The 144,179-nt window shown below is 42.4% G+C and overlaps 1 long non-coding RNA gene across 1 annotated transcript; it reads right to left on the reverse strand.

The window, feature by feature from the left end:
- Positions 1-12,539: 12,539 nt before the first annotated feature.
- Positions 12,540-98,264, reverse strand: LOC137300155 (uncharacterized). The gene is made up of 3 exons (XR_010958035.1): positions 98,213-98,264; positions 86,117-86,177; positions 12,540-13,166 (listed from the first exon to the last, which is right to left on the reverse strand). It is a non-coding gene; the product is annotated as an uncharacterized lncRNA (long non-coding RNA).
- Positions 98,265-144,179: the final 45,915 nt, after the last annotated feature.

Raw genomic sequence — 144,179 nt, forward strand, 5'->3', positions numbered from 1 at the left:
GTGGCCTGCCTCTGCCACCAAGAAGGCCTAGCTCGAGGTGGCAGAGGAGGTCAGCAGCACCAGCAACATATTCTGCACCTGGATACAATGCAGGAAGCACTTCAATGACCTAACTAAGTCAGCCAAAGTGAGCACACATACTCATTCTCCTACACTCCATCTTCCACATCGCCGCCCCCACCCCACAACTCCTTCTACACTGCCAACACTACTCTATCGCATCACTCCTCACACCCACTCAAACCTCATCCTCAACTTACCTGCACTTACTCACCTCCCCAGTACTCATCCCACCACTACCACTTAACCCAATCCTCATACAATCTCATGGATCTGTCTCATACTCACCCTCTGATGCATCTCTTTCACAGTCACCCTCACTTAACCTGCCACTACCTCTGCTGCAGCCACAGGGGATGCATCATGTATGAGTAGTAGGAAGCGTAAGGCAAAGGTTTTGTGAGCACAAAGGGGATGCACAAGGGTGTTTGACGGTTTGTCATGTTTTTTATTTATATTTGATTTTGGTTCAACTCACATTAAATATTATATTGTCACCACTACTGCTACATCTTGGCTATTCTTGACTGGCTTGTGCAATAAGTCCCTTTCATGAGGTTCACCATGAACACCCACAATTGATGCCACCCATTGGGTCACCCTACAGTGGGTGTATGTGTAGTTGCACGACTATTTTGTGCAGGTGCCTGTGGCGCAGCACTGTGTTGTGGAGCTCCACGTGGCAGAGGTGGACGGCGTGCCTGGCGAGGCTGGTGATGTTGCTCGTCTTCGGATGAAGTGATGAATGCAGCCATGGCGCCCCCCCATCCTGACGGTGTGAGTTTGAGGGGGTCTGCAAAGTAGGTAAATGTGTTTGCACAGCAGAGTTTAGGGTATAAATTAATAATTTTGAGTGGAAAGACAAAGGTGTTGCAGCCAAAACTTTGTCTGAAGTGACAGAGTGCCCTGCTGCAATAAATGAGATATTCCCCCCAACTGTCAAAAAATCCTTTGCATCTCCCACTGGCTGCTGACTGAAACACGTCTGCTCCAACAGGGAGTGTTTCCCACAGCACGGGAAACACGCTGAGGATCCATGAAAATTGCACCCCTGCCAAAATCTCCTGTCAATGTGGTCTGTCAAGTACCTCAACTAGGTAAGTAAGTATTTAAATTGTCATCCCGCTGGCTTTAATTGCCGGTGGGAGTTCTGCATGCGGGAGCTGCGTGCACACCCGAATGCGTCACTGGGGAACCTGGAAGTGGGCGGTTTGGAGCCGGGCTCTGGACCTGCTCCGGGATTCCCCGATTTTACGAGCCCCCCCGCCCCCAAAGCAGCCACTCAGCCATACTAAAATCGATCCCATAAAATCTGAGCAGTGTCTGGCAGTTGCCCTGGAAAGGAGGAGGAGGAGGAGCAGGAGGAAGAGGAGGAGGAGGAGCAGGAGGAAGAGGAGGAGGAGGAACAGGAGGAAGAGGAGGAGGAGGAAGAGGAGGAGGAGGAGGAGGAGGAGGAGGAACAGGAGGACTTTGATTTCATTTTCTAATGTATTTATGGAGGGGGGGAACCAAAGAGAAATGCTTTGGTATGAAGCCTGTCTACAAATAAAAATGAACTGAGCTGACTAAACTTGATTTTCCGTTCTAGTAAAATATCTGCAATCTGAAAAACATCATACACATAACATACATGCTATAAAATTACTTGTGTGATAACTTTATCTCAATTTCCATTGATAACAATTGGCACCAAAAGAGAGATACATTTACAGCTCATGCACATACAATGTTGGGAAGGTTTGTTCCATACCTCATTAAACACAAGTAACAAAGCAACTAAAGGGGTGCTTATAATTTTTTTTATAAATATATTCTAATTGAAAGTTATATTTTTTGTAGTAGGGTCCTGTACATAATTAATGGTTTCCAGATGACAACTTTCATATAACAACATACACCTGAAGATCAGTGGAATCCTGGGAGAAACCACATGAATAACCAAAAATGACCTGTTTAAGCCATTTTTGCAGGGTTTCCATTGAAGTTACAGTAGGAAATCGGGAGAACCCTGTGGGAGAACCTATAAAATCCAGAGTGAGAAAAGACCTTTTGCCCTGTCATGTCCACTCCATCCAGTGTGCATAAATGATTATGGACTTCCCCTCTCCCTCCCACCATTCCCTTGAATTCATATTATAAGGCAGCTAAGGTCACTCCCATGCCACCTCTGAAAGAAGATCAAGCAGTGCTATTACTATCTCTATAACCCTTAATCTCCTTTCATATTATCTTGACTTCGGTTGCTGGAAGGGATCTGATACAATGTATGACCACTTTGACAGAGAAAGAGTTATTAGAGAATTTCAACATGACTTCTGGAAAAAAAGGTCACCAATCTGGTTGACTTGCTTGAGAAACTTACTAAGTTGGTTGATGTGGGTAGCCCAGAAAACTTTTCACAAAGTGCTGCGCAATAGGCTACTTAATAAGATGAAGTCCTATGGGATTAGTGGGCAGATTTGGGGTTGGATAAGAAATTGGTTGCATTCTTATACTAGGGGACATGAGTATAAGTTATGTAAGCATAGAACAAGGTTAGATATCAAGAGGTATTTCTTTTCACAGAGAGTTGTTGACCTATGGAATAAGTTGCTGGCTCATGTTGTGAGTGTGTATTTGCTGCTAATGTTCAAAAGGTAGCTGGACAAATTCCTAACAGTGACCGACATCGCTACGTTTACAAGGTAGGCGGCGTATTGGGGGATGTGTCGCCCAGTCACTGGTCTCCTGGAGCATGTTTGATTGCCTTTGGGGGGGTCAGAGAGGAACTTTCCAGAAGTTTTTGACTCTCCTAATTTGGCCTAGGTTTTTTGTTTCTGTTTTCCCCCCTCGCCCCCTCTCCCAGGAGATTGTGTGGATGGCTGGTAGGGGATTGGGGGGGGGTGCAGATGGGGGTCATGGTGTGCATAAGTTATACCATGACAGTACGTGACAGGCTTGATGGACCAGCTGGTCTTTTCCTGCCCTTTGTTTTCGTATGTTCATAAAAGCTATCAGTCCAGCTCTCTTCAGAAGGTGACAAATTGTTCCAATTAATTACCTTTTCTGTGACTATGAGCAGAATCTTTCAGCTCATGGCAGTAAAACCATTCTTCATTTCAGAAGTATTGTATTGAAACTGCATTTGGTAACAGGAAATCCTGCCACCTTGGTGGACTCCAACAATCTTAGTTTTTCAATTAATAAACAATACAAAATAATGCCAAGGCAGAAGTAATCCTTTGCTGAGCCATGATAGGAAAATATGTTGTTAAGCAAACACAAGAGTGCAGACGCCCTTTTTTTGTAACAAAATGAAAACCAAAGAAGCTTTACATGCACTCATAATTACTATGGAAAAATCTTTTAAGATTGCAAGAAAGAGCTTTTCAATATGGCAGAGGAATGTTCAAACTACTCTCCAGGAGAATGTGATGTATAGCTTTCTCAAGGGGACTATAAACTTCCAACCAATGAAAACAATAGCAGAAAATAAGTTGTTAAATAGCCCATCACACAAAAGCCAATTAGAATACACTGTTACACTGGTGACAATACAATGATCCTTGACAATTGAAGACTGACTGCTCTTGGTCCCTTCATTGCAAGCTGTGCGTTATATGAAAACCACTTATGTGCTGGCATTTGTGCAACTGGCCTTTTAGGTCTTTGCATTAGGATAAAATTGTAGCGCCCAAGGGCACTATCTCACCTCCCGGATATCTCACCTCCCGGATGGGTCAAATGCTGGGACCTCAGCATTGTCGCAGATTGGAGAGGAAAAAATGCTATCTCAATTGTAGTGGAAGAAAATCATCACTTGCTCAGCTGTCAGACCTGAAGACAAACTGAGAAACAGAAAATGCTAGAAATACATAGTAGATCAGTCAGCATCATCTGTATTGAGAAAAGACAAGTTAATGTTTTGGATTTAACAATCTGTTAGAACTTTTTACAGATGCTGACCTGATCCACTGTGTATTTCCAGCATTTTCTATGTTTCTGATCTCCAGAAGGCTATTTTCCTCTGTATTTGCACTGAAAGTTTATTGCCATAGGAGAAGACAATGAGCTAATGTTTTGGATGGCAGAATTACATTAGTTTTTAAGAACTTACTACAGGGCACTTTAGTATATTGTTATATATTTGACTACAGTGTCACCAAGCTCCATGGGATTGATGTCATATTTATGCAGCAGCAGTTTAGATAAATACATGGCTGCTGAATCCCTGTTGTGCAGTTCAAAACTCTGCTGCACTAATGAATTCTGTCAGTAAAATTTCCAAATCTTGGCCTTCCTTCCATTGACTAACGTCAGGTCTGAGTGGGAGTTCTGGACTCACTTTACTTTTATATTCTGCCTGTGCAATTCTGCTCTCCACTGGCTTTTAACAAGCTATTACCAGACCTTAACAAGAGACCTTTTCCCTTTTTTTTGTAATTACCTTTCATAAGAACATAAGAACATAAGAAATAGGAGCTGGAGTAGGCCATTCGAACCATTCAATAAAATCATAGCTGATATTCGACCTCAACTCCACTTTCCTGCCCGATTCCCATATCCCTTGATTCCCTTAGTGTCCAAAAATCTATCGGTCTCAGTCTTGAATATACTCAATGACTGAGCATCCACAGCCGTCTGGGGTAGAGAATTCCAAAGCTTTACAACCCTCTGAGTGAAGAAATTTTTCCTCATCTCAGTCCTAAATGGCTGACCCCTTTCTTTGAGACTATGACCTCTTGTTCTAGACTCTCTAGCCAGGGAAAACAGCCTCTCTGCATCTATCCTGTCAAGCCCTCTAAGAATTTTATACGTTTCAACGAGATCACCTCTCATTCTTCCAAATTCCAGAAAGTATAGGCCCATTTTACTCAATCTCTCCTCATAGGACAACCTTCTCATCCCAGGAATCAATCTAGTGAACCTTCATTGCACCCCTATAAGGCAAGTGTATCCTTCCTTAGGAAAGGAGACCAAACCGTATACAGTACTCCAGGTGTGGTCTCACCAGAGCCCTATATAATTGCAGCAAGACCTCCTCACTCTTATACTCCAACCCCTTTGCAATAAAGGCCAACATACCATTTGACTTCCTAATTGCTTGCTGTACCTGCATGTTAACATTCTGTGATTCGTGTACAAGGACACCCAAATCCCTCTGAATACCAACATTTCTTAGTCTCTCACCTTTTAAAAAATATTCTGCTTTTCTATTCTTCTTACCAAAGTGGATAATTTCATATTTCCCCACGTTATACTCCATCTGCCACCTTCTCGCCCACTCACTTAACCTGTCTATGTCGCTTTGCAGCCTCTTTGCATCCTCCTCACAGCTTACTTTCCCAACTAGCTTTGTATCGTCAGCAAACTTGGATACATTACGCTGGGTCCCCTCATCTAAGTCATTGATATACATTGTAAACACCTGAGGCTCAAGCACTGCACTAGCTACAACCTGCTAACCCGAAAATGACCTTTTTATTCCTACACTCTGTTTCCTGTCCTTTAGCCAATCCTCAATCCATGCTAATATATTACCCTTAATCCCATGAGCCCTAATCTTGTGTAATAACCTCTTGTGTGGCACCTTATTGAATGCTTTTTGAAAATCCAAATATATTACATCCACTGGTTCCCTCTTATCTACCTTCCTAGTTACACCCTCAAAAAACTCTAACAGATTTGCCAAATATGATTTCCCTTTCATATAGCCGTGTTGACTCTGCCTAATCATATTATCATTTTCTAAGTGCCCTGTTACTCCGTCCTTAATAATAGATTCTAGCATTTTCCATACTACTGATATCAGGCTAACTGGCCTATAGTTCCCTGTGTTCTCTCTCCTTCCTTTCTTGAATAATGGGGTTACATTTACTACCTTCCAATCCACGGGGACCATTCTAGAATCTAGGGAATTCTGGAAGATCAAAACCAATGCATCCACTATCTCTGCAGCCACCTCTTTTAAAACCCTAGGATGTAGGCCATCAAGTCCAGGGGATTTGTCGGCTTTTAGGTCCATTAATTTCTCCAGTACTTTTTCTTTACAATTCTTAATTGCTTTAAACTCCTCCCTCTCATTAGACCCTTGGTTCCCCACTATTTCCGATATGTTTTTTGTGTCTTCTACTGTGAAGACAGGTACAAAATATTTTGTTTAACTTCTCTGCCATTTCCTTATTCCCCATTATAATTTCTCCTGTCTCTGACTCTAAGGGACCCACGTTTACTTTCGCTACTCTTTTCCTTTTTACATGCTTGTAGAAGCTCTTGTAACCTATTTTTATATTTCTTGCTCAACCCTTCCATGATTGTAGCAGGACAGAGTCATGGTAGAAATGGACTTTTTAGTCTGTTTTTGTTTACACAGCCATTTACTCACATCTACTTTTTTGCTCCACTTTATACCCTGAAGAAATATACATTAGTTACATTGACTAGAGTAAGAAATATATATTTTGTCTTAAATCTGTTTGTGGTCGTTGATATTTGGTGTAACTGTTAGTAGTAGCACTGGTAGTTTGAAAGTTTTGAACTAATGAAATATGCAATGACTTAGTTAATTAGATCCATCTCAGTAGAATCATAGAATCATAGAAGTTACAACATGGAAACAGGCCCTTTGGCCCAATATGTCCATGTCGCCCAGTTTATACCACTAAGCTAGTCCCAATTTCCTGCACTTGGCCCATATCCCTCTATACCCATCTTACCCATGTAACTGTCCAAATGCTTTTTAAAAGACAAAATTGTACCCGCCTCTACTACTGCCTCTGGCAGCTCGTTCCAGACACTCACCACCCTTTGAGTGAAAAAATTGCCCCTCTGGACCCTTTTGTATCTCTCCCCTCTCACCTTAAATCTATGCCCCCTCGTTATAGACTCCCCTACCTTTGGGAAAAGATTTTGACTATCTACCTTATCTATGCCCCTCATTATTTTATAGACTTCTATAAGATCACCCCTTAACCTCCTACTCTCCAGGGAAAAAAGTCCCAGTCTGTCTAACCTCTCCCTATAAGTCAAACCATCAAGTCCCGGTAGCATCCTAGTAAATCTTTTCTGCACTCTTTCTAGTTTAATAACATCCTTTCTATAATAGGGTGACCAGAACTGTACACAGTACTCCAAGTGTGGCCTCACCAATGCCCTGTACAACTTCAACAAGACATCCCAACTCCTGCATTCAATGTTCTGACCAATGAAACCAAGCATGCCGAATGCCTTCTTCACCACCCTATCCACCTGTGACTCCACTTTCAAGGAGCTATGAACCTGTACTCCTAGATCTCTTTGTTCTATAACTCTCCCCAACGCCCTACCATTAACGGAGTAGGTCCTGGCCTGATTCGATCTACCAAAATGCATCACCTCACATTTATCTAAATTAAACTCCATCTGCCATTCATCGGCCCACTGGCCCAATTTATCAAGATCCCGTTGCAATCCTAAATAACCTTCTTCACTGTCCACAATGCCACCAATCTTGGTGTCATCTGCAAACTTGCTAACCATGCCTCCTAAATTCTCATCCAAATCATTAATATAAATAACAAATAACAGCGGACCCAGCACCGATCCCTGAGGCACACCGCTGGACACAGGCATCCAGTTTGAAAAACAACCCTCTACAACCACCCTCTGTCTTCTGTCGTCAAACCAATTTTGTATCCAATTGGCTACCTCACCTTGGATCCCATGAGATTTAACCTTATGTAACAACCTACCATGCGGTACCTTGTCAAAGGCTTTGCTGAAGTCCATGTAGACCACGTCCACTGCACACCCCATGGTTAATGTTTTAGTTCACTAGCCATCATCATTTATTGCTGTGTTAAATCGGTCTGTGTATGCAGAGTGGCATTAACACAGCTGAAAGGCCTTTAACACCTCACCTGAAATATTCCACTTGGCAGTAATTGGATGGTAAAATTATTAACAGTCAAAATATCCACCTCATAATCTACAGTCAGTCCAAAAACACTGTTGCACTTTTAAAAGGTTCATTTAATAACTTTAATGGCAGTTGTAATACAGTAATCTGGGTTATCAGTCAACTGAAAGACTGTGCGTGTGTCTGAATGGATTGGTGGGGGTTTGCTGTTAACATTCCAACCCACCTTCTGTATCTGTTACCTAACAGTGCTCATTGTAACCCTGCCCCAGGTACCACAGTCCTCCTCCCTGCACACAGTAAAACACATGCACAACAGATTACAAGACGGCATCCTGCAATCTCCCACAAGAATTCATCCATGACTTTTATCCACATCCTGTTGCTGCTGCTTTCTACTTTAATTCAGATTGAATTAGTTTGTAACTAAAATACCCTTTTGTCTCAAAGAAGGCACTTGATGAGGTTATGGACCTCCCATTTTCCAAAGAGATTATTAGTGAGGAATTAGCCTGAGATGGATGCATCATTTCCTTTCTGTCAGTGTTCAGTTTCTGACCATTTCACCTGAACTATCTTCCAGTCATGCACCACATTACATCACACCTTATGGTGTTGAGATGTTTGTGTTAAACAGGGATTACCATAAATCACTTAACCTCTGACAGGAAGTGCTGTACTAATTATACACAGATCAATCAAACATTCACCACCAGTTGCAAAGACATTAAAGGTAGTGGCAACTCTGTAATAAGTAGTGTCACCAATACATATTTATTCATTCAGCTTCTCTATGGTATTAAATATTTTTTTGGGAAGGGAAGGTTGGTGATCTTCATTTACAGGGCTCTGCAGGGAGGTGTGGTTTAAAAAAAAAAAAACTTGGCAGAGTGCAGTAGAGTTGAATGCAACCTCCAGTCGGGCCTCTTCTGTACTAACTGTAAAAAAAATGCAAAACCACGAATGGGTCAGTATTCTACTGCCATGCCTCAAAGTACACCATTCTACCCCTGCCAGCAATGATGATTGCCAAAACTCATGCCAACAGACAAGTGATAAAACCTGCCAGTAGCTTTTACTGATAGTTAACACACATTGAAAGATTAGGCAATACACTTATTGTATGGAAGCAAACTTACCTGGACGAGTGCAGCTCCAACAACACTCAAGAAGCTCGACACCATCCAGGGCAAAGCAGCCCACTCGATTGGCAGCCCTTAAACATTCACTTCCTCCACTACTGGGTCACCGTGGCTGCAGTGTGTACCATCCACAGGATGCACTGCAGCAACTCGCCAAGGCTTCTTCGACAGCACCTCCCAAACCCACGACCTCTACCACCTAGAAGGACAAGGGCAGCAAGCACATGGGAACAACACCACCTGCACGTTCCCGTCCAAGTCACACATCATCCTGACTTGTAAATATATTGCCGTTCTTTCATTGTCGCTTGGTCAAAATCCTGGAACTCCCTACCTTACAGTACTGTGGGGGAACCTTCACCACACGGACTGCAGCGGTTCAAGAAGGCGGCTCACCACCACCTTCTCAAGGGCAATTAGTGATGGGCAATAAATGCCGGCCCCGCCAGCGACGCCCACATCCCATGAATGAATTTAAAAAAAAATCCAGGGCAACCCTAAAGTTCGGTTCATTAAACTTTTGAATGTGCATTTAGTTGCTGCAGTAGAGGAACAACCCATTTCTACATTTTACTGATTAGGCCTATGACAAGTTTACAGTTCCATTTATCTACTTCCCTGAGTAGTCATTAATTCAACAAAGTTGAAGGACAGGAGGAAGAAGAATTCTGACCCAGTGAGGGGTTGTACATGGGAAAACGATTTAAACTGCACAATACAGCCAGAGTACTCAGTTAGCCAAAGTAGGGGGCCTTTATGGGGAAATAAATGAATGCTTTAGGCTCTTGTCTCACTTTATTTTGACTGAACAGAATGCTGTTTGTTTTGGTTGTCAGGGTGGAGTTTGTAAACCATCCATCCTGAAGATGGGTGTATGCAGCTAGGTAGCTACTATTGAGGGGATGAACAAATGGAAGAAATCAGATTATATAATTGCAGTAAAAACAGAAACAACATAAAAGTAAACACAAAGTTTATTACACTGACTTAAAGCAGAGTTGGAGACCATTCACCTATCTTGAAACTGTCCTTGGAGCTTAAATCTTAAATCTTTGTTATTGATTTCAATTTTACCTGAACATTTCCAAATGTGCAAAATGCTTTATCAAAGAAAATTTTCAATGGATAATAGCATCACCTCAAATAATATCTGAAGTGACCTCACTAACCAATCATAGTGTGGCATTTCCCACAGTTATAAGCAAATGACAAATTCATAAAACTGAAATAAATACATTATTTGGAAATTATAAACTATTCCTCATAAGAAAGTGATTTTCTTATCTGTAGCAGCCAGTGAAGTGGAACTAGGCACCACACCAAGGGAAGTGAGAGAGAGAGAGAACATCTGGATTTTATTTCCCAGTATCTGGATTTCCTTCTTTCTTGTAAGAAGCTCCCAAGAGCCACTCAGCAGGTCCTGCTCCAAATTTGAAACTCACATCTGTGCTGCAGCCAAAACCTACATCTGGTTTCAATTCCAAGTTTGGCTTGGGCACAGAAGGAGGATCAAGGAACTTAAAGCTTAGGCTGCTCTGCCGTCTTAAAGTAATTGTAAACAATTTTACAACACCAAGTTATAGTCCAGCAATTTTATTTTAAATTCACAAGCTTTCGGAGACTTCCTCCTTCCTCAGGTAAATGTTCAGGAGCTCCTTGAAGCCTACGCATTTATACATATAGAACAATACATGTGTTTACAGACTGCCCCTGCAACTGCCCGTTGCCAAGGCAATCACCGTGTTCAGACAGAGAGGTGTCACCTGCAGAACCCCCGGATACACATTCAACAAAAAAACAAACAGGGAAAAAAAACAGAGAAAAAAAACAGAGAGAGGCAGAAACATCCGGAAGGCAGAGAAAGCCAGCAAATGACCCATTATATTAAAAACAGATAACATTTGTTCGCTGGTGGGGTAACGTGTAGCGTGACATGAACCCAAGATCCCGGTTGAGGCCGTCCTCATGGGTGCGGAACTTGGCTATCAATTTCTGCTCGACGATTTTGCGTTGTCGTGTGTCTCGAAGGCCGCCTTGGAGTACGCTTACCCGAAGGTCAGTGGATGAATGTCCATGACTGCTGAAGTGTTCCCCGACTGGGAGGGAACCCTCCTGTTTGGCGATTGTTGCGCGGTGTCCGTTCATCCGTTGTCGCAGCGTCTGCATGGTCTCGCCAATGTACCATGCTCTGGGGCATCCTTTCCTGCAACGTATGAGGTAGACAACGTTGGCCGAGTCACAGGAGTATGAACCATGCACCTGGTGGGTGGTGTCCTCTCGTGTGATGGTGGTATCTGTGTCGATGATCTGGCATGTCTTGCAGAGGTTACCGTGGCAGGGTTGTGTGGCGTCGTGGACGCTGTTCTCTTGAAAGCTAGGTAATTTGCTGCGAACGATGGTCTGTTTGAGGTTGGGTGGCTGTTTAAAGGCGAGTAGTGGAGGTGTGGGGATGGCCATAGCGAGGTGTTTGTCCTCATTGATGACATGTTGAAGGCTGCGGAGAACATGGCGTAGTTTCTCCGCTCCGGGGAAGTACTGGACGACAAAGGGTACTCTGTTGGTTGCGTCCCGTGTTAGTCTCCTGAGGAGGTCTATGCGATTTTTTGCTGTGGCCCGTCGGAACTGTCGATCGATGAGTCGAGCGTCATATCCCGTTCTTACTAGGGCGTCTTTCAGCGTCTGTAGGTGTCCATCGCGTTCCTCCTCGTCTGAGCAGACCCTGTGTATTCGCAGGGCCTGTCCATAGGGGATGGCCTCTTTGACGTGGTTAGGGTGGAAGCTGGAAAAGTGGAGCATCGTGAGGTTGTCCGTGGGCTTGCGGTAGAGTGAGGTGCTGAGGTGCCCGTCTTTGATGGAGATTCGTGTGTCCAAGAAAGAAACTGATTCTGAGGAGTAGTCCATGGTAAGCTTGATGGTGGGATGGAACTTGTTGATGTTATTGTGTAGTCTCTTTAGTGATTCCTTGCCGTGGGTCCATAGAAAGAAAATGTCGTCGATGTATCTGGTGTATAGTGTTGGTTGGAGGTCTTGTGCAGTGAAGAAGTCCTGCTCGAACTTGTGCATGAAAATGTTGGCGTATTGGGGTGCGAATTTGGTCCCCATGGCTGTTCCGTGTGTTTGGGTAAAGAACTGGTTATCGAAGGTGAAGACATTGTGATCCAGGATGAAGCGGATGAGTTGTAGGATGGCTTCCGGAGATTGGCTGTTGTTGGTGTTGAGTATTGATGCTGTCGCAGCGATGCCGTCATCGTGGGGGATACTGGTGTATAGTGCCGAGACGTCCATCGTGGTGAGAAGTGTTCCTGGTTCAACTGGTCCGTGGGTACTGAGTTTTTGTAGGAAGTCTGTAGTGTCGCGACAGAAGCTGGGGGTTCCCTGTACGATGGGTTTCAGGATGCCCTCGATGTATCCAGAGAGGTTCTCACACAGGGTTCCGTTGCCTGATACGATGGGACGTCCGGGTGTGTTGGCTTTGTGTATCTTTGGGAGGCAGTAGAAGTCTCCCACGCGGGGATTACGTGGGATGAGAGTGCGTAGGATGCTTTGAAGGTCTGGATCGAAGGTCTTGATCAGTTTGTTGAGCTGGTGGGTGTGTTCTTTGGTCGGATCTGCGGGTAACCGTCTGTAGTGTTCCTGGTTGTCCAGTTGTCGGTATGCTTCTTTGCAATAGTCTGTTCTGTTCTGTATGACTATGGCTCCTCCTTTGTCCGCTGGTTTGATGACGATGTTGCGGTTGGTCTTGAGAGCGTTGATGGCATTGCGTTGTGCTCGGGTGACATTCTGGACTGTCTTCTGAGTGCGGCTGATGAATCTGGCATTGACGCATTTCCTGACAGCTTGAGCATACATGTCCAGCTGAGGGCAGCGACCCTCCGGAGGAGTCCCGTTTGACTCTTTCCTCTTCGGTTGCTGTACCGCGGATCCCTCTGTCTGCTGTTCCGGATCGTCGATTGTCTCATTGGGTTCGCTGCTGAAATCTTGGGGTTTGTGGTAGAATTCCCGGAGCCTCATTCTCCTGATGAATTCCTCTGTGTCCGCCGCGAGACTAGTCTTAAAGTAAGGCAGTAAAACCTCCTTGCTTCGCACAGCTTACAAAAATAAAAGGACGAATGAGCAAAAAAACAATAGCTACATGTGTACAAGGGCAGGGGGAAATATATTTGAAATAAAGGATTGCCCTTTATTCATGGAATTGTTCATAAACCAATTTGTTTTCTACTTTTTAAATTGTAACCTAATTATAACATTACTGGCAATCATATGAAAATCTCAACATATAGTCAAGCACTTAAAACTATTTTATACAGTAAAGAAACAATCTTTTCACTCCCATTGAATTCTATGGTTCACACATCAATGACTGTGGTTACTATTTCCTGCTGAGCAGGGGCAAACTCCAACTGCACTGAAAAATACCTCTTTTTATCTGTCCGGCTATTTTCTTGTTGGTCAGTCTATCCCCTTCATTTAAATTCATCGCCAATAGAAATCAGGCATTTTGTGCCTAAAATCAAGCTTCCCACCAGTTGCGAGTGTAAGTGGAAACATCAGACCCTGGCTAGCAAATTTGGGCTGGATTTTTTAAAAAAGCAATAAACCGAATACAATCTCATTTCCGATGCAGGAAAAGTGAGTTTTACCTGGCTCAAGACAAAACGAGTCAAGAAAAGGCTCCAGCCAGTTCTGAATTCCCCCACCCCAAAGTAATTTAATTACTCAATGGGAATGGTGTTGAAACCACCTTCAGCTTAACCTTAACAGAATCAGTGAGCTGCCTCCAATTTACCTAAAAAATCCATAGAAGTGATAAGCACTGTTATCACAAAATTAGGGTAATTTTGACTTTGTGCGATGCTGTAAAACAGACGATATTGAATTGGCCACTCGTTAGAGTCAATGGAAGGGATAATTGGGCGTGGTGTATAATGGATGGTTAATTCGACATTGCCTGTTTTACACCATTGCTGAAAGTTAAAATTACCCCCAATTGTAACTGTACTGCTATCACCTGGACTAATGGGGCCTTAAGTTTGCCACGATTTCCAAGATAGACCTCTGATTTCTCTTTTTGAAAAATGCCCATTATGGTTTTGTAAAATAAGGATAATTATTATCTTGCAGAGCCTTTGATTAATGTCGCAGATGGGAATTTAAAAAGAAGTTCAGACATGTTTACACAATGTATGTTCTAATCTAGATTGCACTTGCCAACTTTTCCCTGCTGGCCTTGGGAAAGATCACGAAGACCAGCCATTGAGTCATCAGCAGTGAGTCGAATAAATCTGCTGAAATGAAACATTCAAACTTACACTGAGGTCATTTATTTGTTATTGAATATGACATACAACAATGTTAAGAAGGAAAGAATTTGGATGTGTCACATAGCAATTTATGCCCTCACAATGCCTCAAAGTTCTTCAGATCCAATTAATTATTTACTGAAGTGCGCTCACTGTTGTTATGTGGGCAAAGGGGCCAGCCAATTTGCATAGAGCAAGATACACAAACAAGAAATGAGATGAATGTCCAATGTATTTGTTTTGGTGGTGTTGACTGAGGAACGACTGTTGGCATAACACAGGGAGAACTCCCTGATCTCCAAAAAGTGCATGGAATCTGGCATCTGCCGGTTGGGTAAGGTTAAAATCAACCACATTATTCCTTTGCAAATATGTTTAAATTCCAAAGCAAGTAGAAATCAAGTACCACAGACTGCAGCCTTTATTCTAAAATCTTTTCCCACCATTGGCAACGTATTGAAAAGTTCGGTGGAGCTTGCTATATCAGTAAACATGTTGGTCCCTCACCCCTGGAAAAAAAGCTACATTTGCTCCCCATGGCTCCCTTTGTAAAATGAATCTAAAACTACAGATGTTTTTTCTTTTTTATGGGCTTCACCTCCACCAGTTGGTCAGCTAGTCCGCTAGTCTCATCAGGCGTATCTCTGCCAACCCTACGCTGGGTCCCTATGAAGGCCAAGAAATCAGGAGCTAATGATGTGGAGAGAGCCTGTCCTTGGCCCCACCCCTTCCTGCTTTGATGGCCACCTTTGGGACGGGCAGAGGCTCCGTTCCCAATAGGCCATAGAGGAAACTCCCACATTAAGCTGGGGCCCAGCATAATCGCACCTCGGCCTAATTTGCAACCCTTCTGCGGACTTCTTCTGCGCAGTTACAGCAGGAATATACTGGAAGGGCCACAGATTTTCAGGACCTATCAAATTAAAGTAATGAATGTAAATGGTTGATTGTCTCACATTTGAAGGAAGTTAAGGAATCCCTTGTATTAAGTTGATAAAATTGTTTCCACTTTGGAAGACTCCTACTGTTTTCCCTTATCTGAGTTTTAACTTCAAAAGGGACAAGAGCTATAACCCTGGCCAGCAAACCAACTTTGTGTTTTAAATCCCATGGACATTGTTCAGCCATTTGTAATTGTAAAAGACACTTACTTCTTTTGTTCTTGGTCAAAGTTCATGGGTAGCAGTGGTATATCTCAGAGAGTATTATTAGTAAACCTGTTCTGTAGATTACAGCTTAAGCCACAGTCTGAAAGAATGCTTATTCTATCGCTTTCCGAAGTCTATGAGATCACTACTGGGAGTGTGTCATATCCTGTAAATATAGTAGCCATGATGTGGAGATGCCGGTGATGGACTGGGGTTGACAAATGTAAAGAATCTTACAACACCAGGTTATAGTCCAACAATTTGTTGGACTATAACCTGGTGTGGTAAGATTCTTTACATCTGTAAATATAATGATAGGACTGTAAGATTCTCAAAATTCACAGATCCCCCAAAACTCGCAGAAAAACCCTAAAGAAATTCACCTTTTCCCTGAGTATGGAAAAACTTTGGCCATTGACTGAAATCCTAAGATGGAAGGATAGGTGAGAGGTCACCAGACGAATCCACAACACACACATGGAAGGTGGGAGAATGACTGCTTCAGACATGTCTCTGTTTTAATGCAAAACCAATAGCAGGGGGTTGACATTCAAGGCCATTGAAAGAGGTAACTGATCCAGACATGGTGGGGCCATGTCTTTGTTTCAAGAGCTTTCAAGAGAACAGCGTCCACGACACCACACAACCCTGCCACGGTAACCTCTGCAAGACATGCCAGATCATCGACACAGATACCACCATCACACGAGAGGACACCACCCACCAGGTACATGGTTCATACTCCTGTGACTCGGCCAACGTTGTCTACCTCATACGTTGCAGGAAAGGATGCCCCAGAGCATGGTACATTGGCGAGACCATGCAGACGCTGCGACAACGGATGAACGGACACCGCGCAACAATCGCCAAACAGGAGGGTTCCCTCCCAGTCGGGGAACACTTCAGCAGTCATGGACAGTCATCCACCGACCTTCGGGTAAGCGTACTCCAAGGCGGCCTTCGAGACACACGACAACGCAAAATCGTCGAGCAGAAATTGATAGCCAAGTTCCGCACCCATGAGGACGGCCTCAACCGGGATCTTGGGTTCATGTCACGCTACACGTTACCCCACCAGCGAACAAATGTTATCTGTTTTTAATATAACGGGTCAGTTGCTGTCTTTTCTATGTTTCTACCTCTCTATCTCTGTTTTTTTTGTTTGTTGTTGTTTTTTTTTGGTGATTTGTATATTCTGTGAGACCTGGCAGGTAACACCTGTCTGTCTGCACACTGATTGCCTTGGCAACGGGCAGTTGAAAAAACTGTCTGTACTCACCAAGCATTGTTCTGTGAATTATAAATGCGATTTCATTTCGAGGATTTCATTTTCACATCGTTCACCTGACGAAGGAGGAAGCCTCCGAAAGCTTGTGAATTTAAAATAAAATTGCTGGACTATAACTTGGTGTTGTAAAATTGTTTACAATTTGTTTTAAAGCAACACCTAGGACGTTGGATACAAAAGGAAGCCTTGTGTGACAAGCTCTAAAAAATCGGAATTAACAATGACCCATCGGGAGAAGCAATTGCAACATGATGAGGGACCATCAAAAAGCCATCAAAGATTCTTAAGGACTTTGTAAGAACTGTTTAAACAGACATGATGTGGAGATGCCGGTGATGGACTAGGGTGGACAAATGTAAGGAATCTTACAACACCAGGTTATAGTCCAACAGTTTTATTTGAAAATCGATTTTCAAATAAAACTGTTGGACTATAACCTGGTGTTGTAAGATTCCTTACATTTAAACAGACATGAAGTGCCTTTTTTTTAAAAAGGTGACGAAGACCATTGTAAGAGAGGGATACACAAGTGGAAACTCGAAACCTCTCTCTCTCTCTCTCTCTCTCTCTGGCTTGCTGGCTCTGGTGGGCTGCTTGTCTTGGTTCTGCCTGTGTCTGGGAGGAAGAGCAGCTTCCAGCGAACAACAAGGAAAGCAGTTCGACAGGGAAGGTCAGCAGCTCTAGAAGCACGCCGACACACAAGAAGAAACCAAAGCAACAGCCCCAGTGACCATCAGAGACCTTGCTGCAACAAGGGCCTTACGAAACAACCAACCGAATATTACCACCAACCAACCGGGTAATATTGGGCCACCGCGACCAAAGAAAACCAACTCGGGAGAAAACCGAAGATTCCGCAAAGTTTCCACTCTACAATCTATTTCTGACTTACCTCTGGGTGAAATATTGTCAAGGATTCGTTTGGTGAGCATTATCTCTGGCCCTTTAGAGTCTAACCTAGCTAGTACAGTGGGATTGGGAGGGGTGAGGTATCCTTCTACTGTAATTTCCCTTACGTGTACTGAAGTGTTCCCCCTTTTATTAGAGTGTTAAGATTGTTGTGTTGTATTTCCTCTCTTGAATAAAGGTCAAAGTTTCTTGCACCAAAACCAGTTGTCTGCTGCACTTTGTCACAACCCCCAAATAAGTCCAAGGTCTAGAACCCAGGGAGTGGGAGCGATTCGGACCGCTCAGAAGTCAGAGGTGAAGCTGACACACACCACCACCCCCTACAGGACCTCTGAGATAACTATATTATCAGATATTGAGCGTGTAAAGGCATATTGCGCCTCATAGAAAGTAAGGGTTCACTTATAGGAGTGATCTTTGGCACTGAACATGAAAGAAATATCAGTGTAAAAAACCAAAAATGTGACATGTTATTAACCGACAGTAAAGCATTATGCCTAATCACTATTATGCTAACATTGCTGAAATGTGCCATCATGAAGGAGCCAATTCTGTAGTGCATTAGACACATTAGGGCAGATAATTACTTTTGGCAGCGGCAGAAAAAAGGCGGTAGCGGACCAGCAGTGTGTACCATCTACAAGATGCACTGCAGCAACTCGCCATGGCTTCTTCGACAACACCTCCCAAACCCGTGACCTCTACCACCTAGAAGGACAAGGACAACAGACGCGTGGGAACACCACCGCCTGCACATTCCCCGTCACGTCACACACCATCCTGACTTGGAAATACATCGCCATTCTTTCATCATCACCGGGTCAAAATCCTGGAACTCCCTACCCAACAGCACTGTGGGAGAACCTTCACTTCACGGACTGGAGCGGTTCAAGAAGGCGGCTCACCAACACCTTCTCAAGGGCAACTGAGGATGGGCAATAAATGCTGGCCTTGCCAGCGAAACCAACATCCCATAAATGAATTTTAAAAAAGCCACCTCACTATCTCTGTAATCCTCCAGCCCTACAATCCTCCAGCCCTACAATCCTCCGCGATCTCTGTGCTCCTTCAATTTTGGCCTCTTGCGCATCCCTGATTTTAATTGCTGCACCATTGGTGGCCTAGGCCCTAAGCTCTAGAATTCCCTCTCATAACCTCTTTGCCTCTCTACCTCTCTCTCCTCCTTTAAGATGCTCCTTAAAACTTACCTCTTTGACCAAGCCTGTCTTAATATCTCCTTACGTGGCTCAATGTCAGATTTTGTTTGATAAAACTCCTGTGAAGCACCTTTGGACTTTTTACTATGTTAAAGGCGCTATATAAATGCATGTTGTTGTTGTTGTTGTTGTTGTTCTTCTTCTTCTTCTTCTTCTTCTTCTTCTTCTTCTTCTTCTTCTTCTTCTATGCCCTACTCATTGACTTCAATAGAAAGGAAATCAGGCAGAGTGTATTATGGGTGGCTGATCCACTACCGCCATTTTCTGCCACCACCAAATGTTAACATCAGCCCTATGGAACCAGCACCAGTCTCTTCTGCTCCATCCTGTTTTTGGTTACGTGCTGTGCCTCTTCTTAGGTGATTTTAGCTTCTAGGAGGTCCTTCTCTTCAGTAATTTGCCAGCTTATTCTTGGCCTTCCATGCTTCCTTTTTCCATTCTGCTGCTGTTGCAATGCTTGGCATGGTTATTCAATGCTTAGCATGATTATTCTGGAGTCTTGCATCCTAAACTCGTGACCTAGTCAACTGAGGCACTTTTGCTTAGTAAGGTGGCTTATTGGTAACTGCATTCTTGTTTTTCTATCTTGTTCATCACTTTACCTGTCCAATTGATCCTGAGTACACTGAAGCCCACTTAAATAGCTGAAATCTCACTGCACAAGTCCTTTCCCTATGACTCCCAATGTTTTCCAGTTCATTTAAATGAATTGAACAGTCTGCTTAATGAATCATAAAATGTTACCATCAACAGCCCATTGTGATTGAGTAACTGTAGCAGGATCATTTTCATTGACTAGTTCTGATTTTTATGCAAATGAAACTAAATTACTAGATATTGGTTGGATGTGAGACCCTTTTGCTGTCTTGGTAACATTTGTCGTAAGATATTTTTACATTTCCTAGCTAGTTTCTGCTTGTCTTGAGAGAGCAGCCTCCATGCATTGCCCTCTTCCTTTTACTTTTAAAGTTGGGTCCTGGTAATGCTGGGCTCCAATCTGGAAAATGACAACCCAGGCCCTGTATCAATAGAAATACAGGGGGTTGGCTCCTTATGTATAGGTCACTGAAACCCCTCCTTTAATCCAACAACAAATTCATAGAGTCATATTTTTATGGAGTTACAATGACATTGGGTCCTTAAGCAAGGTGAAGCTTAGCCAACAGACCAAGACCTACTTGTCTGCTGTTGGCACTCCATTGGAGCATCCTCTATCTGAAAGCATGGGGATAAAAGAAGCAGCAGATCGTCACTGAGAAAGAGAAGGCTTTGGAGATACTTATTGCCCTAAGTAAAGTGGCATAATAGTTTCACAGCCACAAGCCTGCCATGTCATGAAAAATAAAAAGCAAATTCTGGTTGACGTCCCCAACACTCAAATTCAAAACAGAAGCAAAAAGAGAGGCCAATTTGTGGCACCCCAACTGCTGCCCTAGCTGAAATTGGCTAACTCGGTACAGACTGGGGATCGAACTTGGGACCTTCTTGGTCTGTGTGACTCAACTACTCACTGGATACACTTGCTCAGTTATCAGGGGAATATGATTGAGTAGCAGTCACTCCAGCTGTCTTAGGCCTCCAGTAGAAGAAGTTCCTTTAATAGTGATGGGTTGGAAGTTTGTATTGGGCATTTTGATTTGAGCCACAATGAGTATAGGCATTAACGGTTATAAGCACTCTATCATTCATACATTCCTCTCTAGCAGTAGAAGGAAATGATTCAAAGATGAAGTTGTGGCTTTTTCTCTTTGGTTATTTCTCTGAGGGGTCTTGGATTTCTGAACTTTGACAAAAGCCACTTTGAAAAATGATAAAGCCTCAGAATGGAGATGTTAAAGTAGGAAGTAGCAGTGAAATAGCAGTACAAGAAAAAAAAATCCTTCAAAAATAAACCATTTTTGGGTAGTGTGTCAATTAAAGTTAGGTTATTTTTTGGATTACATTTTAATCAGGATGACACTGCTGGTATCATAAATACTATGTTTATTCCTCTTTACACTATTAACACTAACAGAAGCAAACACCCTAAAGTGCAATGCTGCATGTGACTGATCTTGCTTTGAATATTTACTCAGAATATATCCCAGTTCATCTTGAAAGTTTATTTGGAATGGATTTCTGCCCAAAGCCAGCTAACAAATGGGACACAATGCAGGAGGGAAGCAAAATAGAGACCTACAACTCAGGTCAATGTGGCAAAATCATTTCTAGCTCATTAATTTTGTATTACTGTCATTTTATTAAAATGTCTAATCTTTTAATCAAAACTCACGTGGCCAGGTAATAATTACACATCAACAAAACATTACATAACATTTCAAAGATAGATTATTATAGTTTGCTTGAGTAAAATAAATAGTTTAGTGACAGACATAAAAGGATAGGACATAAATGTAAAGCACTCTGGGAATGAATGTAGTAACCTTTGTGTGAATGTGAGCTGTAGAATGCACTTTTTGCTTTGCTTTAAGAAGTGCCTATTTCACTGAAATTAATTTTCATTTGCAAATGAAAACTCATTTGCAAATGAAGAAGCCTCCTCTTTCAATCTACGTGTATTGCACAATTCGAGTCAATTTTAATTCTGGGTTTGAAATGAAATGCCTGTAAATTTGATGTAGATTGGATCGCTCATTTATATCTCTGGGGGAAGATTTCCTCTGTGTGCTATGTGCACAAAATCATAAACCCTTACTTTCCAAAAAGCCATATGACTTTGTTGCACAAAGCACACAGAGTCATTGGGCTCGATTTTCAAATGGAAGTACGGGTGTGTTGGGGGCAGGGGGACAGTGAAAATCAGGATTTTCTGGAGTGGGCAGGATTCCCGGCTCCAACTCGTTGAGGAACGCGCACGACCCAGAGTTGTCTGGGTGCATGCGGCGTTCCCGAACCTGGAAGTCCCGCCGGCAATTAAAGATATTTAAAGAAGCAAATGAGCTACTTAAGGTACTTTATTTCTGACATATTAGGTAGTTAAAACGATTTTAAACTTACCTAGGCAGCTTTCCCATGGCTTCTGATTCATGCCTGGTGAAGCCGGGTGTGAAGGGCCAGATCAGTAAAAAATGAACAAAATAAATTAAATAAAATTACATTTCAGAACGTCAAAAATTAAATACACCTACCTTTCCAACTATGTCACCTGCATCCCCCTGCTCCGATGTCTCTTCTCCAATCTCTTACCCCCCCACACGATGTCCGATGTCCCCCCCCCATCTTTGTTCCCCCCCCCCACTCTCTGTTTCAGCGTCGGATGGCGTCTCTCTCTCTCGCTCTCTTTCTCCGCCCCCCCCCCCACCCCACCGCCTTGGTGTTGTTTAAATTCAAAGTCACTGCTGATTATGCAAAGCTAATGGTGACTGCCCAGCACTAAAGTCAAGACAAGCACAATTGGGTGAATTGGAATCTAATTCTGGATTCAGACCGAAGCTGTATCTCAGCTTCATTTTTTTTGAAACCATCTTTCCATAAACATCTTTAGACCATTTTTTCCAGTTGCTATAACGGTGATGAAAAAAAATCTAAAGCTGCACTTGCTTGAACCAACCAGTGTGTGGTATGCAAAGCCTGAATTGTTTAACCTGGAGAAATTCCAGTAATTCTAAAAGATTTGGACTTTGAACCAACTTCAGACCTCACACATGTACCTCAGATCTCACTTTAGTCCACTAATAGTCAACCAATCACAAACTTTAAAGTCAATGACATGCACGCACTTGAGATGATGCCCAAAATGGATTCAACGAATCATAGTTGACTTTGTTATCTAGTATTATCTATACCTGTCATCCCTTTAACATTTTACGTATTAAATGTGCATGTTTCACATTGCACAGATGAGCATTTACTGATCTTGACTGTGTTTGAAAACTAACTGTCTGCATCAATGTCTTTGTAATTTACAAGCATATTTTTTGCTAGTTGTAGTGACTTGCCTGCCCTCAGGGATACACTATACATGTGGCATCCCAGCTAAGTATTTTCATATAACATTATCAATAGATAAACATATTTTTTCTCACTTTTTGGATGACTGTCATTAAAAATAACTAGATCCAACTTTTAGAGTTGAAATTTGATATAATGCTGTTAACTGGTTTATATCTGCAATAGATTCTGCAAATGACTGTGCCTCAATTATAACACAATGTTTGATCAATACAGCATAATGTGATTAAATCATTCACAGTACACTTTAAACCACACAGTAAAACTTTATATCTGTTCTTGAGTACGGATGCAGATAGGAGATAATGACCTAAATTCAAATTTTCCATTGTCTCCAGAGTATATCTTCAACAGAAACACATTCCAACAGTTATTATGTTTTTAATGTTTCTGTAATGTTTGGTAGAGAATCCTTGCAAAAATAATGAAATCAACATTTTGTCTGAGAAATGAAACATCTGTACTTTTTACATTTAACTTTTATGGGAACAATTACAGCTTTTCACTTTAACTGTTTTTTTGCGCTTCAGGACGTCCTGTGATTGTGAAAGGCAGTATATGAATGTCTGTTATTTCTTTTCCTGCACTCTCATTAAATAAAAAGCATTTTGTATGAATCACCTTAATTTTGAACCAGCCATGACAATTTAAGGTCACGTGTGAGTCATGCACAATGCCAGACATGTTAGACATCCTTTTATTTATAACTTAGTTTATACACTGTCGGAGTTCTCCTTGGAACAGAGACGGTTGCACCCAGCAACTATAGGCCGGTCAGTTTAACCTCAGTGGTGGGGAAACTTTTAGAAATGATCATTCGGGACAGAATTAACAGTCACTTGGACGAGGATGGATTAATTAGGGAAAGCCAGCATGGATTTGTTAAAGGCAAATCATGTTGAACTAACCTGATAGAGTTTTTTGATGAGGTAACAGAGAGGGTAGATGAGGGCAATGCAGTTGATGTGGTGTATATGGACTTTCAAAAGACGTTTGATAAAGTGCCGCACGGTAGGCTTTTCATCAAGATTGCAGCCCATGGAATAAAGGGGCCAGTAGCAATATGGATACAGAGTGGCTAAGGGACAGGAAACAGAGAGTAGTGGTGAACGGTTGTTTTTTGGACTGGAGGGATAATATACCGTGGTGTTCCCCAGGGGTCGGTGCTGGGACCACTACTTTTCTTGATATATACTAATGACTTGGACTTTGGGGTACAGGAACAGAGAGATCTGGGGGTATATGTGCACAGATTGTTGAAGGTGGCAAGGCAGTTATTATGTTTTTAATGTTTCTGTAATGTTTGGTAGAGAATCCTTGCAAAAATAATGAAATCAACATTTTGTCTGAGAAATGAAACATCTGTACTTTTTACATTTAACTTTTATGGGAACAATTACAGCTTTTCACTTTAACTGTTTTTTTGAGAATGCGGTTAAAAAAGCATATGTGATCCTGGGCTTTATAAATAGAGGCATAGAGTACAAAAGCATGGAAGTCATGATGAACCTTTATAAAACACTGGTTCAGCCACAACTAGAGTATTGTGTCCAGTTCTGGGCACCGCACTTCAGGAAAGATGTGAAGGCCTTAGAGAGGGTGCAGAAGAGATTTACTAGAATGATTCCAGGGATGAGGGACTTTAGTTACGTGGATAGACTGGAGAAGCTGGGGTTGTTCTCCTTGGAACAGAGACGGTTGCGAGGAGATTTGATAGAGGTGTTCAAAATGATGAAGGGTTCTAGACAGAGTAGATAGAGAGAAACTGTTCCCATTGGCGGAAGGGTCAGGACCAGAGGTGATTGGCAAAAGAACCAAAGGTGACAAGAGGAAAAACCTTTTTACACAGCGCGTGGTTAGGATCTGGAATGCACTGCCCGAGGGGGTGGTGGAGGCAGATTCAATCATGGCTTTCAAAAGGGAACAGGATAAGTACTTGAAAGGAAAAAAATTGCAGGGCTATGGGGAAAGGGCAGGGGTGTGGGACTGGCTGGATTCTTCTTGCACAGAGCCGGCGTGGACTCGATGGGCCGAATGGCCTCCTTCCGTGCTGTAACCTTTCTATGATTCTATGGTTCAAGGTAAGTAAAATAAGGCTGCAAAAAAAAGAGGAAATCCCACGGTACAGTTCCAAATGGTGAGCCTGGTTCATAATCTTTTGCGGGAAAATATATTAAGGAAATAAAGGGTTAATTTAACAAAATTACGCTCCTAACATGAAGCCTCGCTGGCTGTACAAATTGGGAATTTGTGTATGTGCTCCAAACGTTCTTTTCCTCCACGTGTTTCCCAAAGTGGTTACATATTGAGAGTTTAAGCCGTACATTAAAATCTCATATAAGGGTAATGGAATGGTAAATAGGCACTGAGAGGTCCTTGAGAGGCAGCATAATCAGTCCAAATAAATAGTGGGTAAAATCATGGGGAAAGTGCCCCTGAATTCTGTGAGAAAATATGTAGCGGAAAAACCTGAACGTTTTCACGAGCACATTCAAGTGACCATGCTGCAGCCCATTGTGTGCATGTGTACGTGAACATGCACGATACAGTTAAGTTTTGTCAGAACAATTTTTTTGTTGTGAAGCCCCTTTAAGGTGCCAGTTTCCAACAGTTTCATTGAAAAGTTGCAGATGTAATTGGTACCCTGTTGCAGTAAAGATGTGCAAGGCAAGTAGTCAAAAGGCTATCAGGCACTTTGCATAGGCAGCAGTCAATGTGTTACAGGTTGGGAGGAAACATTTGTGACCTGCATACTTTGCTCATCTATCTGATATAAGAAACTGGTGGGTTAGCGTGACTATTTCCTTTAAGTCTGAAAACTTTTTGTGTATTTGCTACCAGAGTTTCTGAATGGCAGAGACTGAATTGATGGATTGCATCACCTCCTGCTGGACACTGAGGATCACTTTTCTGTTGAGACAATGCCCTAGAGCTATAAACAGGGCTACTCTCCTCTTCCCCCATATGTTCCACCAGTTAATGTTTACGTATTGTTCTGCTTAGCAACAACCAATTTTACAGAAGATGAGATGGAATCTGAAAATAGAAATTGCTGTTTAAAATACATGTAATGACATACAAAAATGTTCAACTCTTCATTTTAAACAGGAAGAATATGATTTGCTGTTCTGAATGGCAGAAAATAGTTCTGGACAGTCAAAAAAATGCCAAATAATAGTCTTTATGAAATATATATATATACACACACATACTATTACATATATATCCATTACAGTTCATTACAAATATTAGGGATATTCAATGATACCTGAGGTTACTTACTCTGTGCTCTATATCTCAGCTTACATTTCTCCCATTTTCCCAACATGGGCTCTAGAACTGCTTGTGTTACCCTCTATAGTCATTATGCTGCTGCCACACCTCATGTTGTAAACAATTTTACAACACCAAGTTATAGTCCAACAATTTTATTCGAAATCTACAAGCTTTCGGAGGCTTCCTCCTTCCTCAGGTAAATGTCAGGAATTCCTCGAAGCCTACGCATTTATAAATCAGAGAACAATACATGGTGTTTACAGACTGCCCCTGCAACTGCCCGTTGCCAAGGCAATCACCGTGTTCAGACAGAGAGGTGTCATGAACACGGTGATTGCCTTGGCAACGGGCAGTTGCAGGGGAAGTCTGTAAACACCATGTATTGTTCTCTGATTTATAAATGCGTAGGCTTCGAGGAATTCCTGACATTTAACTGAGGAAGGAGGAAGCCTCCGAAAGCTTGTAGATTTCAAATAAAATCGTTGGACTATAACTTGGTGTTGTAAAATTGTTTACAATTGTCAGCCCCAGTCCATCACCGGCAACTCCACATCACACTTCATGTTGTACATGAGAGAGACATCACTTTGGCCTAAACAAGACCACAAAAATATTGTTATGGTAGTTAAGAAAAAACTCATGTGACACACTGTCAATAATGCAATGGTCTGCTTACTTTTTTTTAAAGTTTTAAGTTTAGCTATTTTCTTATTTTCTCTTCCTTTCCTCCAAATATCTCTTCACCTTAGACACCTTTTTTTAGGACTGGCCAGGCAGCTACAGATTTCCTCCCAGGATTCCACCAATGCCATGTAACTAATTGATTGGAGGTGACCCCTGAGAGTGACCACTGGTGAAGGAACCACTAGTTTTCCATTCCTTCCCATGGGAAAGTGCCTAACTGTAGCTGATAGAATGGTTGAGATTGGAAACTCATTTTGTCAGGATTCACACAACCTGAATTCTACAACTCCATCCTGCAGAGTGGTGAACCTTCAATGCTGTGCATTGTGCTATCATGGAGTAGATTATTATGTGGATGTCTTCCTGAATATATGCTGAAACAATGTCATGTATGCCATTAAGTGATAACCACTGGTTAGCTTTAGATTTTATTATCATATGGTTAGATATCATTTGTGCATATTTCTCTGTGGGCCACAAACTGCTTTTTTTTACTTTCTAAGCAGACATATCTTTAATAAATATAGTAACATAGGAACAGGAGTATGACATTCAGCCTCACGAGTCTGTTCCACCATTCAATTAGATCATTGATGATCTGTTTCTTAACTCCATCTACCCACCTCAGTTCTGTAACCCTTAATACCCTTGCCTAACAAAAATCTATCAATCTCAGTTTTGAAATTTTCAATTGACCTATCAATCTGTCTTTTTTCTGGTGCTTTATGTCATAAACATATTGAACAGTATTGTTGCAAATTTGTTTCTTAGCTGAAATATGATAAGCAGATATATCTTGACTTAATGGATTGACAACGTTGAGGTGGTAGATCTTTCAGAGTTCTGAAAAGGGACTGCATAAAAATTCTTGAAGGGAAACAATGGAGTAGGTATGGAGAAATTTAGTGTGGAACCAGAGAATATGAGGGCTCAAGGTGCTCTCCCACACTCCTAAAGGGGAAGCTGTGCTCGAAGGCAGTATGGGACAGAGATTGGGCTACAACATTATAGCTCCAATTCTTGGACCTGTTCTCCCTGCAAGTACAGCTCCCTGCAGAATTAGCCCTATGATTATAAACTAAAGAAACTAAGTTAAATGTAATTAATGGAATTACTCCATCGTACTGACAGTGATTCTTGATTACTATCCAGATTAACTGATCATTCATCTCACTATTGTTTGTGTGATCTTGCTGTGCACAAAGTGGCTTCCATGTTTGCCTACACAACACTGCACTTCAAAGTGTGTCTGATGTGCATTGTGATGTTTCTGAGAGACACGGTAAGATACTGTATTAATGCAAGCTGTTCTTTTTTTCCTGCTTATAAGTGCACATGTTTGGACAAGATCACTCCTGCTCTCCATGATTAAATTGCTTGCCTCAAACGTGAGAAATGACCAGTCGGGTAAGGAATTGGAGGGGTGCCAGTGCCTGCGGAACTACATGCCATATGGCTACAAAAATAGAGATTGTTTTTGAAAGTTGTTACAGTTTTTACTCTATGACTATTAGATGTATATTTTTTGGTCTCCTACTTTGGTTAGCTGGCTAAGATGAACATCAGATTAAATATAATGCATACTTGCACTCCTTCTGTGATTTTTACATAGGTATTAAGTTATATACGCATTTAAGATTTAAATTGGGAACTAGATATTCCCTGCTTAACAGAATTATGTTTTACAATGTGCAATAGCAATGTAGCATTGAAGTGGAGATAGGAGACAGAAACTATAGATAAAAGGAATGTATTCTGATTGGCAGGATGTGACAAGTGGAGTTCCTCAGGGATCTGTACTGGGGCCTCAGCTTTTCACCATATGTATGAATGACTTGGATGAAGGAGTAGAGAGTTGGATATCGAAGTTTGCAGATGACACTAAGTTAGGAGATTGCGTTGATGGGAATAGAAAGTTACAAAGGAACATAGGCAGAGTAAGTGAGTGGGCAAATCTATGGCAGATGGAGTTCAATGTGGGGAAATGTGAAGCAATCCACTTTGGATCTGAAAAAGACCAATTGGAATATTTTCTTAATGGTGAGAGACTAGAAGCTGTAAAGGAGCAAAGAGATTTGGGTGTCCATCGCACAAATCACTAAAAGCTAGTGCACAGGTACGAAAAGTAATCAAAAAGGAAAAATGGAATGTTTACCTCAAGAGGACTGGAACACAAAAATGAGGCAGTGATACTTCAGTTAAAATGAGCCTTAGTCAAACACCATCTGCAGTACTGTGTTCAGTTTTGGGCACCAAACCTCAGGAAAGATACAGCTCAAACTTACCAGAGTGATATGAGGGTTTAAAGAGTTAAATTATAAGGGCAGGTTGCATAAACTGAGTTTGTATTCCTTTGAAATTAGAAGATTTGAAGGGTGGGGGGGGGCGATCTAATTGAGGTGTTTAAAATAATTAAGCAATTCGATAGGGTAGATACAGAGAAACTCTTTTTGGTGGGGCTGCTTCCAGAACAAGGGGGCATAATCTTATAATTAGAACTAGGCCATTTACGAGTTAAATCAGGGAGCACTTTTTCACAGTGTTCCTTTGAGCTTGCATGGGCAGCTGTGGGCCGGAGTATTTTCAAAGGTTAATGAGGAGAATTCCTGTTTCTCTTGGCCCCACCAAAACAAAACTAAACATTTCCTGAACCATTTTCTGAGTGGCCTTGATACAAATGGATGGAACGTATGCAACAGATACTTTGCACATTTGTACCTCAAAATTGTAATCAGGTCCCTATGTATGTGATATGTGTTACCACGTAGAACACAATAACCTGTATTTAGAAATTCTGGCGAGCCTTACAGCTGCTATGGTACATGGGTAAGATGGGTATAGAGGGATATGGGCCAAGTGCAGGCAATTGGGACTAGCTTAGTGGTATAAACTGGGCGACATGGACATGTTGGGCCGAAGGGCCTGTTTCCATGTTGTAAACTTCTATGATTCTATGATTCTATATCTGCTGTCCTATGTTGCTACAAGAGACAGAGGACAGAGTGGCTTCATGGAAGTCTATAACTATCTATATCAATTACTCAGAGGCCAGCTACAAAGCAGGTTCCTATCTCTCACGGAGCAGTGCTCTGCATTGGCTTTCTCTGGATCCTGCCCCACATGGCTGCAATTTTCTGAGGCTGTCCATACATTGGAGCCTTATTGCTTCAAAAGGAAGACTGTCCTTTTTAAATCCTTTAGATGGTCTTGTGCTATTTCAGCAGCAGAAGGAAGGAGAGGTGTACTGTTAGGGATTCTAATATGTGTGGTGTTCAGACGATTGTGCAGGTACCCTCCCAAACCCCTATATATCTTTTTTTAGCTTCAGATGGATGGGCATTGAGGTGCCAGACCCCTTGTTCTGGGTAGCTCTTCACTTTATTTTGGGTTAGGGCTTGGGAGATCTCCAGAGTTCCCAGACCTCCTGAACCCAGTCCCAGTTTTATTTTTTTATATGATTGCACATGCGAAGCTAGCAAGCTGTGGACGGCTGCCTGTGGGAAGGACTTGTGAGTCAGTGCCTGCCCAGCCTGGAGCTTTTGCAGTGGTGGCCACCTTACGAAAGGCTTCTTCCATCCCCATGGAGATGATCCAATGGTTAGTAGCCAGGAATGGCACTGGTGCTAGATCTGAAGATGTAGCTTGGCATCAGGACATTCCATTTTGCCCTGGAAATGGCAGATTCAGACAGTAACTGGGAATATCAGTCTCTGTTTTGCTAGGGTGGTGGTGATGGGGGTACTGGCATTCGAAGGTCTGTGTAAGAGGTCCAGTGGGTTCTTTATGAGAACAAGGAAAACATTTCATAAGCATGTAAAGTGCTCAGACTATCTGTGCTTTCACTAGTCTCTAGTTAGGTTAGTCATCATTGATGAACACTAATTTGAACTCCTCCCCCGCAAAAATTATAAAAATTAATTTGAAAATCATAAATTCAATCTTTACAGACCATGGGGAATAGGATATAGATAAGGCCAGTTGTGATTAACTTTCACAGAACAGTTTCTTACTGTAAGGCATCAGTCCAGAATAAACTATGATTTATTAAATCTGAATTGTCTTTGTCGCTGCATAGGGAGAACTGCCTGAGGTTATTTCATGTTTGGCAAAAAATCAAAGCAAATTTGAAGATTTTTTCATGAAGACTGTACTTCTTTAAATTAAAAATGCCTTTTACACGCTGCTGTCTCACACAGGATAAATCACAGTTAATGTTATTGTGATAATGTAATGTTTAATTAGCAGACATTGTATACCCTGATTGATAAGTAATGATCCTTGGCAAACCAGTTAGACATTAATCGAGATTTAACCGTATAAGGTGCATCAATTCTTATCTTGACTGGCCATCAGTGGAAAGGGAAAATTATCACTCATTCTGTTCCATCCCTCCTGCCTCTGACTCCATGAAATAAGGTATATACTGAAAGCTGTGACGAGCTTTGCAGCTTGCTTATGTTGTCTGGCTCTCCCATCTGGAGCAGTTAGTACAGAACTTTGCAGTTATCAAAGGATCAGGAAACAGAGCGGTTTGAGAATGGAGAAAATAACAAAGCTAAAAAAGAAAATCCTGTCTGCTACATTGAAGAGAAAAGTTGTTCAGTGTCTAATATGTTAAGTAGCATTGCTATTCCTTAAAAAGATTGATTTTTTTTTGCATTATCTTGAGGAGTTTTACAAGAGCTCTGTGCATGCAATGAGTCAGAACTCAGGAATGTTCCTGGCTGAGTGTCTGTTCCATTTTAAATTTAATAGCAGTGCATAGATTCTTTAAGTTTGTGTAGCTAGGGTTATAAATTACATTAAGCACTGTATGGAAACAGAAGTGGGCCTCAATTTGTCTAGGGGGGAATTATTTTTGTTAACTACATTTTAAAATGAGGCATTTTCGCCGACTCATTTACCAAGTTGTACCAGATGCAACTTTTTCTTTTTTAGGGGATAACTATTCCTTGTAATACTTGTGCTTTTGAACCCCAACCAGCACCCTATTTTCGCCCCTAGCTGATTCTCCGGAAGTCTGGACTTCACTATTTTATAGCTGTTGCTGCAGTTGTCATTAGACAGTTGATGATGCCTTTTACCTTAATCCTGAGGGGTTAAGCGTAGTCCACATCTGTGAACTGTGACCCAATGGGAGAACTGGTTTTATTTAATGCCAAAATAAGCAAAAATTATGCAGCTAAAGTATTCTTTTGAAAACAGGAAATCTCCATTCTGTAAATAATTGCCCTTTTCATGGTTTGTGATAGGAGCTGGACTTTTTTTTCTGTAAACAGATACTCACACCACCTCAAGAAGCCTGAAAACTACAGGTGAGTGTTAGCACCATAGCCTTGTTTAAAATGTGGCTTCATGAAAGGAAAAGGTGATTATAACATTTTGAAGTTCTTTATGGTTTTACTCAAAAATTCTTTCCTCATTTTGTCCAAATTTCCCTCCCATTTTACAGCCCCCACCCCCCATCTTCCACATCTGCTGTATCCTGGGAGACTTGGTAAATGTGTTGCAGTAGCCTACACTTCTTCCGGTTGTATTCTGTGACTCCGCAGGCTAGTCCTGCTCCATGGGGGTAAGACAGATACAATTGAAACTCTCTTCACTCCCTCCCACTTTGGTGGTTCAGATGACTCAGTCTGTCTGAGAACTCAGAAGAGCCAGCACATACTTGGCTAATTAATTTGGTCTGTGACTGATGAGGACTGCTGGGACTTGAACTTGGCATCAGCATCATGGTTAAAAAAAATATACAGTGTTAATGGAAAAAAAGAGTACTCCCACTTTTAAGTTTAAAAAATAGCTTTAGGTGAAGGATTGTGCCTTGTATGACTGTTTGATATAAACTCTGATAATTCTAAATGCTTTGTATAAAGCAGTTTCAGCTAAAATAAATTGTTTTCCTCTCTGTGAAATGTATATGAAATAAAGTAACATAATCAATAGAGGACTGTGGGCACAGCTGAAGCTCAGTGAAACCCAGTGGGTGAATCCATTCAACTTAATTCTGTCACTAGACTTAAAATCAACAGAAATGTTGCCAGATGTTTGGCTAAGATATATAATACAAGACAGCACCTTTTGCTACTCATCCAATGCTGTGACAGCGTAGCCTTCTACATTTATTGATGGGAACTTGTTGCTGTACTTTCTGTTGTTTACATTGAATTTCAATCAGCACTGGATTCCAGGTTCAAAAGTTATTTCTGATCCTCTTATGCATCATTTAAGATTAAATCCTGTAATTACATATGTATCCAACAGATGGAGCCTGCTCATGGAGGTAAAGCTGTAATTCATTTTGTACGATCCTGGTTTAAATGATCAACAAGTTAGAACTCTTGCCACTGAAAGAGTTGACACAAATATGTGGTAAATTTTTGATGACCAATATGCAACTGCCACAAAAATGCTACTTAGATTCAATGGTGATCAAATGTGTCTCTGTAAGAAGTAAGATTTATAGGCTCCTCATGTGTATGCACTTTAATGTACTGAAACCATGCAACTTACCACCATACAGCACTGGTAAGCTTACTGCTTTGTGTCCAGCTAGGACCAGCCTATCCTGTAGGGCTAAGGCTTGTAGGTGAGTGGCGCTGGTCTCTAGTATAGTAGCATTCTCCACTCCATCTTTGCCTAGAGCAGCTTTTAAAATTTGTTATAAATGCATTGATGCCTGCCAAGCTATCATTACCTAGCTCTGTGAAACAGTGAAGCTTTCACTTCTGCACAGTGAACTGGTTTACTAAGACTATCTACCAATGTAGCACACTCTGCCAGCTTTTCTAACTCCAATACAGATGGGCCTGGGTTAGAATTCCCATGTACAGTCCCAGGGTTAGACTTCCCATGTACAGTCCCATGGTTATAATCCCCATGTACAGATCCAGGGTTAGAATCCCCATGTACAGTCCCATGGTTATAATCCCCATGTACAGTCCCAGGGTTAGAATCCCCATGTACAGTCCCAGGGTTAGAATCCCCATTATAGTCCCAGGGTTAGAATCCCCATGTACAGTTCCATGGTTAGACTCCCCATGTACAGATCCAGGGTTGGAATCCCCATGTACAGTCCCATGGTTAGAATCTCCACGCACAATCCCAGGGTTAGAATCCCCATGTACAGTCCCAGGGTTAGAATCCCCATTATAGTCCCAGGGTTAGAATCTCCACGTACAGTCCCAGGGTTAGAATCCCCATTATAGTCTCAGGGTTAGAATGTCCATGTACAGTCCCATGGTTAGAATCCCCATGTACAGTCCCATGGCTAGAATCTCCACGCACAATCCCAGGGTTAGAATCCCCATGTACAGTCCCATGGTTAGAATCTCCATGCACAGTCCCAGGGTTAGAATCTCAATGTGCAGCCCCAAGCTGGGTCATAAATTTTCAGGTCCTGGTTAAACTTGAAAAACACTGATTTGTACCCTTTTCAAATAAGGGTTTCATTTTGAGTTTAATCTCAGTAAATCCCTGAAAATCAAGCAGTTCAACAAAGTATATATATTACCATACACAATAAACAGTTCTAACATGATAATGGCTTTCAAAGGAATTTGCAAATTATATACAGAATGTGTACACTGAGGAAAGAGAGATAATGGTCTCCTTTGATGTGGTTTTACTTTACACAGATATACTTGTAAAGGAATGCCTGCAAGACAGAAGAATTATTGGAAATAAATTTAAAACCAATAGTAAATGTATGGTTACCTACAGACCCATTCTACAATTAGTCTAGATATATCTCATCACAACCTGCTTTACCTGTGAGAAGTAAAATGTGCAAAGACAATTCTAAGTTATAGTCCAGCAATTTTATTTTAAATTCACAAACGTTCACCTGAGGAAGGAGGAAGCCTCTGAAAGCTTGTGAATTTAAAATAAAATTGCTGGACTATAACTTGGTGTTGTAAAATTGTTTACAATTGTCAACCCCAGTCCATCACCGGCATCTCCACATCAAAGACAAGTCGTACAAGATTCGATATGAAAGATTTTGTCATCAACTGACCAAAGGTACAAGTCTTGGAATCAGTTCTAAGCTGAATGATCTTAGACAAGTTAGAAAGTTGTTGGGAGTAAATCTTTATCTGTTTCTAACATTGGGCCAAACTTCAGTATCCCTCTTGCTAATCTATATATGCATCAACATTTGTTGCCCTGTGTACATGGTGTGTTGGTACTTTCACAGATTTACTTTTAATTCTTTTTTTTTCCCTTTTGTATTTTAAATGGGCCAGAAAAAGGCTGAACTTGGTTAAACCTATCCTTTGGATTTTTTGTTCTTTCCCATCCCTGAAGTAGTTCTGCTTTTTGGCTAACAGTGCAACATAAACTGGGCCGTGAGCCAATGCCAATATTTAGCAGCTTGAACAGGATATGATGCCCTCCAGCACTAATTATGACCTGTTTATTTTGAGCCCAAATTAAACCTGAATGCTTCGACTGGTGGACAGGATGGCAGTCAGAGATAGCAACTTCCTACTCAAGACCCATTTCACTTGAGTTGATTAACTAGCTGGCCCACAGCTGATAGCAGCCAGAGGCAGCGAACAAATGTGTGAAAAGTGATTATTTGTTTAAACATGTGTCTCTAAAGTAGGGAATTAACAGGTGGTGTGGGAGGGAAGAGCTTGATAGAATAATCATACCTGGACTCTGGAAGGTGCAGACTTGATTTGCTGAATGGCCTTTTGTTGCTCTGGTTTTTCAACCTCCCATCTCAACTCCTCATGCTCTCTCTCCTCTGAGTTCACTGCCCTCCTATCCTCCTTTAATCCTCTCCCTCCATATAAACCCCCCTACCCATATTCACAGCCATCCCCTCGACCTTGCCATCTGTACTCCCATCGTGTCAATCATGGATAAGGCCATCTCTGATCACTTCCTTGTATCCCTCTCCACCCACATCCCCCTACCCCCTCCCAACCCCACTTCCTTCTGTGTCCGTCTCTGGAAAAAAATCTCCCCCAGGTGACTTACAAGGGCATTTTCAAATTCCCAACTGTCTAGCCTTTGGTTCTCCATTCACCATGAGATTTCTGCAGCTACCGATCTGCTCAATCACACCCTCACATCCACCTTTGATGCCCTTGTCCCTATTAAAACCAATACTCTCTCTTACCCTGGTCATTTCCCCGATATGGCCCTCATCTCTGCTCCCTTAAGTCCAAGGGACGCAGACTTGAACGTTTATGGTGGACAACTGGTTTAGCCATTCATTGCCCGATCTGGCTGGACCACATAAAGCACTATCGGGTCCTACTCTCCTCTGCCAAAACTGCTTACTATTCCAGGATCATCAGAATGCAAAGATAACCCTGGCTTCTCTTTGCCACTACAAACCGTCTTCTTAAACCCCCCCTCCCCTATCCCCTCCACCCTCACCTCCAATGAAAAATGAGAGGAGCTCATGGACTTCTTTGTCACTAAGATTGAGACCATTCGTTCAGCTGCCTCTGCCGCTTCCCTCTTTTCCTCTAGCCCACCAAGCCAAATTTCCCCCACGGTTCCCCCCTGCCTTAGCCCTGAACTCGCATCTTCCTCTAGTTTCTCTCCTATCTCCCCTCATGCCCTCTCCGAGCTCATCTTGACCATGAAACTCATCTCCTGCTCCCTCAATCCTATTCCCACTAAACTGCTGTCCACCCAACTTCCCTTTCTGGCCCCTATGTTAGCTGATATTGTTAACAGTTCCCACTCCTCAGGTACTGTCCCCCTCCCCTTCAAATCCACCCTCATAAGAACATAAGAAATAGGAGCAGGAGTAGGCCATATGGACCCTCAAACCTGCTCCACCATTCAATAAGATCATGGCTGATCTTCAACCTCAATTCCTCTTTCCCGCCCGATCCCCAAATCCCTTGATTCCCCTAGAATCAAAAAATCTATCTATCTTAGCCTTGAATATACTCAACAGCTCAGTATGAACAGCCCAAAGATTCCAAAGATTCACAACCCTCTAAGTGAAGAAATTCCTCCTCATCTCAATCTTAAATGGCCGACCCCTTATCCTGACACTGTGCCCCCTAGTTCTAGACTCTCCAGCCAGGAGAAACAATCTCTCAGCATCTACCCTGTCAAGCTCTCTAAGAATTTTATACGTTTCAATTAGATCACCTCTCATTCTTCTAAACTCCAGAGAGTATAGGCCCATTCTACTCAGTCTCTCCTCATAGGACAACCCTCTCATCCCAGGAATCAATCTAGTGAACCTTCATTGCAACGCCTCTAAAGCAAGTTTATCCTTCCTTAGATAAGGAGACCAAAATTGTACACAATACTCCAGGTGAGGGCTCACCATAACCCTGTATAATTGTAATAAGACTTCCTTACTCTTGTACTCCAACCCCCTTGCAATAAAGGCCAACATGCCATTTGCCTTCCTAATTGCTGGCTGTACCTGCATGCTAACTTTTTGTGTTTCTTGTTCGTGGACACCCAAATCTCTCTGAACACCAACATTTAATAGTTTCTCACCATTTAAAAAAATTCTGCTTTTCTATTCTTCCTAGCAAAGTGAATAAACTCACATTTCCCCACATTATACTCCATCTATCACCTTCTTGCCCACTCACTTAACCTGTCTATATCCCTTTGCAGACTCTTTGTGTCCTCCTCACAGCTTACTTTCCCACCTAGCTTTGCATTGTCAGCAAACTTGGATACATTACACCCGGTCCCTTCATCTAAATCATTAATATAGATTGTAAATAGCTGAGGCTCAAGCATCGATCCTTACGGCACCTCACTAGTTACAACTTGCCAACCTGAAAATGACCCGTTTGTCACTTCTCTCTGTTTTCTGTCCGTTAACCAACCCTCTATCCATGCTAATATATTACCCCCAACCCCATGAGCCATTATCATGCGTAACAACCTTTTATGTGGCACCTTATCGAACGTCATCACACCCCTCCTCAAAAAACCCACCCTTGACACCTCTGTCCTTGCAAACTACCGCCCCATCTCCAAGCTCCCTTTCCTCTCCAAAGTCTTCGAACATGTTGTCGCTTCCCAAATCTGGGCCCATCTTTCCCGCAACTCCATGTTTGAATCCCTCCAATAGGGTTTCTGCCCCTGCCACAGTACTGAAATGGCCCTTATCATAGTCACAAATGATGTCCTATGTGACTGTAATGATGGTAAACTATCCCTCCTCATCTCGTCTGCCGCCTTTGACATGGTTGACCATACCATCCTCCTCCAACGCCTCTCCTCCGTCGTTCAGCTGGTTGGGACTGTGCTCACCTGGTTCCATTCTTATTCATCCTGTTGTAGCTAGAGAATCACCTGCATTGGCTCCTCTTCCCACTCTTGCACCGTTACCTCTGGAATCCCCCAAAGATTAGTCCTTGGCCCCCTCCTATTTCTCATCTACATGCTGCCCCTCGGCGCCATCATCCGAAAACACAACGTCAGATTCCACATGTATGCTGACCATACACAGCTCTACCTCACAACCACCTCCCTCGACCCCTCTCATTTGTCACATTGCGTGTCTGACATCCAGTACTGGAAGAGCAAAAATTTCCACCAATTAAATATTGGGAAGACTGAAGCCATTGTCTTTGGTCCCTGCCGCAATCTCCATCCCCTAGCCACCGACTCCATCACTCTCCGTGGCCACTGTCTGAAGCTGAATCAGCCCATTTGCAACCTTGGCAACCTATTTGACCATGTGATGAGCTTCCGACCACGTATCCGCTCCATCACCAAGACCGCCTACTTTCACCTCCATAACATTGCCCATCTCTGCCCCTGCCTCAGCTCATCTGCTGCTGAAACCCTTGTCCATGCCTTTGTTACCTCTAGTCTCGACTATTCCAACGCTCTCCTGGCTGGCCTCCCATCTTCCACCCTCCATAAACTTGAGCTAATCCAAAACACTGCTGCCTGTATTCTAACTCGCACCAAGTCCCGTTCTCCCATCATCCATCTGCTCGCTGACCTACATTGGCTCCCAGTGCAGGAACGCCTCGATTTTAAAATTCTCATCCTTGTTTTCAAATCCCTCCATAGCCTTACCCCTCCCTATCTCTGTAACCTCCTCCAGCCCTACACCCCTCTGAGATCTCTCCGCTTCTCCAATTCTTGCCTCTTGCACATCCCTGATTTTAATCACTCCACCATTGGCAGCCATGCCTTCATCTGCCTAGGCCCTAAGCTCTGGAATTCCCTCCCTGAACCTCTCCGCCTCTCTACCTCGCTCTCCTCCTTTAAGATGTTCCTTAAAACCTTCCTCTTTATCTCCTTGTGTGGCTCGGTGTCAAATTTTGTTCGATAATCGCACCTGTGAAGCACCTTGGGATGTTTTACTATGTTAAAGGCGCTATATAAATGCAAGTTGTTGTTTTTGATATGTTCTAATTTAAGGCAATACCACCGAGTGGAAAAGAAAGACCAAAGTAAGATGGTAAGATGTTGGTCATTTACAGCATCCATTATTTTTGTTGCTGCAAATTCAGGATTTAGAAGCCATTAACTGTTGGAAACTCTACATATTGTCCTTACTGAATAGCTGAAACTTGGCACAATATTTAAAGCAATTTACAGGAAAAGAAAAGCAAGAAAAATCATTGCGCTTTACAGGATTTCTGACTATAAGATGGAAGCACTGGCAAAATCAAATGAAACATAACCACTAACAAACTTCATAGATCAATATTTGGAACACTAACAATTTCAACAAAGCTTCACAAGGTGAGCAACAACTGGTGTGCAGAAACAATAACTATCATTTAAACTTCACTGCTTGTAACTGTAGTTACCAATCCCAACAAAATAATGATGACCACCTAACCTCCAGGACCAGTAACTTGGCAAAATTAAAAATGAAATGTCTTGAGTCAGGAATGCTAATATTAAGAGGTATGTCATCAAATAGTGATCTGAACATGATAGCTTTGTTGAACTCCAGTCAAACGTTGAAGAATACATAACGGAGTGAATCAGAATATCCCAGAAGAATTTGCACACAACACTGAAGTCAGAAATTAGGTGAAACCGCAATTCATCATAGGAAACCCAAGAAGAAATTCTTTCAACATATATAATATTTATACAGAAAGGCAAAGAGACGAAGTTGTGCATAAAATAAAGCTGATAAAAATGTCCTGTTATTAATTAAACTGTACAGCTGGAAGTGATAAATTAAATCCAAGTGGTAACACGCTAGAAACTCCATGTCTGCTGTTACATTGTCTGTTTATTATTAACATTCCTCAGCCAAAGCAGACAAGCACTTTAATGATTATGCGCTTGCAGTATGAAGCAGCATGATTCCAGAATTCAGATCTGAAATTTGATGCTAGTACTTTATTTCTTTAATCTTCCAGATACAGCTTTACCATCAACCACTAGTGAGGAGAAGTTCTAGGCCTAGCGCACATCAACTTTTTTCTGACAGGGTGACGATGGCAAAGATCACTTAAGTGTCTAAGATTGTCATGAAACTAACTGGAAGAATTGGAACATAGGAACTGGGCCCAGTTTTAAACAGCTCCACTCCTATCTATCCCAACATAGTCAGCACATCTCCAGCAATGGCTTCTCCTCCTGCATCACCATGGTCACCTTGAAAATGCTCCAAGCTCCATCCTTCCCCTTTCCTGTTTCTCTTCTGCCGAACGGTGATGTCATTCATATGCTGATAAAGCTCGCACTATCTCTCCATCACCACCCTCAACTTCACAATGAACACTGTGCTACCTGACTGCTACTCTGGCATCAAGCTGTGGGTAAGCCTGACCTTTTTTTCCCTCTCCTTCTTTATGACCCTTCGTAGAACTCACCTCCTATTACCAAGCTTTTGGTCACCCCTCCTAATAGCTCCTTCTTTAGCTCATTGTCCATTTTTGTCCGATTACGCCTCTGTGATGCACTTTGGAACCCTTTTTTTATGTTAGAGACGCTATATAAATGTTGTTTGTTGTTTGTTTGTTGTTGTTGTTGTTATACCAGCAAGGCAAAGCTATCCTGTTTGGCTACCACCAAATATCTGGACCGTGCTGCCCAATTCTGTCCCTTTCCTCAGCTGCTTGCCTAGTTTCAACCCTACGGTGTCCATGCTTAGTGTCCTACTCAACCTTGAGCTTCAAGTCCCGTTTCCTATTTATTGTCAAGACCTCCTGCAGCATCACCCACCTCTGACCTTACCTTCCCCAACCACCGCTCTCATCCATGATGTTGCCATCTCCAGCCTCAATTTCTCTCCTCACCTTCAGAAGCCTCCACAAAAACCATTTCTTCAACTTGCCTTTGGTCACCTCTCCTAACTCTTATACGATGGCTGCTCAGCAACCATTTTTGCCTGGGATACTATCTATACTAAAGGTGCTGGGGCTAAAAATCCGTGGCCCTTCCAATGCACTGCCGGTGGAAGGGCTGCAAATTAGACCAGGACTGGATACACTGGGTCCTGGCCTTCCCTGACAGCTTACAGTGGGCCTTGTTGGGGTCAGGAGTTCCCATGTCCTTGTCTTGGTGCAACATTGACAGGCTGATATGCCAGGTGGGAGCAGGTGTACCAACCCATCCAATGGTGCAAGTGGGGCACACTTGGATTCCCTGGTGCCTGAGATGCACCCCCTATGAGGGCAGCTGTCCGTGATGTATAAAAAGGATAACCTTCCCCTCATCCCATGAATTTTGGCAGGGTCAGTGACGTAGAACGTGGGCAGCTGCATCCTGGCATTTACACCATGATACTGGGTTGGCAGATCTTCAGCCCTGCTATGCAAATGTAAGTAATCTTTCTAGATGAATATAGTCAATGGATGAAAATGTCTGGACTACTTGGTTACACTTTTAAAAAATTCATTCATGGGATGTGGGCGTCGCTGGCAAGGCCAGCATTTATTGCCCATCCCTAATTGCCCTTGAGAAGGTGGTGGTGAGCCGCCTTTTTGAACCGCTGCAGTCCGTGTGGTGAAGGTACTCCCACAGTGCTGTTAGGTAGGGAGTTCCAGGATTTTGACCAGCGACAATGAAGGAACGGCGATATATTTCCAAGTCAGGATGGTATGTGACTTGGAGGGGAATGCGCAGTTGGTGTTGATCCCATGCGTCTGTTGCCCTTGTTCTTCTAGGTGATAGAGGTTGCGGGTTTGGGAGGTGCTGTCGAAGAAGTCTTGTAGATGGTACACACTGCAGCCATGATGCGCCGATGGTGGAGGGAATGAATGTTTAAGGTGGTGGATGGGGTGCCAATCAAGCGGGTTGCTTTGTCCTGGATGGTGTCGAGCTTCTTGAGCGTTGTTGGAGCTGCACTCATCCAGGCAAGTGGAGAGTATTCCGTTACACTCCTGACTTGTGCTTTGTAGATGGTGGAAAGGCTTTGGGGAATCAGGAGGTGAGTCACTCGCCGCAGAATACCCAGCCTCTGACCTGCTCTTGTAGCTACAGTATTTATGTGGCTCGTCCAGTTAAGTTTCTGGTCAATGGTGACCCCCAGGATGTTGATGGTGGGGACTCGGCAATGGTAATGCCGTTGAATGTCAAGGGGAGGTGGTTAGACTTTCTCTTGTTGGAAATGGTCATTGCCTAGCACTTGTGTGACATGAATGTTACTTGCCACTTATCAGCCCAAGCCTGGATGTTGTCCAGTTCTTGCTGCATGCGGGCACGGACTGCTTCATTATCTGAGGGATTGCGAATGGAACTGACTACTGTGCAATCATCAGCGAACATCCCCACTTCTGACCTTATGATGGAGGGAAGCTCATTGATGAAGCAGCTGAAGATGGTTGGGCCTAGGACACTGCCCTGAGGAACTCCTGCAGCGATGTCCTGGGGCTGAGATGATTGGCCTCCAACAACCACTACCATCTTTCGTTTTGCTAGGTATGACTCCAGCCATTGGAGAGTTTTCCCCCTGATTCTCATTGACTTCAATTTTACTAGGGTTCTTTAATGCCACACTCGGTCAAATGTTGTTTGATGTTGAGGGCAGTTACTCTCACCTCACCTCTCGAATTCAGCTCTTTTGTCCATGTTTGGACCAAGGCTGTAATGAGGTCTGGAGCCGAGTGGTCCTGGCAGATCCCAAACTGAGCATCGGTGAGCAGGTTATTGGTGAGAAAGTACCACTTGATAGCACTGTCAACAGCACCTTCCATCACTTTGCTGATGATTGAGAGTAGACTGATGGGGCGGTAATTGGCCAGATTGGATTTGTCCTGCTTTTTGTGGACAGGGCATTACTGGGCAATTTTCCACTTTGTCGGGTTGATGCCAGTGTTGTAGCTGCACTGGATCAGCTTGGCTAGAGGCGCAGCTAGTTCTGGAGCATGTCTTCAGCACTATAGCCGGGAAGTTGTCGGGGCCCATAGCCTTTGCTGTACCCAGTGCACTCAGCTGTTTCTTGATATGATGAATCGAGTTGGCTGAAGACTGGCTTCTGTGATGGTGAGGATCTCGGGTGGAGGCCGAGATAGATCATCCACTCGGCACTTCTGGCTGAAGATGGTTGCAAACGCTTCAGCCTTGTTTTTTGCACTCACATGCTGGGCTCTGCCATCAATGAGGATGGGGCTGCTCACGGAGCCTTCTCCTCCTGTTAGCTGTTTAATTGTTCACCACCATTCACGACTGGATGTGGCAGGACTGCAGAGCTTTGTCTGATCAGTTGGTTGTGGGATTGCTTAGTTCTGTCTATAGCATGCTGCTTCCGCTGTTTAGCATGCATTTAGTCCTGTGTTGTAGCTTCACCAGGTTGGCACCTCATTTTTAGTGGTGCTGCTCCTGGCATGCTCTTCTACACTCCTCATTGAACCAGGGTTGATCCCCTGGCTTGATTGTAATGGTAGAGTGGGGGATATGCCGGGCCATGAAGTTACAGATTGTGATGGATACAATTCTGCTGCTGCTGATGGCCCACAGTGCCTCATGGATGCCCAGTTTTGAGCTGCTAGATCTGTTCTGAATCTATCCCAATTAGCATGGTGGTAGTGCCACACAACACAATGGATGGTGTCCTCGGTGTGAAGACGGGACTTCGTCTCCACGGGGATTGTGCGGTGGTCACTCCTACCAATTCTGACATGGACAGATGCACCTGTGACAGGTAGATTGGTGAGGACGAGGTCAAGGAGGTTTTTTCCCTCGTTTTGGTTCTCTCACCACCTGCTGCCCAGTCTGGCAGCTATGTCCTTCAGGACTCGGCCAGCTCGGTCGGTAGTGGTGCTACTGAGCCACTCTTAAAGATGGACATTGAAGTCCCCCACCTAGAGTACATTCTATGCTCTTGCTACCCCCAGTGCTTCCTCCAAGTGGTGCTCAACATGGAGGAGTACTGATTTCTCAGCTGAGGGAGGGTGGTAAGTGGTAATCAGCAGGAGGTCTCCTTGCCCATGTTTGCCATAAGACTTCATGTTGAGGACACCCACTCCCTTCCACCTGACTGTATACCACTGTGCCGCCACCCCTGGTGGGTCTGTCCTGCCGTTGGGACAGGACATACCCAGGGATGGTGATGGAAGAGTCTGGGATGTTGGCTGAAAGGTATGATTTTGTGAGTATAGCTATGTCAGGCTGCTGCTTGACTAATCTGTGGGACAGCTCTCCCAACTTTGGCACAAGTCCCCAGATGTTAGTGAGGAGGACTTTGCAGGGTCGACTATGCTTGGTTTGCCTTTGTCGTGGGTTTTTCTGGTTTTATTCTTATTATGTCTTTTTCTAGCAGGATTGTACAACTGAGTGGCTTGCTAGAACATTGCAGAGGGCAATTAAGAATCAATTATATTGCTGTGGGTCTGGAGTCAAATATCGGCCAGACCAGGTAAGGACAGCAGGTTTCCTTCCGTATAGGACATTAGTCCAGATGCGTTTTTACAACAATCTGGTAGTTCATGGTCACCATTACTGGTACTAGCTTTTTGTTCCAGATTTTATTTTAATTAACTGAATTTAAATTCCCCAGCTGCTGTGGTGGGATTTGAACTCATGTCTCCGGATTATTGGTCCAAGCCTCTGGATTATTAGTCCAGTAATGTAACCACTATGTTACCGTACTCTTGAGACCAGAATGTATAATTCTAAAGTTATGTTTTAAAAAGGGTATTTAGCATGGTGCATGTATTATTTAAGAGGCTATTACACTTTCCAATAAGTGCCTTTATTGTTCGTGTCTCTGCCAGGTGTATGACCATCCAGACTTTAAAGGGTGGCTTCCCTTATTTTCCAATGATTCTTCTGAATTAGTTCAACCACCAGGTGCCATTTGACTTATATGTAGCTTTTAAAGAGTGGCTTCAAATATTAATGATGTGGAGATGCCGGTGATAGACTGGGGTGGACAAATGTAAGGAATCTTACAACACCAGGTTATAGTCCAACAGTTTTATTTGAAAATCACAAGCTTTCGGAGCTTACCTCCTTCGTCACACTCACCTGACAAAGGAGGTAAGCTCCGAAAGCTTGTGATTTTCAAATAAAACTGTTGGACTATGACCTGGTGTTGTAAGATTCCTTACATTCAAATATTAAAATGCAGATATTCAGACAAGAAGCAGATGATGTGATAGTTTATTTGCACAATTGAATTAAATTTCCCACACAGTTAGATTTTTGTTGAACAGCAAGAAAAGGTCAGAGTGAAATGTTGCCTTCTATTTTCCAGCCTGGCACTTTGTAGAGCCACAACTATAGGGGTAGATTTGAACTTTCACCACCGGGCAGTGAACTAACAGTAGCTCATCGGCCCTCCACTTTACACCCTGACAGATTTTCCTTTCCATTGTCGGAGTGTATAAATGTGGCTTATCTGCTACCGCCAGTTTAGCGTCCTTTTTTTTTATTCGTTCACGGGATGTGGGCGTCGCTGGCAAGGCCGGCATTTATTGCCCATCCCTAATTGCCCTCGAGAAGGTGGTGGTGAGCCGCCTTCTTGAACCGCTGCAGTCCGTGTGGTGACGGTTCTCCCACAGTGCTGTTAGGAAGGGAGTTCCAGGATTTTGACCCAGCGACAATGAAGGAACGGCGATATATTTCCAAGTCGGGATGGTGTGTGACTTGGAGGGGAACATGCAGGTGGTGTTGTTCCCATGCGCCTGCTGCTCTTGTCCTTCTAGGTGGTAGAGGTCGCGGGTTTGGGAGGTGCTGTCGAAGAAGCCTTGGCGAGTTGCTGCAGTCCAGCGGTGAAAGTTAAAATCTACCCTATAATGTCTTCAGTTCCTCTACGGTTTGTCTTGTCCCTGAAATTTCAGTATGAAATTACATACAAACTGTTGTTTTTTAAAAATCTGCAGTCTCTTAGATGTAATGGGCCAAATCCTCCTGGAAAAATAACGGCGTTGAATCTCACTGGTTAAGGAGATATACTGTTGGTCCTGCCGGTCACTAAGGTCCCAGATGTCCCATTGCCCATTATCAGCTTGTTCTTCCAGCAAGTTACGATGTAAACAATTTTCGAGCTGAAGGATGCAGGAAAAAGTTTACGACCTCATTTACACATATAAGCCGAGACTCGTGTTTGCATATTGAACTCACAGGCATTTTATATATGATTGAAAGATAAAGGGAGCCTGCTTGGAGCGGGGGGAAGAGAGATCTGTTGTGGGGGAACGACTGTCTCAAGCAAGATTTGGCCCGATGAAGCATTAGCACAACATGGCATGAGGCAAATATAAGTGACTACATTGAATGTATTAAATATCTTACCTTTATGGTTATATTTTCAAATAGTTTACATCTTTGAGGATCAATTATACATTACGGGCCTGATAATGCGCTTGTGCTGAAATGAACTGACCTTGCATGTAAATATTTTATAGCAATACTCCCAGCAGGTAACATATGATATGTTGGGAGTGCCACGTGGGTCTGGACTGGGATATCAGGTGCCAGTACCAGAACGGTGCTACCATTTTGTTACTTTAATGTGTTGAGCACAGTCGCCACTGAAGAATTGGTGCTTGAACAATGGCTGTTGGAGCGCTCCAGCTGCATTGTGGGATGGCTCCTAAATTAAAATATTTCTGGGGTCTTAATGAACCTTTCACACTGTTGGTCTGCCCACATTGGGTGCGCTAAGCCCATCGGGCATGGCCTAGACTTCAGGCTGCTTCTGGCACCTGCCAATTCAATGTGGCTCCTATGCTTCCCTTTCTTCTTCCTTGTCACCCAAATGACTGTGGGGGAGATATCTTAATCCTACAGTCATCATTGTTACAGTAGGGTTCAGATGTTAGAGAGCTTGTCTTCCTTTCCCCATGAAATGCTGTAAGGGTAAACCCGGCAACTACAGGCCAGTCAGTTTTAACCGCGGTGGTGGGGAAGCTTTTAGAAACGATAATCCGGGCAAAATTAAGAGTCACTTGGACAAGTGTGGATTACTAAAGGAAAGCCAGCAAGGATTTGTTAAAGGCAAATCGTGTTTAACTAACTTGATTGAGTTTTTTGATGAAGTAACAGAGACTGTTGACGAGGGCAATCTGGTTAATGTTGTGTATATGGACTTTCAAAAGGCGTTTGATAAAGTGCCACATAATAGGTTTGCCAGCAAAATTGAAGCCCATGGAATAAAAGGGGCAGCGGCAGCGTGGATACAAAATTGGTTAAGTGACAGGAAACAGAGAGAAGTGGTGAACAGTTGTTTTTCGGACTGGAGGAAGGTATACAGTGGTGTTCCCCAGGGGTCGTACTAGGACACTGCTTTTTTTGATCTATATTAATGACTTGGACTTAGGTGTACAGGGCACAATTTCAAAATTTGCAAATGACACAAAATTTGGAAGTGTAGTAAACAGTGAGGTGGATAGTAATAGACTACAAGAGGATATAGACAGGCTGGTGGAATTGGCAGACACATGGCAGATGAAATTTAACGTAGAGAAGTGCAAAGTGATACATTTTAGCAGGAAGAATGAAGAGAGGCAATATAAACTAAATGGTACAATTCTAAAGGGGGTGCAGGAACAGAGAAACCTGGGGGTATATGTGCACAAATCTTTGAAGGTGAAAGGACAAGTTGAGAAAGTAGTTAAAAAAGCATATGGGATCCTGGGTTTTATAAATAGAGGCATAGAGTACAAAACCAAGGAAGTTATGTTGAACCTTTATAAAACACTGGTTCGGCCACAGCTGGAGTATTGTGTCCAATTTTGGGCACCGCACATTAGGAAGGATGTGGAGACCTTAGAGAGGGTGCAGAAAAGATTTACTAGAATAGTTCCATGGATGAGGGACTTCAGTTACGTGGAAAGGCTGGACAAGCTGGGGTTGTTCTCCTTAGAGCATAGAAGGTTAAGAGCAGATTTGATGGAGGTGTTCAAAATCATGAAGGGTTTAGATAAAGAGAAACTGTTCCCATTGGCAGAGGGGCCGAGAACCAGAGGACACAGATTTAAGGTGATTCATAAAAGAACCAAGGGCATCATGAGGTTTTATGCAGCGAGTAGTTATGATCTGGAATGTGCTGCCTGAAAGGGTGGTACAAGCAGATTCAATCGTGGCTTTCATTAAAGAATTGGATAAATACTTGAAGGGAAAAAATTTGCATGGCTACGGGGAAAGAGCAGGGGAATGGATCTAACTGGATTGCTCTTTCAAAGAGTCGGCACGGGCTCGATGGGTCGAATGGCCTCCTTCTGCCTTGTAACCATTCTATGATTTCAAAATGTAAATGACTTTTTCAGGTGTGATGTGAGCAAGGAGATTTTCTCCCCACCAGGGCTGAAATTACAGTAGTGTCATGTCAATTGAGTCCAGTTCCACAGGTGCCAGTAGCTCTCTGGTACCTCATTCATGTTGTCATTATTCATGTGTTAGCATTTTGCTGACAGTCTATTCATACTGTGGAGGATATCACAGACAGGCCCAATTGTATCTTCAGCTGGGGTCCACACACACTTCCTGAAAGGGTTGCAGGATAGTGATTGGAAATCTAACTCACCACAGACTAGAGATTGAATCTGAGAGCTTCTGTATGTAGAGTACAGAGCTGGAGTCTTTACCCAGCTCTGTACTCTACATACAATTGAGCAATTTGGGCAGGAATCAATCCTTGAGATAAAGCTTACTGATCATATATTACCATTTTTATGCTTGTATTTTAACCCATAATATACATATTTTACATTGACTCCTCTGGAGACAGAGAAATACCCAACACAGATCAATAGTGTGGAGAGATGTTTACTGTCACTAAGTTTCAAGTCATGTTATCTGATGTTCTGTCATGATGGAGGTTATCAGAGTGATCTTCAGGCCACTTTCATGGTATGAACTGTGAAAAGTTATTCTTACTCTGCCTTTCTCAAGGGATTTCTGGCAGTTTTCTTGAAACTAGAATTTAAACCCAAGATCTACTCTTAGCATTACTGTCACATGCTCAAGTCCATCATGACAGATTAGTTCAAATACCTAAACAACTGATGTGCTGCCTATAGCTCCCATTCCAGTTCATGATGGAGTAGAAATTTATGATATCCAATGTCGGTGGGGGGAGGGGGCGGAATTTTACATAATGTGGTAAGAATTCCTCTGGTTGTTATGCACTGCGACATCATAAATGAATGTGATAAGATGTCATTAAGTATTTCTAGTGAAATGATAGAAGTATTTTGCAATATGTTTAAAGTTTGCCTAGAAATACTGAACAAAGGAAACCTTCATGAACCGTCAAAGTAAGTAGTGGAATTCTTAACTCAATATTTCTGCAGTCAGGCTACCTTTAGTAGTTTTATAACATAAACCATGCCAAGGAGAGTAGTCCGAGATAAACAAATTTAAAAATGCATAGGTATGTATCTATGTTTTATTACATTGGGGATTATGTAACAATTAAGTAGAAAACACTTTTCTTTTAAATTTCAGATTCATTTCATCAAGAAACTGTTATAACAAGTTATTATTACAGTCATCCCACTGTAGTCGATTATAACAATGATACATAATAGGCATTTGTAATATCTAATGTACAAATTTATGATGAGAATTACACCATAGCCTAAATTATGTAAATCATCCTGATCCACGGAAAGATATTCACAGATTCACATATTCACAGATTCCCAAAAAATTGTGGGCTGGAACTTTATCCAAGGTTTATAGAATTCTCTGAGTTGACAATCACTTATCACTGTATTCAGGTAAAAGTCCTAGTACTGGTACTTAAATCCAATGTTTTTTTTACGTCATACGAACACAGGAAGGTAGAAGTCAGAAAACACCACTGCTTGGGTCCAAATACTGGATTCATTTGGACTTTATTCCTATTTCTCTTCTGTTTTATCAGTCCCCTCATAAACTGTAGCTGAGATGTCTGAAGATCAACAACCATATTAGGAAGAAACTGGCACAATCCATTATTCATATCAGGCACACCCACATGAGCAAGCTGTTTCATGTTGTGAATCTTGGAGAAGGTAGAAGAGGAAAACAGATGCAGTGGACCCTGTTATATGTACTAAGATCAGGATGGATATTATATAAAGTGAACTTGTAAATAAGTACAATGCCAATATTATCAATATGAAGACATCAAGACATGGGGGAAACTCCCATTCTTAAGGGCTTTATATACAAGTAAGTTTAATATGAATACACAAGGGGAAACACAAAGGTGGAAAATGACATGAATCAGAACTAACCATTAACAAAATAACTGTTTAGTAGAGTTAATACCTGGGGTGAATTTTTGAAAAGTTGGAATGTATGGTGGCACTTAATTCAGTGTTTCCAGTTAAATAAATTAAATACATACCGCCCTTGATAGATCCATACTATCAGTAGGCAGCCAAGGAGATTGCTACTTGGCAAAGTGGTTCTCATAAGTGTACCTACTACACAAACGAATAGAGATTCATAAACATACCCTCCACTAAAGAGCCAGAGACTTCGAAGCATACCCACAGCTGGACTACAAGGGAAAATTCATTACAGTATATTGTAACAAACCACCACCTCCTCTTGGAAAATCCAGCAGAGCGTTTAAACTTCACAGGCAGATTGCTAACTGTGCACAGAAGGACATTAACGGTGCCGGAAATTTCTTTCACAGATCTAATGTTGTTTTTCAAATTCAAGAACAATTTAATAAGTTTGTTTAATTAAGGGGTTCAATATCCTAGTGTGCTTGTAAAATGACAAGCACAACTTTCTGGAACTGATTAACTAACTACAACACATAAGTTGTGATTGAATAATTCAAGTTGCCTGCTACATTACTCAAGTGGCAGATTTCTATTTTGTATCAGTGTTGTATTGTGACAGAAATATAATCAGGAGAGTTACTGAAGATGAACTATTTTAGATGTTCAAAATTTGAGATTGCCATAAAATTGTTATAATTGTAATTTTTCTGAATCTAAACATATTTTTATTGCTGTTATATTGAAAATAAATTATCAATACATTAAAGAGTTACAGAAGTGAAATCCAAATCATATCCATAAACCAAGTGATAATAAACAACTTTTATTTATTCACACAAACCCACATTTTGCCTTATTTTGGTCATTTTGTGTTTAGTTTTTTTAATGGAGATGCTTAGGTGAAAGGTCAAGGCCAATAGTATTGAACAGTACCAACATTGAAAAGAATAGGAGGGAAGACAAGAAGTAGTGATTAGGTTATGCCACTCTTGGGTTTTAAAGGCCTTTTTTTTAGGTGTCAACTGTGTCTCTGTATTAGAGGGGTGTGGGTTCAAGCCTCCATGTAATGTTGGCTAACATTCCAATGCAGTACTGAAAGATTTTTGCACTGTCAGAGGTGCTATCTTTCAGATGAGATGTCAAACCAAGATCCCATCTGCCCTCTCAGGTAGATGTAAAAGATTCTACAGCACTAATTGAAGAAAGGCAGGGGAGTCCGGGCCAACATTTACCCCTCAATCATACCACCAAGATCAATTTAACTAGCAATTTCTTTCATTGCTATTTGTGGGACATTGCTTTGCGCAGGTTGGATGCTGCATTTCCCCACATTAAAACAGAGCCTACACTTCAGGAGTCATTCATTGGCTATGAAGTGCTTTGGGACGTTGTGAAAGGCGCTATATAAATGCAAGTTCTTTCTAATTGTAAGAGGAAGAGAAGACTGAGGGATGTATGGAGTTCCACAGTTATGAGGCACTTAAAAGGAGATGAAGCAGCAAGCCTTGATTTCAGCACAGTAAAGGTGCAAAGCGAGGAAGGTTGCCCTGTTTCTTTTTATAAAATGCAGCATCAATAGACAAGATATTCTTTCATGCAGATGCACTGCTCATTCTACTATTTTATTTCTTGGATGGTCTAGTGCAGATGAGGGAGATAGTTCATTTGCTGGTTCTTTCGTAGAGAATCTCCCATCGCTGGTGGGCTGGTGTGTATCTGATTTCACTGGCACTCCAGTGGGGGGAAATTACAGGTAGTGCAATACTTATGGTTTTTGTAATCTTATTTGATTAATCTTATCCAAATGTTTGAATTGAAATTCCCCGTGTTGCTTCTCAACAAAGGGCACTGTATAACATGGAAATAAGCAGAAATGAAAAGCTTACATATATCATAAAGACCTGGAAAGTCTCAGGCTTGGTCTTAAATCTGTGCTGAGTTCACTGATCTCAGTTGGAGCAGCAGGAGGAACAGTGCAATTAGTTTCAGCCCTCCTGATGGCTAGGAAGGAGAAAAGTCAGCCTGGGTTCCTGCTCCTGTTTGCTATCTAATTACCCCTGCTGAAAAATGCACATGTATGTTTTTTGGAGGTAGTCAGGTTTGGACTGTGATCCCTCCCTAACCATATAGTCTCCTGGCACTTGCTGAACTCACGCATGCAGAATGGCCACCTGGGTGAGATACTAGAGAGCGGCAGATGCCTGTGGAACCTTAGCCCAACATGAGTTAGTGTCTTTAGGGTTGGGGAGAAAACTGAAGCGGGACAAGAAAACTGAGGCACTGAAGTATAAATGTTTTCCATCCCTCTTAAAGCTTACATGTCTTTGAATGCAAATTGGAAACTGCTGTCTAAATTAGCTTAATGGTTTTACACAGGAAACACATTTAATATATTTTCAAACCCCACTTTGATGTTCAGATGACAGATAGTGTTAAACTTTAATGTGTATCCTTTAATATCCCCCCTTCCCCATTATGGTTGAAGAATCAGGAAGGCCAATAAGTCTCCAGCTGAGTACTGAGCAATGTGCTGCTGTAATTCTATCATTGATTATTTGGTTTTATCAACAGCCACTCTTATTTCTATGACTCATTTAATTGTAATTGATAAATAGGCTACATCTCTTGCTACAAATAAACCTTTTCAACATGTGGTGACAATACTAATGATGTGATTCAAAAGTTAAAAGAAATTGTTTATATTTTGCTGTGCCTTATGATTTTTTAACAAAACCACTGTTGACCTTTTATCAATTACAATCAAACCAGTTATAGAAATGACAGGGGCTGTTGATAAAACCAAATGGGAGTAACCTATCACAACCAACTAGAAGACTTCCAGTGACATCAAAACTGATCTCACCTCACTATTGGTCTATGTTGTTGGTAAATGATTGGTTTTTCTTTGAATATATAAAAGGAGAGTAATTAATGAGGAAACAGATCATGTCTTCCAGGATTATGAACATTTTGTAAGAAATAATCAAGAAGTCATTTATTGAGTAAAGCTTCAAGATGTCTAGATGTGAAAAGTTCTATATAAAGGTAAGTGTTATTTATAAGGAAGGTGGCATAATATGATAAAAATGATTACAGAATTTACTGACAGTAAGTGAGGGTCAAAGATAACTTTAGAAAAACAGACTGAAGATTATAGTATATCCCAGAGCTAAATGATGCGTTTCATCATTCATCCAAGGCATTGAGTCGATTAGCCATCCATTATTATCGATAGAGTTGGATTTTACAACACTCTTTAGTATGTTGGGTGATCCCAATATGTCGCTGTACTTGTAATATTTCCTTGCGACAAGCTGTCTTTAATTTGTTATTTTCCACATGCTCTAACGGAAAACAGGCTGGCAGAATGTGACCTGTAATTATTTCCTCCTGCCCACAACTCTCCACCATTTCATTGTGAAATGTTATTCATTCTGTGCCATTGTTGCATTTTTTTTAGATATTGTAACATACCCAGTGTGCCTCACTGTGGAGACTGAGAGCAAAGGTCAAGAATACCAAAACACAATTTATCCAAATAATTGACAGGAAAGAAATATATGGAACAGAACTTTGAAGGAATATGTAAATCATGAGTTATTTTCAATAACTGGAGGTAAATAGGGAAAAGAGGGCGCCTTGGGAGAGTATTAATGAATGCAACATACCAGAAATTATTTACTAATTAAAGGTTTAGTTGCAGTTATTAAGTGAATTTAAGCTAAAAGAATATCATCTGAACACTTGCTTTATTTTATCTGTAGGCACTTTGAGTTTTATTTTATATCAGCAGTATTTACAGTGTCCTTTGACCTATCATTTTATAGTAGCTTTTAGTAAATAGCCAGCTAGCGTTTACATTTTGTTTTAAACCACAAACCATTATAAAATGTGTTTGTCTATTAGGTTAGCGATGAAAAGGAATGGTCATCAAAAAGGGGTTTTGTGGCATGCTATGCTAGAATCTTCCACCTTACCTGCCATTATTGGTAAGGATTAAACATGAAATTAGGCTGATTTAGCTTAATTAAGGTGCCTTTGCTCAACTGGATTGCGTGGTGAGTACATTGATCTTTCACCTTCAGCCTTAGCTTGAACCCAGCCCAGACTGTTGGGATGAAGTCCTCCTCTTTCCGCCAGATGTGAGGGTCCTAAGCAAAATAAATTTTAGTAGTCTCAACACAGTTTCTGTTAGTCAGTTCTCTATAACATAAAGCTAGCATGAATTTGTCACTAATTAACAATTATATTCAAGTAGCACTTTATAAGAGATATTAGACAAACGGTCAGAAGTTAATATACCAGAGGCAGTGAGAGACAAGTATGCACTTTTATTGTATGTTGGCAGGATTTATAGTGATATGATCTGAATAAACCCAGAAGCAGAAGGGACATATTTTATTTCATTTTTTTCTTTGTGAATGCTTGAATTTGTCCCAACTCAGATAATCCTGAGTTTGGGTTCGTCTGCCCTTTCTGCAAATGGTGATCTGCATTCACGGAGACATTATGGGGGTGATTTTAAACCCCAAGAACGGCTGGGTTGGGGGCGGGTGGGAATTGAAAATAGTTGTTTTTTTGGATCACTACCGCAAAATTTTGGACTTTGCATTCCCAGTGGGAAGCCTGTACGTTTCCGCGCCGATGTTAAACCCGGAAATAAAGCCGGGTTGGGGTCGTGACCCAAAAAACAACTATTCTCAACTCCCAGCCGCCCCCAAACCACCCGTTCTTGGGGTTTAAAACCACCCCCTAAATGTTCCCCTCTATGAACTTTACCCTTTACCTGTTGTATATTTCCCTACTTCAGTGCAGGATGGCGAGTGAGTGAATGGTGTCTATGACTGGAGATTACTTATTACAATAAAGTTTTCAGAGTATGTCATTAGCATGTCACTGTGCTGGAGACTCGTAATTTGCATCACGTGAATGAGAAGGGGTTGGCTTCGGTCAAATTATCTAATTTTCTCTGTAAGGGACTCGGTGGCACCCAGTGGCAAAATTGAATACTTTTGTCTGATTCACTTCTCCAGGAAAACGCCTGTGGATATTTAGTTGTAAGAACAAAATGAGGCATAGAGCTGATTACACATCATTTTAAATGTATCTGTGCAACTGATTTTCTCCAGGGCAGTGAACAGAAGTCTACGACCATTTATTTTTACAGCATCTAAGAGAATTCACCACAGCCCATTTCATTCAGCCAAGAGAGTTGAGTCAAGTCAAAGAGATGGCAACTGTTAGTGAAGAAATGTTTCCATTTACTAAATCTGGTTTGATCTGAGTGTGTTAATTCAGGAAGGATTCCTTTTGGCCTGGAAGCTTCTTACTTAGCTCACATTTAAAATCATAAGCTCAAAATGTTACTGGCAAGGTTGAGTTGGTAATTTCCCTTTAGGTCCATTAGTTTTAGGATCACAGCCTCATGCTGCGTTTTTATTGCAGCCACTAATCTGACCCTGGTAGCAGCAGTATGGGTTCGAGCCAGACAGTACCCTGTCTACCCTGTCTGGCTCCTGCTTGGCTGGAAATCCATTTCTCCTGCCCAGGAGAGATCTCAGTGCACCTATGGTTATATGCAGGGGTCCTCTCCCAAGCAGTTAAAATTTAAGGGCTTGAATTTCTAGGCCAGATGAGGGCGATTCTGAGGCCGAACCCGGGTGGAGCGAGGGGGTGTGGAATTTGAGGCAGGATCTGGTCCCGCTGGGTTCCTGCCCTTTTGTAACATTGAGAAATTACAACGGCAGACTTAGGGTGCTTCATGTATTCTCCCTGACGTCATTCCTGACATCAGAAGCGGGAGGTGGGAGTGGCCGATGATGACAACCGCCAGAAATCCCACTAGTTCTGCCTCTTTTATCCCATGCCTCCCCCACACAAATCATATCTTCATCCTATAGGTGCACTTGCATGTCAGGATGATGTCCTAGCAGAAGTGTGGACTACAATGTCGGTTTTCTTAATAGCAATTGGTTGCAGAGCACAGAGCAATCGATCACCATTAGGAAAGTGTCTACTGTCAAATGGATTTTTCTTTAAACAATTCTGAGACCTTCAGCTGGAATGGCCTCCCCCTCCCCCCCATCAATGTTAGTGCTACTCTGAAATTCTTGCCTCCCACCCCTTGCAGGGTGGATGCCCATGGAGTGACATAAATGGTGCGAGGCACCTGCCCCCTTTAATTAAGGAGCACCATTCCCAGGGTTGGGACTAACAACAATTTTCCAGTCTCACCATCAGTGTGTCTCTTGTACCTGTTGTGAATAATTATGCAAGTGGACTGATTCCAGATGATTGAATGCTGTTAGCATATTTATATTCTGGTGAGATTTGCAACGGTTCTTAATCATTTACAACTGACATTCACCACTACACTACAGTCAGCTCCTTAGTGTTTCTAATGGGAGGCTCTGCCTCACCACAACCTCTCTCGATCCTTCCACTATCTCTCATTTGTCATACTGCTTGTCCGACTGGATGAGCAAAAATTTCCTCCAACTAAATATTGGGAAGACTGAAGCCATTGTCTTTGGTCCCCACTGCAAACTCCGTTCCCTAGCCACCGACTCCATCCCTCTCCCCTGCCACTGTCTGAGGCTGAACCAGACCCCTCGTAACCTTGGCGTCCTGTTTGATCTCGAGATGAGCTTCTGACCACATAATCCACTCCATCACTAAGTCCAACTACTTCCACCTCCATAACATTGGCTGTGTCCGCCCCTGCTCAGCTCATGTGTTGCTGAAACCCTTATCCATGCCTTTGTCACCTCTAGTCTCGACTATTCCAATGCTCTCCTGGCTGGCCTCCCATCATCCACTCTCCATAAATTTGAGCTCATCCAAAACTCTAATGCTCGTATCCTAACTTGTACCAACTCCCGTTCTCCCATTGCCCTTGTGCTCGCTGACCTACATTGGCTCCCGGTCTGGGAACGTCTTGATTTTAAAATTCTCATCCTTATTTTCAAATCCCTCCATGGCCTCACCCCTCCCTATCTCTGTAACCTTCTCAAGCCTACAACCCTCCAAGATCTCTGTGCTCCTCCAATTCTTGCCACTTGCGCATCCCCAATTTTAATCGCTCCAACATTGGCGGCCGTGCCTTCAGCTGCCTAGGCCCTAAGCTCTGGAATTCCCTCCCTATAGCTCTCCGCCTCTCTACCTCCCTCTTCTCCTTTAAGACGCTCCTTAAAACCTAGCTCTTTGACCAAGTTCACTTGTCCCAATACCTCCTAATGTGGATTGGTGTCAAATTTTGTTTGATAACGCTCCTGTGAAGCACCATGGGACATTTTACCATCTTAAAGGTGCTATATAAATGCAAGTTGTTGTTGTTGAGGCTACTTGGAAGGGAATTATTGGCTCAGAACTTGCTGTTGCGGGCCAACGAATGGCGCCCACTGCTAGTTAGACTTGCCTTGCCCATTTAATATCCATGAGGTCTTGCACTGGAACTTGTTGGAAATCCAAGGTGGAAACAGTGCAGCTCCCTCTACAGGGCATCTGGGATCTGTGTGAACGGGGCAAGCAACTGTGCATCTCCTTAACCAATCAGATTGAAGGATTGTGAAATGAACAGTGCAGCGTTTGAACCAGGAAGTGTGAGTTAGAATAGTGAATTCAACGTCAAATCAGGTACAGAAAGTGAAATAAAGGTTGGATCAAGAGAGAATAAAGAGACAGAAAGAAAAAGTAAAAAAAAACTTAGTTTACTTTTTTTTAAATCTCCAACAACAGTTAAAAGCTGAAGGAATGAGACTCCACACAGTTAATTTTCGGTGCCAGAGAGGTTGCTTGGCAGTAATTAGCATTTATCATACCGTTAAAAGGGTACTTAGTCTGAAATGGACAAGCCCTAACTTTCTATGGTGAGTTTAGTTCGTATCTACCACACAAATAGAAGAACTTTATGCCGTTCAATGCATTCGAATGGTGATGATGTGGAGATGCCGGTGATGGACTGGGGTGGACAAATGTAAGGAGTCTTACAACACCAGGTTATAGTCCAACAGCTTTATTTGAAATCACAAGCTTTCGGAGGCTTCCTCCTTCGTCAGGTGACGAAGGAGGAAAGCTCCGAAAGCTTGTGATTTCAAATAAAGCTGTTGGACTATAACCTGGTGTTGTAAGACTCCATACATTCGAATGGTGAGGCAGACACCGAGATGCCGTTTTCGCAAAGCTAACAGCGGAGCAGCGCATCTCGGACGGCGACTTCCGGATTTTCTCATTTAACTGCCTGTCTGCCCTCGCCTGAAGTTGCTGTGCGATTTGCGCATAAATAACGGTGAGCACCGTTAACCTCAACGTTATTTTGACAGGAAAATCTGGGTCATTATTCATTCACAGTAGGAGTCTGGAAAAAAGTTACCTAAAATATTTACACAATTCTCTGCTGAAACTATCAGTTCCTCGGGCTTTGCATATTTCTGACCACTCCCCCTCACTCCTCCACTGAGAATTGAAGCTAGCTCCTTGGCAACATCAGCCTGTGAGACTGAGCCCTGCTGATTGGTGCCGTTGTTAGCAAAATGTTGAAAGATTTATTTAAGTTATGCTACGAGGCTTCACTGCGTGGTTAGTATTGCAGTAAATGAATGGCTCCAGTAACTTGGTTATACGATTGCAAATCATAAGTCTAAACTAAATCTGCCTGGTTGTCTTCACACTGATGAATAGTATCTGGCTCTGAAATTCCTCGGTGCTTCCATTGGCCTCCGACCAGAGTTACATCAGGAGACTATTAGGACCCCCGCAGAATTTCAGAGCCTTTTTTTTGTGCAGTACATCAGTTTTTCAGTTTACCAACAGAGCTTTTAATTCAGGTCTTGTGGGAATAATTCCCTGAGACTTCTTTTAGAAAGAAAAGGCTCAGCTGCTTCCTCCCATGCTAGTTACTTTGTAACTCCTGAGTTTGGAAGAAATTTGTATTTTACTAGCTCTATGTGAAAACATTTGCCCATGGAGCAACATCATGGCAGCCTCATGTGGATCTACCAGCTGACTGAGAAGAGGAACAATTTTCAGTTCATCCCACTATAGTCATTAATCAGATCTTGCAGAGAGGTTATGAAATTAAGGTCTGACAGAATTGAGGAGTTAAACTTCTAAAAAGGGGTATGGCTTTACCCTGCAGCATTGTATCTATTGGTCAGATTTTGCAGACCTCTGTTTTCCCAATACCGGAATTAAGAATGACAAAATATTTGAGTCTGTAGTATGATTTATGGCAGTGTGAAAAATAGTAACCGCTCTTGTTACTAGAGTGGAAGAACCTCCAGACATCCATGATGTCCAAGCTCTTACAGCCAACGTTTTCATTTCTGACATGGATGATTAGGGAGGAGAGGATTCTTGACGCTAACCATTCTGTGTACAGTTAACGCTTTCACCGAGCATTCCAGTATCGCCATCTTCAACTAACAATGAAAAAAATATATATTTTTCATATCGCTCCCGCAATGGCTGGCTAAATGCACTGCCTGGTGTGGCACTGATCCACGCAGACCTGAAGGGCCCCAGGCCCAGTCCCGGGTCTGTGCTGAAATAGCTCAACGAAGCAGAGGAAATCAACAAGTATTCTTATATCTGATCGCTGCCCAGTAACCACATGTGGACACTAGATCAGGACAGATTGGGCTCATCCTGACGCTCCTAACAATTGGATAATCTGCAACACTCGTGTCTGGGTTTACTGATCCAGTGGATTGATGGCAGGGCAGGCTTTGGGCCTGTCTGTCTCCCTCTAATGTGACCCTGGTGGATCTTCCAGGGTCACGCACATTTGCATATTTTTTGGAGGGCTCTCGGTAGTATTTCTGCCGTTGCTAGGTCACCTGTATGGGAGGGAAGAATGCAGCTGTGGCTTCTGTCGCATGATGGCAGTGCCAGCTAAAGAGAAAATGGGGGTGAAATTGGTCTTTGCCAGTAATGCGAAATGAGCTCATAAATTATCAGCAGCCTGTATTGCACTGGGCTCGATTTTTTTTCCCATTGAAGTCAAGAGAAAACAAAATCGAATGGTGTTAAATGGTTGCCGATTTGCTATGAGCCCATTTTGCATTTCTGATGTAAGCCAATTTCACCCCCAATAATTTATTTTGAAATCTCGATTGAACTAGATAGTGCAGCTCTTTAATTAAATAAACTCCTCTGCATATATAGTAATGGTGGACACCAGGAACCCAATGTCTTGAATAACGGGAATATGTCATCAACCTGTTTCCTATCATTTGAATTCCACCCAAATACAGGTGGGCTTATTTGCATGGATGCTGGGGAGCTGGTGGAAGAGCTGCTCGCCACATTTTCCTGGTTTCACCCACCCTAGAGCTGCCCCAAAACAGAATTTAGGCTTCAGTGTCGAGGCTTCCATATAAAATAATGGACATTTGGTAGAGGTCCTGGTGGGCTGCTAGCACCAATGGTACTCTTCAAAATAGAAGACCAAAGAGAGAAAAATTACAGATAAATAATATGGATAAATCTGAGTATTCTGTGTTAGGGCATTGGTTATTTTCAGGGTAACTTCTTCATCAGAGAAACAGCTTAATTACTATTGGGCAAATTTTCTACTCCCCTGCTCTTGGTGCGGCATTTGGATGGAAAATCAAGTGTTGTGCCCATGTAACTTTTGAAAAATGCCGCCTGGTGGCTGAAATTCCATGCTGGAAGCATGGAAGTGGATGAATTATTCCTGTTTATCGATCTACTTTATCAGTTACCCTCGTGGCAGCAACTCAATAATTCTTATTGGTTTAAATCTGAGGTGTACTCTTTTTGAAACAATAGTTCAGTTTTGAATGAGTAAGAATTTAAAAGAGTAAAATACACCAGTGTTTTATTCGAGGGCTCTTGGCTCATGTCTTTCCTTCTCAGATGCGAGAAATTTAACTTTACGTAAGAAATTTCTCAACAGTTTGTTTGGAGTCTCTTAGGAAACTCTTAAAAAACACATTTTTTTAATGTGATATCTCATTTTTGTATAATTTTATGGTGTAAACTTGCTGTTTTTTTATATTAATCTATGAGGTTGGGCAGTAAATTGGGCTGTGCAGCGCCCGTTGTTTCGACACTATACGGCCTCTCCGACACCCAAGATGGCGTCTTGGATGCGCACGCACGTTTCCTGCGTGACGTGCGCTGGATGCCATCTTGGTATAGGAGTTTGCGCAGGTGCAGATAACGAACACTGGAATCATGTAAAGTAGGGAGAAAATGGCTTCAATGTCTTAGAGTGCCTGGAGGACCCCCCACCAGCACTATTTAAAGGGACCATGCAGAAATCACAGGGTTGGTAGCTGTATTATTGCCTCTGGCTGCCGAGACATTTGTAACTGTTTTTGGAGGTCTCCTAGAATTCAATACTAGGACACGGGGACATGGCCTAACATTTAGAGCCAGGACGTGCAGGAGTTAAGTTAGGAAATGCTTCTACATGCAAAGGGTGGGAGACATTTGGAACGCTCTTCTGTTCACAAAAAGCAAGACAAATCAAATCCGGCCAATTACCGCCCCATCAGTCTACTCTCAATCATCAGCAAAGTGATAGAAGGTGTAGTCGACAGTGCGATCAGGTGGCACTTACTCACCAATAACCTGCTCACCGATGCTCAGTTTGGGTTCCGCCAGGACCACTCGGCTCCAGACCTCATTACAGCCTTGGTCCAAACATGGACAAAAGAGCTGAATTCCAGAGGTGAGGTGAAAGTGACTGCCCTTGACATCAAGGCAGCATTTGACCGAGTGTGGCACCAAGGAGCCCTAGTAAAATTGAAGTCAATGAGAATGAGGGGGAGAACTCTCCAGTGGCTGGAGTCATACCTAGCACAAAGGAAGATGGTAGTGGTTGTTGGAGGCCAATCTTCTCAGCCCCAGGGCATTGCTGCAGGAGTTCCTCAAGGCAGTGTCCTAGGCCCAACCATCTTCAGCTGCTTCATCAATGACTTTCCCTCCATCATAAGGTAAGAAATGGGGATGTTCGCTGATGATTGCGTAGTGTTCAGTTCCATTCGGAACCCCTCAAATAATGAAGCAGTCCGAGCCCGCATGCAGCAAGACCTGGACAACATCCAGGCTTGGGCTGATAAGTGGCAAGTAACATTCGCGCCAGACAAGTGCCAGGCAATGACCATCTCCAACAAGAGAGAGTCTAACCACCTCCACTTGACATTCAACGGCATTACCATCGCCGAATCCCCCACCATCAACATCCTGGGGGTCACCATTGACCAGAAACATAACTGGACCAGCCATATAAATACTGTGGCTACAAGAGCAGGTCAGAGGCTGAGTATTCTGTGGCGAGTGACTCACGTCCTGACTCCCCAAAGCCTTTCCACCATCTACAAGGCACAAGTCAGGAGTGTGATGGAATACTCTCCACTTGCCTGGATGAGTGCAGCTCCAACAACACTCAAGAAGCTCGACACCATCCAGGACAAAGCAGCCCGCTTAATTGGCACCCTATCCACCACCCTAAATATTCACTCCCTTCACCACTGGCGCACTGTGGCTGCAGTGTGTACCATCCACAGGATGTACTGCAGCAACTTGCCAAGGCTTCTTCAACAGCACCTCCCAAACCCGCGACCTCTACCATCTAGAAGGACAAGGGCAGCAGGCACATGGGAACAACACCACCTGCACGTTCCTCTCCAAGTCACACACCATCCTGACTTGGAAACATATCGCCGTTCCTTCATCATCACTGGGTCAAAATCCTGGAACTCCCTTCCTAACAGCACTGTGGGAGAACCTTCACCACACGGACTGCAGCGGTTCAAGGCGGCGGCTCCCCACCACCTTCTCAAGGGCAATTAGGGATGGGCAATAAATGCTGGCCTTGCCAGCGACATCCACATCCCATGAACGAATAAAAATAAAGACGTCAGTTGATGCCAGCTCACTTGTGAATGTTAAATCTGAGATTGATAGATTTCTGTGAACCAAGGGTATTAAGGAATATATGGGGCTAAGACGGGTATATGGAGTTAGGTCACAGGTCCACCATGATCTCATTGAATGGTGGAACAGGCTCGAGGGGCTAAATGCCACGGCCACTTGCTGCCTCTTGATATGCGCCACCTTCTCCTGCAAGAAAGCGGGATGTGTGTCAGGGTGATGTGCCTGTCATGGTTGAATAGCTGCCAGTGTGTGTGGCCTGTGAGTTGTGAGTGGGCGGCTTGAAACAGTGGTAATGCGTAAGGGTGAGAGAAAGCATCTGATTGGAAGAGTTGACTACTGGCGGAAAGAGTTTATTGATATGTGGGGGATGGGGTGTGTAGTGCGTGGTGCAGTTGGTAGGAGACGCCACTTGACAGTTGACCTCACTCAGCTTGACCACTCATGTCAAAGCATTGAATTTCTTGCTGCATTGCATCCATGTTCATGATGCTGTGCACCTGGCATTGACTTCGTCCCCCGCTGCCTCTCACTGCCTTTTGGATATATGTCTGGAGGGCCTCTTGCCCCCCCGAGGATATAGGATGTCTCTCCTTCTGTCCATCTCTTGCACCCAAGGTCTCTAGTGCAACAGAAGAGAACCTTGGTGCACGCACTCTTGCAGGCCTGGTACCAACTCAGATTGGCAGATTGGTGAGGTCTGGTGTGCAGATTGGAGGATGTGGGATTTAGTAATGCACAATCTTTATTCAATGTTTTAACATAACTCATCAGAGTGTAAACAAAGGGATGGAATCTGCATCTGTGTTTTACGTATGTGATGTCTGATCTCTGTTCAGACTCCATGCAGACAGCAGACTGTTATTTTCAGCAAATAACAGGTACCAGCTACCTTTAAGAGATTTCTAAGAAACATCCTCCCTTTAAGAGATTGCGCTCCCTCTGGTGGTGGAAAGTGCAAATTGCATTGATTTCATGTGCAAGGCCTGGAAAGGAACACGATTGCAAGTAAGTGCTCCCTTGGGTCCAAACCTGCGTACTGCCTGCGTAGCTTACGTCAGGTGCAGATCGCCTAAAATGGACCCTTATCCAATTTTCCCCCCGCTATGTCAGGTCTGTTTGTTCAGTTAAGTAACTATTGCTGTCCTTTTAAAGATTTTAATTTGCAAGATTGCTATCATTGTACAAAATGGAAATGCACAGCCAGAAACTGTAGAGAAATAGCACTCTGTCAAACATAGATGGGCCAAAGATGGTCATTAGGGGATTACCCACCCATCTTCCAATTTTCCAGTTATTAAATATTAATGAAGATGAGACCAACTAGTATTTTGCTTTATTTCTGCACCAGCATTTGTTTTTTTCCTCCTATATGGCCTGGTCCTTCCCTAACATTGCTGGTTACTGTTCTCATCAGGACAGGGCACAAGAGGCTAATTTTAGTATCTGTTGCACTCCAGAAATGGATGTGGATGAGTCAAAATGAAGTATAAAAATAGGTGGAGATCAATCCCAACAAATCCCTGCCCAATTTGTGGGCTGTTCGAGTTTTCAGTGGGGCAGGAGGTGGAAATCGCGTCCCGAATAGGCAGGAGCTTCAGAAAAATATGGAAATGAGCAGGAAGTGACATTATTTAAATGTTGATATAATTTTGCAAAGTTTATAAAAGGATTACGTGTGTTCTTCATCATGCCTTGCATAGTAGGCCTCTAGGGTTGCTGAGCATTCAACTATATATGTGTGTAAGTTTAAAGGGCCTAGTAAAATGATTCAATTTTAAGGCCACTTCTGCACCATTTTTCTTCTTTTTCCGCTGCCGCTGATGTTCTCATAAGCCTTTGTGACAATTTATCCGAGGCTCTTTTTTTGTTTACCATCACCATTTGTGCCACCAGTTCATGGAAAGCACAGGTTTGCCTTTGAGACCTGACTTTGTTGAGCGCAATTAAAAAGCGAATAAACATGAATTGCAATACGCTGTATTGGAGAGAGTGTAAGCAAATCAGAAAAAGAAAATTTATAAAGTGTCTGAAAATCTGGAATTAGGCAATAGGAAAAGACAGAAACTAAAATATTTAAAGTTCGTTCAAAATAAAGAAACGTAACAAAGTGCTATGAACACTTCAGTTATTGTATTGGAGGAAGATGAAAGCCAAAATCTTTCCACACAAGGCAGCATATGGCTCAGAATGTGTGGAAATGAATTATTTTTTGTGGAGCTTTTTATTCAGTTTTATTTAACAACAACACCTTGAGGTAGAGTTCCCGCCTTGGCCGCAATCAGGAAATTGCATCCAAAATGCACTTGAAATTGCACTCCTTAGGTTACATTTTAAGTTTCTGCTAAAATTCATTTGCATAATCACAAACGTAAAAGCTTCCATTGACCAGTGCAATCGGCCAGTGTAATAGAACTTAATTGTTTCTTTTCTTTTTCTTTCCATTAAAAAGTAAGCATTGATGTATTTAAGAGTGGTAACCTGGTGCAGTTTTATTAATACAGCTGAAAATGGGTTTATCACCAAAAATCAAGCATTTTTAATAAGGGTGTCCTGTCCTCCACCTGTGAGTAACTTGATTTAAAATCACTGCAAATGACTTTTAAAAAATTATACTGAACCATTTAATATTTTAATTGGTGTACACTAGTCAGTTTGTTGGTAAATTAAATATTTTTTGATATGATAAACTTTTAAAATGTACCTCGGTGCCAATGGGCCTGATAAAATGAACGCAATTTGAACAGCCTTTCTGAACCAATGCAATCGGCAGAGTCTCGCAATGTCGAGCTGGGGGTGTGGTCAGTTTTGTGGACGGAGCCCGATTCGGGCAAATTGAATCTTGAACCAGCGTAAAAGATTGTGGCAAACACGAGTGTAAGTGGTTTTGGGCATAACTCACTGTAGCGGGTGGTGGTGTGTGTCAGCTTCACCTCTGACTACTGAGCGGTCCGAATCGCTCCCACTCCCTGGGTTCTAGACCTTGGACTTATTTGGGGGTTGTGACAAAGTGCAGCAGACAACTGGTTTTGGTGCAAGAAACTTTGACCTTTATTCAAGAGAGGAAATACAACACAACAATCTTAACACTCTAATAAAATGGGGAACACTTCAGTACACGCGAGGGAAATTACAGTAGAAGGATACCTCACCCCTCCCAATCCCACTGTACTAGCTAGGTTAGACTCTAAAGGACCAGGGATAATGCTCACCAAACGAAACCTTGACAGTAATTCACCCAGAGGTAAGTCAGAAATAGATTGTAGAGTAGTAACTTTGCGGGTCTTCGGTTTTCTCCCGAGTTAGTTCTCTTTGGTCGCGGTGGCTCAATATTACCCGGTTGGTTGGTGGTAATATTCGGTTGGTTGTTTCGTAAGGCCCTTGTTGCCGCGAGGTGTCTGACGGTCACTGGGACTGTTGCTCTGGTTTCTTCTTGTGTGTCGGCGTGCTTCTAGAGCTGCTGATCTTCCTTGTCAAACTGCCTTCCCCTCGCCTTGTTGTTTGCTGGAAACTGCAAACTGCTCTTCTTTCCAGACACAGGCAGAACCAACACAAGCAGCCCACCAGAGCCAGCAAGCCAAAGAGAGAGAGAGAGAGCTTTCGCGTTGTGGCTGTCTCTTCTACAATGGTCTGTTTAAACAGTTCTTACAAAGTTCTTTGATGGCCTTTTGATGGTCCCAATCATATTGCAAATTGCTTCTCCCAATGTGTCATTGTTTTAATTCTGATTTCGAGCTTGTCACATAAGGCTTCCTTTTGTATCCAACGTCCTAGGTGTTGATAGGTTTTGCATTAAAACAAAAGCATGGCCCCACCAGTCTGGAAAACGTTGCCTCTTTCAATGTCATCAATGAGGACAAACACCTCGCTATGGCCATCCCCACACCTCCACTACTCGCCTTTAAACAGCCACCCAACCTCAAACAGACCATCGTTCGCAGCAAACTACCTAGCTTTCAAGAGAACAGCGTCCACGACGCCACACAACCCTGCCACGGTAACCTCTGCAAGACATGCCAGATCATCGACACAGATACCACCATCACACGAGATGACACCACCCACCAGGTGCATGGTTCATACTCCTGTGACTCAGCCAACGTTGTCTACCTCATACGTTGCAGGAAAGGATGCCCCAGAGCATGGTACATTGGCGAGACCATGCAGACGCTGCGACAACGGATGAACGGACACCGCGCAACAATCGCCAAACAGGAGGGTTCCCTCCCAGTCGGGGAACACTTCAGCAGTCATGGACATTCATCCACCGACCTTCGGGTAAGCGTACTCCAAGGCGGCCTTCGAGACACACGACAACGCAAAATCGTCGAGCAGAAATTGATAGCCAAGTTCCGCACCCATGAGGACGGCCTCAACCGGGATCTTGGGTTCATGTCACGCTACACGTTACCCCACCAGCGAACAAATGTTATCTGTTTTTAATATAATGGGTCATTTGCTGGCTCTCTCTGCCTTCCGGATGTTTCTGCCTCTCTCTGTGTTTTTTTTCTCTGTTTTTTTTCCCTGTTTGTTTTTTTATTGAATGTGTATTCGGAGGTTCTGCAGGTAACACCTCTCTGTCTGAACACGGTGATTGCCTTGGCAACGGGCAGTTGCAGGGGCAGTCTGTAAACACCATTTATTATTGTTCAATATGTATAAATGCGTAGGCTTCAAGGAGATCTTGAAACATTTGCCTGAGGAAGGAGAAAATCTCCGAAAGCTTGTGAATTTAAAATAAAATTGCTGGACTATAACTTGGTGTTGTAAAATTGTTTACAATCTTTCAATGGAAGTGATTGTCGACCCCCTGCGGTCGGTTTTGCATTAAAACAGAGACATGTCTTGAAGCAGTAATTCTCCCACCTTCCACGTGTGGGTTGTGGATTTCGTCTGGTGACCTCTCAACTATCCTTCCATTTTAGGATTATAGTCAATGGCCAAAGTTTTCCCATACTCAGGGTAAAGGTGAATTTCTTTAGAGTTTTTCTCTGAGTTTTTGGGGGATCTGTGAATTTTTGAGAATCTTACACTCACCTACGTTATAAATTCCCCGATCTTTTGTGCTGGTTCGGCCGATTCCGCCCAGATTGCGCTGGAATCTGGGCGCTAAACTAACGGAAACTTCCCCCCGCTTGTGTTTACATAGTGGAGGAAAATTCAACGGGGTACAAAACGAGCGGTATCAGATCGGCTGACTGTTATACACCCCCCCCGGTTTTCCTTTTCATTTGACGTCAATGTAAAGGAAAATTGGGCAAGGTGTGCAAGGGGTGACCGATCTACAGTCACCCATTTTGCACTCCCACCAGAGCTGAATTTCACCCCCACTGTTGTTAACGTAGAAAAACATTCTAAAGTGCTTCACAACGGCATTATCAGGAAAAATATAAGCCGAGCCAAAGAAGGAGATGTTAGGAGGGGTGACCAAAAACTTGGTCAAATGCATGGGTTTTAAGGAGGATCTTAAAGGAGGAGAGGGAGGTGGAGAGGCAGAAAGGTTTAGGGAGGGAATTCAGACCATGGGTCTAAACGCCTGACAATGGTGGGGGAAAGGAGGGAGATGTACAAGAGGCAACAGTCATAAGAATGGAGAGCTTGGGGGAAGTTATAGGGACGGAGGAGCTTACAGAGATAAGGAGGTGTGTGAACATGAAGGGATTTAATCGCACCTTTTAAGCTTCTCATATCTGTTATTATAATATTCCAGTTGAAAGAACAAATACATTAACAGCAACTGCAGAGTGAGAATTCAAATCCAATGTTGGTTTGTGCATAAGCTAACAGGAAATGGAAATGCAATGAGGATGTGAGGTGATCCGAAATCTTGTCAGTTGTCACATCAGAGGAAGGCCTGTTCCAGCCTTTCATCCAATATTTGGTGAATCTCTCTTGCAAATTGGAATGCCCAGCTCCATCAGGAAATGGAGGCTGAAGCAAGTGCCTGAATAATTACAAACTATAATCTGCTAATATTTGAATTTTAAACTGACAAAAATCAATTGATAACTCTGCAGCTATTTGTGGGACACCCCAAATAAGGAAGTTAGGATTTAGGATGGCATGGTGGCCCTGCATTTTGTGCATAGGTACAAAATGATCTTGTGTTAATGCCTTGATTCCCCATACTATAAATTCCAACTATATTGATGTGGAGAGACATTGAACAACTATCACACACTTTTAAACAGGAGCAGAGGAGAAAATCACAGGCCCCCAGTAACCACATGCCTGTCTCTCTCAGCTTCTAGAAGCCTGTTATAAAGTAGGATTGACAAAGACCTGGGAATAAGTCTCCAGGCTGCGCTCTTGGTTGGGGAAGATGTGTGTCACGGGGAGACTCGAGGAGGGAAAAAGCAGAGTAATAAAATAAATTGCAAAGGAAGGAAAGTCAAATTTAAAGCCCACATTAATCAGTAACAATTTCATCAAAGTGTGGCAGGGTTCTGAAAGCTTATTTTTATCTTTTTTAACTTAAGCATTAGTATACAAAGAACATGAGTCACAGCTTTCAATCAAATCGAAGCTCATCGGGAAAGAAAACAAAAGAAAAATACTGCGGACACTGGAAATCTGAAATAAAAACAGAAAATACTGGAAATCACTCAGCAGGTCAGGCAGCATCTGTGGAGAGAGAAACCGAGTTATCGTTTCAGGCCGATGACCTTTCATCAGAACCCAGCAAGTGTTTTTTGAACCAAGCTTTTTGTGGACTTAATGGTTACTCGGTGCAATAAAACAGCCATGGGAACCTGTAACTGATGTGTAAGGATAGCTCAGAAGTCATTGTGTGACAGCTTCTATTAAAAAAAGACATAACTTTGCAGTTTTTAAGATCTATTTTTCATCACTATAGAGTCAAAGCTCATAACATTAGATTTTATTTGTGAATAGGATGCTGTTTACCATATCATGGAGAACTCCAGATTTTTAATCGTATTTAGTACTGCTATCTTCTACAAGCATTGAAAAATCTTCCTTCCCCAGACTGGGAAATCTACGTTTAGAATTTATTACCTTTTTGGGATATGATAGAATAAAATGTCATAAAACATGAATGTAATTAGAAAACATTTCTCTTATTTTTCCCAAACTTATATATACTTCATATTTATACTTTTCTGAATTTGGGTAGTCATGGAGATCTTTTAGTTGTGTAGGTTCTAATTTATATCTCTATCTCACATGCAATGCCTCTGACCTCTCAGTAGGTGTGCACCATATTACAGACTGAGAGCTGGTAGTATTTTGGGCCCGGTTGTTTGGCTGGACAAGCAGTTGTGGAATATCTCTATGGTGAGTCTATGCAGTCACTGTAATGCCCTCTGGCAGGTCTTGGCAAAATACATTGATTGGAGTAGCTGAGTAAACAGGGCACAGGGCTTGGATCTGAGGCAAAACATTGGCAAATGCAATGACGGGATGACTCAATCTGGCCACATGCCTGTTCAGTTCCGAAAATCCAAATTGGCTGGAGTCCACCAAAAATAAGGATAATTACAGTCTCGAATGGCTTGATTCCTTCATTCTGGCCTGGATTAACATTTGGAAGACTACCATTTCTGAATGTAGCTAGACAAACACCTAATTTTACATACTGAAGAGCTGGGAGGTAAAGCACAGCCATTCCAGTGCAAGAATGTTGAAGTCTTTCTGAAGTCTTCAGCTTGTTCCAAGACTTCAGCTCAGCCTTTATTGGAGCAGTGCAAAGCAAAGCAGTTTATTTTTCAGATGTGTGTGTTTTGAAAGTCCATGTGGCATAAAACTTAAGGAGAGTGACAATCTTCATTGCAACTTGTGAACCTCAAATGCTTTCTGCAATGTATTTTTCATTCACCACAATATGCTTATCAATGGACACTATCCCATACTCTCAGCCAAAAATTTCTGTAGTATTCACTGCTCTCCTGCTACTCACAATTCTTTGCCTTATTATTCTCACTGGCATCTACTTTGACCTTTTGATGTGCGTCGGCAGTTGTAGAATGCTGCATGGGTTCTTCATTAATAACTTTGTATTAATAACCTTTAACAAGGCCCTAAGAAGGTAAATTCTTTGTACCTTTACAGTAGTGCTTTTCACTCCTGTTTTGGAAGGGTGGCAATGCCTAAGAGCACTAAACACTGATGGTTAAACAATTGGCACTTTTTTTCCAATATTCCACCACTGTTTACTTGCATCTACTTTTTCACTCATGTTCACAAATAGAGGACTTTCTTTCTTTCCTCCTTCCTTCTTTTCTTTTTTCTTCTTCCTTTTCTTCCTTTCTTTTCTTCCTTTTTTTCTTTTTCTTTTCTTCCTTTCTTTTTCTTCCTTCTTTCCCTTTTCTTTCCTTTTCCTTTCTTTTCCTCCCTCCTTTCTTTTCTTCCTTCCTTTTCCTTCCTTCCCCTTTCTTTCCTGTTCTTCCCTTTCTTTTCTTCCTTCTTTACTTCCCTCCTTTCTTCCTTTCTTTTCCTTCGCCTGTTTAAGCAGCTTTAGTAATGTAATATCACTACATTTTCAACATCAAAGTACGTGTGCTGGAAACAAACAAAACTAGTCAGCCCTGGGGAATAGGAATTTCCCTGAAGTGTTTGAAGCTTTTAAAAAAAAATCACCATCTCTTTCTTCCTCCATTCCTGCTTTTCATTTTTCATATGTAATCTTGCTTTAATTATGTAGAACACTTCTGAAAAACTATGATTGGCTACTTTCTGGCCTACGTACGGGAGGGGTGGAATTTGCGCGATACTATAATCAGGCTTTGATTTATATATTTCGTCATGATGCTGACTTGCTAAAATATTAGAATAAATTAAAAAGTGTGGAGATCAGAATGTTTCAAATTGAATTAGAAGAGTGAATGCTTTACAATCGACACAAACTTATCACAATTTAAATTTTTTCTCCCCGAATCTTACCTCGATTTACATTTAATTACACAGCATTTGCAGGAATACACACTAATACAAGGATTCTGTCGGCATCAAGTGACATACTGGTGCAGTCGTTGGGCTATCTGCTTGCACAGCAGTAACACTCTTGTGTTATCCATGCTGACACAGCTGTGTTCCATGTTTCAGATCAAGGTGTTTTGTTGGCAGTGATCATGGAATGGGAAATGTGAGAGTTGGAGCGAGTAATGTTTGACTTCTGCCTAAGGCTGGAAAGGTACCAAACATTCTGTTCATTCATCCTGAAGAGCTATAAGACAACCCCCTCCCTGCTTCTAGGAAAATCACAGGCCTCACCTTAGAATGAGAGGGAGGTGATACAGGAAGAAAGACGAGTGCCATTTCCACATTGGCCCATAATTTGCTGTGGCAGAGCATCTGCCGTTAGTTAGACTTGCCCTTGCACTTTTAGGTTTATAAATTTTTGCGTGGCAAGTTGCTGAAATTTCGAGCTGATAACGTCGCAGCGAGGGAAACAGGGCATCGGGGACCTGAGTGAATGACGGCACCAACAGTCTATCTCCTTAACCAATCAGGATTGTGAAATTAATGCGTAAGGGCTGAGAAGGAGGGTGAATTAGAATGAGTGAATTCGATATCAAATCAGGTACAGAAAGAGAAATGAGAGGGAAAGAAAGATTGGATTAAAGGAGACAGAAAAGAAAAGTAAAAAAAAAATTAAAATTTTAAATTTTACATTTTAAAATTCTCCAACAACATATTAACATTTGTAATAGTCAAGTTTCAGTGCCAGAGAGGTTGACTGCCAGTAATTTACCACTTATCACATCATTAAAAAGGTACTTAGACTGAAATGGACAAGACTTAACTCTTTGTGGCGTGTTTAGTTCGTATCTACCTTGCAAATACAGGAATTTCACGCCATTCAATGCTTTTCAATGATGAGGCAGACAGCGACTGTCGTTTTCATGAAGCTAACGGCAGAGTGGTGCATCTCGGACAGCAACTTTTGGAATTTTCGCATTTAACCGTGCATCTGCCTGAAGTTGCTGTGCCGTTTGTGCATAAATAGCGGCCAGCGTCATTAGCTTCACCATTATTTTGACAGCAAATTCTGGCCAATTATCTGATCAATGGAGTGGAAGCTGATACTCGAGGACTGTAATGCAGAGGCTATTTTACAAAGGACCTCTGCAAAATGGCAAATGTAAGAGCTTACTCACAAACGAATCTCTTCTCAAGCACTCTTGATGCATTATGTTGAGAGATTCAACGTACAACATTACATTTTTGAACCACCAGGGTATATCATTACTTCTCGTCATGCAATGCATTCTGGTCAGGATGCATTCATTGAACCAGGCCTCAACTCTGCGGCCAACCTAGACAGTTTTCCTTCAGAAGTTTGGCTCAAACCAAAGTAAAATAAATGTTCATTTTATTTGTGAACCAGAATTCTGTGGAAAATATAGCACAGGACGCCACAGCTGAGTAATGTTATTCTATCTAAAACCCGGCAATGCAAACCGCAGGGTCTCAAGTTGATTCATTTTAAATCTTTTACTGAAATTTGCTGCATGGCTGGTTTGGTAATGACAATGATATTGCTCGCAGTCACAACAATCTTCACACATCAGCAGTTTATATTTATAACTGTTGCAGTTAAAAGCTATGGGGAAAGAGCTGGTGAGTGGAACTAATTGGCTAGCTCTTTCAAAGAGCTGGCACAGGCACGATGGGCCTATTGGCCTCTTTCTGTGCTGTATGATTCTATGATTCTAAAAGCCATTGATTTTATTTTAATAGAATAGATTTTGTAAAATCATTTCCACCCCTGAACTAGAAACCCCTGCCCCAATAAAGTCAATAATGCGAGCCTCTATGTAGCTGGATAACTAAACACCAAGTCCTTTAATGAGGGGAGATGGTAGTCCAACTCTCAGCAATAAATAAGGGTTGCCTCATCCTGCAATACCTCCCCAGTTCAAAAGGAGATGATGGGGGAGATTTCTTCTGAGTGCTATATGTAAAAATTTGTATCCCCAATTATAAAGAATGCATTTATGATTTTGTAACACATTATGAGGTCATTATGAAACCTTAGCTGAAAGAGTAAAAAATTAAAGTGACAATATTAATTAAATGAAAGTCTCAATTCTGGTGTTCTTTGTCTATTTAACAAAAGATAGGGTCGATTTTAACTTGGCCAAAAGGCATTAATGGGATTGTAACGGCCCTCAAATCGGGGTCAGTAGACTTACTGCTCTATTAGCATCAATGCTCCGGCTACTGCCATTTTTAAAGGGGCCTTCCCCTGGGCAGCCGCAGAGCTGTTTCAAGTGGTAAATCTCTTGATTATGCAAATTGGCCTATGACCCCGACAGCAATTTTCAGGGACACATGGGCGGACTTTGCACTCTGCATGCTCCGCCCATGTGTCCTGGCATTGAGCGGCCTAACCAGCAGTACTTAAAGGGACCACTGCTAGCCGCTCGCCAGCAACATGGAATTGAGGCCCGGCCCTTTAAATGACTCAGGCCTCCTGCGGCAGGAACGGGCAGACAGATGGCGAGTTCTGCCAGTCGACCACCCAAAAGTTAAAATCTGCCTCTATGTATCTACTAAAATCCATAATATACTGGGAGAAGATTAAAATGGAAGTGTTTTTATGAATCTTGAAAACTTATGTTCTCCCTGGATCTTCCACTATAATCAGTAAAGGATTACATATTCCCCTTTAAAATGAAAGTTACGCCAGGCTAAGAAGGAATCTCCTTGTCCTCAAGCATTAGTTTTGGATCAAATGCTAAGGACGAGAAAACAAAAATGTAGAGCAGTTTCACTTAAGGAAAGTTATTTTATTTGACTTTCCTAGTTTTTCATTGAACACTTTACTCCAATACCTTTTTAATAAAAACATAATTTAATTATAACATTAACATTTTGGATGGAGTATTATTGATAATCATAATGAATGCAGAATTCAGTCTATTTCCTCTGTAATTATTCCTCTTTCTTTGCTGTTAACTGACAGTTTCCTTTTTTTCCCCTTCACTCCTTAACCCTTTCCTCGCATCTTAAATAAAACATCTCTTGAAACCAAGGTTTTTTTGATGGCAAAAGTGACTCAGTGAGGACATAGGGTTAATGGCACATTCCCGCTACCACTGTAGATTGGTGTGAAGCAGCATTGCTTAGCCAGAGTTACAATGCAAATGCAGCTTAAATCTGGAGTCAGGGCCCAACCTGACACTAGAGCGAAGCACAGTGATTCTGTTTCATAAACTTCTAACGGTAAATTGAGTAAGCCTCTGCTCCCACACTACATCGGATATCAGATCAGAAATAGGGCCATCACACTAGAGGATGATTCTCTGTGCTCTCATAACCCCGACCCTGCGCTGGGAGAGAAGCCACGTTGAATTTACCCAGTAGTCTAAATGTGCCCTGAATAGCATTAAACAAAAATACTTTTATTGTACCACAGAGGTCTAAGTGTGGAGGACTGGACTTAATGGGCACATGCCTAAGTGTCTGATCAGAGGCGTTTGTGTAGTGTTTGGCAAGAAATGCGAATACTGGAAAAGGCTCTTATAGAAATAAACCCAGCAGTGCTGATTGTTGATATGTGGAAAACTAAAAAAAACTATAGTAGGATCAGCATATTGAGACCACCTTTGATGCTGCTGCAATTGGGTTTAGGACACAGGTATTCCTAAGATTTAAGACAATGAAATATATAGCAATTAAGGAAAAATGAGAATTTTGTCAAAGGAGTCTACTTTGTGTAAGTGACCTTATAGCAGCAATCACATAAATGTAAGAAACAGTTGGTAAATGGTAGAAATGTCTGTTGCTGTGGGTCTTGACCAGAGAATCTTTTACTCGGTGGTTATAACCTTTCAGTACTGAATGCTCTTAACTTTCGGCGTGGACACATTCTGTTATTAGCACCTCTTGTATAACGACTCGTAGAACAAATTAAAGACACTAAATATGGCAAAATAGTAACAATGAAAACAGTAGCATTGCCAGCTAGAGTTTGGTGTTGAGCTCAGTACAAGCTAAGTCGAATTGGTAGCTTTAAGGTGGAGCTAGCACCAACGTAGGCACGAGGAGCCGAATGGCCTCCTTCTACACGAAAGAATGTATGATTCCCTGAGAATTGCAAATTTTTATTTTTACGCTTTGAAGTGGCCGGAAATATTTAAAGCTAAAGAACTGGTGGCTCAGGAGAATGTTATAAATATACATTGAAAATATACATTACAAAGTAAATATTAAACGGTACAAATGCAGTTTAATATTGCCCTTTTAAATACATACTGTGGAACCAACACAGAAAGTAATGTTAGAATATATTTATGTAATATTTACAGTGCCACTGCTAAAATTTATATCGACCTTGGGAAAAATGATTGAAATATAATATTTTAAAGTTGTGAGTGCATAACTTACAGTGACTAAAGGGCTATTTTATAATCATAGAAGGTGGCCATCCAGCCCGTCATGTTTGTGCTGGGTTCTTTGCTCGAACAATCCAAAAACTAATCTTGCTGCCTTGCGCTCTCTCCATAATCCTGCATTTTCCTCTACTTCAAATGCTTACCCACTTTTCCCTTAAAAGATGCAATGGTCTCTGTCTCAACTACTCCTTTTGACAAAGCACAACTCTCTGCAAAAAGGAAACTTGTCTTAGTCTCTACTTTTTGAATGAATAATGCCAATGAGGAAGTATGAAATAACTTAAGCTTATCCCATATTCCATTGGGGAGGGGGGGATGGAGTGAGTGTGGGCCGGGAGGGGCCTACAATATTGCTGTGGAGCTACGTGGTTCAGCAAAGTCATGACCATGTTATGCCTCCACTTTGCAGAAGCCAGTGTTTCGACAGCTTCCATCTCTGCCCCTTCCATACACGTGACAAGTGACTCACCCTGTGTTATTACTTCTAACTCATTAAAACCCTCTGGACTGTGTATATCCAGGCTGCTGACTGCCTCAAGATGTTCTGATGAGATTGAGTGCTGCCTAGGAGCTGATGGAACAAATTTGTATGGTTAAAATATGTAGTTATAATTCTATAGTTATAATTCTACAAAGCAAGTATGTGGTTATCTCCTCCAGTTTGCATAGCGTACATGCCTTGTACAGCCTCCCACCTAATGACTTACATGATTGCCTCCTCAAAGCTGGTAAGGGGTTTGATGTGTTGCATCCCACCGCTTGTTTGGGCCTCTTCTCCTTGCAGTAGAAGGCTGTTTTCAACAGACGAACGATATGCATTAAATTAATGCATATTTTGTCCTATGCATTTTAGGCATAGCACATGTTTGGTGTTATGGATACATTACCTAATTGTAAAGTACTTGGCTACAGAATGTTTGGGAGCTGAGTACATAGGAGTTACCAGGTTTGTCTGTGTATAATGTTATCAGTCTTTCTCACCTGCACCTTCTATTTCCCCTTTTTGTCTTGTGCGACTACTCTTCAAGAATCTTCTTTAGTTCTCTGAAATGTTGGAATTCCAGCAGGTTACTGGATCAATTTGGGTTAAGTATACTAAGTTACTGAAACTTGCATTGATTGGCATAGATTGCTTACTACATGTAGGGCAGCATCCGTTTATGGCAGACTTCATATAAGGATGGTTTAGTTTATTCACGTTCATCCTCACTGCTCCCTAATATATCCCGTTGTGGTTGATGAGGTTTATTACTCCCTGTTCACTGCCTGCATAAATGCCTTCTGCACTGGCAGTACCCTCTGCTCGTGGGTAGTTTGCCTCTCCACATTATTGAGAGACAGCAGCAGATGGTGTCGATCAAACAAAAAAGGACTCTTTTTCTTTGGGTCGTGTCCTTTGACCATGGATGAGAACAAGGATCCAGACAGTCTTGGGTCTGAACACTATTTATCCAACTCTGTTATTAATATAACATACTATCTTGCTGAGGTTCCCAGAGACTGACAATTACAACCTTCTAAGGCATGTATCCAAATTTGAGTGGCAACTTAGAAAGGGGTCTATGAAATCAAATGGGCCTTTGGTTAAGTCACTTGAAGTGGGAGTCTCTTTATTGTATGTAAGGCCAGATTTCATTTACCTAAAGATTGATGGTTATATAAGCATTGTTAAAATCAAAGGGAAGTTAGAGAAAGGCTTCGAAGGTCCATGTGGCATAAAACATGAGGAGAGTGACAATATGCATTGCGACCCAGATACAACGTGTTGAATCTCAAATGCCTTCTGCACTGTCTTGTTCTTTCACAATATGCTTATCAATGGGCATTATTCCTTACTCTCAGCCAAAAAGTTCTGCAGCATTCACTGCTCTCCTGCTACTCACATTTCTTTGCCTTATCCTCACCAGCACCAGCTCTGACCTTAATATTACTCTTCAAAAGATGAAGACATAATTGATGATTGTTAAGAATCAACTTACCTTTACTAGAATCTTCCTTCTTTCAGAATCAAGACCCAATCTGCCTGCTTAAGTGGACGTAAAAGATCACTATTCAAAGATGAGCAGGGAATTCTCCCAATATTCTAGCCACCATTTATCCCTCAACCAACACCGTCAAAACAGATTAACTGGTCATTTATCTAATTTTCTGTTTGTGGGAACTTGCTGTGAGCAGATTCACATCACGTTTCCATTCAAAAACGACAGTGACTAACTCGAAAAGTAATTAATTGAATGTGAAGCGGTTTGGGGTGTCTAGAGGTCATGAAAAATACTATATAAATACATGTTCGTTCGTTCGTTCTTTCTTTCATCACTAATGTTCAACCTCATGATGGCATTGATGTTTCCTTGTAATTGTAGCTAAATAAAGTGGTGTTAATAATACATTTTTGTGTCTAGCTCAGTCATTGACATCTCTGGCAATTAAGAGTTAAATTGTACTTTCCTCGATGTGTACAGTGGTCCTACTGTTAAGTAACATGGTTTGGTCAATAATCAATATTTTTCAAACTGGGCTATATAGGGCAAAGTGGGTGGGCCAAATTTAGGCATCGTTTATGAAATCTTCGACATAAAATGGTGGATGGCGACCTAATGCTCAGATGTGTGTATGTTTCGTATATGTTGGTGTAAAAGATTTGTCTCTGTCTATTCTGTGTCTAACAATGTAAAACCAGAAGTAAAAAATGAGGAGACAGTACTTAAATTAAAATATGGAAAATCTCTTGCAGAGTTTTAAAACAGTTCTCAGTTGGTGGGAGCTGGCACGAGATTACATGTCAAGAAAGCTGCCAGAGACCACAGAAAGATATTTCCTCCTCAGGTCAGAAATGAAACTTAGGCCAAGTTTTGCTTTAGAGTAGGCTTAAAAGCCTCTTAAATGAGTGCATGGTAACAGGCACAATGTCAACATTAAATATTTGCCCCATATAAGCAAAGTCCATTGATCCTCGATGTAACAAACTGACAATGATTTATGGTTTAGCCACATAAAACATACATTAACCAATACTGAAAAAATAATGTTCAATTTTATTAAGGATGTAATAAAAAGGAAAACAAAATAAATAACTCCACTGAAACTAGAATCAGAATTTTACATTCCTACAGAAGTTAAATGCCCACACTAGATCAAATGAGCTCATGGGAATTTTTTTAACCATTTCAATTGCATCTTAATGTGAAAAGGAGGAATATGGCCTAGAAATTTGACTGCTCACATTTCTTACAATGCAGACTCAATTCCTTAGTTGTATATATCACCTGGGGCACACAGATTTAGTGGGGGAAGTGATATCAGGTACAAGACCAACAAACCAAAAGCTGATCTGCAAGATTAGCTCTCTGCAGTAGTAGCAGTTTGGAGACAGTTTTTCCAGTGATGTCCATCCTGCCAATGAACAAATCAACCTGTGCCAGACAGAAAAATCAGACTCATCTGATACTTGTAGTGGTCCAATCCATGTCGTAGAAGGGCCTGGATTTCTCATCCACATCTGATATAATCTTATCCACATCTTTCCTGCTATTGCAATGCTCTTCACTTTCCTCTCTCTCTCCGGTTCACTCCATTTTCTCATAGGTGCCTTCCTGGTAATTGATCAGCTTTCTGACCTGGGATTGTGTTGTTGTGGATGATTAGAGAAACCTCCTGCTGCCACAGGTTAGGGAATTAACCTACCCTCATCTTTACTGACTTTATCTGCAACAGCAAGAGCTGGTACTTGAAGCACTGGCCTAAATGACACGGTAGCCTTACCTGAAACAATGGCTAAGGCAAACATAGGTCCCTTAGAGGATGAGACCGGGAAATTAATGGTGGGAAACATGGAGATGGCAAAAATGCTGAACAAATATTTTGTTTCAGTCTTTACAGTAGAGGACACTAAGAATATCCCAACACTGGACAAACAGGGGACTCTCGGGGGGGAGGAGCTAAATACGATTAAAATCACTCAAGAGATGGTACTCAGTAAAATAATGGGACTCAAGGCGGATAAATCCCCTGGACCTGATGGCTTCCATCCTAGGGTCTTGAGGGAAGTGGCAGTAGGGATTGTGGATGCTTTGGTGATAGTTTTCCAAAATTCCCTGGACTCAGGAGAGGTCCCGGCAGATTGGAAAACTGCTAATGTAACACCGTTATTTAAAAAGGGTAGTAGGCAGAAGGCTGGAAATTATAGGCCAGTTAGCTTAACATCTGTGGTGGGTAAAATTTTGGAGTCTATTATTAAGGAGACAGTAACGGAACATTTAGATAAGCATAATTTAATAGGACAAAGTCAGCATGGCTTTATGAAGGGGAAGTCATGTCTGACAAATTTGCTTGAGTTCTTCGAGGATATAACGTATAGGGTGGATAAAGGGGAACCAGTGGACGTAGTGTATTTAGACTTCCAGAAGGCATTCGACAAGGTGCCACATAAAAGATTATTACTTAAGATAAAAAATCACGGGATTGGGGGTAATATTCTGGCATGGGTGGAGGATTGGTTATCAAACAGGAAGCAGAGAGTTGGGATAAATGGTTCATTTTCAGACTGGCAACCAGTAACCAGTGGTGTTCCACAGGGGTCGGTGCTGGGTCCCCAACTCTTTACAATCTATATTAACGATTTGGAGGAGGGGACCGAGTGCAACATATCAAAATTTGCAGATGATACAAAGATGGGAGGGAAAGTAGAGAGTGAGGAGGACATAAAAAACCTGCAAGGGGATATAGACAGGCTGGGTGAGTGGGCGGAGATTTGGCAGATGCAATATAATATTGGAAAATGTGAGGTTATGCACTTTGGCAGGAAAAATCAGAGAGCAAGTTATTTTCTTAATGGCGAGAGACTGGAAAGTACTGCAGTACAAAGGGATCTGGGGGTCCTAGTGCAAGAAAATCAAAAAGTTGGTATGCAGGTGCAGCAGGTGATCAAGAAAGCCAACGGAATGTTGGCTTTTATTGCTAGGGGGATAGAATATAAAAACAAGGAGGTATTGCTGCAGTTATATAAGGTATTGGTGAGACCGCACCTGGAATACTGCATACAGTTTTGGTCTCCATACTTAAGAAAAGACATACTTGCTCTCGAGGCAGTACAAAGAAGGTTCACTCGGTTAATCCCGGGGATGAGGGGGCGGACATATGAGGAGAGGTTGAGTAGATTGGGACTCTACTCATTGGAGTTCAGAAGAATGAGAGGCGATCTTATTGAAACATATAAGATTGTGAAGGGTCTTGATCGGGTGGATGCAGTAAGGATGTTCCCAAAGATGGGTGAAACTAGAACTAGGGGGCATAATCTTAGAATAAGGGGCTGCTCTTTCAAAACTGAGATGAGGAGAAACTTCTTCACTCAGAGGGTGGTAGGTCTGTGGAATTTGCTGCCCCAGGAAGCTGTGGAAGCTACATCATTAGATAAATTTAAAACAGAAATAGACAGTTTCCTAGAAGTAAAGGGAATTAGGGGTTATGGGGAGCGGGCAGGAAATTGGACATGAAGCTGAGTTCGGATCGGTCAATGCCCTGTGGGTGGCGGAGAGGGCCCAGGGGCTATGTGGCCGGGTCCTGCTCCGACTTCTTGTGTTCTTTAGATTTGTGGTTGGGATCAGATCAGCCATGATCTTATTGAATGGCGGAGCAGGCTCGAGGGGCCGATTGGCCTACTCCTGCTCCAATTTCTTATGTTCTTATGTTCTTATGTTCTTAATGCTGAGTCGGGGTTTTCCATTATTGATACCAATGCCCTGCTATTTATTCAGAGCTGGGAAGAGGGAGGGGGTGAGGGTTTCTGGATGGGAAACCTGAAAGGGTGTCCCGCGCGTCATAACGATTTTGACGGTAGGATGTTTTTCAAATTTTTTCAACAGATTTCATGCCTGGGAACCAGCCAGATTGACAGGCTAGTTGTCTGTCAGGCGGGAAATCAGCTGGGGAGCGATCGAGGTCTTTGGGGTTTGGAAGGGGGGCAATCGCGGGGGGGTGGTGGGGCAAGTTGGACATCATGGTGAATGAGGGAAGTCGGAAATCGTGGGGTATGGGGGAAGTTGGACATCGTGGGGGATGGGGGAAATCGGACATCGTGGAGGGGGTTGTCGGACATCGCGGGGGGGAGTCGGACATCGCGGGGGGAGTCGGACATCGTTGGGGAGGGGAAAGTTGGATATCGAGGGATGGGGAAGTCGGACATTGTGGGGTCCGATTGCGGGGTGTGGAAAGAGGATAGCTTGGGGGGGATGCGGGGAAGCACTCCTGCTCCTCCTGGCCCCCAAGCAGCGATGTAAATGCACTTACCTCATGGATCCGGCCCTTCACGCCTCCTTTTACCTGCCGGGATTCCTGCAGCCTGGGAAACCCGGCCTCCATGGGTTAAAAATAAAAATACCGGTAAAATCGAGGCATGCTACCTCCTTAAAAGATTTCACTGACCTACCCGCCTTCTGACAGCCGGTTGGTCGCCCTCCTCCTGACCAGCCTCCGTTAAACCCAGAAATGGGAGCGTTGGAACCGAGTTGTGGTCGTGCTTCAAATTTCTGCAATTTTTACTTCCCACCAACCCCAACCCAACTGTTCTTGGGGGTAAAATTCCCCCCCCAACTCTTTTTGACAATATTGTCAGAGCTAAAACAAAGGGGAAAATCTAGACAGCGCATAGAGGGCATAAACATTACAGTGCAGATATTAGACTGCTATTGGCCTCTTGTGTGAGTCTGACAATTAATAAATTTCTAATTTTCTGAGTGTCTATTTTTCTTATTTCCTGTTCTGTAGTTGCCTGGAATTGATGACGTGAGCAGACAGGACTTTTTGTTTTTCTATCTAAAACAGGCATAAAATATGGGACACCACCATGAAAGGTGTTACAGATATAAGATATATCAAATAACACTAACAGCACAAATCCTCTAAAGTAAAACAAAGATGAAAGGCAAATGTTTGTACTCGCCAAGGTGAGAAATGTCAGGGTCTGGGCTTGGAGTGCAACACTCTCCACTTTCAGCAACCATTGCTCTCAGATCTGGATGCAGCTCAAAGTAGATGCAGGGTAAAAGCTGACTATTCCATTCCAGTGATGGCCCAGTATCAAAAGACCCCATTTTCAGACATCAGTCATCCTCACGGTCTTTCTGAGTGAGGTTACCAATTTAGTTTCAATTTGTGCCAAATCATGACCAGATTTCTCCTGTGGATTCAAGCCCACTAGAGACTGGGGTGAGAGTGCCCAATTTTTAAAAATTTAATCCACGTACAGCTGACTGACAGAAAACTTATATCCCAATAGTCTGAGTTGGAAGCAAGGCCTAGAAATGCGATTGTGCCCAAAAACAGGCTGAGGGCGTGCTGCAATTAGCCTGTTCACTTGGTCACAGGGACCATGTTAAATTGGTGCTAGTAGCTCATCGTGAGCCTGGCTTGCAGCCAGCACTACCCATGCTACTCATTATTGGCTGCACGCCTATTTGGGTGGGGAGGGGGGTGGGGTGGCCAGGGATTCGGGCTTACCTGATGTCACTTAAAGGCAGCCGATATCTAATAAAGAGGAAGTGCACTCTGGCTGCAGACAGCAGGGAAAGCTTGTAAGGTAGGAATGGCTGTAAGAAGTCCAGAGAGGGCACCCAGGTTCTATGATGCAATGTTGGAGTCCCTGGTCCAGGTGGTGGACAGAAGGAGGAAGATCCTATTTCCCAGGGAGCAAAAAGCCTTTCAGGAAACACCTCCACTTTCAGTGAGAGGAGATCGCTGAGGAGGTTAATGCCGGGAACTTAGCTCCCAAGTCATGGCTGTGATGCCAAAAGAAGTTCAATGACCTCACCAGAGATGTCAAGGTAAGAATCTTACCTCGGACATCAACTGCTTTCTCCTCACACCTGCATCACCTACAGCCTCACTACTTAAATTACTCCTCTCCGTTGCATTCAAAAGGGAATTGGATAAGTACTTGAAGGAAAAATGTTTGCAGGGCTACGGGGAAAGGGCGGGCAGTGGGACTAGCTGGGTTGCTCTTGCAGAGAGCCGGCACAGGCTCGACGGGCCGAATGGCCTCCTTCAGTGCTGTCACCTTTCTGTGATTCTATTGATTCTATGATTTGTTGAATTCAAACTCAAATTCCAGAAACAAAACTGTTATGGGCTCTAAGTTCACTGTCAATTCTGTCAGCAAAACTAGGTTTCCATAGATGCAGGAGGAAAGATGGGTTTTTGTTAGTAATAGTACGGCAGCAAATGTAACTTTTTATACCCCAATGCTAGTAGTATATCCTATGCCAGCGCAGACAGCACCATAAATGGCATTTTATTATTCAGCAAACAGTATAAAAGAGTTTTTGCTCTAATTTTATGACCCGGTGATTTACCACAATATTATTATATTTTAAATAAATGGATTGAAGCACAATAATGGCTCAATTTTTAAGTGTGCTACCCAATGTTGAACGGAGCCATATAGGCTAGGACTAGGGTAGCCAGCACCCATGGAACCATTTCCCAACATGTGTCTGCTTCAAAGAGAGGAGCAGAGAAATTTGAAAGGATAGAAGTGATTTTTTTTTTAAAACTGCTGTTCCTCATAACAAAAGACTATTTGAATTGAACACTATGAAAAAACAAATATTTATTATTTAAAATGGCAAAGTTGGGGGAAGTGACCAATTAATCCACCTACGTTAATCGCGGACATTCCACCACTGCATAGCTCTGAAAATGGCCCTCAGTGTCTGTTAGTAGCATTACTGTGTTACTGGCAAACTCTGCTGGAAAAGTTAAAATAGAAATCTTGGTTTAGTGCAAACTTGGCATAGCTGGAGTTAAGCTTCTGCCTGCACACACAAAAAATCAAATTAGAAACAGTGATCCATGTGACCATCCATTGCCTTACTGACAGTTTGATTATATTAGGTAACTAGAACATTATCGAAATGTTGGAATCTGCATTTAATCAAACAACATGCACAATGTTTTATATTACAAGAGCAACTACACTGAGATTTAAATAAAATGTATCCAATAGTTCTTATCTCCTGGTTTGAAATTTCCTAAGTCACCAACATATTGTTTCCATAACTCTCCGAGCAGTTTTGCCTTTGGTTGTGGGAACTGAGATGATACAAATAGTGCACAGTCTACTTTAATTCCAAAAAAACAGAAACTTCTGCGTCCTCTACATTTAAAAATATCAAATTCAACAAATATTCAGAACCACAAGTAACGGTCTGTGGTGCTTTTTAAAAAAAATCAAGAGAATTTGCTAAAAGAAACATCTCCAGAACATATCCATGGTGAAAAAACACTGTGAAGTTACTTAATATTTGACAAATAGGCTCTTTTTAAACATTTGACGATATTATTTTTCATTTGGCAGAAACTGTCACTTGAACTTACAGTGCAATCGAGTCCTAAATGGAAATGAAGTGTACCTTTGGTTAAATGGAGGAGCTAGATGGCAGAGTAGAGCTGCAACAGGCCACAGAGGTTCAGCTGCAAAAAGAAAGTAGATAAAGAATGAAAGATTGAAGATGAGGGATAAACATACTGATTGATGTTACTTGCAAACTTCAGAGTAGCTTTGATTTTTGTTCGCAAAAACTGTGAAATAAATTGCCTCAGGCTAGTTGAAGAGAGGAAATGCTTTGTGTGTTTAAATGTCATCGTTTTTCAATATTTTGTTTAAGCTCTAAACATATACATTTTTTTTTAAAGTGAGCAACTGTCAAAATATGTTCCTTTGAGGAGTCCTTTACTCTCCCTAAACAGTCTAGCAAACTTCCTCCTCCTCTGGCAGCAAGTATTATTGCGAGAGGTCAAGTATGATTGTCTTTTCAAAAAAGCATTCTTTTGGTCTTTTAAACAATATAAATGTAGCTGTTTTTCCCCTCAGCCTTTACCGCGTTATCTCTTTGCCGTAATCACTAAAGCTTTCAGCAACTGCCAGTAATGACCCAGATTTAGCTACTCAGACTGGCTAAATGCCCCCAAAAAACAGGAGATAAAATTGAGTTCTACGTACTTACTACGTAAGATGTAACGGGATGAAATTCAAGCTGAAAAAACGAACATATATATTCCTTCAATTCTACATATGCTTGTCTGCTCACAGAGGTATAACTGGAGAGCAATCTGCCTCACCAACTGCACTTATGATGCAACTGCTAGATTATTAGTGCGTGAATATTAGTCCTTCAGTTTAAATGAAGGAGACATAGGTAACTTGGGAGTGACTTCATCCAAACCAATGTGATGAAAATCATTTGAATCTGTGTATGAAGGAGCTGGTTGTGGATCTGGGCACTGAATTTGGGACACAGCTGCTCCATAACAAGTTCAGTCTCGTCTTCACCTCTAGGCCTTTAATCAAAGCTCACGCGTGCCTGGTTTTTGTTCACAGAAGGATTAACTTTCTCTTTCTGGCTTTTGCCTGTAATGGCAGGTAGCTTTGTGTGTGTGTGTGTGTGTGTGTGTGTGTGTGGCAAGGAGCGTAAAAAAACGAGGAAGTAAAGAAAGAAACAGACATAACAAAGACAGACAGAATACAAAAAGAATTTTTCGTGAAAACTCCTTCTATTCTATGTAGGCAATTCCTGTTAAAAGATTTTTCATCCTCAGCAGATATTTCTTCCTATCTGGAATTCCGTTATTACAAATTGAGCTAAAACTTTTATTTGACAGTTACATACTGAGATAAGAGAATACATGGTTACCTTTGATTATGGGATGCACTGCAGAGCAGCTTAAATTATAAATAATTATTTTTAAAAGGACCAGCTTACTCTGAGTAGGAATGTAGACCCACAGGAATGAGATAGGAAAAATCTGAACATGAAACAAACTTCCTCTTAAAGGGATTTCCAGAATGCAAGCTCTATGAGGCCAGATAATGGGGCGTTTGAATCATTTACAGCAGTCTCAATGATCTACCTCTGTTGGAGCCCCAGCCCCCTTTCCCACCCCTTTGATTTGGCCTCCCTTGAGTTTTTGTCTGGCAGTCACTTTTGCAAGAAGATAAGGCATGTTTGAGTGAAGCAATTTGTACTATGGCTCAAATCCTGACTTTATCCTGAGAAGTATAAAAAGTAGCCACCAAACTCAATAGACAGGATAGCCAGCCCTCTTTTAATGTTCCTATAATAAGTGGTTATCTGGTTCTGCTTCTCTTGGTTGTCTTGTGAAGAAATGCTTATTATTATTTTGCTCAAAACCAGCACAAAAAACTACAAATTTGATTAATGTTGATTCCATTTGCTCCTAATTGAAGCAAAATTCTTGACACAAAGAACTGTCTGACTACTTGAAGGAAAAGAAAACAACAATAACTTGCATTTACTTAGTACCTTTGATGTAATAAAATCTTTTAAGGCACTTGAAGAAAGAGGAGACACTAAGCTGGAGCATAAGAGCTATGAGTTATGGTTGAATGCATGGTTGCAAAAATACGTTTTGAAGAGGTTTTTGAAGGTGGGGAGGGAAGTAGCAGGATGAAGAGGTTTAGAAAAAATGTTCCAAACAGTAGAACCAAGAAGGGTGAAGGTTCTGCCTCTGAAAGAGGAGTAAGACCTGGAGGGATGCAAAGGAGGTCAGAGTCAGAAAACTGTAGGACACAGGTTGAGATGTGGGGCTGGACGAGGTTGAGGAGATTGCAGGGGCGGGGGGTACGAGAGGAAGGAATAGGGGAATCTGTAAACAAGGACAAGTGTTTTGAATTAAGCTCACCTGGGCACAGGGAGCCAATAGAAGTTGGCAAAGACCAGGATGATGATCAAGTAGGACTTAGTGCAGGATAGCATGGGGACAGTGGAATTTTGGATAAATTGGAGGTTGTGTAGAGGGGAACTATAGAGGTCAGTGAAGAGTACACATCTTGAGAATGCGTGAAAAAAACAAACATATATATTCCTTCAATTCTACATATGCTTGTCTGCTCACAGAGGTATAACTGGAAAGCAATCTGCCTCACCAACTGCACTTATGATGCAACTGCTAGATTATTAGTGCGTGAATATTAGTCCTTCAGTTTAAATGAAGGAGACATAGGTAACTTGGGGGTGACTTCATCCAAACCAATGTGATGAAAATCATTTGAATCTGTGTATGAAGGAGCTGGTTGTGGATCTGGGCACTGAATTTGGGACACAGCTGCGTAGATAAATATTTCAGCAGCAGTAGTGATGAGGCCATGAAAATGGAGCCACAGAGGTGATAATGTATAAAGTGACCATTTTGTTCCTGTAGAACAACTGCTTATAGTTTTCACATAACCTGGTCTAATGCTTGTGCTACAATGTGTGAGTTCAGTTTAACTATTGGATCTGAATTTGGTAAATCTACTGAACCAAAGGCCACAGAACCATATTTGGCAAATATTGATTAGGATTATTATGAACACATGGAATACAAGGAATAATCATATTACTGACTAACATTTCTATGGCAAAATGTTGCTGTCCCTTTATTTTTCCTCAGTATTTTGAAGGGAATTTAGTCCAAAATTAAGCCTTGAAGCAAAATTTGCTTTGATTTAATTGTTGGGCATGTGTCTCTGTATAACACTATTGTTTTTCAGCTATAAGAGACTCAAACAACAGCTCATAAAAGCACAGCAGCTCTGATCCCAGGTATGAAGTTGGCAAAGCAGTGCTGAATGCTGCTTTATCTGAAACAGGGCCTAATTATATGCCATCTTTAAAGCAGATGTGCTACTTGTATTCAATTAATGTCAGTGCATTTCCTTTGACTATTCGAAAGCTAGTCCTTTTAATTTGTTCAGCTAAGTGAAGAATGATAAAACTATTATGTTTGTTGATATTTACATTATGCTGGTTAACTTTATAGAATCATAGAATCATAGAAAGGTTACAGCATGGAAGGAGGCCATTCGGCCCATCGAGTCCGTGCCAGCTCTATGCAAGAGCAATCCAGCTAGTCCCACTCCCCCGCCCTATCCCCCTAGCCCTGCAAATTTTTTCCTTTCAAGTACTTATCCAATTCCCTTTTGAAAGCCATGATTAAATCTGCCTCCACCACCTCCTCGGGCAGTGCATTCCAGATCATAACCGCTCACTGTGTAAAAAAGCTTTTCCTCATATCACCGTTGGTTCTTTTGCAAATCACCTTAAATCTATGTCCACTGGTTCTTGACCCGTCCGCCAATGGGAACAGTTTCTCTCTATCTTGCTCTGTCTAGACCCTTCATGATTTTGAATACCTCTATCAAATCTCCTCTCAACCGTCTCTGTTCCAAGGAGAACAAACCCAGCTTCTGCAGTCTATTCACATAACTAAAGTCCCTCATCCCCGGAATCGTTCTAGTAAATCTCTTCTGCACTCTCTCTAAGGACTTTACATCTTTCCTAAAGTGTGGTGCCCAGAACAGGACACAATACTCCAGTTGTGGCCGAACCAGTATTTTATAAAGATTCATCATGACTTCAGTAACTTTCTAATTTTTAATTATTTGGGTCTGCATAAGAGATATGCAGTGTGCCATAGTCCTGTACATATAAATGACCTGAACTACTGAGGTTCATAATCATTTTAAGATTGAAAGTTTTGTTCTACTAACTAAAATATTGTACATTGCAATGTCTTTTGCTATGATGCTGCTTTAAAATGAGAGTTGCTTTTTAAAAATCCGACAATAAGTAAATAAATTAAATGGGCTGGGGGATGAGCACTGAGATGACTTAGGCACAAGGAGGAGCCAAGCCTCCTGCTGGTTGTCCACAGAATCACAGCCATTCAGATAGCCACACATCTACCTCAGCGCGTGATGTGTTTCTTTTTCCCCTACCCCCACCGTGACCACTACTGGCTTCTCCTTCCCTGCCCACATGAATGGCATTGGGGGATGAGGCCTGGGTCCCCGGCGGATTTCCCTTCTCTCCATGGGGAAGGTGGTGGCAGGCCCGAGGAAGTGGTGGTATATGTCCTAAGATGCCTTCAAGGAGGGAAAGGGCCTCGTAGAAGCCTCATCCCCCTTCATTCTGCTCCCAACTTTTACCTGCTGAAGGCCCCGGTCTCAGCTGAGGCCTTCAATGGAACGCCTAGTTGTATCTCTGGGGTGTTTCTGCCCCTCTTACTCCTGGCTCTTCTAATGTATGCAATGGAAATCCTGCTGCCTCACTGCTAAGAGATTGTGCCCTCACAGCAGTGGGCTTCCTCTTGGTGATGGGAATCTGGCTGGGGACCTGCCCTGCATCCTTAGTGAACCCTGAAGAAGTTGGGTTGGATGATCTTTCAGGTGTCCATGGCGGCCATCATGCGTATGTAATTGAAGGACCTAACTCCTGTTTTAGGAGCCTGCGGGTAACTGGTGTCCTGAGGAGTGGAACAGGAACTGGGCCTGTTCTGCTCAGCTTCACCTGCTGTGGATGCGGCCTAGGAACCAGCCACCACCGAAAAATTCATACAGAGCCAGGAGGAGCAGGAGTGTTCCTTCCGGCCCCACCGTACTGCTGATGGCTGCTGTTGGCTGCGATCGTCCCTCCTCCAGCTGTATTCCTCCTCCTCGCTCTTACCTGATGGCCATTGTTGGCCCGAAATTCTATTCTCCAGTCGGGTGACCTGCTTGTGGAGGCGCAACAGCCACTGGCAGTTCGTCCAGATTATTTAGATGAGGCCTTCCAGTTCGGGCACTCATTGCCTGAAACTGGGTGCCAACAAATTTCTACCCCATTATCTCAGTATTTATAGTCTGAAAAATATTAATTTTGAACTTATTTTTCTTTATTAAGTTGGTAGCACATCCCGAGAATGAATAAATATGCATGGCTCAGTACTACACCAAGTACTGCATTTATCCACTGTACAAGTAGGGAGCTATCTCTGTGCTTTTTAATCCCAGAGGTTGTTGCAGTGAATCAGGGAAGGGTTACCCGTTACAGATTATATTACTGTTGCTTCCCCTTTCTTCACTGGCCAGGATATAGATCCCACCACCAAACACATCTTCCCCTCCCCACCCCTTTCAGCATTCCGAAGGGACTGCTCCCTTTGCGACACCATAGCCCACTCTTCCATCGCCCCCAACATCCGCCCTCCTCCCTACAGCACTTTCCCATGTGAGCGTAGGAGATGCAACAGCTGCCCTTTCACCTCCTCCCTTCCCACCGCCCAGAGCCCCAAACACTCCTTCCAGGTGAAACAGCGATTTACTTGCAATTCTTTCAATTTAGTATTCTGTATTCATTGCTCACGATGCAGTCTCCTCTACAATGGGGAGACCAAACACAGATTGGGTGATCGCTTTGCTGAGCACCTCCACTCAGTCCGCAAGTGTGCCCTGACCTGCTGGTCACTTGCCATTTTAATTCCTCGTGCCACTCCCACTTTGACCTCTCTGTCCTTCGCCTCTTACACTGTTCCAATGGAGCTCAATGGAAGCTCGAGGAACAGCACCTCATCTTTCGTTTAGACACTTTACAACCTTCCGGACTCAACGTTAATTTCAATAACTTCAAATCATAACCACTGCTCCCATTTTTTCCCCATTTTTTTTTGGACTGCAGCTGCTTGTTATGGTTCTGATGTTGCCATTTACAGCTCCTCTAGACCGATCTTTTGTTTCTTAACCTGCCCCATTACTACCCTCCTTACCTTACACCATCATCCCTTTTGTCATTTAATCACTCTTACTCTCTACCCTATCACAGATCTTCCCTTTTGTTCTTTCCTCCCCTCCCCCCCGCCCCACCTTTCCCTGGCTCTTTACTTGCTTAAAAACTTTAACTCATTAACATCTTCCAGTTCTGACAAAAGGTCTTCGACCTGAAATGTTAACTCTGTTTCTTTCTCCACAGATGCTGCCTGACTGGCTGAGCTTCTCCAGCATTTCCTGTTTTTATTATAGATGCCATATTGTTTTCTCCGGTTATTATCATCCCAATGCAGACTTGTGTACTGGAATGTTAATAATCACCTGAACAAAGTATAAAGAAAATCTTCTGTCCTCTTTATATACGTATGGTTAAGGTGTCATTAACATTCCTCCAACCTGACACTCACTGTGATTCATTTCCAAATGAATATGTTAAGATATATAAGTTTCAAGGGACTATTATAATTTTGGATAATTTACTTTGTGTTAATAGTTACAATTCACAAGCAATTGTAAGGTGCAACTATGAAAAGGGCCAAACTAGTCAAGCCCTGAAATTATAGGTTAGACAACTAATTGAGATTTTCTGTTTTGAAGCTAGAGGATCTAAAGCTGAAGCCAATCTCTTCCCACACCTTTTGTAGGCCAATATCGACATCTGTAATTAAATATAAATTCTTTCATTATTATTGTTGTATCATGATTGGTAAGTGACTCTTGCACCAACACCTCCACGTTGTCACCTCCCTGCTTACCTTCAAAAGCCTCCTTAAGATTCTTCTCTCCTCGTGCTTTCACCCCATAAGCCATCTTATCCCCTCCCCTCTCCTGCCTGGTCCTGTTCTTTATCCACCATCCTGTAAAGCCCTTTGAGATGACTCTTTGCATGTGAGAGGCACTACAGAAAAGCAAGTTGCAGTAGTATTTGTAAATTATATTGCCATCGTCTGCTGTGCTACATGTATCCAAATTTGCTTGTCTTTATCCCTCAATGAAAGAATGGCATGTAAATCCTGAAAGGGGGATTTGAAACCTGTCATTTAAATAGTTTACATGTGGAAAAATGGAGTTTGCTTGCTGCGATTGCTGATGCTTTACTGCATCCAAAATTGCCATTCAGAGAATTGGATGCTTTGAAGATTGGGCCCATTATCAGACCCGTAGCTGACACCAGTGAGTTTCTGTGCCACTAGTGGAAAATCAGGCGTTAATGCTTCAGTTCAATAGTAGCCATGATGTGGAGATGCCGGTGATGGACTGGGGTGTACAAATGTAAGGAATCTTACAACACCAGGTTATAGTCCAACAGTTTTATTTGAAAATCACAAGCCTCCGAAAGCTTGTGATTTTCAAATAAAACTGTTGGACTATAACCTGGTGTTGTAAGATTCCTTACATCAGTTCAATAGTATATGGAGCACTTTGTACCATGAAAGGAATCCCAGGAGCCACTGAACATAGCATGACCTGTGGATGTTTCTAAGTTCCGCAGTGATGGCCCAACTCTGATTATATTATCTGGTATCATGCAGTTCCACTCTACTTCTGCAGAAGTGATTACTCACATGTATGTTGCTTAAAAACAATTTTTAAAAGGATCAACGCTGGTAAGGCTTTCAAGTGAATTTCTCATCTTACTGAAGGCTCTTGCACGACACAGTTCACAATTTGTAAACACTGTTGACCCACCAGCGTCATTCAGTGTATCTAAATTACAGATTGGTAAGCATGGTTTTGTTTAGGAAGAAAATAGCAACAAGTTGGGAAACTGTAACTGGAGCTGGATTGCTGCTCCTGTATGATTTGTTACCAGATTGGAAAATGGTGGCTTTGCTAAACAGGCTGTTACTGGAAGTGACTCTCTCCCACAAAACCCTCCAAGAAAAAAATGTATTTCATGAAACAAACAGAGTATGTGGTGTGTGGCCATTAAATTGTAAAAGTAATTAACTCTTCATCTAATCATTCCAAATCATTTACAATGCTAATGTTTGCAGATTACAAAGCTGCATCAGTCATTAGTTGCCTTTGGTATAGAACGGCCAACAGCTGCCTATGCTTTACATGGGTATACTGAAGATCTCCTTACAGTTAAATACAGACTTCCATAATGGAACCATATGTGACAAACTGACTGTGATATTCCTGTGCCGAGAAGGTCCCTCTGGCATAAAAGTTGTGAGTAATGGTGACCTTCACTGCTACAGTGCAGTATATTGACTGTACCTGCAGGTATTCTCGAACTAGACGGCACACCTTGGGCATAGTCTCTTTGCTGAGTCTGAACCTCCTCTTGGCACAGTTCCTGCACTATACCCAGATAGTTGATTCTGTTACAGTGAACTTGCTGCTTGGGGTTGTTCCTGCTGTGAGTTGGGAGCCTCCTAAGTCCTGTATGCTTATGAGCCACTCTTTCCTTCTTCTCCACTAGAAAAACCTAGCAATGACCTCCACATCATTGCTGTGGGGCAGAAAATTGCTCTGTTAATATTTCCATGTCTCCCTATTCATTAAGCCAATCGTGTATTAAATTATGACTTTTTGAAGAATCACCAATGCTCTATAATTATGCATGAATTTCCTCTGATTGGCTTTTAACAAGGCCTTAACATGCACAAAATGTCCTTTACTTCCCTTTTTGTAAAGAATCATTGATCCACTTTTGGAGGAGTATGAATGTTCAGAGACGTGCTGAAGATGAATGAATCAGCCATTAGCATATTCTCCACAAACTCGAATATTTTCCCTCACACTATTTTTTCACTAAATTTAGCAAAGACAGGAATTTCAGCCCAAATGATTCAAAAAGTCTGATAGAATGCTTCAACTACAGTTAAACATTACTGATTTGGAAAGGTTTCCATTTCCTTGCGATTGACAGACATATCAGCCATTGAGGGATTAATTAGATTCCGATGAGACCAATCAGATTGATGGGAGGGAGGAACAAGTCTCTGGACAGTTTTCCAAAAACATTCAATATTTGGGATTCAATAATGCAACATTAACCATTGATAATAATCGCTACAGGAAATAATATATAAATGTTTACTGAAGTCATTTTTTTACATGAACAAAGTCAGGAGACAATGGACTGAATTTCAAGGCCTCTCATCTGGCAGAAACAGGGGCAGGAGTGGCCTGAGAATGGTATGGAAGCTTACTGCCCTGTCGTAATATCCCAAATATTGAATGTTTTTGGAAAACTGTCCAGAGACTTGTTCCTCCCTCCCGTCAATCTGTTCTCGCTGTCACTGTGGCTGTCTCCATTTTGTTGGGTCGTGGCGGCTGCCTGAAGAGGGCGTACAGCTGATTTCGATGTTTAAATTGGGGTTCTATAGCATCAATAGGACCCCGATGCTACTTCAGGCTTGAACAGTGTCAGCGGGCAACTGGGCCAAAGAGGATGCAGCGGGTAAATCTCACGGATTTTTTTGTGAGGCCGGGTGGAACAGCAGTGCTCACACGCAGGATCCACCAAAACCAACCCGGGCTGCTGCCTCTCCTGTTCTGCCCTCCCCCATGGACCGAAGACCCCTCCCATGGACCTGCCTTCTTCCAGTCTGGAGGCCAGCTGGGCCGCCCGACATTGCGGCCGCCCAGAGCTGGCGAGGTGCCACGGAGTGCTTGATTTCTGCCTGAAACCCACCGGCCTGACAATATTGAGCCTCGTCCCTCTGCTGGCCAGCCCAGTCCGCACACAAAGGAAAATCTAACCCAATGTATTTTTAATCTTCTGTTTATGAGAGAAAATGGCACAAACTGAAGCTAACAGTTTATACTTAGGGCTTATCTGGGGAGGAAATGTACACATTTAAGTTCTCATATAAAACTCTAAGGGCCAAGTTCCAGTATTATGTGAGTAGAAAATGCAAAAAACAGTTGATTTATGTAAAGAACGAGGCTTGTTGGATCCAGTGGCTTATTGCTGTCCATAAGAATTATTATTTTGTAAAAGTAAGAGTTATTAACACATTAGAGATTGCCTGCAGTACATGTAAAACACAGAAACAGATAAATGCCTTTTTCTTAATCACGTGTAGCCCAGAAAGGGACCTTTCACTTTGTTATGTGGTGCCTTGAAGACAGTGCATTATTTAGGGGCCTTTCAGTGGGCCACTGACTGCCAGTTTTTTTCTATTTCCCACTGCAGCAGTCTCTAAAGTTCTCTAAAGTGTCGCTACCAAATCCCTCCTCCTCGTCTCTGCCTCTCAGTGAGGGTCAACTGCAAAATTATTTAGGATGAAGAGTGAATCCTGACATGCCCCATGTTTCTTGCATTTCTTTTCTCTCATTGTTTGTTGCTGTCTCTGGTACTCTTGTTTCTGAGAAGTGTATTTTGTTACCAAACTTTTTTTTACAGTCAATTTTTTTACCGGCAGTTATTTCCCATTGAGATCTTCATATACAGAAACGACCATTGCACAGCAACATCTGGTACACGCATAAGTGATAGTCATGGAGTTTAAACAACGTAATTAAGTTTTCCTTGTTTGGATTTCAGTTAATAGCATTTCTCTAGGAAAAGAAGCAAAAAAGCTATACATGTCTTGGTTGATAGATGTTCAAAGGACTCAGAAATTATCAGCACCTTCTGGGGCATTGCTCCTGATTTTTAATACTGGTTATATTTGTATACACAAATCAGTAGTTACATTGGGAAGGATTGTGCTGATGTTGGAGGCCCAGGGAAGGTTATAGCCGTTCTGATTAAGCAAGTAGTCTGCATATGAGTGGGGCTCCTTTTCTGTGCACCAGGAGAGAAAAACCTGCTAAACCATTCCACAGAATACAAATACCCACCAGACTTCAGCCACAACTCCCCTCCAAATGCATAGGTTTCCTCCTACTTGTCCTAACCCGAGGTTGACTGTGGGAGCTGGGGTAAAGAGCAGAGGCAAAAAGATCAACAAGCATACAGGGTTCTTCAACTAAACACAAGGGGGTGGGGGAGATTGCCACTTACACTTCCCAGTTATTTTTATTGCTTTCTTCAAGGGTCAACTGAGTTCCAAAAGCTGCAACAAATAAATCTGCTGATGGTATACATCCGATACATTCGGTCCAGAAACTGTAATGGGTGTGACTCCTCTCTAGAAGTTCCTCACGGCTGTTAGCTCAGTCCACTGAGCTCAGTCTAGTGTCTGCCTGTGACACTTCTGCTTCTTTTATTGTCTGGTTGAAACTTGACCAAAACGGTGGTACGTGCCTTGAATTTTCTGGTATTCAAGTCAAACGTTTCTGGTCACAAACCCGACACCCATTTGTAGGAACAAAGGTGGGTGAGAGGAATGTGAATCCTCTTCAGCTTTTCCAATGAAGATCTTTTAAAAGGAGCCGTTCCCAGAAAGAAAAGTAAACTAAGAAGATCCTACTCTCAAATCTGTGGTGGGTGCACACTTACTGGCCATCTTTGATATGCTCAACTGCCTTCTGTTTGTGAACAGAAATTTCTAGCATGCCTCTGTTTCCTGATTACATTTGTCTTTTAAGATTTCCTGTCTGAATTTATTTCACATGTGACCCTTAACAACTATTGAAGACAAGAGCCTATATCCATCTGTCTGAGTTGGACTTAAAAGTGGGCCCCAGAGGTGAAAGGGCAATCCTTCATTAAACTTTACTAAACACATTGCACTACCCAATCCCCAGTATACTATAAAAATGATACTGATCTTAGGTTGTTGCAAAGGACGTTTTGTTTCTGAGAAATTAATTTCTGTTGCTTTTAATTTGTCGGTAAAAGAAAATCTGTTCCTATTTTAAAGTGGTATTAGCTGTACAGAACATATGAGAATCAATTGTGAGTAAAAGGTTCCACAGCATATGGGACATAAGGGGCACGATTTTAATAAGGCGGCGGGATGGCAATCGGGGTGGGGGGTCAATGGGCCCACGGCAAACACAAATAATAAAAACTTACCTTTCCCCACGCGATTGTGACTTAATTGGTGGCCATTAATCTTGTTTCCGGGTTTGCCGTCCGAAAGCTGTGCAGTGGGCGGACTGCGCACCCGCATGACAGGCTGAAGCTGCAGCGTCTAGATTTAAAGGGCCATTGCACCAATGGATTTTGCTGGAGCAAAGAGCAAGAAGACACAATGGAGCAGCACAAGGGCAAGGCTGCTCCAAGATTCAACGATGCCTCATTTGAGGTGCTGCTGGCTGGGATGAAGAGGAGGAGGGAACTATTTTATCCAGCCAACAGGAGGAAGCACCCTGCCTCTTCCACCAAGAAGGCCTGGTTCAAGGTGACAGAGGAGGTCACGAGCAGGAGCAACATATCCCGCACCTGGGTCCAGTGCAGGAAGCATTTCAATGATCTGACTAGGTCAACAAAAGTGAGTACACTTAATGATTCTCCATGGTGCACATCACCACCCACCACCCCCTCCAAACTCATTCTGCACTGCCAAGACTACTCCATCGCATCACTCCTCACATCCACTTAAGGCTCATCCTCAGTTTACCTTCACTTCCTGAGCACGTCCTCACCTCCCCATTTGTGACCCCACCACTACCACTCACCCAAATCCTGATCCAATGTGATGTCTCTGTCTGATACTCACCCTCTGATGCACCTCTTTCATGGTCAGCCTCACCCAAAGCAATGCATTCATCAGTTGGCCACGTCACCCTCACTCACTCACACGTCTGTACTTTCTCCCCTTCTCGGAGAAGAGAGCACAAAATGAACGTGAGAGGGTGAGGACTGGGGTGTGGGGGGGGGCACAACAAATAGTGGTCCTCACAGAGGTGGAGGACGAGGTCCTGGAGATCAGCAGCACTCTCGAGTGCCTGTCCATCGGGGACGCTGAGACGGGCACCCCACAAACGTCTGGTGACACAACTTTAACATTCATCACACACAATGATTGGAATGTTGAACACCTCAGTATGCTCATCGCAACATGACACATTTGTGATGATGCTTAATATTGTCTTCTGTTCTCTTACAGACCCTTCAACGACCGCAGTGAAGGGAGAGGGCGACGCACCATCCTGATCGCATCTGACCTTCACATACTTGTACTTTCCAGGAAGGGTCATTGGACAGCAACCAGGAATGGAAGCCTGGCTGATACTTCCCAGGGATATAAAGAACAAACATAATTTGAGAACATTTACATTTTTACAGGTTTTTCTCACTGCAATAGATTTTCATTGTTATTGTATTTTACAGACTGCATCACAAAATAAGCAGCTATTCCCAGCAAAGATTAAATATACTAGCATATTTGTATAATTTATCCTATAATATATTTGTCCAACAAGTAAAGGTAAATGCTCTCCTCTTCCAATGATGCTGGACTTCCCTGACATCCAAAAGTGTGTCTTGTTTGTTCTCCTCTTCTTCCAAATACCACATGTATAGTAATATGCCAAAAGGGACCTTCATTCTGTTAAGGACACGGCGGTATCCAGAACCGACCGACTCTCCTTACCAAATTCTATTCACAGTGCACCCTATTACTGCAAGAAACTTGTCAAATGTAATCAACACAAAAGTTGCTTACTGCACTGATTCACAACTTGCTGCTTGTCACTTTAAATTTGGCTGTGTCGGAGACACAGCATTAGCGCACTGAGCACCTGATCTGCAATCAGCGGAAAGAAAGGAGAGGAAGTCACATTTCACGATTACGTCACTCAACCTCCCATGCAATCTGTATCCTCACGCTTGTTTGAGGCATTATGGGGATAGGGCAGGAAAGTGGAGTTGAAGTAGAAGTTCAGCCATGATCTTATTGAATTTCGGAGCAGGCTCGAGGAGGCGTATGGCCTACTCCTGCTCCTATTTCTCATGTTCTTATGAGGTGGTGCCTGCCTGACTTGTGACAGGAAATGCATGTGATACGCCAGCAGGGCACAGACCCGCAACGCAAAGTCTTTGCCTGTCTTACTTCTGCTTTGTGCCCTGAAAATTGATGCACTTAGGACACAAAGCAGGTGATAATTGGCTTCCATGGGTACCATTCTATTCCAATGAGCACATGTGTGACAAGGTTTTAGATAGAAAGATTCAATCTCAATCAACTTTCAAAGAGAATTGTAAACAATTTTACAACACCAAGTTATAGTCCAGCAATTTTATTTTAAATTCACAAGCTTTCGGAGGCTTCCCCCTTCCTCAGGTGAACGATGTGAAATGAAGTCCTCGAAATGAAATCGCATTTATAATTCACAGAACAATGCTTGGTGAGTACAGACAGTTTTTTCAACTGCCCGTTGCCAAGGCAATCAGTGTGCAGACAGACAGGTGTTACCTGCCAGGTCTCACAGAATATACAAATCACCAAAAAAAAAAAAAAAAAACCAACAAACAAAAAAAAACAGAGATAGAGAGGTAGAAACATAGAAAAGACAGCAACTGACCCGTTATATTAAAAACAGATAACATTTGTTCGCTGGTGGGGTAACGTGTAGCGTGACATGAACCCAAGATCCCGGTTGAGGCCGTCCTCATGGGTGCGGAACTTGGCTATCAATTTCTGCTCGACGATTTTGCGTTGTCGTGTGTCTCGAAGGCCGCCTTGGAGAACGCTTACCCGAAGGTCGGTGGATGAATGTCCATGACTGCTGAAGTGTTCCCCGACTGGGAGGGAACCCTCCTGTTTGGCGATTGTTGCGCGGTGTCCGTTCATCCGTTGTCGCAGCGTCTGCATGGTCTCGCCAATGTACCATGCTCTGGGGCATCCTTTCCTGCAACGTATGAGGTAGACAACGTTGGCCGAGTCACAGGAGTATGAACCATGCACCTGGTGGGTGGTGTCCTCTCGTGTGATGGTGGTATCTGTGTCGATGATCTGGCATGTCTTGCAGAGGTTACCGTGGCAGGGTTGTGTGGTGTCGTGGACGCTGTTCTCTTGAAAGCTAGGTAATTTGCTGCGAACGATGGTCTGTTTGAGGTTGGGTGGCTGTTTAAAGGCGAGTAGTGGAGGTGTGGGGATGGCCATAGCGAGGTGTTTGTCCTCATTGATGACATGTTGAAGGCTGCGGAGAACATGGCGTAGTTTCTCCGCTCCGGGGAAGTACTGGACGACAAAGGGTACTCTGTTGGTTGCATCCCGTGTTAGTCTCCTGAGGAGGTCTATGCGATTTTTTGCTGTGGCCCGTCGGAACTGTCGATCGATGAGTCGAGCGTCATATCCCGTTCTTCCTAGTAAGAACGGGATATGACGCTCGACTCATCGATCGACAGTTCCGACGGGCCACAGCAAAAAATCGCATAGACCTCCTCAGGAGACTAACACGGGATGCAACCAACAGAGTACCCTTTGTCGTCCAGTACTTCCCCGGAGCGGAGAAACTACGCCATGTTCTCCGCAGCCTTCAACATGTCATCAATGAGGACAAACACCTCGCTATGGCCATCCCCACACCTCCACTACTCGCCTTTAAACAGCCACCTAACCTCAAACAGACCATCGTTCGCAGCAAATTACCTAGCTTTCAAGAGAACAGCGTCCACGACACCACACAACCCTGCCACGGTAACCTCTGCAAGACATGCCAGATCATCGACACAGATACCACCATCACACGAGAGGACACCACCCACCAGGTGCATGGTTCATACTCCTGTGACTCGGCCAACGTTGTCTACCTCATACGTTGCAGGAAAGGATGCCCCAGAGCATGGTACATTGGCGAGACCATGCAGACGCTGCGACAACGGATGAACGGACACCGCGCAACAATCGCCAAACAGGAGGGTTCCCTCCCAGTCGGGGAACACTTCAGCAGTCATGGACATTCATCCACCGACCTTCGGGTAAGCGTTCTCCAAGGCGGCCTTCGAGACACACGACAACGCAAAATCGTCGAGCAGAAATTGATAGCCAAGTTCCGCACCCATGAGGACGGCCTCAACCGGGATCTTGGGTTCATGTCACGCTACACGTTACCCCACCAGCGAACAAATGTTATCTGTTTTTAATATAACGGGTCAGTTGCTGTCTTTTCTATGTTTCTACCTCTCTATCTCTGTTTTTTTTTGTTTGTTGGTTTTTTTTTTTTTTTTTTGGTGATTTGTATATTCTGTGAGACCTGGCAGGTAACACCTGTCTGTCTGCACACTGATTGCCTTGGCAACGGGCAGTTGAAAAAACTGTCTGTACTCACCAAGCATTGTTCTGTGAATTATAAATGCGATTTCATTTCGAGGACTTCATTTCACATCGTTCACCTGAGGAAGGGGGAAGCCTCCGAAAGCTTGTGAATTTAAAATAAAATTGCTGGACTATAACTTGGTGTTGTAAAATTGTTTACAATTGTCAACCCCAGTCCATCACCGGCATCTCCACATCATTTCAAAGAGAATGACACATCTTAAGCTATAAAAAAGTGAAATTGTACTCATTGGTCAAACATATAAATGGAAACTCCAAAAATGTATATTCAATGTATTTTAGGTAAAAGTACAAGAAATAAAATACTGTTATCATAAAAAATACTATATTTATGTAGGGAGTAATATAAGGTTCATTGTCCACTAATTATACACTTCCCAAATAGAATAAGCTAACTGGTATTTAGTCAAAATTCGTTCATCTTTAAATTAAAACCTTTCCAAGTGAGAATCTATTTAGGTGCTGGATGCATGGGAGCTAAATATTCTGAAGTTGAAAAAGAAATGTTATGCATTGCTTACCAAGTAAAGTTTTAAGGGGAGAGCATCCACTTCTTTATGGGGCAGAAGTTAGGCAAGACTAGGAGTGAAAGGAAATTAGGTCAGAATTTAACTCAGCCATGTTTCCATCCCTTCCCGGGCATGGCAAATTCTGATGTGGAGTAGGGCAGGCACTTTTCTCGTTCCCCTACTCAATCTCAACAACAGTTTTGGGGGCACGGCTTGTGGGAGGAGGTTCATGGGCTCCCTCAGAAATCCCACCAGATACTCCATCAATGTGGCCTGTGGTGTGTACACCCTGCAGGAAGCAGGTGTCTGGGTCATATTGGGCCACAAATGGGCTCCACTGGAAGGAATTCAAATGGGAATCGATCCTGTTCAAATAAGGTCTCAGCAGCAAGGGAGCAGCATCCAAAAGGAGAATGAGACATTAGGGTCTGTTTCACTTCTGACACGATGTGAAAATGTCATTCAGAAATATCGGTGCTCAGGGTGGATGCCTCTTTAGTGCCGCTACTGGTGCAGACATCCACCCCTAACATTTAAATGACCCCATCCCCAGGATTTGGGACAAGGTCATGGTGAGGATAAAGCATTAGCTGGAAGTTCTGCCGCTTGCACTTCCAGCAGCACTTAGGGAGGGCAAACAGTAAAAGGGAATACGGAGTAAACGGGAATACATTGAGAGGGGTAGAGGAAGTGAGAGACCTTGGAGTGCATGTGCACAGGTCCCTGAAAGTAGCAGTACAGATAGATAAGGTTGTGAAGAAGGCAAGTGAAATGCTCTCCGTTATTAGCCGAGGTATAGAAAACAAAAGCAGGGATGTAATGATGGAACTGTATAAAATGCTGGTAAGGCCACAGCTGGAGTATTGTGCGCAGTTCTGGTCACCGCATTACAGGAAGGACGTAATTGCTCTGGAGAGAGTGCAGAGAAGATTTACAAGAATGTTGCCAGGGCTTGAAAATTGCAGCTACAAGGAGAGATTGGATAGGCTGGGGTTGTTTTCCTTGGAGTAGAGGAGGCTGAGGGGAGACTTGATTGAGGTGTACAAAATTATGAGGGGCCCGATAGAGTAGACAGGAAGTACCTGTTTCCCCTAGCGGAGAGTTCAAGAACTAGAGGACATAGATTTAAGCTGATTGGCGGAAGGATTAGAGGGGACATGAGGAAAAGCTTTTTTACCCAGAGGGTGGTGGGTGTATGGAATTCGCTGCCTGAATTGGTGGTAGAGACAGGGACCCTCAACTCTTTTAAAAAGTACCTGGATCTGCACCTAAAGTGCTGTAAGCTGCAGGGCTACGGACCGGATGCTGGAAGGTGGGATTAGAATGGGCACTTGGTTGTTCTTCGAGCCGGCACGGACACGATGGGCCGAATGGCCCCCTTCTGTGCTGTATCTTTTCTATGCTTTTATGGTTCTAGAGTCTGGTACTGAAATTAAAGAGGTTGTCAGGTAAATTTTCCTTTCTGAAAATAATCATCCCTCATGCAAAGGGATTGAAAACTTGCAACTGGGTGAGTGTGCCAACTAAATTTGAAGTGGCATTCAGATGCTAATTGCTGAATTAGTGCTGATTTATGACAAATTTGTAGGAAGCACACTTATTAAAATCAGACTTGTATCCAAACTGTTTTTATTGAGATACTCATCCTTTCTTTAGGATGAATTTGATTGTTTGCCATGACTGTACTCTCCCTTATTTGTTTACAGTTCTGAGTGTTGTTGTGGAATGAAGTATTCCAGATGACTGCTCATGTAAATGGACAGTAATATTTCCATTTGGTCTGATTCTCATTGCACATATTCATAATCCAATATAATGCCAACTTTCAAAATTAATATTTATTTTGTATTATTAAAATAAAATATTTGAGATCTAAGTTAAACAATGTAAGAATCAATCCACATAAAACTGGGAACAAAACAGCCAGTCAGTCAGTCGAGCATTATAAGTGCCGACATATAATTTTCAGATTCATTGCCAATTACACGATAATCATCAATAAATTGGAAACTGATAATATGGGGAACCCATACACCAAGTTACATGGTTAGATGTTACTGAGACATGGGCTTTTTGTATTATTCGAGTTTCAATCTTTTTAATGCTACCATTATGCTGCATATTGCCACTTTCAGCCTGTATCACTGGAAAGGAGATGGGTGTCGGGGGTGGGGGGAGTAATTTTCAACCTACATGGAATTACACAGAATTTACAGCACAGAAACAGGCCCAACTGGTCTATTACCAGTGTTTAAGCTCCACACGAACCTCCTCCCACTCTACTTCATCTATCCCTATCAGCATATCCTTCTATTCCTTTTTCCCTCATGTACTTATCTAGCATCCCCTTAAATGCATTTATGCTATTCACCTCAACTACTCCATGTGGTAGCAAGTTCCACATTCTAACCACTCTCTGGGTAATGAAGTTTCTCCTGAATTACTTATTGGATTTATTAGTGACTATCTAATATTTATGTCCCCTAGTTTTAGACTCCCCCACAAGTGGAAACATCTTCTCTACGTCTACTGAATCAAATTCCTTCATAATATTAAAGACTTCTGTTAAATCACCCCTAAGCCTTCTGTTTTCTAGAGAAAAGAGCCCCAGCCTGTTCAATCTTTCCTGATAGTTATAACCTCTCAGTTCTGGTATCATCCTTGCAAATCTTTTTTGCACCTTCTCCAGTTGCCTGGGCAATAACCTGGCAGAGTGGATCACTTGTCTGTATTAGAACCAGCCTGATTTCCATCCCATGAAATCAATGAGATGAAAATCAGACAGGTTCTACAATGGGCGGGTGATCTGTTCCGTCAGTTACAGTCCGGGTGACGAAGTTTGAACATTGTCCCCATGATTTCCAAAAGATCTTTGTTTTCCCTCTGTTATTTTTTTTCCAGTTTGCTTCCCTAACCTCCTTCTCAACACTGGCAGCCTTCCAGCTCCTCACCAAGTAAATATTCTTCATGTGCAAGCTTTGCCAATATGCGATTCAATTGTAAGGACATCCCATCAGATGTTGTCTACATCCAGCAGCCACATAACATGCACTTTCCGATCGAGGTCACTGGATAAACGAGAACCTGATCAAATTTTTCCGTTCCAAATCTGGGGATACGAGAGACTGGTAAAGTAGCATAATGGTGCAACAGATGGCATAACTACATGATCTTCACTCACACAATTACATATGTTCTGTTGTTTCTGTCCTACCAGATGGGATATGACAACAATATTAGATTAATCAAATTTTCTTTGCCTCTGACCTTGTCTCAGCCCATGAATGGTGACCAGAAAAATTAAAATTTATATTCTCTCAATGAATTAACTACAATCTTGTAAATAATGCATAAAAGCAGATGTAGTTACGCTCTAATTGCAAGGTATACTTTTACTATAAATTACCAGACTGTAGCAAGGAATTCGTTTAGTGGAAGCAACCGTCTGCCCTTGGGCAGGACACCGAATAACACAGTTAGATTATTCCAGTACAGGGAACATCCTTTACTACAGAGAAGGGCAATTTATTCAATGCTCAGGGGTGGGAATATGTCCATCTTAGTGTATCACACATATGACCAGAACTATTGAGGTGGTGAGTGGAAGTGGTGTAAAGAGACGTGGCTATCTATTCTCCCTATCATCTTTTGGGAATTGCTTAGTCTCCCACTGATAGCATAGCCAAGAATGGAATCTTATCAATTAGGGAATTTATGTGCTACTGTTCCATGGCACAAAGCATTATGGGGGTGAAATTGGACCTCATTGCACCTGTTTTCCAGGTGGAGCACTTCTGCTTGTCCTGGCCTCACAAAGGAAAGTAAAATACCTCCCTTGAATGGCCTCTTCTGCTTCTAATCCTCTTCTGACTTGAGTTCACCTGGCGGGGAAAGCCACAGCAGCTTTCCTGCTTAGGCCAGAGTTAAAATAACGGTCAGTGGCCGATGGCATCATTGGACCCTGATCTGCATGTTTAAGCTTCGGGTGGGTGCCTTTGCCATTGAAGATGGCAGGATCCAGGCAGCACTTTGGTGGGTAAGTCACCTGGTCAATTTTAACTGCCTAAATGTATTTTCCAATCGAGGTCACTGGATAATCGAGAACCTGACCTAATTTTTCCCTTCCCACCGGGCGGATAAGGTTAAAATCGACTAGTATGACAGGGAAATTGGCCTCAGCACACTTGGGCAGGTAGGGTAAAAATTGGCCAGGTTTCCTGCTCCTGATGTGCAGATGTTTGGTGAGGTTAAAAGTGACAAGTCCTGGCATTGGCCTACATGACAGCCTATGCCATCAGTATTTGGAGAAGCATAAGGCTGATGTCAGAGCCATTGTTTACATAGCAGATAGTGTGTCATTCCAAAGAGACTTGAAGGATCTGGCTATTATTTCCCCCACAGTAGAATTGCCTGATAGCACCAACTGTCCAAGCTCAAACATGAAGAATAGCTACGTGGTTGAGGAGCTGTAGGGAGGTGGGATGGATGATTGGCACCCATGGAACTACTCCATGGCATGAGTCAATGCCTACAGGATAGGAGAGAACATGGGAGAGGGGAACAGAATTGGTGTCTGCAAAATTAAAATGTCCTTTTTAAGTGATCTTCCTTGATAAGCCATTAAGTGATGTACGCTGCATTACTGAAATGCTTGCATGCTACAAATCTGCAAATGCACATTTCCTGATCCCCTTTTCTATGTGTTTAAGCCAAGTAACATGTAAGCCAATTCTGTGGCCACTAAACCTTACTTCTACTGTGTCTCACTCAGATATCATCCAGTAAAAATGTTGCCAAATATAACATATTTCTAAACCTAATTAAAAACAACAGGCCAGCCATCTAGATAATGGTCCAAACTAAATACATGACTGGCTCTGTTTCCTAAAACATGTGATTTAAGTATCAGGTTTTTTTAGACATTTCAACTGCTAAATTTTATATTAATTGCTTTTCTAGAAATTAGAAAATTCAGCCTCATTTTACTTTCACTTGCTGAGACAGTGCAAAGCCTTTATTGGTTTTTATAATCACCATCTTTATTTAAGTTTTCCCCATTCTTCTCCTCCATCAGCCTTCCTTCCCACCTCAACCCTTCTTTATTCTTAAGTTTATTTGCACCTGGGGCAGCAAGGACTCCATGGGCAAAACCACATTGATCTAAACAGGATCAAAGTTACCACTGAACCTGAGAACAATATGGAGCACCAAGCTGTAAAAACCATGGCCCAAAAATCCATGGGCGGTCATCCCAGCAGTTACACCAGGAACATGCTTAACAGTGTCCTTCAGAGCTGACCCTACCGGAGTATGAGGTCAGTGGGAGGGCATCTCATTTGCATAGGGCTGGAAGGCACCCATGCCAGTGTGGGCACTGGCCTGCACCACACTGCTGGAAACCCATTTAAGGGGTGGGGGGGTGTCCTTGGCCTCTCCCCTCCCCACTGGAGAAACCTTCATGGAGCCCTTATCCCTTACCTCTTACCCCTACAAAGGGCTGGAACTCACCCTTTTAGTAGGCTCACCAGTGGCCATACTGGGCGTACTGGCCTCTGGACATAAGCTGGGTCCTATGTGGACGGACGAAGCATAGGGACTTTCCACCCCTGGGCCCAGCCATTCCAAGGCTGAGAAGAAAATCCTAGCTAAGGCCTGTGACCCAGTGTATCTGAATGGCAGCCTATTTCTGTGTCATCCTTCCAGAGTCCTCCAAAATAGCTGAGTCAATTCAACCCTCATCTGTTTTATTCAACGGTGTAAAGTTAAACTCTAATGAATGAATAATTCAAATAAGCTGTTGCTAGGGAGAAGTAGCTGTACGTAGTACCTGCAAATGATGAAGTAGCTGTTTCCATTGAATGCGGGGGAAAAGCCATGTAGGCCTCCATCCAGCAGGGAACAGAAGTCTGCCCTTATTTTTTAAATGTATAATAAACAAAAGTGGTGGTAATCTGGCACTGTCACATCGTCTGAGTGGCGATTTCCTCACTGCTTTTGCTGAGATGAATGGACTGCTGAGAACATTCACAATTTCACTGGCAGCACTTCTCATGTTTCGCTAACTTGTTTTGTTTCTACCAGCCTGTTCCTTATTTTATGTAAGGAATCTTACAACACCAGGTTATAGTCCAACTGTTTTATTTGAAATCCCACACTCACCTGACGAAGGAGAAAGCCTCCAAAAGCTTGTGATTTTCAAATAAAACCGTTGGACTATAACCTGGTGTTGTAAGATTCCTTACATTTGTCAACCCCAGTCCATCACCGGCATCTCCACATCATTCCTTATTTTAGACATTAGCATTTTGTTCGGTGATGTTAAATTACAAAGGTTTACCTCTGGTAACACTCACACCATCAGTAATAACACTGTGCTCCACAATTTATACAGATACCACAGCACTTTGTACTTAGCCTATAAAAAATACTATCAGTGGGACAGGGGGTGAGGGCTTGTCCTGGCCAACATTCATCCCTCAACCAGTACCAACAAAAAAAAACAGATTGACTGTCATTCACCTCATTACTTTTACTAGGACATGGCTGGTGCAGAATGACTGCTGTTTGCCTATAAGGTAAAGCCTCTACACTTTAAAGTAATTCACATGTATGGAGCCAGTCAAGCTTTTTCAATGAGATATGCTATTTTATAAATGAAAGTATTACTATTAGAACTGAAATTCAATATTCCTCCCCGAGTGACAAGCTTCCTTTGCATTAGCCTTCCCACTAGTAAGCTAACTGACAAACAACATTGTTTGACAAATGACATGGGGACTATATCCATGATGATGTTTTGTTGCTAGCAGCAACAAGTTGCATCCCCTACTGAATCCTTCCTGTCACCCCTACAAACTTCAGAACAAGTGATGTATAGCCTCTGCATAAGGAAGCACCAGATAGTTTGGGTCTTCTTCCTGGAACCTACACAGGATGCCCTCCGTAAGTATCACAGCACACCACTATAGAATCAGGTTGTACATTTACTGCTGCCAATCAATGGAAAATAGATCAGTAACTGTTCTAAGTTACCAACAATTGGAATATTTCACTGTTCTTTTGACATGTACAACTCCATGTGACCAGAGGATGCTCTTTGTTTCGAAAGCTGTTTGCTTTGAAAATCACATTCAGCTTGAGAATTGATGAATTTTGATTATCTAATTAAAAAAACAAGTTTGATGACTGTTATTGTTTAGCTTGAATACTGAATAGATGGTTATCCTTTTACCAAACCAAAAATTGACAGAAAATTAAACAACTTTATAAAATTTACGTTAATAAAGAACTTTTATCACAGCACTAGAAATGCAAGAACTAGAGATGGCTGTTGTCTTGATCCCTGCGCAAGAAATATTAGAAGTTCCCTAGAGTGGGGACGAGAGAGGAATAGCTAGAAAAAGGAGAGTGTGCAGATTGGTTAAAACACAACAAGAGTGACTCTTTTGGTTAATTATTGTGCTTGTCAAGCTGAGGGATATCAGTGCTTAGGAATTAAATGTTTTTCACCAGTCTAATCCCAGGTTAGATGAACAATAAACCTAGCTCCACTCTGCAATGTACCTTAACCCCATTTCATCAGTCTGGGTTGAATTCAAATCCAGGTGACAGAAGTGAAAGGATTGTGATCTGACCCAGTGCACCCAAAATTTTCCACCGTGTACAAAAAATGGGCAACAGGTTGTGGCTAGCTGGGCTTTCAGCCCGCACCTATAATTTGTCTATAACTATGGTTTATAGATCTGTACCCAGTTAAAGGACCTACAATGGGCCATTATGCATGGGAAAAATGAATAATCAACTTAAAATGGGCAATAGGTTTACACTCTCTACCAAGTTTATCCCCCAATTATAATGGGCATCAAGTCCAGAAGCCTAGGTCCAAACTGTTCACGCCAGAGTTGGCGACAAATTTGAGATTGGGTGCAAGTTTAGGGAAAGGTATGTGTAAGTGCACCTACCCCTGGCAAGGGGAGTGGGGGAGGGAGAACATAGGGGGCGAGCATCGATTTGGCTTTAAAGAGAGAAGGCATGTGACAATATCTACTATAATACCAAGAGCTGAACTATTGTTTTGGCAGTTACTGTATTAAAACCTCCATCAGCCACATATAGGGATCCATCCTGACACTATCTTGCATGTAAATCAAATAGAAGGCAAAGAGGTCCCTCTATCATTGTTTTTGAAGCAAAAGCTATTCTGGAAAGTAAAAGTGAGAAAAACCACTAGGGGGACTAACAAAGGCTCAAGTAGAACCATTCATGGGATCATCCGCGTTGTACGCAGTGATTAGCTTTTAAAGAAATAAAGCAAATATTGTATTTACATATTACAGAAAATAACAAAGTGCATTTTATTTGATGGAATCTACTGGAAATGGCTTCCAGCTTTGTATCAGCTCCTTTATATCTATGTTCCTGGCCAGCATTCAGTTGCAAATAGTTCTGTTTTATTTACGCCAAATTGCCTGGACTGAGTTTAAACTCCACCCCCCATCCCCCATCACTGCTGATGTGGCAAACACACAATTGTGATCAACATTATATTTAAATCAATGGCTCCGAAAGCAAAACCTTGAGCACTTTTTTTATATAAGGGATTAAAAAGAAGTGTTTTTGTGATAACTGAGTTTTCTATATTAATTTAGAACACAGCTAATGACTTCAGTCATTTCGTCCATCTGAAAAAAAGGCTTTCTTGCATCTGCAAAACTTGAAAAGATTAATGTGCATTTAGCAGTTTTCATAAAGTTCAATCTTATGATGCTTAGTGGTTGCCTGAATGTAGATTACATAAGTTATCAGTTTTTAAAAGGTCATAATGCCTGCGTGAATATAAAATATATTTGTGTATGTGTCTGTGCATGCACATACAATTTTTATTTATGAACTATAATTATAATTTATTTTTGTATCACCTACTTATACACACAACAGGCGAGAATTTCCTGCATTCAGAGATTATTTATAAAACAATATAATTTTGTTCAAGTTAGTTTCTGTGTCAGTTTGAGAAATGTTGATCTCAAAATAACTACAGTAATTCAGCGGATGGTCAGAGATTGGTTACAGACATGTATGTTTGTTATGGGCGTTCAAAATGTGCAAACGTGGTGCAGCCACGACTACATATACAAGTCCCAAACTAACAAAGGATGCCAAACACATCTGTAATTTGTTCATAACCATCTGTTATTTTGTACAGTACATACAAGGCAAGCCTCCCGACTGCCATTTTTTTTTAAAAAGAGCGCTCACATTAGATGAGATAAGTGAGAAGTTGAGAAATTACAAGTGAAAAACAATGGCCAAGGATTAATTTCTTTGTGTATATTAAATAAAATGTCTGGAATAATACCTTAAAATAACCACAGTAATATATTAACAAAAGCCCCTTTTAACTGACGTTCTGTTGCAGTTAAAATCTGCGGGGCTAATTTTGATTGCCTTCGCCTAGCATTATTGGGGCAGTAATGGTCCAGTAATGGGATTGGTAGCCTTACGGCCCCATTAATACCGGCAATGCGGCCGTCTCCATTTTGTAAGAGGCCTACTGCAGGGTGTCCAAAGTGCCTGCCTGTTTCAGAAGATAAGCCTCTTTTAAGATAGAAATCAGAATTCTATGTCATAACTAGGACCCCAACTGCCATTTTAGGTTGGAATTGGTCGGAGCCTGCGCAGTGCAGATCCACAGGCAATGGAACTTAAGAGGCTCACCAAAGTTAAGCGTTGAATTATTTTTGTGGGCCCCGGAGAAGCCCACAAAAATAATCTGGGCCGATGTCGCCCAGGGACCCTCACCGACCACTATCGCGCCCCCCACCCCCGCACCTCTCGCAACTTACCTTGCTGGCAGCCGCCCCCGCCCGATTTTGTGGTCTAATCCGGCAAGCTGCACCAGGACACTTGTTTGGCGCCCCACAACTCGCCTTCCAGGTTTAAATGAGGCCGGGGCCTCAAAATCATGGGGGCCTATTCGTCGCCGGAACAGGCGGCCACTCAGCATGCTCCACCACTTCTCTCTCTCTCTCTCTCTGTAGCTCCATTTACCCAATTTGCTGAACCAACATTAAGTTAAGCTCATATGAGGTACTGGTCATCTTTGTAGAGGAATCCAAAGACTGTCTTTATAAGGAACACAGGGAAGAGATGTGTAAAGAAACCCTATTTTTCTCTTTTCTGTCAAATGAAATTTCCAAGCTGTAAGTCTTGTCGCAGTGGAGATCCCTGTGTGCAGTGGAACCCTGGAGTGCAGTGGTAGGTGAATCGAAGACCATGAATGTAACTCTGGGTGGGTTGGTGATGAGGTGAGTTGGAAACTCACCACCTGCTACAGAAAGCAGGCCCAGACTATTTTAACACCCAGGCCTCATTAATATGTCGCCCCTAATAAGAGTTAGTATTGGCTGCTTATATATATATATGCAAGCTAATGGAAGATTCATTTAAATTTACATGTGGCCCACTATATGTCTTTAAATAGCACATGAAGGCAAAAGATTTGTTAGGCTGGTTAACATGACCTGACACAAAGTAGTAGACTGCAATTGCTTGTGTCAAATGTGTCCCAAGTAGAAGGCAGAAGAGCAACCGAGATTAGGACCAATGATGTAGATGCCAAATGGGCATAAAGGAGACCAAACAAGTCTCAACAAATGGTACAAGGCCAAGAGAATTCATATTTAGAGACAAGTGACTGTCAAGTGGCTGGCAGGTTCCAGGAAATAGAGTTGTATGACACATGATTTAAAGCAAAAGAACATCAAGAAGGAGCTAGGCATATAGCAGGTAGGCGCCTCAATGAAAGAGCCAGGACTTCATGGACAGATGGACAGGAAGGGCAGGTAGATAGGCAATCAATAAGAATGAAGATTGACCCATTCATGAATAACATATTGAGAATAACTAGGAAATGTGAACATGTCATTTTATATCTTAGGTGCTTTTACATTCTGTTATCTTGTAAATATGATTAAAATTGTCAGATTAATATACTAACACTTACAATTGTAACCAAACACATATAATTTGAGTTATGTGTTTTACCACATTCTATTATTTCTCAGTGTGTGGAAATATTTAAGACATCTGTTATTTCTCCACTCATACAAACGTCAGAGTGATGAAGACATTTCTTGACTTACCATTAGGAAGGAAATAACCTTTACCGCTTTATCATCAACAGCTTCAATATCTATAGTATTTCTTACATGCAGCAAGATGACTAGAAGTCCTTTCTCAAGCAGTGGGCAAAGAATAGACACTGAGCTGGACGGAGACAAGGATAAAGAGGGGTGGGACCCGGGGTAGGCAGTCGGAAGCACGATCGAAAAGAAGGGTCTTAAGGATGCTATTGAAAGCAAAGGAAGGTGACATTGTGGAGCTGTTGGAGGAGAGAAGTCCAGAGGGTAGGGCATAGCATTTGAAGGAGTAGCCACCATTGGTGGAATGTAGGGAGCTGGGAGCAAATAGGCCAGTGTTGGAGGAACAGAGAGTGTGTGCAGAGACATAGGGCTATAAATTTATCTGGGGCAGTAGCATAAAAGGGACGATGGCAAATCGGCAGCTGGTTTTGCACTCTGCACAACAATTGGGCGGGGTGTAAATTGGGCAGGGTGTAAATCGGACAGGGTGTAAATCGGACAGGGTGTAAATTGGGCAGTGTATAAATCGGACGGGGTGTAAATGGGGCAGTGTATAAATTGGGCAATGTATAAATTGGGCAATGTATAAATTGGGCGGGGTGTAAATCGGACAGGGTATAAATCGGACAGGGTGTAAATCGGACGGTGTAAATCAGACAGGGTGTAAATCGGGCAGTGTATAAATTGGGCAATGTATAAATTGGGAAGTGTATAAATTGGGTGGGGTGTAAATGGGGCGGGGTGTAAATGGGGCAGTGTATAAATGGGGCAGTGCATAAATCGGGCAGTGTATAACACTGGCGAGGTGTAAATCGGACAGGGTGTAAATTGGGCAGGGTTTAAATTGGGCGGGGTGTAACACCGGCGGCCGATTCACTGGCACCCATTTGCGCTACCTTCCAAGTCGAATTTATACATCATACAATTTGAGGTTATGCACTTTGGCAGGAAAAATCAGAGAGCAAGTTATTATCTTAATGGCGAGAAACTGGAAAGTACTGCAGTACAAAGGGATCTGGGGGTCCTAGTGCAAGAAAATCAAAACATTAGTATGCATTTGCAGCAGGTGATCAAGAAGGCCAATGGAATGCTGGCTTTTATTGCTAGGGGGATAGAATATAAAAACAGGGAGGTATTGCTGCAGTTATATAAGGTATTGGTGAGACCGCACCTGGAATACTGTTTTGGTCTCCATACTTAAGAAAAGACATACTTGCTCTCGAGGCAGTACAAAGAAGGTTCACTCGGTTAATCCCGGGGATGAGGGGGCGGACATATGAGGAGAGGTTGAGTAGATTGGGACTCTACTCATTGGAGTTCAGAAGAATGAGAGGCGATCTTATTGAAACATATAAGATTGTGAAGGGGATTGATCGGGTGGATGCGGTAAGGATGTTCTCAAGGATGGGTGAAACTAGAACTAGGGGGCATAATCTTAGAATAAGGGCCTGCTCTTTCAAAACTGAGATGAGGAGAAACTTCTTCACTCAGAGGGTAGTAGGTCTGTGGAATTTGCTGCCCCAGGAAGCTGTGGAAGCTACATCATTAAATAAATTTAAAACAGAAATAGACAGTTTCCTAGAAGTAAAGGGAATTAGGAGTTACGGGGAGCGGGCAGGAAATTGGACATGAATTTAGATTTGAGGTTAGGATCAGATCAGCCATGATCTTATTGAATGGCGGAGCAGGCTCGAGGGGCCAATTGGCCTACTCCTGCTCCTATTTCTTATGTAATTAGAAGAAGATTGGGCCAAAGTCATAGAGCCAATAAAGACAAAGATGTGTCAATTCACTGGGGCACAAGAACCTGGTGAAGCAGAGATGGATGTGGACAAATAAAGGGAGTGGCTGTACAATGGCTGGATATCCTATTTAAATCCTACAAATCTATGATTATTTTTATCCATGGCAGTAAAGAACAGTAAATGTTCAGTGTGGGTTTTTGGAGGGAAGCTGTTTCTGTTAGTTCTTCATTTTGTGCTGAGATTTTTTTGAGTTATGAATCTCGCACCCTGGGTCTGAGCCAAAGTAGAACATGCGAAGCCGATTATAAGGAAATACTTATCTAGATCAAGAGCAAAGCCTTTTATGTTTATGTATGGAATAAGACTAAATTAATCATATAAAAACAAAACTGACATTTGTCTGGAAATTTTTATCATTTAATTGAAATAATAAGCAATAAGACTGAGTCTAAAATGGAGTAACTGGTGCCCCAATACTCCAACAAGTAGTGAGGGTTCTGCAGCATTTCAGAGAAAGGTAGCAGGATATAGCTGCATTAATACTGCCCATTTGCAATGGTCTCAAAATGTAGAAAGCAGAGCTCTATGCAAATGTACTTTTTTATCATTCTTTGGGATGTGGGTTTTGCTGGCAAGGCTGGCATTTATTGCCCATCTATATTTGCCTTTGAGAAGGTGATGGTGGGCCTTCTTCTTAAACTGCTGCAACCCGTGTGGTGAAGGTGCTTCCACAGTACTGTTTGGTAGGGAGTTCCAGGATTTTGATCCAGCCATAATGAACGAATGGTGATATATGTCCAAGTCATAAAGTTGTGTGACTTGGAGGTGATGGCATTCCCATGCATCTGCTGGCCTTGTCTTTCTAGTTGGTGGAAACTGTGAGTTTCGGAGGTGCTGCTGAAGAAGCCTTGGGGAGTTGCTGCAGTGTATCCTGTAGTTCGTATAAACTGCAGCCACAGTATGCTAGTGGTGGAGGGCATGGATTGGAATATATGGGTCATTGGGAAAGTAAATGTAAAAAGTCAGGTAAGTCAGTTCGGCTGATTCATTGAGCTGCTGATTTCCCTCCTTGGTCCTTCATTACAACCAAATCTACTGCAGCCAACAGTTTAGTTACACATTTTGTCTTTTTATTATGGCAGTTAGACTCAGTTGGTACCACTCTCAACAAAGGTTGTGCATTCTAAATCTCACTCCAGGACTTGAGCACATAATTTAGGCTGACAATTCAATAAAGTAACAAAGGAGTGCTACTTTATTCAAGGTTCTATCTTTTGGATGAAATGTTAAACCAAAGCCCTATCACCCTATTCAGATGGACATAAAAGATACCATATTTGAAATAGAGCAGGAAACTATTCCAGTTTCTAAGCAACATTCTTTCCTCAACCAAATCCACCAAAATAGTGTAACTGGTAATTTATCTGATTTGCTATTTGCAGGATCTTGTGTGCAAATTGGCTGCTGTCCCTGCCCACAAACCAACAGTGACTAGCCTTCAAAAAGTAATACATTGGTTGTGAAGAAGCACTTTGGGATGTCCTGAAAATGTAAAAGATATTATACAAGTGCAAGTTCTTTTCTTCTTTCAAGTAAAAACTAACAATTTTTTTTTCTACTCCAACCCAATTATCTCCCCCTTTTCTGAAAGTGCTGAATTTCGATCGATTCAATTCAACAGACATAGAAAGCACCACTGGTACCTCATTCAAATTGCCATTCTTCATGTGAGTCTAGACAGTGAGTGTCAGCAGATCGTTCAATCATGGGGAGCCACGCAGCTGAGCCTGTGCTATCCTCAACTGACATTCAGACAAGCACACATTCTGGTACGAGTCACTAGATGACAATCAGGAGCAACAACCCAAACTGATTTAACCCTTCCTAGCCCAGGTGCAGTAAAGTTAATTATAGCACCCTGTCTGCTGCCCAAGGTGGTTAAGGGGTCTAGAACACGGGATATAGATATAAGATTAAATGTAAGCAATTTGGGACAAATAGCTGCAGAAACTTTTTTTTACAAAGAGAGTTGTGAGTTTATGGAATGCACTACTGGAGTAAGTGATTGAAGCAGAGGCCATATCAACTTTTAAGAATGGATTAGATAGTTGGTGCAGGAAAGGGGCATAACGGGATACAAGAACAGGGCAAGTACTTGAGATTAGGACTACTGCTCATCTGGAGGATAAATTGGAAAGAAGATGCAAAAAAGGAAAGAGACAATGGGAAGGAGCAGAAGCAAGTGTCACTTTTTCTCATTTGTTTTTTAAACATTTACTTCTGTAGTTTGGGATTAATATTACAGTAACAAAGATGCTCCTAACACTTGAGTAGCTTTATTACTGCAGCATTAGTGTTTGTTTCAGTATCACTGCAGATGAGCTGGAAACTTACAAAACCAGAAGGTCCTAGGAGATAGTTACTTCCCTGGACCTATCAGCAGTCTAAGGGTTAATGCTCACAGTTGAAATTACACAATCGCTAAAGCTCCCTGAGTTAATGACCATATCTATGCTGTCATTTCTTTTCCCTCATAACATCAAGCTCGATAAATATATAAAGAAATATATATAAAATTAATGGGAATTAGATAAAATCAAAAGTATGTTAAAGTTAGTCATAAATATTTGATTTAAATGTAGCTGGTGAGACTGCCTAAGTACTTACCTAGATAAGTTCCCTAGGTAATTTGCATGTCATTATGTAACACAGGTCTAAAAGGGTTAAATTATGTGGACAAGTTGCATTTTCTAGGCTTGTATTCCCTTGAGTATAGAAGATTAAGGGGTGAACTAATTGAGGTGGTTAAGATGATTGAAGGAGTGGATAGGGTAGATAGAGAGAAATTATTTCCTCTGGTGGGGGAATCCTAAACAAGGGGTCATAACCTTAAAATTAGAGCTAGGCTGTTCAGGGATGATGTCAGGAAGCACTTCTTCACACAAAGGGTAGTGGAAATCTGGAACTCTCTTGCCCCAAAAAGCTGTTGAGGCTAGGTCAATTGAAAATTTCAAAACTGAGATTGATAGATTTTTGTTAGGCAAGGGTATTAAGGGTTCTGGAACCAAGGCGGGTAGGTGGAGTTAAGATACAGATCAGCCATGATCTAATTGAATTGCAGAACAGGCTCGAGGGACTGAATGGCCTACGCCTGTTCCTATGTTAAGGGGATCGCATTTTTTGTTCCCTTAACATCAATGTTATGGGGTATGCATGCTAAATGTCTTTCTTATACATAACCCCAGCTCATCCACTCAATTGAAAAAGTTCAATATAGGGTGCCACGGAGGCCTCCTGTAACTGGAAATATTTAAACACTGAATTGACAAAAACACAAAAAGTTAATTAGCTGGCACTTATCGAGAGGTAACTGCCTGCTAGTCTTAAATGTCTTAACCCTTTAGGAATGTGGGGTTATGTTTATCCTGGGAATTCATGAAGCAAGGTAGGCTGTACTCACAGAAAGTTTTGTTTAATATATTTTAAACAGCAAGCTATCGTGTTTTTTTTTCTTTTGCTCTTGCGGTGAGTTACTGATTTTAATTTTCCTTGTGCCTACAAAAAAAACTCTGAGAAGTTTGTGGAAAATTCTTACAGTCTAAGAAAACAAACTCTTTTCAATGTTGAACCTGCTGAGCTCCTCCAATGGTTTAATAGATAAATCACTGTCTGCCATCCATACAGACCTGGTCTGTGCTAAGTTAGCTAATTGCAGTTGACCTCCGTGACCTCGGGGTAGGAAGGGGACAAAAATCAGACAGGATTCCAGCTCTTGCTCACCAGGCAATATACTATGCTGGACAGCGTGCATGCTGGATGAGGATCAGCCCCAGCACTTGAATAGCCTGTGTATACTCACTATCTAGGCCAGTGTTTCCCAAACTATTTTGGCTCACACCCCACAGTAGCGAAGGTGAGCACTCTCGAGCCCCCCATAAATGTAAACATTAGATATTTGTTGATAACTTTCAAAACATAAAACAAAGTTCAATAAATCACAAGCATAAAAATAAAACATACCGGGCGCTAAATTGGGCCGTGTAGCGCCCATTGTTTCGGTGCTACACGGCCTCTCCAACATCCAAGATGGCGACTTAGCTGCGCACGCACGTTTCCAGCGTGACTTGCGCCGGACGCTATCTTGGTATAGGAGTTGGCGCATGTGCAAATACCGAACGCTGGAAGCATGTAAAGTAAGGAGAAAATAGATACAATCGGTGTGCAACGCTGATTTAAAGTGATAGACACCATTTTGGGACTTAACGCACAGTCTTAACGACTACCATCTGAACATGTCGTAGAGTGCCTGGAGGACCCTCACCAGTGCTATTTAAAGGGACCATGCAAGATTTACAGGTTAGTGGCTGGATTATTGCTTCTGGCTGCCGCGACATTTGTAACTGTTTTTGGAGGTCTCCTACACTTGAATACTAGGACTAGGGGACATAGCCTAACATTGCAGGAGTGAAGTTAGGAAATGTTTCTACACGCAAAGGGTGAGAGAAGTTTGGAACACTCGTCTGCAAATGGCAGTTGATGCTAGCTCAATTGTGAATTCTAAATCTGAGATTGATAGATTTCTGTGAACCAAGGGTATTAAGGGATATGGGGCTAAGGCAGGTATATGGAGTTAGGTCACAGGTCCACCATGATCTCATTGAATGGCGGAACAGGCTTGAGGAGCAAAATGCCACTGCCACTTGCTGCCTCCTGATATGCGCCACCTTCTTCTGCAAGAAAGCGGGACGTGTGTCTGGGTGATGTGCCTGTCATGGTTAAATAGCTGCCAGTATGTGTGGCCTGTGAGTTGTTTACATCCACTCGAGAGGGCAGGTGGAGCCTCAGTTTAATACCTCATCTCAAAGCCGGCACCTCCGACAATGCACAGAATTGCCAGCCTAGGTTATGTGCTGAGGTCCTGGCGTAAGGCTTGAACCCATGACCTTCTGATTCAACAGTGACCATGCTACCAACTGAGAAATATCTGGAGCTACAGCATAGAGGGGAAAAATTAAAAAACCTTTAAAAGCACCCAACTTCTAACTACATATACACAAAGGTCTTCTACATACCCCAACCTTCTAGCAGTACAATATTTCTAATAATTTATGTTATTTAATTATAGAATGTAACCAGTTTGCTGCTAGTATCAGGGATCATCTTAGGTTTAAAAGGGTCCTTTTAGTTTTAGCACTTAAATGCAATTTCCTGTTTGCTATTTATAAACGTGAGTATGAAGGATGACCCTGACATTCCAAGTGGATTCTCTCAGTTTCGACATAACTCCTGCGGGAGACCAGCAAAACCTCCAGGAAAACGGCATGGGTGGCTGTTTTTCAGCCGTTTCTCTGGAGGAGTGGTGGCGGGGGTGGAGGGGAGTTCTGCAGGCCCCCCATCAGAGTTACAGAAACAAAGGAAATCCTCCCCCTTTGAGCAAATCAATTTTCTTCCTCCTCTGCCGACAGGGGTATCGGGAAGTGTGCAGGTCATGGGCACTGGCCAACCTCCAGTACCTTATCTAAATGATCATTCTTCATGTCTGAGGGTAGATAGTAATTGTGGACAATCTACTTTATCATGAGGGTCATCACAGCTGAACCTAATCCTTTCCTCATCTGAAGTTCACATAAGTGCACAAGAACTGGAACCGTTCTTGATTTTCCCCTCCAAAGCCCAGGGATAGTGCAGCCAAGTATAGAGTTCCCATTGCTGCTCCAGCTTAAAATCAGCTAATGCAGCACTGCCAGGAATCAGACCTGGTATCGTCCTCGTCTGTATGGATCAATAAGACATCACATAGTCAATTTACCTATTGAACTATCAAGGAGCTCCACAGTTAATGGTTTCAAATTTTGATTTCATGTTATAAGGTTCCTATGTCTCCTTTGTTCTTGCAATTATTTACTTTTTGGCAAACTAATCTCCCTCTGCTTTTTATGTATTCTGATATACATTAAAAACCCTCAAAATATGCACATGTGTGCAATGCATGGCAACCAACAGAACAGAAATTAATAAAAGGCAGATGTCCACTTATTTAGAAATGTTACTCATTTTGAAGTAGGCTGATTTCAAGTTTATCAAAAGTCCAAATGCTATGTTAATTATTCCCTCCTTGGAACAGAGCAGATAGTCTGAAAATCATTTTCAAATAAAAAAAAAGTCCCTATTAAAGCAGCATAGTAACTGGGATCAAATACTCTACTGTAGCATTGTAGCATGTAAAGAATCAGAAAGAGTTAATCTCTTTTCTAGTATTACTACTTCAGCTGTTCTCTTCATCAAAAAATCAAATGTGAAAATACTCAACTGAAGCAGGGATGATTTCAGTGAGTTGAAAAGGGATCTGGCCCAGGTGGATTGGCATCAAAGGTTGGCAAGTAAAATAATAAATGAGCAATGGGAGGCCTTCAAAGAGGAGATAGTTTGAGTACAGACTAGATACATTCACACGAGGGGGAAAGGAAGGGCATCCAAAGCTAGAGCTCTCTGGATGACTAAAGATATAGAGATTAAAATGAAACAGAAAAAGGAGGTTTATGATAAATGTTGGGTTCATAATTCAGTAGAGAACCAAACTGAATACAGAAAGTACAGGGGGGAACTGAAAAAAGAAATAAGAGGGACAAAGAAAGTGTATGAGAATTGATTAGCGGGTAACATAAAAGGGAACACTAAAGTCTTTTATAAACATATAAATAGTAAAAGGATAGTCAAAGGAAGGGTGGGGCCGATTAGGAACCAAAAAGGAGATCATCTTGTGGAGGCAGAGGGCATGGCTGAGGTACAAAATAAGTACTTTGCATCTGTCTTCACTAAAGAAGAGGATGCTGCCAATGTCACAGTAAAGGAGGAGGTTTGGATAGGATAAAAGTAGATAAAGAGGAGGTACTAAAGAGGTTGGCAGTGCTCAAAGTAGAAAACTCACCCAGTCTGGGTGAGATGCATCCTAGGTTGCTGAAGGAAATAGGAGTAGAAGTTGTGGAGGCTCTGGCCACGATCTTCCAATCCTCCTTAGATATGGGAGTGGTGCCAGAGGACTGCAAATGTTAGACCCCTGTTCAAAGAAGGGGAGAGGGATAAACCTGGCAACTATTGTCCAGTGGGGAAACTTTTAGAGACAATAATCTGGGACAAAATTAATTGGCATTTGGAAAAATATGGGTTAATAAGTGAAAGCCAACATGGATTTGTTAAAGGCAAATCGCGTTTGACTAACTTGATTGAGTTCTTTAATGAAGTAACGGAGAGGGTTGATGAGGGTAGTGCGATTGAGCTCAAAAGACATTTGATGAAGTACCACATAATAGACTTGTTAGCAAAATTGAAACCCATGGGATTAAAGTGGCAGTTGCTGCATGGATACGAAATTGGCTAAGAGACAGAAATCAGAGAGTAGTGGTGAATGGCTGTTTTTCAGACTGGAGGGATGTGTGCAGTGGTGTAGCCAGGGGTCAGGATTGGTACCACTGCTCCTTTTGATATATATATTAATGACCTGGACTTGGGTATACAGGGCATAATTTCAAAGTTTGCAGATAACACGAAACTCAGAAATGTAGTAAACGGTGAGGAGGATAGTAACAGACTTCAGGCGGACATAGCCTAGTGAAATGGGCAGACACATAGCAGATGAAATTTTATGCAGAGAAGTGTGAAGTGATTCATTTTGGTAGGAAGAATGAGGATTGGCAGTAAAAACGAAATGGTACAATTTTAAAGGGGGTGCAAGAGCAGAGAGACCGAGGGTATACGTACACAAGTCTTTGCAGGACAAGTTGAGAAGGCTGTTAAAAAAGGCATAAGGGATCCATGGCTTTATAAACAGAGGCATTGAGTACAAAAGCAAGGAAGTTATGCTAAACCTTTATAAAAGACTGTTTAGGCCCCAGCTGGAGCATTGTGTCCAATTCTGTGTGCCATACTTTAGGAAGGACATCAAGACCTTAGAGAGGGTGCAGAGGAGATTTACTAGAATGGTATCAGGGATGAAAGGCTTCAGTTACATGGCAAGACTAGAGATTCCGGGATTGTTCTTAGAGCAGAGAAGGTTAAGGAGAGATTTGATAGATATGCTCCAAATCATGAAGGGATTTGATAGAGTAAGTAAAGATAAACTGTTTCCAGTGGCAGAAGAGTTGGTAACCAGAGGACAAGATTTATGGTAATTGGCAAAAGAACCAGAGGCGACATAAAGAAAAAAAAAATTAGCAGCGAGTTGTTATGATCTGGAATGCACTGCCTGAAAGGTTAGTAGAAACAGCTTCAATAATAACTTTCAAAAGGAAATTGGATAAATACTTGAAGGGGAAAAATTTGCAGGGCCATGGGGTAAGAGCAGGGGAGTGGGACTAATTGGATAGCTCTTTCAAAGAGATGGCACAGGCACGATGGGCTGAATGGCTTCCTTCTGTATCATTCTATGATTCTATGATTCATAAATAACTAACCAGTTTGCTTGATAGGAAGTTAACACTAAGGATAGGGTTATAGATACACTGAGAGAAACTATCCATTAGGATCAAGAACAGGGGAATTTGTGGTGAAAAGTTAAGAAAACACAAAGCCGCCAGTACTGTCTGTTCATGAAATTTAGCAAACTCATCATAACAGTTCCACGATTATCACAATTTAATACCTTATCAAGTAGGAAATAAGGCTCTTTCCCCTACATCAAACCTATTGACAATCAAAATGTGCTAATTCAAAACTTCAAAACTGAGAGGTTGTACGTATCAGGAAAGGTTGAGCAGGCTGGGGGTCTCTTCTCTAGAAAAGAAAAGACTGATAGAGGTCTTTAAGATTATTAAAGGATTTGATAGGGTAGGCATAGAGGGGATGACCAGAGCTAGGTGCCACATATATAAGATAGTCACCAATAAATCCAATCGGGAATTCTTTACCCAAAGAGTGGTTAGAATATAGAACTCGCTACCACAAGGAGTAGTTGAGGCAACTAGCATAGATGAATTTAAGGGGAAGCTAGATAAACATGAGGGAGAAAGGAATAGGAGAATATGCTGATAGGGTTAGACGAAGTAGGGAAGGAGGAGGCTCATGTGGAGCATAAACACCGGCATGGACCTGTTGGGCCGAATGACTTGTTTCTCTGCTGAGCATTCTATGTGATTCAGAGCCCACAGGTTAACAAAAAAGGACAAGAAAGGCCGTTTTACTGATACTGAAGTTACAGTGATTGTTCAGGAGGAGTTGACCAGGAGGTTCAGGCACATGCTACTCCTCTCCCTTTCACCAACCCGTTTGCACAAAATCAAGTCCACAATTCAGTCACACTGAGGGTGAATACTATTTCCAACATCGGCAGAACCTGGTAGTAAAAGCTGCAAAATGTACCATGATGTAAAGAAACCCACAGAACAACAATTGGTATTTAGTCACCTGTTGTGAAAGACTGGGATATAAATTTTCTTTGGGTGCTAGAGAGTCGACAGCCCGTTTTGCACTCCGGCTGCCGATTCATCATTGTCCATTTTGCACCACTGCCCAAGACACATTTATATTCCTCTATGACTGGTGAACCAGAGAGGTCAAGATCCTCACAACACTAGAGGAAATCATCATTGAATTCTTTGGCCTGGAGAGTCATGAGTGGGTCAAAGAAGCCAATCTAGCTAGTGATTCCAGTAAGTGGCTTCCTATCTGTGGCATGTGGTCTACTGCACCTTACCGAATAGGAAGTAGAGTCTGTAATAAAAATGACAAAATATTTAACCATCCATGACTGCTAACCTTAAGGACAACACTGCCTACCTTCCAGCACCTACATGTTGGAGTGTGAGATGCCAACTAGGTAGTACCCTTCTAATATCTTTTTTCCACTTTCCAAAAAAAACCTGAACTCTTGTGGTCTAATGCACCACAAGCCACTCATTCAGTCACCATGTTGTACCAGGCACCATAAGATCATAAGAGACCATAAGAGATAGGAGCAGGAGTAGGCCATTCGGCCCCTCGAGCCTGCTCCGCCATTCAATGCAATCATGGCTGATCTGATTTTTACCTCAACTCCACTTTCCCGCCTCTTCCCGTATCCTCTGACTCCTTTGCTGATCAAAAATTTGTCTAACTCAGCCTTGAATGTATACAATGACTCAGCCTCCGCAGCTTTTTGGGGTAAAGAATTCCAAAGATTCACGACCCTCTGGGAGAAGAAATTCCTCCTCATTTCCGTCTTAAATGGGCGACCCCTTATTCTGAGACTATGCCCCCTAGTTTTAGATTCCCCCATGAGGGGTAACATCCTCTCAGCATCCACCCTATCGAGTCCCCTCGGAATCTTGTACGTTTCAATAAGATTGAACCAGCACAGAGACAGAGATGATTGCACCCTCAAAACGCTATCACAGATGCACTCACTAAGCATTAAGGATCTAGCACATCCACTGGTTGGTTAGATGAACTTCAGATCTTTCTTAATCCAAGGTTTAAATGGAAAGGATGCTAAGTATGGAGATCAGTGATTCCATCTTCAAAGTGAGAGTATTGGAACACCAATACAATATACATGGTGTCATGGGCACCATGCACAGTAAGCTGAAAGGAATGGTTTTAATGAGCCAAAAAGACTTCTCTTATTTCATTCTTTCTAATGAGGTAATGATCTATCAGTTAAATTACATTGAGATTACATAAAAATAGGAGTTCCTGAGTGGAGGGATATATTCAAGAACTGATGGCTGAATAATGAAAAATCACAGGACCAGTAGAGAAAGTAATGAAAAATAAAAGCTGTTGTCATAGTGCGATTTATTGCCAGAGAAATTAAATTTGGTTTCACTGAGACAAAATAATTCGTATTGCTGTAACACTCAGCTTATTAAAAAATAGTCTTGAAACTAAACATTGCTCTTCTTTGGATTTTATGTAACCACTCAGGAAACTGAACAAGAAATCAGTAAAGGATCCCTCCTATTTCTGGGCAGTGACAGATCACTAAGATAAGAGATAAGGTGCTGTCTGCCTGATTCAAATAATGTTAAAAATCTGACAGCACTATTTGAAGAAGAGCAGGACATTCTCTTGACCAATTAAGCTCCCTCAATCTTGGCTTGAGATGGGGTGAAGGATAACTGCTCTGCCTCCTCATCATGCTGTTCCTCCTCCTCCTGCTCCTTTTGCACGTCTTGTTGTCCAGGTAAAGGCTGGCCCCTCATGATGGCAAAATTATGCAGCTTGCAACAGACGTCAGCAAATCTGGATACCCACTCAGGCTTATACTACAAAACTCCTAATGAACGGTCCAGGCAGCGGAAGCATTGCTCGAGGACCCCGATGGTCTGCTCGATGATGTTTCTGGTGACAGCATAGCTCTTGTTGTAGGCCACTGTGGCAGCTGTGCCTGGATTCCTGACTGGAGCCATGAGCCAAGTCTGAAGGGGAAAGCCCTTGTCGCCCAATAGCCAGCCTGTAACCTGACGGCCTGGTTGGAATAAAGGTGGCACAGATGTCTGGTGCAAGATGAATGCATCATAACAGCTGTTAGCAAACCAGGCACAGACCTGCATGATATGTGTTGTCTATGGTCACAAACAAGCTGGATATAGAGGGAGTGGAATCCCTTTCTATTGAGAAAGATGCCAGGCTGGTGATGGGGACTGTATAATTAGTTCCTATATAAATGTAAACATTATTCTATTATGAATTGATTCTACCATTTTGGTTGACTGCTATCTCTTTAAAGTAATACATCACCTGTTTCAATTAAATTCTCCTGATGAAAATGTGGTCATCACATTTTTTTCTGAAATATTTCTGGCTATCACTGTCCGTTAAAAACTGGTTCCAAAATAAACCAAGTGTTGGTTTCCCATTTCTTGGAAAACATCTGAAATTCTGCGAAGCCTAGCGATTATCAGGATTTGATTGTGTAAAAGATTTCTTTATAAAGTCACTGAAACTTTGCTAACACGGTAAAGAGAGCATTTAACTGATAAGAATAGCAATCCTAGGAACCAAGTCACAGCAATATTTACCTATCAAACATTCATAGCCCTATAATGGGTGAGCTAACAATAGCTTTTACCACCACATGCCGTGTTAGTGAAAAATTCCTTTTGTTTCTCTAGAGATCAATGTTTAGCTTCAGAAATATTTCCTATTTTTCACTCTTAATCGCTTTTCATGTACTTCTCTGGACAGAAAGGCGGGTTACTTCCACCAGCTCCTGTATCATAAATCAGCCAGCAGGAGGAACACAAGATCAGGCGAGGCCATTGAATGTTTATCGCAACAGTAGGACAGCCTAACCCTAGCATCGTAGCCGAGAAATGACTCCGTGCCACACGAAAAGTAAAAAAAAACGTTCACAATATTTGGAAAAAAAGTTTCCCAAGGGTGCAAGGAACATGCTGGGCTGCAGTGTGCTTTACAAAAATGTACTTTCCATACTGGCTGGGGTGGGGCGAATTGAGACAGGATCCCGCCTTATGTATACCTTGTTGTAGGATGAGGATAAACATATCTCTATATACATATAAAATTGTTTAAAATTGTGACTGTTTTTCAGCTAGCACATATAGCACCACAGGACTTGAGTTTGATTTCTTTGAATTTCTTTTGATTTCTGTTAACAAGCACTGATTGCAGCTGTGATAAGTGTATGTGTTATAGAATGCAGGTTTGCCTATGCTCCCACTGTTTTCAGTTTTGGCTGCAATACAATGCTTGTTTGTAGAAGCATTATGATCAAAAACTTCTCCACATCACAACCAGCATCAAGTCATTTTTCTAAAGATAGTTTTCCCAAGCAACAAATTTAAATCGCTGTAGTGTTCCCCTGTATTGAACCTTGCAAAGAGGTACTGGCATAATATAGTGTTAAATACCAGAAGACTGTATGCAATCTGTAGCTCTAGGCCACTTGGCAAGAGCTTTTTTCCTCTAATAAAGATCCTGAGGCTGAGCACACATGCAATCCATATGCAGGTTCATTGCCTGGGTTTCTGCCATTTCCCTTTGTGGCTTATTTTGAAGATCTTGTTCAATCCCTGGTTAATGTGGTTTTCCACCTTGTTACCTTCAGATACAGAGACCTTGGGCTCGATTATAGGAGGGAGGCGGGTTGGCAGCGGGGGGTCGACTGGGCGCATGGGTAACGCGCCCAGTGAATTCAGGGTGCTCCGCACGCGATTGCAGCCTAATTGAAGGCACTTATCCTGGCTTCCGGGTTTCACGCTGGAAAGCTGCGCAGCGGGCGGACTGCGCAGCCGCATCATAGGCTGTCAGCTGGAGGAGCCCTATTTAATGGGGCAGTCCTCCACTGACTGATGCTGCAGAAAGGAGTCAAAATTACAGCATGGAGCAGCCCAGGGGGAAGGCTGCTCCCAGGTTTAATGATGCCTCACTCCAGGTCCTACTGGATGGGGTGAGGAGGAGGAGGACAGAGATCTTCTCCCTGGCGGACGGGAGGAAGCGGCCTGCCTCTGCCACCACGAAGGCCTGGCTCGAGGTGGCAGAGGAGGTCACCAGCACCACCAACATATCACGCACCTGCATACAGTGCAGGAGGCGCTTCAATGACCTAACCAGGTCAGCCGAAGTGAGTACACTTACTCAGTCCCCTACACTCCGTCTGCCACATCACCGCCCCCACCCCACATCTCCTTCTGCACTGCCAACACTACTCTATCACATCACTCCTCACACCCACTCAAAGCTCATCCTCAACTTACCTACACTTACTCCCCTCGCCAGTACTCATCCCACCACTACCACTCAACCCAACCCTGATACAATCTCATGGCTCCGTCTCATACTCACCCTCTCATGCATCTCTTTCACGGTCAGCCTCACCCAACCTGCCACTACCTGTGCTGCAGCCACAGGGCATGCATCACATATGTGAAGTAGGAAGTGTAAGGCAAACGTGTCGTGAGCATGAAGGGGATGCGCAAGGGTGTTTGAGGGTTTGTCATGGTTGTTACTTATATTTGATTTCTGATCAACTCACATTACATATTATATTGTCACCACTACTGCCACGTCTTTGCAAATCTTGTCTGGTTTGTGCAATAATGCCCTTTCCTGAGGATCACCATGAAGACCCACACCTGATGCCACCCATTGTGTCACTGCAGAGTGGGTGTAGGTGTATTTGCAGGGCTCTTTTGTGCAGACGACTGAGAGGTGTCCGCGACGTCCCCGGTTGCACCCTGGAAGGATGCGGAGGAGAAGTTGTTGAGAGCAGTGGTGACTTTGACAGCGACAGGTAAGAAGATTGTGCTCGGGCCAGCCGGAAGCAGCTCGACATGAAGGAGGCTACAGATGTCCACGACTACATGTCGAGTGACTCTGAGCCTCCGTGTGCACTGCTGCTCAGAGAGGTCCAGGAAGCTGAGCCTCGGTCTGTAGACCCTGTGGCGAGGGTTCTGGTTCTGTGACGCATCTCTCTCTGTGGTTGCCCTCCCTTCTGCTGTGCAGGTGGATGTGTCACAGAACTGTGTTGTGGAGTTCTACGTGTCAGAGGTGGACGGCGTGGCCGGCGAGGCTGGTGATGCTGTTCGTCCTCCGAAGATGTCATGACTGCAGCTATGGCAGCCCCCATCCAGAAGATGTACGTTTGAGGGGGTCCGCAAGGTAGGTAAATATGTCTGCACACCGGGGTTGAGGTTGCAAGTTTGTGAATTTTATTGTTAGGAGGAGGGTGGTGGAGGCCAAACTTTGTCCAAAGTGACAGAGTGGCTTCCTGCAATGAGTGAGGGATCCCCCCCACCACCTGTCAAATGAAACTTTGCAGCTGCCACAGGCTGGTGGCTGCAACACGTCCACTTGAACTGGGAGTGTTTCCCCCAGTACGGGAAACACGCTCAGTTGAGTTGAAAATCAAACAACTCCTAAAATATCTTACAAATCAGGTCTGCTAACGACCTGAACTATCCAATTAATTGGTTTAAGTGGGATTTCGCCCGCTTTAATTGCCGGCGGGAGTCGCGCATGCGTGGGATGCGCGCGCAAGTAAGCGCGTCACTGGGGAACGTGGAGGTGGGCGGGTTGGAGCCGGGCTCCGGACCCGCCCCGGGAATCCCTGTTTTTCGGAGCCCCCCCGCCACGAACCCGCCGTCTCGGACGTCCGAAAATCGAGCCCCTTGTCTTAAAAGGTAATACTGGATGCAGCAGTCATTTTTCCTTCTAAAATTGTATACAAGTGTAGAAGATGAATAAAAACCACTGATGTAAGCAGAATTTTGTTTGTATTTAAGCTTGTTACCATCCCTCCAACTACTGTCTCTTGCTGGCACAATTGTACCTTTAGCCAGAATAGCGAGGAAGGTTTAGTTTCACAGACAACACTGTGGCCACTGTCAGTATCACTTCATTGTCAACTAACAGGAAATACACTTATGCAAGGTGGAATATGTTCTGCCAATAAATCCAACTGATGATGGTTGGCAAGTGTCAATGTCAGCTGAGGTTAGCATTCTTACTCATGGTCCTTTGGGTTGAGAATCCAACATTGCAGCACTACAACTATCAGTCCATGGTTTATGCTGTATAGTTGCAAATTGTAGCTGTTAGCTTTTTGCAAGGTTTATCTTTTACAATGTCAATTTTATTTGTAGTAAAATTTGACTGACTCCTCAACTAAAATGTATGGTTAGAATGCTTGGGTTAGTTTGTGGCATTCCTCTTATTTTGTAGTTTGCTATCCTTCCTGCCTCTCCTGAAGATAATGGCCTAATAATTCAAGCGTATCCACCTGCGGGTGCAAGGGGGCGCAGGGGATCGGTCCCTGCGCCTGAATGGTGAGGCCCGAGCCGCACTCGATAATGGGCCTCGGGTTTAATTGCCATTGAGCTGGAGAGCCGCGGACAGCAACGGGCAGCTCGCCGGCGAAGCGGAATGGAAGATCGAGCCATTACAACTTCAGCAGCTGCCCTCAGGTAAGTGATTAAAGGGGGGGAGAGGGTAAAGGGGGGGAGAGGGTGGTGGGTGACGACCAGGAAGGGTTGGGTTCTAACCCTTCTCCAGTCCAGTAACACCCATTTACCTTAACTTTATTTTCTGTCTATCAACTAACTTTCTATCAATGTTGCTATATTTCCTCATTTACCATACAACTGATTTTTTCTAACAAGCTTCTTGTGAGACTCTTTATTGAATGCCTTCTGAAAATCCATGTCCGCTACATCTACTGCATTTCCTTTATCTATCCAATCAGTCACTTCCTAAGAAAATTCTATCAAATTTGTTAAAGTTGAATTACCTGTGTTGGTTTTCCTTGATTAACCCATGTGTTTCTAAATGCTCACTAATTTTACCTTGAATTATGGATTAAATTTTAATTTGGTTTTAATCTCTCTATTTATTCATGGAAATTTGATGCCCCCCTTTTTGCCTTATGGGGGTATTTTTATTTTGTGCTCTATGCATCTCATATTTGAAGTTTTCAAACTGCTGATCTGTTGACTTGTTCGCTAACTTTTCCACCCAGTTCATTTTGCCCAGATCCCCTCTTATCTGACCTGAACTTTGCCTTTTTCCAATCCAGTACCCTTATCTTTGACTCTTTATTATCCTTTCCTATTCTTACACTGAACCTAAAAATGTTGTGATCACTACTTCCCAATTGTTCTCACACTACTGCCATATATGTGTGTCAATATAAGTAAAACTTCTGTTGATAAATATTGGAGGCAGTTGGTTTAGGTTTTTGGGCAATAGAATTATACCATTGTGTCGTTCTGTTCAGCTGAGCCAAAGCATATATGAAGAGTAATCCTGACTACAGCTCTGAACAAGAATAATAAATGGAACTATCTTAATGGAAAAGTGAGAACAATCTGAACTAGTGCCTGATCACAATAATACCGTTGCTAAGGTAATAATATATTGGACCAGAATTTGCTGTCAAAATAACGGTGAGGATAATGGCGCTCGCCGTTATTTATGCTTTAATTGTTACAGCAACTTCAGGCCGGGAGCAGATGTGTGGTTAAATGCAAATATCCAAAAGATGCTGTCCAAGTTGTGCCATTCCGCCATTAGCTTTGCGAAAATGGCAACTGGCTGTCTGCCTCACCATTGACGTTCATTGAGTGTCGTGAAGTTGCTGCATTTGCGCGGCAGATACGAACCAAACTTGCCACAGGTATTTAGGGTTAGTTATCAGTCGCATAAAAACCCTTTTAAAGACATGATAATTGATAAATACAGCCAGTCAACCTCTCTGGCATTGAAAATTAACTATTATAAGTGAAGAGTCTCATTCCTTCAGGTATTGAATTTTTCGGGGCAATTTTAATAATGTCAAATTTTAAATTTTAATTTTTTTTTCTTATTTTTCCTTTCTGTCTCTTTTTTTCTCTCTCTTAATCCAAATTTTTCTTTCTTTCTTTCTCTTTCTGTACCTGAATTGACATTGAATTCATCCCCTTTAATTCATCCTCCTTTTCAGTCTTTCCCGTGTTTATTTCCCAATCCTTAAATCTCATTGGTTAAGGAGATACCCTGCTGGTTGCCCTGTTTCCCTCATTGCCCCGTTATCAGCTCGCACTTTCAGCAACTTTTTGGGCGAAAATTTTTTGAACTGAAGGGTGCAGGGGCAAGTCTAACTAACGACAGGCACCGTTAGATGCCCTGCCATAGCAAATTCTGGCCCATCATTAGACAATTTTCTAATAATGTCATCAGAATAAAGGTAAATTTTGAATTTCGTGCTTCCAACAAGGGGCCTCAACCACTGGTAGTGCATATCGGAAATTTGGCGTGCACTTCAATTTTCTGACCAAATTTGATATGCACTCCCAGTCTGCAAGGCTCACTGAAAGTGCAAAGTCACAAATTTACTCTGAATAAACAATTTCTGAGAAAAGGTTAGTCTTTCTCTCTGAGCATAAAAGATCTCGGCCTAGATTATCCTCTCGAGTTACGCAAGATCTCTGGGCAAGAAATGCACCTGGAACCGATCCGCTGGTTCTCTGCTCACACCCAATGTGAAAGATCAACCGGGGTCGAGGGGTGCATCTTTGAGGCGATTGAAAGTTCGGCCCCACCAAAGCCCCAAATCCACAAAAGCAGAAAATCTAGGTTACAAAGTTAAAATTGGCATCCTATTTGACCCTGAAATGAGCTTCTGACCATATATCCATGCCATCACCAAGACCGCCTACTTCCATCTCCGTAACATCACTTTTCTCCGCCGTTGCCTCAGCTCATCTACTGCCGAAACCTTCATCCATGCCTTTGTTATCTCCAGACTGGACTATTTCAATGCTGTCCTGGCTGGCCTCCTATCTTCCACCATCCATAAACTTGAGCACATCTAAAACTCTGCTGCCCGTTTCCTAACTCGCACCAAGTCCCAGTCACCCATCACCTCTGTGCTCGCTGACCTATATTGGCTCCTGGTCCAGGAACGCCTCGATTTTAAAATTCTCATCCTTGTTTTCAAATCCCTCCATGGCCTCACCCTTCCCTATCTCTGTAACCTCCTCCAGACCTACAACCCTCTGAAATCGCTGCGCTCCTCTTGCGCATCCCAATTTTAATTGTTCCACCATTGGTGGCTGTGCCTAGGCCCTAAGCTCTGGAATTCCCTCCCTAAACCTCTCAGTCTCTCTATTCCTCTCTCCTCCTTTAAGATGCTCCTTAAAACATACCACTTTGACCAAGCTTTTGGTCACCTGTCCTAATATCTCCTTATGTGGCTCAGTATCAAATTTTGTTTGAAAATCACTCCTGTGAAGCACCTTGGGATGTTTTACAATGTTAAAGGTCCTATATAAATACAAATTGTTGTTGTTAATATTCCCATTATCTCAAGTTTCTGATAAGAACGGATCTTGGTGTTCTGATTCAGCCTTTATCTACCAATGTGGCAAAAGCATTAAGGACGGCCTTTTGCAAATCTACAGGTCCACAACACTCAAACAAGACAAGCCAGTGGGCAAGAAATATAAGTGCAATTGGAATTGAGCTGCCTGGTCCTCATTGGCTGGACTGCCAGGCTCACAGCCACATGTGGACACCACTGCTTTAAAGCAAAATATTTAAAAATGACCATATTAATAATTCCTTGGATAGGCAAATAGACTAATTTTAAGACAGTGTATCATCTGCAGAAATATTAATTATATTCCTTATTATGTGTTGACATGTCCAATTTGTGATAACAAGAAAATAAAAAGATATGGTAACAGGGGGCACTGCGCCTGTCATCTGCTTAGTATTAACTGTGGACTGGTGAAGTTGATACTTATAAAAGGAGATTAAGTACATTTTACACAGAGCTTGGATGAGATTTAATAAAAAATCCTCCAAAGTATAAATTGTTAAACTATCAAAGATACTTTTGTAACACAATAGCAACATATGCTTTTTAAAACTTGAAGTAAATTATTTTAACTTACTGAAAACTGTTATTGATTTTAATCAGAGGAAATGAATGTCAAACAAAATAAAATATAATTTAATGCGGACGAGGATCTGGCTATTAGGGTAAAGAAGACTTTGCAACAGGCGGAAAAGATCAGATGCAGCATCAAAGCACAAAATGGAAGGATTGGAGATGGATGGATAAAGACATGCTGGTGAGTTGCTTTCTTTGCACAAAACCAGAAAGTAACTCAACTTTGGTTTGTTGGCTAGTGGCATTTTACAGCCCTGCTCAGATTGTCCTAGCATTTGACTTCTAACCAAAAATTAATGAGCACCATTTCTATTAACTTATCTTACCATTAAACTTCACATATATGTTCGAGTAGGTCACTGGACAGAGCACTGTGGGAAAATGGGGCATTTTAAAAAAGGAGAAAACAGATTGATATAATAATCACTGGTCACATTTGGATCATGCACCAGTTCTGATCACGGAGTGGCATGAATGGTGTGCATTGAGAAGTCCATGATCCAGATGGCTGTTGATGCTGTTTCTTTAGGGGTTCCACCAGAGCAGAGCCCCTGCAGAATGGTCACTAAGCCTACTTACATCAAATTATTAGTATTTTTGTTTAAAATAAACCTTTTGCTGGGTTTCACTGGAGTGCAGAAGATAATCACAGAAATCAAAGAGGCTTATTACGTCATTCTCAAAGTCTTGAAGATAACTTATATTTTACAAAAGTAAAAAAGACTTCCAAGAATTGTTACTTATTCTCAATTATATCCAGGGCCTGGCTTTGTTGCACTTGGTTAATAATCCATTGGCAGCTTCCATGAGGCACTAAGATCAAAGTATGTACCCACAAATGTGGAACTTTTTCAACTTCTATGCAAATCAACTTCTGCTGGAGGCCAAGATTTCCTTTATATACACAACTCTTGTTCTCATGTTGAGTTGGTACTGGGACAATGGTAGATGCTCCATTACCCATTAAGTGAAGATCTGTTACTAATTGGCCCCTGCTATGCAGCATTATAATCATCGTTCATGGGAACTTCATGGGACTAAAAACAAAGCAATTTTTCCTTGAAGTTGCACTTCAGTATTTTATTAAGTTTCACATTCCCAAAATATAAAATTGAAAAAGAATTTTGGACTCATTACAAGTTCATAAATGTCATGATTATGTATCTGAGTTTACAATTCACCCCCAATATGAAGGGAACAACTTAATTTCTACTTTCCATGTATGACAGAGTAGTAACATTTTGCACTTCCAACATGTGACCCTGTTGAGGCCTGGTTATATAATTTCATCCCAAGAGGTTTGAAAAATTACTGACCTGGTTGGTGCAAATATATTTGGTGATAAGCCATACTCAAAGGAGAGCTTAAAATAATTATTTTGCCACAACTTTAAAAAGTTAAAAATCAGAATGTTTGGCATTATGGGCACGAGTTAACGCAGGGCCACCTGAGTGCATCAGATTACCCACACTTTTACTTGAATCAAGCAGCAAAAAAAAGCACCTGGTTCATGTGCAGCACACAACATCGTTACCCACCGTTGAGCTCGCAGTTCAACAAGTGGCTCAGCAGCATTACTGCAGGTGAGTTCTGTTTAACCATGCAGTTGTGTGTTCCTGAGAATGCCTTCAAAAAGGGAAGAAATATTAACGGCCATTTAATGCACTCTCTGTACAAGAAGAGCAATTTCATCCCATTAATAGCTTTAGTAAATAAAAATTGCATCAATTTTTGTAAGATGCTATTGGATATAAAGCAGCATGGTGCTACAGTGCTTTGGCATTCCAGCATCCTGTGGCATGAGTGGTTGCACTTGAGTTCATGCCCATTATTGTTCATACTGAAAGTTGATGATCTTAATCATGGCGTCAATGGGAGGCAATGAGTACAGGCTAGGCAATCGCCTAAAGGAATCACCTGGCCTGCCAGGCCAACTGACCAATTGGTAGAGGCCTGGAAGCAGCTCAGTGTCCACACTTTCAGAAACCTAAATAAAAGAAAGAAAGACTTGCATTTAAATAGTATCTGTCATGACCTCAGGACACCCCAAAGTGTTTTACAGCCAATTAAGTACTTTTGAAGTGTAGTCACTATTGTAATGTAGGAAACGTGCACAGAAAGGTCCCACAAACAGCAATATGATAATGACCAGATAATCTTTTTTTCGACAGACACCAGACATTTAGCAACTGATAATTCCAGCAGCGATGAATTTTGTATGGTTCAAACATGTAATAGCTTACACACTTTGCACAAAATACTTTTCAGATGCATCATTGTTTTTCTTCTTTCCCCTGGTAGATTTAACATTAATGGAGAATCCTAATTTAATTTTAATTTTAGATAGAGTTTTGTTTCCATCTTTCATTTACCTATAAGCTAACGATGGAACTGATGTTGATGTATGTTATGTTATGGGGAGCTCTGGAGCCCAGCCCACTATGAGCAAGTTCTAGGACCAAGCTATGAGGTGCATTTGTAGCAAAAAGGGGAAACTGTTGATTTGAGAGAGGGTTACAGCCTACATTTATTCGGGATGAAAAGTCAGTCACATTTCAGGTAAATCTCTACCAAAGCTCCTCACATGAAGACCTGAATTAAACAGCTGGTTATATGTGACTTTGTATTGTTCATCAAGGGGCTGGCCCTGCAAGGGTCCCTCATCACAATTGAAGGCATATGTCAGTTGTATTACTGATGAGGAATCTTTAAGGTTTGGGCAACAGCCACTACAATATATAACCTGGAGTCTGCATTCGTATATCTAGGATTTGATGTCCTGGACAGAAACCTAGATAGATGAACATATGACTGGGTTGCAGAGAGGCAAGCAGTTACTCCTGAAATGTTGACACTTGGCAATCTGTGCCTAAGTTCATAGGACTTAGATAAGTTGGGTACATCTCTATAGAGAAAGAATGAGAGAGAGAAAGAACTCCATATCAGGCAAACAGAAACTCTTCTGTGTGGATTTTTCAGTCTTTTTGGGTGGTCCTTTTAAACATGGTGCTGGGTTCCCATGCATGCCAAGTAGGTCAGTTTTATTTTCACCTGCATGTTATACTTCATCCAATATTCTGCCTAGAATGAACAGCTCCTCAGTACCGGCAAAAAGATGAATGAAGCAAGTTGAATTGTAAACAGTTCTGAGACTTGAATTTAATAACTTTCCGGTAAGTAGGTAACTAAATACCATACTTTTAATCACTGTGTCACCAGTATGTTCTATCATTTATAAAACAATGCTGGCCTTAAAAATAATTGTAATTTGTTCCAACTTTTGTGCAAATCTTATCTGTTGAAGACAGGATTTGTATTTCCTAAAGTCTAATTTGGAAAAATTTCATTGACCAGACACCCATAAGAATATTTACAGAGTTGCATTAGCAAATGAATCGTGCTTCTGTGCAAATCCTATTTTTTCATAACCTGTTCCTCACTTCATTTCCCATAGATATTATTTTAAGAAGAATGAAAGGTACAGCAGTATGACCGTAAAGTCACATAGGCTTTGGATACATTGATTAGTACAGGTGGACAAAATGCAGTGAGCAAAGTATTGGCCTCAACATGTTTAATCTCTTTGTCTCATGATTTCTTTTAGTGCCTAATAAAGCAGTATTTTTACAATGTCACCATTAAGAGCATTATTTAAAAAAATTGACGTAGGAGAGCCATTCCTGAATAAATTAGAAAACGTCAATCCTATTACACTTAGCGCCAATTTTAAAAGAATCCCAGCATAGGCGCTATAAGTAATTAAAAGATTGAAGGTGTTTTGGCACTGATATTGACATTTCCATGTTTCTGTGTCAGTCAGCATCTTTCGAGAATGAACTCTGTGGTTTCTGATACAGGTAGAGTCAGACTGTGCAGCATCTGCATGATACACTTTAAAGCAAATAGAGTGGCTATTTAGATATGGACTGGCACTAATTGCAATGAACAAATGTAAATAATATATTTAAGCTGCAATTTTTAATTTGCATTACAAATTAGTGTTTCATGATGAGTTGAGAGATACTGAGATTTACCAGCCCAATCTAATCAGGTGTATCTTTATACATTAACCACTGGAGCAAGCCCAATATTATATGAGTGAAAAAAGTGTGGGAATTAAGCAAAATGTAAAGATTTAACCTAGTAGGTTAAAGATAGGTTAACAATGCAAATTTTTAAAAATGCAATCCAAACGGTCCAGATACAATTGCAGAAAGTTTTTTTTTATTTTGCTTGGTTAGGATTGCTTCAAAATAATTCAAGAAAAATGCCTTAATATTCATGGATATCGCCATTTTGGAGCTGTTTTCCCATTCTGTTCATATGCATTGCCATTTTTTTATTCTACACTGGAACAGTCAATGTGCAGCTTTTTCTCACTGTGGGATTCTCAATGCCACAGCTAGAGATCACTGAAAGGTAAGAATTTCAATTTGTAATTCGGTTATTTTTTGAGCTTTTACTTTACAAATCCAAACATTTATATCGGTACTGTCTTCAGGGCTTAAAATGATTTCTTTTAACATTAAAGGAAACAAGGCCCAACTCAGACATCCAAGGTTCAAAATTCATTCTTGATTTTTGCCTTTTACAGGAACTTACTTTCTGACAATTTTATTTACAATTCCACAAGCAACAAATTTGTGAGCTGATTTAGGTTGGAGTTATATCTGGGGTGCAAACTTTTAGCTGTGGTCTCAGTATAATTGCACCCTTAAAATCAAATTTACACCTGCCAAAGGGCACCTTCTATCCATGATGCATTAGTAACTGGGATAAAAATATATCGGTGAATGGCCCCTTCCATGAGATCTTCCAGTCATGCCCTTCGAGTTTACTCCTTCTTGCTCCAAATTACAAGTGCTGGTCTTCAAAACCAAACAATAAAGTGGGTTTGTTTGCAGTGATGTGATTTGCTCACTATAATTATGATCGGTATTTAAAACAAAAAGTACAAATGAGACACATTTAGGTCCATTTGCTTGTACAATTAGGCTGCAGTTTATGCTTGCATTAATTGATCTAACCATGGAACTATGAACGTGATCACTCTACTGGTGATAAGTTTAACAGTGCATACAGTATCCATATGGATAATAATCCAGTAATCGTAATAGCCATCCCATCTACCACTACATGTAAAGAAAGATTTTACAACATGTAGGAGGAGTTTGCAATGTTGTCATTACCACATTTACTGGTTGGATGTGGAAGAATATTTGTGCAGCGATTTATTACTGAGTGGTTGGGGGTGAATTTTTTGGCTATTTTCCGTGCATAAATCAGGGCAAGTAGATTTTTCTGGTAGGAAATTGGACAGGAGCCTTTTTTTGTCAGTCTTCCACCATTAAATCGCTTCCCCTGAGTTCCTCTGGGATTTCTGCCTCTTCCTACAATCCACCTGCTGAGTCCCAAGTGCCCTCATTTAAATATATGATAATGAGGGGCAATGGCGCTACAGCACCTGCTTTTACACTTGCAGTGCACTCGGGGTAACTCAGACTGAGAATTAGAATGTGCAGCATTTGCCAGGGTCAGCTGAGACAGGTGGCAGTGCGGAGTTTCTGAGCCTGAAGAACCTGGAGAGAGTTATTAACGATTTCTGCACCTGGGAAATACTTTTTGCAGTAATTTCTTTGTCATTCTGCTTACACAAACCTGGACTTGCTTCTCACTGCTTCTGTCAGGGTCAGACCACTGGCAGAATTTCAACCACCACCCCCCCCACCCATCCCCCTCACCCCTACTCACAGCAAGCAGCTATTGCATTCCCTTTGGGCATTCCCTTGCATACCATTATTGTACAGGAGGAGGAGGAGGCGCACAGGATGGAGCAAAGAAGAACCAGGCAGCATTTAAGGAGGATGCACCCCACCAGATATTATTGCCTCTCCATAGATTAACACAGATCACACGAGGACCTTACTGAGAAGATGTGTATAAGAAGAATGCATTTCACCATAGAGGCAGTGGGACATCTCTGTCACTTACTACACGAGGACCTACAGCCAAGCTCATCTGCCAGCCCTGCTCTCTCTGTGGCTATGAGGATGACTGACCATCACTCTCAACCTTTATGACATGGGCTCATTTCAGGCAGTCACAGGCGATCCCTGTAATATTAGCCAGGCTGCAATATGAGCATGCATTCATCAGGTGACTGACGCACTTTACAGGAGAGCTGAGGAATTCATCACCTCTGGCGTCACAGCAAGGCAGCAGCGAGGTGGGACTATCCAGTTTTCCAGGTTTGCTGGCCTCCCCAAGGTCCAGGCTGCAATCAATGGCATCCACATTGCTTCTTGATCTCACATAGAACACTCCCTCAACTACCTCAGCACTTTCTAAATGTACATGTGTGTGACAACATTGAAAGGATCCTACACATGAACTTGAGATATGCTGGAAGTTGTCACTTTGCATTCATGCTTCGATCTCTTCAGGGAAGGAAATCATGTTAACAGATGGCTTGTGGGTGACCTCTGCACCCATAGATAATGATCCCATTAAGAGTGGCCAAAACGGCAGCAAAGGAGAGCTACAATGAAGCACATGCTCCTACAAGATTGGTCATCGAGAGGACTATCGTGGTCTTAAAGGGACACTTTTGCTGAATGGTAAGGTTAGATGGAGCTCTGCCGTATACTCCAAATCATATATCATGCATAGTTGTAGCTGCTGCGCTCTGCACGTCGCCATACAAAAAGGGCTGCACTATGACTCTGTTGGGGAGTCGAGCCTAGCTGATTTGGAGGTAGAACTATACGGAGGAGAGCATCACGATAATCTGCACTCAGAGGATTCCTCAGTGATTGTTGCAAAGGGCATCAGAACACAGCTCATCACAGAAGTCTTCTCTTCTGTATAACACAGTCTACCTTTTATATCACAGTCTTACCTCCTTGTCCCCTACTTTCAAATAAAAGGTCATTTCCTGAATCCACTACCTATCTTACAAAATTAAAACACATCAGTCCTCTTTGTCCCTATGTGACCATGCCAATAATATCAATTGATTGAAATAGTCAGCACCAAATAAGTGTGCCTTTTCCTGTATGACTCTTAACTCCAGGAATAACAAAGCACAGCACCAGTGCACATCTTATTTTATTGCAATGAAGTCCAAAATGAACTCAAGCCAGCTTAGTCTTTCCTAACGCCGTGCTTACACGTGCCTTTCATTTACCTGTTCTCGTTCTTCTGCAAGGTCCAATCTGAGGGCCAATATTGCAAGAGGTGGTTGGATGCTCCTGTGCTACATAAGGCTCATAGGAGTAAGGTGGCCCTCCTCTCATGGCAGCCAGCTGTAGCATGGAGCTGCTGCTGACTCTATCTATGGTGCTTGTTCCTGGGCAGCTTGGTGTCTTTCCCATGTTCCAATGGCGTGGTGCTCTAAAGGGATGGCAGGAGGCCCGGAATGTGATAGTGTCCTGAGGTATGACACCATCAGGCAGGTGGACACCAGCCATCGTCATCCCACTGGGCCTTGAATCTGTGTCCCCACTAACCAGCAGGATGGCTGGTCTAATGGCAGCTATCAGATCCCGAAAATCTGAAAGACAGCAGCATGCATTTCGGCCACTGTTATCTGGAAGCCGCTATGCAGGATGTTCTCTATTTTCTCCTCTATTGCCCCCAGAGTTGCAGCCTGTGCTTCCATTGTGGTCGGGGCACTGACTGGCTGCTTCCCAGGTGGGGATCTGCCACAGGTTCCAGTGAACGCACTCCACAGCAAAGCAGATAAAGCTTCCCTGATATTAGCGCTAGACTCACGAGTGACATCTGTCAGTTGCTGCACAATCTTGGAGACTGACCTCCCAGCCTACAAGTAGGTAGGATGCTCCTCAATCATCCTTCTTTTCAGGTGAGTACCCACAAATTCTGAGTTCTGAATCTGAAGCCATTGACAGCTTTCTCCTCAATCTCTGCTGGGAAGGTGGCACATCCTCAACCGCTTCCCAGTCCTCCAGCTCCCTCGTGCTCTGTGAATTACCCAATGCCACATCCTCACTAAACGCTATCTACTTGCCCCCAGATGAAAGTATCGGAGCTGGTGCCTGGAAATGAAGGAGCAAGTGGCACAGGGGGTGAGTTGAAGGTGGCTGGGCAGGCGTACTCGGAGTAGGTGGTTTGTGCAGGAACTCATGGGTGGGCTTCAGTCCGACTTCATATTTGACAAGCAAATAGTGGTCTCTGTGTTGTTGTTCATTGTTCTCCTCCTCTTCCGCTCCTCCTCCTCATCATCATCATTATCTTGCTCTTCCTCTGCCCCCTGTTGCTGTGGTGGATCTGCAGGAAAGGAAGGTACAAGCTAAGAATGGGTGATCATTACTGCCTTGGGATTAAGGAGCAGAGAAGGGGAGGGAAGGTTGTGTATATGTGGTGCTTCATAGGGATGCCAGGGCAGCAATGTAGGTGTTCAGTTACTAACCTGGAACAAGCAATGTGTCATCAACCTTGTCATTTCCCATGGCAAGAGCAGAGTGCCTTCTCATGAGCTCCATGACCTTCTCCTTGTGCGACATGAGTTATTTTAAGGTGGTGGATTGTGGCCTGCCATTGGCCTGCCTCTCATGGACATTTTGCGCCAAGAAGATAGAATAATTGAGGAGAAGGCTAGCAGTTGAGAGGTGTGTGCCAAGTGGCATGAGAAAGCTGACGTAAGAGATGTAGAGGTATCAGTCTGTTTAAGTGGAGAAAGGGGTTTTAGGGGTGTGCAGGTAAGTGATGACTTTTAGGGGCTCTGGGTAACCAGTGTTTAAGTTCATCCTTTAACAGGAGTGCATTGTCACGGGTTAGATGTACAAGTGTTCCTTTCAGAGGGCGAAGAGTGTGATGGTGCTCAGGATAGGCAAAGAAGAAAACAGAGTGTGTCCAGTTTGTTACCTTGCCAGCCCTGCTGATGTCATTGAACTTCTTGTGGCATTGGTCTGCAGTCCTGGGGTGAGAGAGCTGGCACTCAGTGCCAGTGCCACTCCCTCCATGTGGCACAA

This window comes from Heptranchias perlo, chromosome 30 (assembly GCF_035084215.1).
Source record: "Heptranchias perlo isolate sHepPer1 chromosome 30, sHepPer1.hap1, whole genome shotgun sequence".
Classification (NCBI taxonomy): Eukaryota; Metazoa; Chordata; class Chondrichthyes; order Hexanchiformes; family Hexanchidae; genus Heptranchias; species Heptranchias perlo.